Here is a 144179-nt window from a genome sequence, read left to right on the forward strand (position 1 = left end):
ATCTGCATCTCAGTCCCGGATGAATGATGGAGTTCACGAGCTGCAGTGGGAGACTCCGTTCCTAGACTGTCTCCCAAAGCAATAGTACCAAGAATCACTTTCTTCAGATTTACGATGGACAAATTCACTGAACAATTCTTCACAAATGATGTGCTCAGGTCCTGGGAGGATGGGGAATCACTTTAAATGCATGGTTTATCTTTCCCCCAGGAAATGAAGGCTCAGTGATCACGATGCTGTGTGCACTTCACATTCAGGCGGATGACTCGTGCTCGATGATATTCAGAGGGATGAGCTCAGCACCTCGCTCGCCTTCGTTGCCAGCTGGCTCATTCCTCGGCTCAGGCTCAGGATGACAGATGTAAACAGGGATGTCACCCGCCTCAGCAGAGGCGGCAGCGCGAGCAGTGGAGCGGGCGGAGGGGCGGGTTCCCCAGCGCTGGTCCCACTGGACTTTAAGTTGCGCCCAGTGGCGCTTCACGGTGGTTTGGACCTGGAAGAGAAAGGAAGCCTTGTTTTCACATGATCGTCAGAAATGACCCAAGCAAAGTTTGGGAGCACCGTCTCTGGAGCTTATTAGAGGTTAAATTGTAATTCCGATCTAAGAGGTTGTGGCCATGGAATAGATATACCACCTCGGAAGACGAATTTGCAAACTGGAGAAATGAGTTACTTGCCTAAGTTACCGCTGCAAGGTTATCTGCTATTTTTGAGCAAAGGTTTCTTCTTCAGCTTTTATATCCAACGAATGAAGAAAGTTGATTTGGTTTCACGATGTGGGGCACACATCATATTAGGGAGAAAGGTTTAAGGAACTTTTTATCTGCTACCACCCCTGAGAAGGCAGAAGATTTTAACTAAAACTACGTATTATTGGTCGTGAAAATATATACTTAAACCATAGCACAGTTTTGGATTTTATGTGGATTATCCAACATGGCTTGAGATGGGATGCTAGGTAAAACTCTAATTAATGCAGTGACGACATTTTGAGAATAAGATTTCAATCTCTTTCTATTGAAAGACTTCTAATGTGTATACAAACTTACCAAACCTGTTTTATAAATATGTACAGAACATAAGAGGTGGAGAAGATGCTAAAGTCAGGAAGCTCTAACTATGAAGACCACAGTAACCACAACTGAAAACAACATAGGCAGTGAATTTGCTTGTCCAGCTTTGCTTTTTACAGAACTGAATTCAGTCTAGCAGTGAAGTTCATCCTTCCTGTTGTCTCCAAGCTTCCTTTTCTCTATAGCTGAACAAAACTAAAAAATAAGAGATTATCGCTCCAATATCTATTCTGTATTTCTGAGAGTTTCTATTGCTGAGTACATAAGACAAGCTTACATAGAAAATATTTGTATCAATTTATCATCACATTCTTAGTTTATTCTGCTGCCAAACTTGAATATAACAGGTAAACACATGAGGAAGAATCTGGGAATAACGGATAAATCATGTAACTAGATGATCGTAGAGAGTCATTTTATCTACTTCATATTTGTATGAATCTGAAAGATGATTAAAAATGACAGCAAAACGTATTAATATTATAAAACTATGTGTATGAGGGGTCTTCAAAAAGTTCATGGAAATATTTGTATTTTAATTCCATTTTCATGAACTTTTTGAAGTACCCTTATATAAGGCTAAATGTTTCTATGGCAAATACATTTTTTTCTGAATGTAGTAGAGTAAAAAATCTCTCCTGGTAATTATTAGTGCTTATTATATAATTTTAAAGACTTTACTCAGGTGACAGCAAAGTCAAATGATTCACTGAAAGAAAGTCAAGGAGGAATGGAACTTGGAGCTGGACAGGTTCATCTTCAAACAGCAGAGCAACTCTAAGGTTCAGGACGACAGATGAATCAGAATAATGAGGCAATGTAATAATTTGGAATATCAGACTTTTCGAATTACTGAGGCAACAAGCCCTGTTTTTTTCTTTTTTCTTTTTCCCTTTGGAGGTGATAAATGCTTGGGTGCAAAGCACTTTACCTTGAATTGTATTTAAAAGAGACAAAGACAAAAATTCCAACTGTTGGGTGAAGTGTGCCATGCAACTGAACTTTCATTGACAAAAGCCACACAGAGGAACAAAGGATGGCATAAAGAATTTTAGCCACTATTCGCTGAGTGCTTGTCATGCGCCATATTACATGTGGCTTGATTTGTATTAATTTATTTAATACTCACAACAGCCCTATGAGAAGGGCATTACTATTATTTTCACTTTACAGGCAGGGTGGAGGGATGAGGTTATGTAATGTGTCTGTGGCTAGATAGCTGGAATGTGGCCCAGCCACAGTCCCTAATGAAGCTCAGCAGGAAAAAAAAAAAAAAGTCTTTGTTTTTGCCTCACCTGTCCTTTTAAAATAATCTCCATCATAATATCTCCAAGCATATTAATTAAATACCCAGCCCAGCACGAGGCCAAAGGGTTTGAAGTCTATTTTAATTTTTTATAGTTATTATGACAGAATGGTTCATAGCCTTCTCTAATTGCATTCCAAAATTATAACTCATCCTATAGTGTGGGGATGGCAATCTACTTCAATTTGTAAACCACACATATAAGAACAGGCCCTCAGCAGCATGTAAATGACACTTCAATGATTACAGCTTAACTATGGCAATTATCTCCTACGAAACCACAGGTTAAGCTTGACACTGCTTTGATGACAAGAACAAAGACATCGAGTCTGAAAAAAACAGGGAGACTTGTTGCTCCCCAAAAGCAACAGAAATGTTAGGAGTTGTCATAAATGGCAAAGTTTTGAATTAAATAAATACATCGCTCATTAAAAAAGCAATAAACACAAATCACTTTACATTTTTTCCTGATTATATCAGTTTATTTCCTGCCAGCTTTTAAAAATAGAGCCCTAGTTGATGGTTTGAAGACAATTATTACACCTGGCTCTATTATGAACTATAGTTCTTCTTATTATCATGTATGGTTAGTATGTTTAGGCCTCAGTTCCTACATCTGTAAAAAATGAAAATCAGGTTGGAATCGTCATGGTTAAGTTTGAATCTTTTTGACTTTTGCTTTTCTTTTCCTATCAAGGTTATCATAAGCACCTGTAGTTACGTACTGGTGAATGGAAAGTGAGGTTTTTCTCAGGAGCTTTCATCCAATGAATAAAATAATTTTAAGTCCAGCTCTTTCAGTTCTTTACTTTTGGCCACTACAATCCAACTGACCTGCTGCAATATGAATTTAGAATTTTTAAAAAATCATGATTTTATTTATTTTTTATTTATTATTTATTTTTTTTGTCTTTTTGTGACCAGTAAGGGGATCGCAACCCTTGGCTTGGTGTCGCCCGAACCACGCTCAGCCAGTGAGCGCACCGGCCATTCCTATACAGGATCCAAACCCGCTGTGGGAGCGCCGCTGCGCACCCAAGCGCCGCACTCTCCCGAGTGCGGCACGGGGCCAGCCCAAAATCATGATTTTAAAAGCACAAGTTCACCTGGAAGTTACAAAGTAATTGCACACTTCAAACAGCTTTACATGAACTTTTGGTAGCTGGATCCTTATTAACCCTATTATTTAAATGCTTAGGGATACTTCTGAATATTATTTATAAAGTTGGTACTGATACATTTTTCACCATTTTGGAGCACATATCAGCAACATCTCTACTGATTTCTGGTTTTATCTAAAAGAACTTATATGCTCTATAGTTAGAGATAATTGGGTAATTGATGATTACAAGATTGGCTTTTAATTCTCTTTTATTACTTACTTTCCTATACTTGGGGAAGATTTCTTGTTCTAAAGGACAATGAATATCATTTGTAATAAATTTTAAAAGTTTGAAAATATATTTAACAATTGTATTTCTTAATTTTCTTAAATAATATCTCCCTGTGTCTACCCCATCATTAAGTCAAGGTCATTCATTGCTTGAAGAATAAGTTAGATTCTGTCTAGAATAGTGGTCCTTAAAGTGTGGCTTCTGGACAGGCAGCGTAAGCACCCCTGGAAACTTGTCAGAAACACAAGGTCTCAAGCCCCATCCCAGACGTACTGAATAGGAAACTCTGCTAGTGGGGGCTCAGCAATCTGTGTTTTAATGAACTCTTCAGGTGATTCCAACATACACTCAAGTTTGAGAATACCAGTCTAGAACAAAGAAATGGCTGTGTAGCTTTGAGTCCCAAAGCTGACTTTCTTGAGTCTCTAGAAAGACAACAGTCTTGAAAACCAGGCTTTTCTGAGGGAGAGAATTTCTAAGTAAAAAAGCCTCTCTTTGCAAATATGGTGAAAAGCTTACTGTTCTGAAAATAGGATTTAAATAAAAGTCATAGTGTAGAGAACATGTAGGACAGGATACAGGGGGAATCCCTTACAGACAGGAAGGCGAAGTGGTGAGTGCTGAGAGGAAGAGGAGAGAGACACACACAAATGACCTCACAATTTCCTCTATGCTGAGAGGACCTGGCAAAATGGGAGAAGAAAGAAAGCAAGAGATAATTTGCTTTATTTGGAAACCCCCGTCATAGAAGGTCTTTTTAAAAATTAATTAATTAATTAATTTTTTTATTCTGAGAGCACAGTCCTGAAAATGGATGGCCCAATAAAGACGTCCTGCATTTGCCATGACTCCACGTGTACTGTGGTGGCATGGTCCCAGCAGTGGCATGGCAATGGCTGTGGCATGTACTGAACTCTACATAGTGTGAAGAAAGGAACTGGAGTTCCTAGGCTCCTAGGTGACTTGGAAGAAAAGTGGTGAATCAGAATAGGGCTATGACTTGATCAACGAAGCTACAGAGTGAAAGGACCTCTAGGGTCCGCAGAAGCCACCAAGAACTTCAACAGCAGGTGCTGTCATTAATACTGGTAACCAGCTTCACTTTGGGACAAAGGCTTTTGAACTGACTGAATATTTTCCATAAAGAGGCTATTGTAAGCTACTAGAAGCTGGTGAAATGGACTCTTGGAAGCAAGATAAGTTACAGTAAATAAACAAAGTTTTAGTTTTTGCACACTCCAGTTTGTGACTGTTAAATTGAGAGCCTTCTGATCATGCTACTTGATCTACAAACTATTTTATCCACAATGCATTGGCAATAGCAAGAAACATGAAAAAGGGAGAGTATCCAGTGTATTATAAGTATTCTCAGTTCTAAGCTACTCCTTGAAAACAAATTGGGCATCTTTATAGCTGCTGCAATCATCATTTTGAGATCTCTCAGATACCTAATAATTTACTGATATGTTTGGATAGTCAATGTCTATACACTTGGAAGAGTTGTTACAGGAAATGCTTGATCCATAAGTATGCTCTCATGGTCATCTTCTGATTTCTATTACTTTAATTCTTCAAATTCCTTCCCTGCTTCTAGTCTGTCCATTGACCCTCTATATGATCCATTTTCAAATAGGAATCACTGATAACATACTTATAATATATCAAAATTAAAATCTTCATTTCACCATTGCATAACTGACATATTCGTCCCCCAGATTTCTGCTAAAACTCAACATTCAGCCAAAGTCCCATCACAGCCCTATCTCAGATGCAGCTGGAAATAACTTGCTGCCTGTGTTGAGTGCCCTGCCCGTGTTCAATGTTGTAAGGAGATAAGCTCACGGAATGCGCAGCTGAGACCCAGATGCCTAAAACTGTGGGGCTGTGATATTGCATTTGGCACTGTACACAATTTCTATATTTTTAGAAATGTCATACTTATACCTTCCCCCAGTAATGGGATCTTAATGAAATTGGAAATGGTTTCTTTATAACAAAAATGGGGATAACATGCTCAAATGAATTCAAGACATTTAATTGTTAAGAGTACTCCTGGGTTTGCCATCTATTTCTGACACTTCCGATGACAGCATCATAGTTAAAACACAATAAATATTGTGGTATTTTACAAAAGGATGCAATCCTTTTGTGCTTTTCAAGGCATGCTCCTCCTGAGCCTTAGTTTTAGCCCTATTTAGATGTTATTTTAGATGAAAAAATTTATTTTGCATGCCACCCGAAAAAACTCAAAAAGCATGGATATACATTTGCAGAAAGTGATATAAACATGGGCTGATTCAAGCTTTACTCATTTATTAGTTTTATTGTTTTCAAAGAGACACTTTAAAAGCTGGCAACAGAAAGATGTCTTTCTATTTTTATCCAGGACCTTAGTCTAGTCCTTAGCAATAGCAAATGCACAATATATTTTTGGCGAATGAAGGAAGGAGTTGATGGATAAATGGATAAAGGAGAGAAAGAATAAAATATACCAATGAAAAGTGTGAATAGGAACAATAAAAATTTTGCCATGTCAGGGTCAGAAATGGGTAACATGTCACAGAGCAGCAAAATGCTTTAGGTGATCACTAAATATTATTTTACTAAGAAGTAAAGAATAGAGAATTGAGTATCATTTGATAATGGTTTGAAAATATTTCTAATTAATAACAGGAAAATAATATGTTGATGTCTTAACAAAATGTGATTTGCCTTGTATAGAATTATTCTTAACAGGAATTAATTTTGAATGTTCAAAAATACTTTTGCCTTAAAAGTTATGTCGTCCTAGTGAAAGCATACTAACAAAGCTCCAGGGAGAAATAATAGAGATAATTTATTTGGGATTTAGTTAATTTAATTGGGAATCAGGAAATCTGGGTTCCAGTCCTAGTTATAAACACATCTACATTTGTAACCTGGGGCAAATCACATGATCTTTCTGGAGCTTAGACTTCTCACCTGAAAAATGAGGGAGCTTTTGAATCACATTCCTTGAAACCCTGGAAGTCCTTTGGAAGAACTTCTGGGGGCTATAGCATGTTTATTTTTTTTTATAAATTGGTCTCTCAGGCAAGATTTCTTTGGAAGAAAGGGTACTGTGGTTAAAAATCCCTTAGAATACTGGCTGTATGGATCTCTATATTCTACTGACCAAAGTGTTCAGGTAATAGATTATTTATTTGAGAATCATTTTTGAGCCTTCACTTTAAGGTGATTTTCAAACTGTTGAATAAGTGCTATGATACTAGCACCAAGCAGCTGAGAAATAAGGTGGCGAACTAGCACAAACTGGCTGGATATTGGCTCTGCCCTAGTGAGGGCTTGTGTCTCCTAAAGAGAATAGGGCCAGGACTTCTCCTTCTATGAGATCCAGAATAGCTTTCACTACTGCTGCTAGGGGAGCTGACTGGCTCAAGAGGCAACCCAAGGAAATTAGAACTTAGGTGCCTGTCTGGATAATATTTGCAATTATACCACATGTCCAGAGATAAGATTCAGCTTGGAGAAGTGGAAAAAACACAATCTTGCTAGTCATGAAACCCTATGAGGCCAACTGTAGAAATGAGATCAAATGAAATATGCATGGAGGCCCTTTGGAAACTGTAAAATGCTGGCTTTGTACAAACAAGTGATATAGTATTGTATGAAATGCATGCTTACCTCCTTGTTGCAGAAGCAGTAGATAGTCGCGACAAAGAATCCCTAAAAGGAGAAGAAAAATAGTTGAAGTTATTTTTGTGTGCATTATGTTGTTTAGTAATCAACTACGTGAGAGGAATATTCCACTCCTGCATTAGCAAGTCAAGGCCTGATGAAATATAAGGGCAAGAAAAAGAATTAGCTACTACTCATATTCAGTGCAGCATTCCAAGGATATTCCATTAAAAATGTATTTTTCTTGTTAGGTTTCTATCATTTTGGCTGGTAAATCTGGTTAATATATCACTTCCTTTAACATGGAGATTTATAGCAGAATATGCTGATTGTAGAAGATTTGAAAAGAATTTTTATACTTAGAAATTTAAAAACTGAGATGTCATAGAGTTCACTAAAGTTTTACAATTATAAGTGCATGGCTGTGGGCCTGACTGTGTCTTGTGTTGTTATGGTGAACCAGTGCAATACTGTACTCACAGCCAAGTTCATCTCTCAAAGAGGGACATGGACTAAGCAATCTCTAAGTACCAGTCACTGTTCAAAACATTTCTTGTGCCCAGGCTTTAATTATGGCCAAATCAATAGCTTAGATTATTAAACAATCCCTACATTTTTCTTTTATCCCTGTTAATTTGATCTTCTTTTCACATTAAGCCTCAGTGGTAGAAAATACATCTAATTTGAAATTTGTAGTTGAGAAAGCAAAACTCGGGCCTAAGAGCCTGTGGTAGAATTATCTCTATCTTAGGATTCCTTCCTCCCCCACATGCCCTACCTTGCTCTCAAAATACCTAGCTGGCACGGTGCCTTCAATGAGGCTTTGGATCTGGGGCAGAGTGAATGGAAATTGGGCAGCCCAGGACAACCACTGAGATCCCATTCCATTCTCTCCTACATGAGGAGTGACCAGGATACAGTTTTCCTTTACAGTCATTGAATTGTCATGGATGGATACCTGACAAATGGAGGGTGATAGAGCAGGAGGGATGGGTAGCTCTGTGCAAATTCATTACTCCCCATTACCCAGAGTCCACATTAATTTGTAAAAGAAAGGTCTGACAATTACTGTATGAGTGGCCAGGGAGAATATGCCTGGGTGGGACCAATGGAAGTCCCTGGGAGTAATGGGGAAGCAGGCACAAAAAGTGGAAACAAGAAAGTTACTCAAAAACCTGGTTTCCTTCAGAACTTTGGCTGGGCCTACTGAATTGGAGTCTGTGTTGCAACATTTAAGATCATGGCTTTAGAGTTAGATAGGTCAACTAGCTGAACAAGTAGTTGAATCAATATACTGTTGGCTTCCTTACCTGGAAATGAATCAGAGAGTGCATGAAGTAATCATATATCTTCCCAAGAATCTTGTTGGAAGGTCTCCAGGGAAAGACGACAAACTGGATTCCCAGCAGGGGCACAAGGATCATGGTGGCCTTCACAGCCTTCAGGTACATCTGTGATTCCGCCTCATGAGTCTCCCTCATTTTGGTCACAAGCACACGGACAATGTTGAGCAAGAAGAAGAAATTGACCTGCAAAGATGTGATGTTATGAGCAAATTATCGAGATAAGCTCCATTAAGGGTACCCACGGCCCTCAATTTTTGTTTGTCCCATGTGGGTGATGTCACCTACACAGAACACAAGAGACCACCTGAGATATAGCACAATTTGCTCAGCATCCTGGGACTCCAAACATCAATATAACCAAAGACACTTTTCAGACCTGTATTGATATTTTTTTTTCCTAAATGAGAAAATATTTTTCCTATACATGTAAATATATTAGGTGGAACTCTAATGAGTTTTGATTTTTATAATTTTTACAAAGGGGAGTTATAAACACTTTTAGATCTTGCCTTCTTGTCTTTTCATTATCAAAATTTTCTACTTAGCCAGGACTGCTTAACTGAAAGTGAAATGAGGACTGCAAATTTTATCTGTAAAATTTATGTAGTGGAGAACTTTCACTTCTGCCTTCTTCATGGCAGGTCCTAATGGAATACGGAGAAAATTATGGACTTAGGTGTTACATTCCTCCTCCTTGGATAAGAAACCACATAGTAATTTTCACTATTTCAATTAGTAAAAACATACATATTTTTTATTAAAAAAAGTTTCTTTTTAAAATAACATTTTACAAATAAAACAACTTCATTGAGGTATAATTTATATTCAATAAAATGTGCAGGCTCTAAGTGTGCATTTGAGAAGTTTAGACAAATGTATGCATGTGTGTAACAACCACTCCAAAGAAGATAAGGGACATTTCCTTCACTCCAGGTCTCCTCCAGCTCCTTTGCAGTCAACACCCCTCCCCACCCCCACCTCAAACAACCACTAATTCCTATTACCATAGAAATGAAATATTATAGAGTATGTACTCTTTTGTGTCTGGCTTCTTTGGTTTAACATATGACCTGTGAGATTCATCCATGTTGTGTATATTACATCTCATTTATTTTTATTGCTAAGTAGTGATTGCTACTATATACTATATAATAGAGATTACTGTTATATGAATAATACATATAATTTGTTTATTCGTTTTTCTTTTGATGGAAGTTGGAGTTGTTTCCACTTTTTGACTATTATGAATAAAGATGCCATGAATATTTGCATACAACTGCTCGTGAGGACATATGTCTTCATTTCTTTTGAATAAACATCAAGGAGTGAAATTGCCTGTTCATATGGTAGATGTGTGTTTAACTTTATAAGTAACTGCCAAATTGTGTTTCCAAAGGAGTGGTTTTATTTTATGTTCCCTCCAGCAATATGTGAGAGTTCCAGTTGCTCTTCTCTCTTGTCAACACTTGGTATGGTCACTGTTTTTAATATTAGCCACTCTGGTGGGGGTGAAGTGTTACCTCATGGTGGCTTTAATCTGCGTTTCTCTGATGACTAATGAGGTTGAGCAGCTTTCCATAAATTTATTTTTCTTTATTTAGAATATTGCAACTAGCTTCCTGGACTCTGAGGTTTGTCTTTTCATCCTATTGTCTTAATTTTAATGTGGTCAATTTATCAATAAATTGAGTGCTTTTTTTAAATCCTGCTTTAGAAATCTTTTCATATCTCAAACTCATGAAGATGTTCACCTAAGTTCTCTCCTAGTGGCTCTATTATTTTGCCTTTCTCATTTAAACCTACAATTCACCTAGAATTTATTTTTTGTGGTCAGTTGTGGAAGGAGTTAAGATTACTTTCTTCCCATATATACAATTACTAAACATGTGCTTGATATTTTTTCCTATTTGTGTATCCAACTGACCCTCTCCTTCCTCTGCTCTGAAGTGCTGCTGTCATGAATCAAGTGTCCCTAATTGTGTGGGCAGCTCTTTCAAAGGTGAAAAGATAAACTCCTCCAGGGGCAAATGAATTACCTTGTTAATTGCTAAATCTTTAAAAAAATTTTTTGGAGTATGTGGTACTAGTGTGCATTTCCTGTAGTCATGAAATTAAGAAGCATTACAAATACATCACTTTCTGCTAATTTACAATCATTTGCACTGAAGTAGAGTACAAAGGCACTTCCAAAAGTTCATGGAGAGATTCATATTGTCTTTCAATTCCATTTTTTCATGACCTTTTTGAAGTACCCTCATATGTAGACAATCTTCACACACAATTTATAATTTGGATCCTAATATCCACATTTCCTTCAAAATTTCTAGATAATTAAGGCAAGAAATATTTGTTTCAGAATTGGGAGTATAGGAATAATTGTTAAAATATTTACTTCATTTTGTAATAATAATAATAAAGTATTCTATTAGGAGACATTTTATAAACATGAATTTATGAGCAGTTATTATTCCAATTATTTTTAACAGATAAAGAAATGAAGCAGTACAAAGTTTTAGTGACTTAGAATGAAAATGACAGGTTATCTCTGAAAAGTACCCGAGAATCATTTAATCAAACTCCTTCCATATATAAGGAGGAAACATTTTTAGGTTAATTAATTTATCTAAATTTTCAGAGCTGTTAGCTGATAGAGCTAGGACATGGAGCCAAGTCTCCTGTATCCTAGGTAAGTAAGACAATGGTGTCCACCATAAGAATCTGACATTTGGTTGTGAGTCCACTGTTTGTTACTAACTCACTAATTGAGCTTGTGTTGGACGTTTGAACTGCTGGACCTCAAGTTCACAGAACCAAAGACTTTTTAGAGCTGTGGTATATCAAAGAAGACTTGATAAATTGAAATTTTTTCAAAGATCTAGATGCTCTCATAACACAGACAAGCTTCTCTTAAGCAGAACACTGGATGAAAGATAAATGTTACATAGCAAATTTCCCTGTATACTAAAGATGTTAAGAATTTTTTTTTCAGGAGCATCAAGATGCCCATCTAGAAAAGACACTTAATACCAACTAAAGACCATTTATACAACACCAAAATATAAGTTACAAATTAAAATATTTGAGAAACTTTATATAGATCGGTTCATAAGACCTAAGTGTACGTATTAGCTATCTGGAGAAATTGAAGGGTACATCTAATTTTCTAATTTTATTTTGATATGAAACATGATCTCTACCAGACTGATGGACACAGTGGCAAAAGCCCTTTAAGTATAAACAAAAAATAGAAATTTGACATCTTCTGATCACAACTGTTTTTGCCTATAAAGGTTAGTTTTGAAACTAAAGTTTTAAAAATTTAATTGACAGTTTATTTTAAAATGGTAGAATGATTTTTCTACCTGGAATAGAAATAAACGTTAATGCCAAAAAAATTCAAGAAAGGAAAGAGGCCTTTGGTAATAATTGAACCCTATGGTGTGTTGTAAAGGTTCAAGACCCATGTCAGTGTGTCTTTGAGAGGACAGTTGGGCTGGTGAGAATGTCAGTACTCTAAAGAATGGTAAAAGACATTTAAGTTCCATTGGAAAGGCCGGGAAAGTAAGAAGACAGTCTGGATGGTAACCCAATTTGATCAGTTACTAATGGATGCTTCCTCAATGCAGGGGCAGGACATGGTCTATGATTCAAGACCATTTTTATTTTTCTCACTCTTATCTGAAGAAAACACTGTTCCTTAAGGTCAATGGGAAAAACGATACCTAAATACTAAATTTGATGGTTCTGATGCTGACCAACATGTAATAAACCATGGGTAGAAATAAAGAACTTGGATTCAGACTCAGACAGTCACATTCTCCATCCTCTCCCCACCCCCTGCACCCAGCTTTTTACTAGTCCTGTGATTTTGAGTGAGATTACTGTAGTGTTTGGGTTTAGTTTTCCTAAAGACCAAAATGTCGTGATATATCTACTTGAGAAGGTTGCTGTTAGAAACAGCATGGGAATGTATGTAAAATGTCTGAAATATTTAAGTGTGTGACCAGTGGTAGTTATGATGATGGTCCAAAGATGAAATAGAAGATGGTTTTATTTTGTAGGACTAGAGGAAAAAGGTACAGGGGAAGACATACTAACGGCATCTCATTGTCTCTATCAGAAACACCTTTTCACCATTCCTGTTGACCTTGGCCTTCACCTTTACCCAGGAGAATCTAGTTATAGAAGTATTAAAAAATAAGGTACATTGCTGCTATGGTATATATGAAAATGAGCTTATGGCACCCCCCCGTCCATGTGTAAATAACATACATTTTTTGAAGACTCCAAAATCAAATTGTTTCTCCTAGTAGGGAATATCATTAAGTTAGCTTCATTTTGAAGTTATAATAAATATGCTACATTGAACCACGCTCACAGAAACCCTAACAAAGATAGCACTCTTCGTAATGAATTTAAAAACCAATACTCACCACCAATGCCGCCATGACAGGTCCATGGATTATGTAAAGCAAGTGGGTTTCCACACTCAGCCAGCAGCTGAAGAAAAGGGGAGGGCCACATCAACACAAATGCATTTTATTTATGAATATGTTAACTTAAAAACCACCATGATACCTACTTGTCATTGAAGTACAGTGCTCGAGTGATAGCATGGATAGTGGTTGGCACCAGCGGGAACCCTAAAAACGTGAAAAGTACAAATCATGTTTGGTTTCTTGGTCACAAGTTATAACTACAGTTGCGTGAAAGTGGTAGCTTGCTTGTGAAAATAGTGGCAAATTTAGTGTGTCTGTTAAGGTATTCTCCCAATGTTTTTTGTGCAAATTGTCTTTGGTCAAGCCAGGTAAAAATGCTACTGGTTAGAACATCATGTGCATCAAGAGCTTGGTTCAGAGCATCCAGATAATCAAAAGCCTTTCACAAATTACTCAGTGGAGTAGGTACGTTATTACTCTCACTATGAATATTACTACCACTATTGACAATATTGCTACTACGATGATGACAATGATGATGATAACTCTTAAATGAGACCAGAAAGCCTTTCATGGTGGGTGAACTGGGCTCTCTCACGGACAGGAGCTGGGTCATCCTGGAAGAATGTGACCTGAGACAGTGTATGGACGTGATCATCTGCTTGTTCCTAAAACCTTAGTTGATGTTCATATTATGTCTTCCAGCCTTTCTGTTTTTCTGCCTGTTTATATCATGTGCAATGACCCTGTTTCTTTTTAATATGAAAACTTCAGAGAAGCCAGTACATTCATTACTCTTTGCAAGTTCTGCTGCAGAACCTTTATGAAGGCAGTTTAGTGTCCATTTCCTTGACTAAACTTGAAATGCTAGTAAAAAACAAACAACTTTGAATTTATAAAAGGAACAATGGACATAGTTACTGGCAACGCATCCTGCCAGATTGCATCTTTTTAAAATCAATTTTCATTCTATAAATGTAATCTAAAATGAAGTTGTGATTTTTATTTAAAACAATTCTCTTTTTACTCAGATGTACCTATTCAAAAAAGAATATTGTTTGATTTGATTAAGATATCTGTAGGAAGAGGTTCTGTTATTATTAGATTAAGAAATATGTCTCAGAAGAGAATTAAACCTGCATACTTTTATTTTCTGTGAATTATATACAAAAAGAGGTCTCAAAATATTGAAATTTTCACCTAAGAATAACCTCAGCTTCAAAACCCATGAAGCATATAATTCAATAGGACCATCAACTAAATATTTGGCCTGAAATAATTTTGAGTTTGTCTGTTTCCACAAAACATGACCGTATTGTTCACAGAAGTTTTAACGTACCATTTCCCCACTTGGGTTCAAAAATAAAACCTCATTGTCTGGATTTATTCTAAAATACACATCTTACACATTTTAAAATATATTTTTAAACAGGAAGAGAGGCATAAGGAGATCTCTATTTCACCTCATCACTGTGTAGAAAGAAAAGTGCGTTTCCTAGGTAATATAGAGAGTAGTGCAGATCCCACAGTCTTTAACTACCAGGGCTTTTGCCTTCCTCCAGCCATGAGGCTCCTTTTCATGCAGTTTGTTTTTTTCCTTTCCTCTTTCTCTTCTCCCTCCAGGCCCTAAGATCGGTAACGACCCATTCTTCCCACCAAAGACGGTCTGGTTAAGAATAATCCTCTACCATAGAATTCCATGTTTAGAGGGGATTAGACAAATTCTATTTGCTCAATGTAAAAGTCCTCAGGGGGAATTTCCTTTCTTTGATTTATAACAAGTGGGGAACCAGCAAAGTGAAAAATCAGTCTGAAGAGGGCTGCGAAATAATTGATTTTTCTGAGAAATGAACTTCAGTATTTGAAGTTGCTACCATGTGAGAGAAATCCACCACTACGTGGTGCCATGCAGACTCAGAAGAGAGTAGCTACTGAAAGAACCATTCTTTCATTTTCTGGGGAAAATTTCACCACCAGGTACTTGTTTACTCAGAGGGTAACGTTGACAATGTATCTTTTAATTTTTTTTTTATATTCTTTTTGTTTTTCAGATCCTGGAGTTGGTGACCTTATTCACAGCCGATATGAAATAGATGGCCTTTCCAGCACCTGTGAACAAAATTATGTTCTAGGACATAGCTTTTTTGGGCCAAATTTTCTGCAGCCCAACTTTCAAGAATCTTTTCAAAGTATAGATTGTGACTTTTTTTCTTGGCATCGCAAAATTTAGAAACTATCATACTGTTTTAATGTAAAAAGAATTGCAAAAGGACAATAAAAATATTATCCAGTAGAGATTTCTTTTTCTCTGCTTCGTTAAATTCTTTAAAGTTTCTGTGAAACTACTATCTCTTGAGAAGGTATTTGGTAGTAATTTTACTTGTTTTCCTCCCATCCAAAGATAATATTTGCATAAAGTTCTAAGAGGAGAGGGCTATAACTTTAAAATATGTCATCACAGCTGACTCTTGATTTTGTTCTCAGAGTTCAGATTTGGGACTGTGATTTTTTAATGGTAAGGAGTTTGGTGGAATTTTGGTGTGTGTGTGTGTGTTTGTGTATGTGTAGAAGTAGAGAAAGAGTTAGCTCTGGCATGCTAAAACAATTACATTTTAGAACTATTTGGTTGACTATCTGTCTTTCCAAAAATCTATGTACACAAGTGCAAACCCCTCATTCTTTCTTTAAAATATTAACTTTGATCTTATTGTGATAAAAGCACTTAACATGAGATCTACCCTCTTAACAGTTTTCAAGTGTACAATATTATTAAATATAGGTGTTGTACGGCAGATCTTTAGAATTTATTCATCTTGCATGACTGAAACTTTATACCCGTTGATTAGCACATTCTGTGCTTACCTGACTAAGTGTGATGTTCTTTAGGATTCTATTGGAATCATTCTGATGAAATTTTAAATATTTGCTGATTAAGGAAGGGTAAGGTATCACATAAATGTTCTACTTACTATCTTTACCTTCCTTTTGACACAGTTGAACAGGATGTTCCTTTTTTCTTTGAATTGTTTATGTGTGTTAAGCAGATGTCTTCAATGAGCTGTCTACAATGATGCCCAAAAGTTTGATAACCAATTCACAGTGCATCAGTATGGAAAGAGCAGTATAAATTGTTCCTTCCAGGGTGCCCTCATCTCTGCTGAATGTCACAGGCAAGAATAAACTTACAGCCCTTTTTTTCCATGGAAAATTTTCTGAGTGTGGCAGGTAGATGTTTTTGAATAGTCAAAACTGATACAAGGAATATGCCATAAATTTAATTTCAAAGGAAATAAGTAAAATATATCTAACAGAAACTGTGTGTGTGTGTGTGTGTGTGTGTGTGTGTGGTGTGTGTGGTGTGTGTGGTGTGTGTGGTGTGTGTGTGGTGTGTGTGTGTGTGTGGTATGTGTGTGTGTGTGTGTGGTGTGGGTGTGTGTGTGGGTGTGTGTGTGTGTGTGTGTGTGTGGTGTGTGTGTGGTGTGTGTGTGTGTGTGGTATGTGTGTGTGTGTGTGGTGTGTGTGTGTGTGTGTGGTATGTGTGTGTGTGTGTGTGGTGTGTGTGTGTGTGTGGTGTGTGTGTGTGGTGTGTGTGTGTGTGTGGGTGTGTGTGTGTGTGTGTGTGCGTGTGGTGTGTGTGTGTGGTGTGTGTGTGGGTGTGTGTGTGTGTGCGTGTGGTGTGTGTGTGTGTGTGGTATGTGTGTGTGTGTGTGTGGTATGTGTGTGTGTGTGTGTGGTGTGTGTGTGGGTGTGTGTGTGTGTGCGTGTGGTGTGTGTGTGTGTGTGTGTGTGGTGGGTCTGGGGTGCTATGTCATTTTCAGATCTTCAACTGGAAGCATTTGACCAGCACCAATTATTACCATTGTGATGATCACAATTGCTATTGGGGAGATTCAATTGTATTCATCTGAATCTTAGCATGACCAGCTTTGGAAGTCCAGAAACCTTGAGAGGGTGTGCCTGAGGCCGAGAAGGGAAGGGAAAGAAAAGACTAGTCTCTTGAGGAAGGCTGGAGCTGAAAGAAATAGCTAATGAAAAGCCATTTCGATTGCATTCTGGCCTGTTTTGAGGGCGGGAGAAGATACGAGCTGCAGAACTGGTAGGAGAGCCACAGGGCTGCTTTCTGCCCTCACTGGATGGTTAAGGAAGCAGGATTCTGTTGCTGCTGATGCACTTCATAGGGGAGAAACCCGAACAGATGAAGTGGTTGGGGTGCGTATTCCAAATGCCAGTCCAGTTCACAAAGATCTCCCTCCCATTTTTTTCTGGATGATCCACCCATCCCCAGACATGTTTGCTCTATATGACAATATCCTTCTCAACTTCCTTGGCCATAGTTCATTGAACCAGGGCAGGCCACCTGCCTTCAGTTGGAATGACCAGATTCTCTTGCTCTGCGGTTCAGGACTGAGACTTACAGATGGACATTAGTCTGTGTGTGTGCCTGGAACAGAAAATCGTGAACTCAGGAAACTTTGGGTCAGGTTGTACAAGTTTTTACCATGAGGACTGGGGAAGCAGGGACCCTGTGGTCTGTGGTCTGCAGAGAAAGAGAAAGGTTAAAGCAGAGGCTCAGAGAACAGCAAGGACACAGTCAGAAGGAGAGTGCACTGGTTACCTTGTCCCAGGTAGAGCCCTTGTAGTAGCTTGGCTGTGTTTCTGCCCTTAGCTTCCACTAGATATCCTAAATCCTGACAGTTTCTCTGTTTTTGCTTAACTTGGAACTTCTTGCCCTCTGATATTTGCAACCAAAGAGTCATAGACTCAACAGTTCAATTTTAAGGTACCCCACATGTTTACCTCACTGACCCACCACTATAGGACTCTCTCACTGTGTTTAGGCAATGTATTTAGTTAAAATCCATGCATTGTTGTTAGGGAGGGGGATTACAGAACATATATTGCATAGGGTCAGCCCTGGTATACAGACTTGTGGAAATGACTTCAGGCTGCTCATACTTACATGACTTCCCACTTTTCTATAAAGTTGGTAACAATGACTGTTGGGCAGGGTTTTAAATATAAAGGTTGATGTTTTTAAAAAGCCCTTGGATCATTCTCCTTCCTCACCAAATGTTTCCTCTCTTCCCAATATATTTAGGGGTTCCTCAAGCCTGCTGCCTTAAAGGGCAGGCTCAGGTGAAGGCCGTCCACAGGCTCTGCCTTGAGAGTCACAGCCACCCTGTCAGTGGACTTGGTGAGGGAAGCCCTTGGGTCTGTAGTCAGAGTGGGATGGCCCACAGGTTCCTCCTTTGGTATGGAAGTTTCAAGGCAAGTGTCTTTTTTTGGTGAGACAACCTTTTTTTTTTTTCCCAGCACTTTCCCCCCCTTTCAGTCTCATTGCCTCACCATCTATCTGCTCCCCTTCCACCTGAGGGAGCTGGACTTCCAGCAGCCCGGGGGAAGGAGAGTGATTCTAGAGTCGTAGGGGACCTCAGCACCCTACCTTAGTCAGACTGTACAGAAGCAGCCACAGCTTAAATAATCCAACCACAGGCTTTTCAAAGCCATTGCCATGTGCTATGATACCAGGCAGACTCCACTTGGAGGCTCCTGTGGTTGTTTCTGTCTCTCATCTAGACTCCACTTCCTGACCTTGCACTGGAGGAGTCCTGCAGACAGACTGACAGGATGAAGCATTCTTGAGGAAGGGAAATGGGGCCAGGGTGGGAGAGGCACAGAATTCAAAATGTGCAGTCCTCCTCTGCTCTGCAGATGTGTGATGAATAAAATGCAAGGAAGCCTCGTCAGAGCTTCTCTCACTCAGGACACGCTTTGCATCCATCTGTCAGCTGCGTTTGTTTCCTGAAGTCTCCCTCCTCGTCATACGCTTTCTTCTCTGGGCTGACCCTCACATTCATCACACTTGGACTGCGATAGTCAAAGGGCTTCCACCAAGCTCTCTTGGGGACTGAACTCCTGCCAGTACCTGGTCCCATCATTCTTTGAAGGACCTGGGCCCCTGACTTGTTCTCTGAGACCAAGACCAGAAGAAGACTATAAACTTATGGACAGAGGTGAAGGTGGCTCAGAACACAGCTGGAGAAGATACATACCCCAGCCCAAGAGGTAATACCACCGCAGGCGCTGCTCCCCCGAGAACACAGCCACCACGATGAGAGTGTGAAGATAGATCCCTTCACAAAGCATCCAGAAATAATTGCAGGCCATCATGTACTGGTGGAAGAAATGCAAAATCTTGCAGCTCACCTGTCAGAAAGAATTGAAGACACTCAGTGGAAGACACAGGTAAAGATCTGGCAGTGAACAGAGGGTAAGTGTGAAAACGAGCCAAAGTATCTGCATTCAGCTTGCAACGCAGTTTCCCCATGCATCTGTTAACATGTGCCACCCTCTATATCCACAAGTCAGAGTAATAGTGGAAGGATCATTGGTGTTACATGTAAACAGCCAAATAGGCCAGTGGAAGCGTAGTCCACGAAATGTTCTTTCCCTGTTACATTCTGGGGACTTACATAGACTAGACAAGTTTGTTTTCCTGCAATGTATCTGAGACTCCTGATGTTAGATAGCATCCAAGGATTTGTCACATGACTTTTATGGCCTCTTTTCTACGGCCAATGAGACAAATAACTCAGACATTTTTAATGCTGTTCCTGAAGTTCACTGATCTGTCAGTGATGTCTCTTTAGCAATAAAAAAGAGAGAATCAGGTAATAAATTTCTCTAGTTATTATGTAATATACCAAAAATACACAAAACTTACCTGTTTACCATAGTCACCCTATGTAATTCTTATTTCTGAGAATACTTCCTGTCTTTATGATTTGCAGTTTATTTTAATAATATTTTGGTCTTGAGATAATGTTCAAGTAAAATATTTTAAAATATAGTTGCCTGCAAATGTGGTAGTTTGATTTTGATAATACACTTGCTTTCACTGTGTAACAATGGTTCACATTTTTCAATTATTTCCAGTGTAAGCAAATCATCCAGGACTTTTCAAGGGCCCTGAACATATTACATGTAAAATCTACAATCACTTTTTTCTTATAAATGAGAGGTGCGAGGCTTGTTTATCATCTGAATTCAATTACACATGATGCTAAGATGGATGCTCTCCATTGAAGTACTATTTACATATACAATTGAAACATATTTCTACAATGGGCATCTTTACTGTGAGACCTGTTTAGAAAGCCTGTCTGTTTCCTGCTCCCCATATCATTTCAATGAAAGAAAACAAGCTTTTGTCTGAATCAAATATACTAGTGTCTCTTCTCCACACTCCACCATCCCAAACAGCACTTCCTCAGAAAAAAAGGAAAATTCAGGAGAAAACATACCAAAAAAATGACCGAAAAGGGTCCTACTTCATGGAGTCATCAGTTAAGTCTTGTTTTTCAACCAGTCTGCCCCATCCGTGAGAAAATATTTTGATTTCAGGATAGTTTTCTAGTATTATTTTTGCAGAAGAGTTTTCAGAACTAGTTTTTAGTTTTACAAGAAAAAAAATCTTACGAGTGTTTTTATTTGTTGGGACATAATTAGAAGTGAGGGTTGATTTCTCATTCATTATAAACATGATTGAACCCAAAACAAACGAAAATGGACCAAAATAAAATGGGAGATACTAGAGCTGATGCTATGAGGGATGCTAAGAAGAGTTTTCTTTCCCTTACCTAATTATTTCAAGTTGTGAATTTGTCTTGAGATATGTCATTGGAGTATGAGATATCTGAATATTTTTGGTACATAATCAAAGAAAGGTGAATTATTTGACATTTTGTAGAATCAAAGGTTCCTCACTTATCATCTTTCTGTTGCCTTTCTATACTTCTAAAACAATATCAGTTTTACAAGTTTTCCCAAAAGACTTAGCAAAAAGTCAACAATATTTATCATCACTATTTCCCCCCTCTTCTAAGTGGCCCCTTATCATTCTAGAAGTTATTTAAACCAAAAGGAACTTAGTGTTTCCAGCAGAGAAAGATGCCCAGAAAAACAACCCAAAGTATTCTCAAACTTTAGTGTGCACAATGATTTCTGTACAGGAATGTATATCATACTTGATGGATGATTTAGGGATTTGGGATGACAATTTTGATTACATGAGGATTTTATTTTTATAGGCTAACATTATACCCAACACCCCTATATGACGTAACTCTACTATATTGCTTCTCTCTTTAGACTTTACTTTGAAGGAAAATAATTTGTAAATTTTCAAGCACATTTTACATTTTTCAAATCAATTTCTTCATTAATCATTTCATTATTTCATACTTTCAGGAAAGCCATCTGTTTCACTGACATATTAAATCACTGAACTGTATTCCAAATGTGGAGAGTTTATGGGGAGAAACAAAAATGTTTCTCTGGGATGTAGTATCTATTTCAAAGGTACACATATCAGACCCGGTCTGTCATGACCTAAACTCCTCCAGGTTTTTGTGAAGATTTTTACCTTATCGTTTCCATCTTAGGTTTTCCCTGTCTCTAATACATCTGTTTTTCAGACTAGCATTTACCTCATTTCAGTCAAAGTAGTGTAATTTTTCCCCTGAAGCTTTTTTATTTCTAAATGATATTTCTGAACACTCAACTTATCTTTATCTTCCCAGGGGGTAATTCTTGATTTTTTTTTTTCAGGGCAACTTCTCTTTAAAGCTTTTCAGGGAAACTACAATGGTGTTACTCCAGGGAAGTGTTTTGTGTCACGCAAGGGTGTCTCCAGGTATTGTGTGTATCAAGAAATATTGAAAAAGGCTTTCTACAGTTTCTCCAGAGAAATGTGCTATGTAGGGCCCAGGGACAGTAGAAGAAGAATTTTATATTTCAGGGTCAGTGTGAGTTTTCCTTTGGAAAAAGGAGTCAAGCCCCATAGAAGTAATGCAGTCTTCTCTGAATGACTGCCTGGATTAGGACATCATTCGTGTTCTAGTCACTTCTACACAGAACACCAGGATCAGGCAGAGGGGATAATTGGGATATTCTGTCAGAGCAGGCTTTACTGAAACCATCCGGAAGAACTAGGGGACAGGCAGGATAGTGTTTGGTAAAAACATAGAGAAGAAAATACTTGTGGGAGAGAGGTTAAAAATAAAAGCCAAACCAAAAAGGACTATGATCTTCTAGTTGGTTTGGGTGGAGTCCAATAAATTTCTGGACCAGTCACATGTTTGCTCATTTGTAAATGTCCTAGGGCGAGCTGCTGGTGCCTCTGTCATTTTGCCTCATGTGGTGCACACTTTTGGGGAATGGAGGTTGCATCTCCATTATCTACCCCAAAGTGTCTCAGACTAGAGCGGGCAGTGCTATGGAATATAATTCCTTTTGCTTGCCTAAAATGAGACTGATAGTCAGCTAGATTGATAATTTTTCCAGACCTTGTCTCTTGAGGTGAGAGAGTAATTTTGGTATATACAAAGGACATGAGGCTTACCTTTTCTTCTCTGTCCTTTTGCCCATCTTACAAGTTTGAAAATGCCCTTTAGTCTACTCCTGATGTTAAACTCTAAGGGGAATGGACATGGCTCATTTATAGGAGTATGAGTTCTTAAAGCAGTGACGTTATTATGAATCCCTGCAAATATACCCAGTACAAAAGTAAAGAAGAATCTACAATAGTGCTCCCCAAATTTTACACGCATCAGAACAACCAGGGAAACTTGTTAAAACACAGATTCATTGTCCCCAGTCATAGAGATTCAGAAGGTCTAGTATAGGGCTTGAGATTCTGTATTTCTAACAGGCACCTAGGTAATACCAATATGGACCACACTTTGAATGAATTTGGGGTACAGAGAGAGTTTCCTCAGTACCTGACACTTGTTTCCATGACTTGCTGGCCTTCCAGTCCTGATAATCCTAGCCATCAAAAGCTTAAGCTTCCTGCTCCAGTAAACTCACAATGCAATGGGAAACATCCTGATTTGATTCACATACTCATATATTTTAAAACCTCATGAGGAGGAATTACAGATCTTTTTGTCAAGATGCCAGTGAAGTTGATAAACTAAGGAGCAAAAAGGCCCTCATCTCAGCTTGAAAACTGTCAACTTGTACAGTCTTTAAAGCTTGCTGAATGAAGGAGAAAAACCTCCCAGTGAGAAAGTCAGCATTAAATGACTTCCAGGAAAGTACTGCAGTCTTTCTCCATAGGAATTTAAGGATGTAGTACTTTCAATAAAAGTGAATCTGTCATGCAATCTGGAGATGATTCCTGACAAAGCCTCAGAGAAAATGAGCTTGAATCTGTGGAACTGTAGCTGTGATTCAGTGTGTTTAGGAAGAAGAACTAAAAAAAAAAAAAAAAAAAAAAAAGCCAAACAAACACTGGAGGAAAAAAAAAAAGTCTCATCTGAGATAAATACATCAAATGATGATCTGGAAATTGGTTAAAGGAAGAACTTGAGAAGTGGTAAGAAAACAAAGCCAGAGTAAACAGAAGAGTAGGATACACACAAGTACAACTGATAGGAAAGAAAGCTTGTTAGAAATGTGGCAGGGGAATAAAAGTTAACAACTTCCTACTCTCAGGGGTCTTTATGTGGTATAGTGAGGGTATGACATCACTCATCATTGGGGATTCTCAGGCCATTGATTGATTTAGTTTTATATTTTCAGACCACAGCCCTTTGGTTTCTCATGATTTAAAAACCTCTGAGTACATGCATTCTACTTTTACACTTGGTCCCTTTTAGATTTAAGCAGTGTTGTACAAGTGCTCTGAGTTTCTATACCTCCCATACTGTGTAACACAGAAATGAATTAGGTGCCACCGTTAGAAACTGCTAAAGGCCTAATGATAATGCTAACAACTCTCATATAAATAAAAACAGCTAACATTTGAGAGTTGTTATGTGCCAGACTCTGTTTTATGGATTTTAGGTATATGGCTCATTTCTCCCAAACAACTCTATGTGGAAGGTACTGCTATTATCTCTATCTTACACATTAGGAAAGTGAGGCACAGTGAGGTTAAGCAATTTGCTCAAGATTTCAGATTAATCTGTAAGATGTAGAAGAGCTAGGATTTGAGTTACTGTAGTTCAGCAAGAATGATGCTGTAGTATGTGGAGCAATCCATCTAAGCCCAGCAAATATCAAATCGAATGTTGCTCCACAGCTGTCTAGCACTGAATGGACATACTCTCAGGTAGTGCACAAAACCTCTAACATCTCAACCAGAAGCTCTTTGAGAATGAAAATGAATCTGTAAGAAGTTCTGCAGTAAATTCACGACAGACTTCTCAAGGCAGGGGAAGCCAGCTGCAGAGGTTGAGATGAAGACCTGCCATGTAAACCACGTCACAAGGTACCATTCATTAGTCATTGATTTCATGCTCAGAGGTACCACCCAGATTGGCCAGATGAAAGAAACTGGAGATTGGGTTGATGTTTACATCTATTTTAGGGATAGAATCTCCCTCAAATCCGTATGGGAAAGGGGCCCACTATAAATAATACATTTTTTTTGAAGTGCAAACATGTTTTTATTTGCTAATGAATTTTAATCTTGGAAACAAAGATAGGTTGATCACGACCTCTGTCTTGGATAAAGTGGGGAAAATGCTTTAATTTGGAAGAGAGTGACTTTTAAGAGCTGAAAATAGGAGGCTAGGAGACAAGACCTAGTTTTGAGTCTCACCTGTGTGTCTTTAGAGATTAATTTAAGCTTTTAGAGCCTCAGTTTCCTCATTGAAGAAAAGGGCTGACAATCATAACATACTGTCATACAGCTGTGAGGATTAAAGGAGCTAATGGATGTACACAAGAACCATTGATTGTATGAAGGAGCCGACAGTAGAAGACCCCCTACCCCAATGTTCCTCTACAGAATAATGGACGTAGAGTCAACTCCATACACTGAAGTTTGACATAGCAGTAAAAAGGAGTAGAAAAAGAGTGGAAAGGATTCATGGATGAATTGCACGAAGAGAGGGTTGAGAAGAACAAGCAAATCATAGAAGAATATGAACAGAATGAGACCATTTATTTTGCATGCTCAGCAACATGCAGAAACAGATACAGTCGTCTCTTGGTATCCACAGGGGATTGGCTCCAAGACCCCATGCTCCCCAGATACCAAAATCTGCAGATGCTCAAGTCCTTTAGATAAAAAGGCATAATATTTGCATATAACCTATGCACATCCTCCTGTAAACTTTAAGTCATCTCTAGATTATTTATAATACCTAACACAATGTAAATACTATGTAAATAGTTGTTATACTCTATTTTTATAAGTAATACATTTAAAAAAGAATAAAGAAATCCTCTATAGTACTTTTATGCACCATATGATTTTGGTTAAAAGATCATTTACTGGTTTTGACATGTAAGTAAAGTGAAATAGCATAAGTGACCAGGATAGGATACCTCACTCCATTACCACCTCTTGGCATTATTCTTTCTGCATTGCCCCTGAAATCCATCATAAACTTTCATTTCCAACCTAATTTTTTCCCATAGGTGACTGACATCGGTAATTCCAATCTAGTTTTACCTGCCACTGACCTCTCATCTCGGAAACTCTGCTATCTCTGTTACCTCCCTCACATCTCTGTGCTCTGCCTTGCACCAGCCTCCTTGGGCTGGGCAGGAAGGGTCCAATTTCCATCCTGGGCTTCTTCATCTCTAGTACCCCCGTGCTGAGCGTCCGTTCTAAGTTGATCTTCCCGTGCCTACCTAGGATGAAACCCTCACATACCCCAGTGGCTCAATTGTCCTGAACAAATGAGGATTAGAAAAAATTCATGTTGTTTTTTAGAACTTGGGACTCATTTGACTTTACCTATACAAGAGCCTATAGAAAATGGGATTTGATTGTTTTGGCTTTTGAGGTGCAAAGTGTTCAGGTTCCCAGTAAAAACTAATCTCCTTGTATTGTCTCCTTTAGACCCAGATAAAAAGTTCAGTGAGACATTTCTTTCTAGAAAATGACAAGTATCCTGCCAACTTCCTTTTGATGAAGCAATGACAATGCTTTTAATTCTGCCTCCTGACTCTCTACCTGAAGATCATTGAAGGAGCAGATAGAACAAGAAAATGAAATTTTAGATATTATGGAAATGAAATGCTCAAATGACACAAATGACAGTGGGCAATTTTCACATCACTCAATAAACTGAGAATCTATTCAGCCCTTATTTATACCCCGAATTATTTTGAGTTTAACTTTTTTTTTTAAATGTGAAGAAATAAATTTCTCACCCTTAGCCATGCAGGAGAGAATATTCCTAACCCAAAACTTTCAAGGACAGAAGCTGACTACTTTGATGGGAAAGGGACAACAAACCCATGGGGATTCTCCACTGAAGAGTGAGGATGCTGCTTTTTTTTTTTTTTTTGCTGTCAACAACAAAATACATCTTGCAGAAGTAGTGTGACAACATTTGAAATGAGGCAGCCCCCCTCTTCAAGAAATAACTTTTTCTTATTAGTGTATTCCCACGGGCATTGGCAAGGAAAATCTTTTTTCCTCTAACTACTGATTCAGTGACCTGAGAATTGGGTCAAAACGAACAAAATAACCCACACTCTGTCTTTTACTTTGCTTTAGAAAGAAAGTCCTTAAAAATAATGTATATTCAAAAAAGGAAACATATGCCTAAATCACAGATAGATGGATATGCTTTCTAAAAATGTTTATGACTGTGGTTGTGGTTTTCATGTTAGTTGCAATTTCAATAAATATTTGTAGATTGACAATGCTCAATAATTTTCCTTTTCCAAAAATTTCTTTTGCTGTTTTTCCTTTATTTCTCTCTCTCCTTTCTCCTCTTCCTTCTTCATAATCTTCTTCTTTTTTTTTTTTGCTTCTTCTTTCTGGTCTCTATTTTTCCCAGCTAGGGAGAACCTTAATCTAATGTTTTCAGCAGTGTCAGTTTTTCAAGAAAAATGAAATATTTCAAATAATTCATTACAAATAATTTAAAATATATGACTCTGCATGTGACAGTCATGTTGATGACATGATTCTCAGCCTTTGGATGCTATTTTGTCTGTCTCTTTATAAGTGGAGAACTTTACTCCTAGGAAAGATGGCACTTGAACAGCTGTTAAATATTTCCTAGTTCTTGTTTATTCCCTCTATATTCAAATCTATTACACAGGAAACATTTCTTCTTTCTTTACACCTGAATTTACAGTTTCAACTGCAATCCACTTTAATAATCTTTTGGATGGGAAAAGATACTCAAGAAATTGTGCTTTTATGAACACATTTTCAAGGTGAGATACAATACAAATGTCATCACATGTGTCTTTCTCAGAGATAGTAAATGAGCAGTTTCAAGGATAAATGTTGTATAAAATATGTCCATTTAGGAGATCTTTTCTGGACTTTCTTGAACTAATATTGCTTGCCTAGAGAGAGCAGCCCTATGTTGTTTCTATATAAGGGTTAGATAGAGATTTAACAAAAATCTCATTGGAAAACAATGACAATGTTCAAACAGATAAAGTACTAAAAACAAATGACCTAGTTTCTTTTCTCTGGGTGAAGTGATCTTTCACAATTTACAAACATTAATTAATTTTTGTCATTGTAGTAATTTGTTTCAGCTTATACTGTTTATTAGTATTTGATAAGAGGCACATGTTTCCAAATTTTGTTTTATGGAAGAAACAGACATTTGGAAACATGAAAGAGGGCACAGTAAAAGTATGACTGAACCCCAAATGCGTGGTTGCAAGACACAGGAAGCTATTTCCATGTGAGGCTTGGAGCATTCCTAGGGATTATTCAGGGGTATCATAAATAGATATTTTTCCAAAATAGTATAAATTCAGTTCAGCCTGAGGACTACAATTTGAGTTTTGGAGTACTTAATAAATAATTGATTGGATGAAATATTTTTTGTCAACTGTTTTATAGTTTTTCCATCCCCAGGAAGTTTGCTCTTGCATAGATAAAATAGCAAGTCTGTTAGGTTAAAAATATATTGATTAGGAAAACCAGGTGCCAGTCATGCGATAAAGATAAGCTTCTTTCCTTTTTTCAAACTTACTTTGAGAATGCCTAATGTGTTTGGGAGAATCAACCTCACTCCTCCATACTTAGGGGAAAGCTTCCTGTTAATTTCTCTGGCTCCCCTAAACTTACACTCACATTTTTCCAAGAAATCAGCTGCACAGTGGCAGAGCCAGGTCACTAGACACCTGCTTACAGGCTTTATTAAGGTTACTAGGCAATAGAGGAGCTGCAAGGTAGATCTGGTGGTGGCTAGGAGGTGGTCTGTGTGTGGTGACTGGCAGAGCACCTAGGCATGTCTGTCTCTAAAAATCCTATGAAAGTGAAAACATCCAGCAATGGTAACTAATGAGACCATTAAGAGCAATTTATAGAGTTAACAAATTTGTTGGAAAAGCCAAGTACAGTGACCTAGGGAGTTAGCCAGGAGGTAGGGGTTAACAGCAACCTTGTGAGCAACCACTTGCGGTATTATGTGTGCCCTTGGGAATTTTAAAAAGCTTTGTGCTTCTTCGGAACTTCAGGACAACCCCTTGAAAGTAAGCAGGGCAGTTTTTGTTATTGTCATTTGATGGATAACGTTAAAAAGCTCCTATTATTAGCAGAGAACTCAGAAAAAGCTTGAATTTAAATTATTTCAGGAAGATAACAAGTTTGGCAAGATCTCACAATGGATGAAAAGCCCCGTTTACACTAAAGGCTGGGGAGTGGGCTGAGTGCATGAGATATGGGAATGAGACCCCCAAAAGGGAGATGGGAGAGAGTTTATTTAAGAATTTACAATACTTCATAATTGGACTGAGCATTGCTCCCAGGTCAGTGTGGTTGATTATTCAGTAATGGAAGTGCCATTTCCTAGTCTACTCCCCACAGACACTAACTTTCTCAGGATTTCCACCCTTAACAGGAAATGGAAAGCCAAAAATTTGACTATTGTTTGCTGAGAGATACATAGTTTGTTGTTTCTATATCTGTTTTAAACTCAGCGGGGGTCAGCTTCTCTTATTAACTACAGTGTTAATGTCCAATTATAGACAGTCATCGCTTTGGAATGGCTGAGCCCACTTCTTTAAGAATGCGTCTCCTAAGGAAATAAAGACAAGCAAGAGCATCATGTGTATAAAAGAGAAACAGGCTTCCATGTCAGATAGGTCTGGATTTGAATCCCACCTCTGAGTATTTGCAGTAAGGAGGACACTTGCCTTCACTGAGCCTCAATTTCCCCAGCTTTAAAAATGGGAATAATATCTACCTCTGCTGGGGCCTTGTGAGGATTAAATTAAATGACATAAATTTTATTTAAGTCAGTTGACATTAAAAAAAGGAAACTCATCATGGTAAACCTGTTTGATTGCATTATTTTGCAGATGACTAAGACAGGACTTTGTCTCTGATAACAAACGCCATGATTTTAAAAGACGGATCATAATGTCTTTCTGGATATATTCATACTGCAAAAATTATTAACACTGTGGATCTATCAGAAGCCAAATTAAGCTGCTTTCCCATGCTATGCCACTGTCATGCAGGATGCATGCTCTGGGCAGATTTCACGCATTTTTGTCATTGGGTTGGCAGAACTGTCAGATGCCAGTTTTGAAAGATGAGGCTATCTACAGATGCTTGCATAACACAGTTAAGCAGAGAAACAAAAATGAAAATATCCCTTGGCCATTCACTGCCTGCTGGGTAGCTTCTGTTTGTGCTTCCAGATGCACTTTCCATCCTGCTCCCACTGCCCTGGGCCCAGAAAAACAGATCTGTACTCCTCCATGAGGACTTCACTGCCCTGTGGCTTCTGGTTCAGCTCAATTAATGGGAGCCATCAGCAGGGATTGAAAAATGAGAGAGTGAATGACAGGTATATATTTCCACATTCCCTTTCATGGGGTTGCCACATCCTGGCTGTGTCCTGAGAACAGCAGTCCCAAGTCTCTGTGGGGCAGCTCTCACCACACCACTTTTCTGTCTTTCATCTCCTACAGCGTTCCTGCCACTTGTCTGTTGAGGCCCACAGGTGGGAACAGTCCCTGCTGTTACTTGCCCCCAGTGTACACATTTGTACTAGGATAAAACATGGGTCTGTAAATTTTGCAGAGCAAAAATGATCAGATATTGGCAGTTTCATACTCAATCTAATAAACAGATACATTATTAAACTGTTTTGAATCATCCAATGAAAAAGTGCAAGCCATTAATTGATGAAGAAAAGGTCTGTTAAAATTAAGGAAGTCAGGTTTGCAGAGGAGATGGCAGAGAGGCATCTGTAGATTTTTGGAGATAGAAATATTTACTGAGGGCAAAATGACAGTTAAATATTAGGAGCTGTGATCATAAATTATTTAAACACTGAGCTAATAAAAAAGAATTTCTATAAAGTAAGTGGTTATTTGGTATCATAGTACCAAATTGATTTGATTTTTTTAAAAACCAATCTGGTAGTTCTGGGAACCTACTCAACCAGTTTGGTGTTGCTAAGCCCTTGTGACTTGTAATTAGAGACATCACAGTGATGTAAATGACAGAACACAAATGGAGAGTAGGGAGACCTGGATTTGAGTACTTGCTTCCCCTCCAGCCGGTTATATGATTTGGGGCAAATCATGTTTCCTTATCATTATCAGGTTTCTGATCTGTAAAATGAGGAGTCAGGATTCAATAACCTCCAAATCCCTTTTAGGTCTGTGTTTTGTTAGTTTGTAATACCAGGGACCAATATCAAAGGAGTGGCAAAGCCTCAGGCTGCTTCTCCTCTGCCCTCCTCTGCCAGCTCATTTGCTTTATCCATATTTGGCCAATGATTCCCAAACTTGGCAGCACAGGAGCCAGGCCAGGGGTCTATTCCTCGGCTCCACCTCACAACTACTAAATCTCTAGCATCGTATGGACAGTAGCTATCTAATATGTACGAAATTCACCCAGTTGATTCTGAAGTGCGTCCAGATTGGAGAACCACCGTGGAAAACACTATCTTGGAGATAAAGAGAGAAGATTGAAGACAAATTTGAGTTATTGTGAACAACTCTCAGGACAATTCTGGTGGAGGAAATCCAGAGTGGTTCTCAGTAATGGAGCTAAATGATTTCTGCTCTCATGCTTTCTGTAATGCTCAAATAGAAGGAAGACACTCACCAGATTTGCTTGTTACAATGGCGCACGTGGGCATGAGTCTCATGGATGTGTGTCCTGTTGCCCCCAAATTCTTTTGCTTTCCCTTATGCAATACAAACCTTTTTCAAAGCATGCAGACACAGAACATGGTAATATAGTCATGCATGGCTTAACGTGGGAAAACCTTCTGAATAATGTGTCATTAGGCAATTTCATCATTGTGTGAACATCACAGTGTGTACCCACCCAAACCTAGATGGTATAGCCTACTACAACATACCTAGGCTACATGGTATAGCCATCACAATCTCATGGGACCACCGTCATGTACGGGGTCCGTTGTTGACTGAAATGTTGTTATACAGCTCATGACTGTATTTATATGGCTCAGAGTAAGTGCATAGCTGCTCATAGTTGAGGTGACTGGCCCAAAGCTAGTCTGGCACCAGAACACTGAAGGAATTAATGGCACACTGGGGTCTCTGGGAAGCACTGCCCCCGTGCACCTAGTATCATCTACGTTCACATGATGTGCTCAGTACATTTCCCATAGATGTCAATAAATTACCAATTGCTCATGAAAACTCATGGTTTGTTGTATGATTCTTATTTGCTTGTGATTTAATTATTCACAGCCACAGCTCTCTACTATAGCATGTAACAATTACTTTCAAAAACTACATAGAAATGACATACCTCACTTAATTCAAAACTTGACTGTAAAAGCAAATATAATTACATATATAAACCACTGCTGAAGTCAAATACTAACACTGCATTCCCTGCTTACAGATACTGTATCCTTTAAAATAAAATTAAAAACATAACAGTGCAGTGCTCACCGGGTCCTTTCGTACAAGATCTCCATTGGGCACAACTTCAACCAGGTGGATGATAATAATCATAGAATTCAGAATGTAGGTAAGAAACATGTTCTTGTGCAGTGTCACCCGTTGGCAGCTAAGGTTCCTGGAAAAAAAAGTGACATAAAGTATTAACCAGTGCTGAAACGTGAAGTACTGGGAAAAAATGCTTTGGTAAGATTTTTCATGATTTCCTTAGCAACCGATGAGAGAACATATAGAAATACGCGAGGCAGGTCCCATCTTTAAGACTCCTTACTACTTTTCTTCCTGATTTTTAAAACAGCTTTAAAATCAGTTTGCCAGTCATACTTTTTCATCCCAGGGGGAGTTAATACAATAACTGAAATAGTGAGTGATAAAATAGCTATTAATTGTAACAAATGTTGTAGAATCAATTAAGAGAAGTGCTCTTAGAAGAGAAACCATGAGGGTCTGGAGTTTGCTTCAAATGAAAAGTGCTCTGTTCGTTGTTGTAACCAGAAGAAAGGATGTGGCTAAGGGGTCGCAGAGCGTTAAGTCAGAAGCAAGGCTGTCATGACAAAGGATGAAATCCACGTCCTTGAGCCATTACATGTGCAAGCTTCTTTTCCTATATCTGTTGTTCTGTGGGTGAACAGCATGCCAGAGTATGACCAGCAGTTATCTTTGGTGTCCTGTCATGTCAGCAGTGGGTTGGAAGAAAGGAGGCCATCTTTTATACCATTTATTTAATGGTTTCCCTTGAGGAACAGGAAGGCAGGCAGAGATGTCTAAATGGTGAATACGACACAAGATAAAGACACCTGTCCATCCAATATGTAGATGTGACATGAAATAATAGGGAATATTGAGTAAATGGTACAGGAGTCAGTGTTCCTTCTGGTTGTTGCCATGGAAGACTCCTTTTTCGAAGTCCATGATTACCTATTCTTTTGCCAATGTGGCCAATGTAATATTATATAATGTAATGTAGACAATATAATGCAATAGATCTTCCAAGATCTATTTCTATTAACTTTCAGGCAAGAGTAATGGATATTTAAATTATTTAATAATCACAAAGGCAAGAGTACCAATGGATATCCATTGGTCAAAATGGATAATAGTGAATGTTCTATTATCCTTTTCTTGAGAGAATGCAGTGAGACATTTAAGTATTTAGGATTATTCCAGAAAAATGCAAATTGAAATGTGGTAGGGGGGACTTATGGAATGGGTGAATTTATTGAAATTTGCTGAAAATGGTCAAGAACCAGACTCAAATGAATGTCTACTTATGTGACTTTCCCAAACCAGTCTTCCCTAAGGGTATCTTCATCTTAGCTCTCTTGTTGACATTTTCTATTGACACCTAGTAATGAGAGGTCTTGCTGAACTAATTGGATGTTTATATTCCATCTCTCTCCATATTACTGCTCCTAAGTGTTTTTCCTGTAAAGGTCCTAAACCAAATCATATTCTAAAGAGGCTGTCTTCTGTTTTTAACTGGTGCACCAGAAATAACGTCTGTGTCATCCTGAATGTTATCAAAATTTTTGTACATTTAAGGTTTTAGTATTGTCTTTCTTATAATTTAAATCACTGAAACTTTTTATTCTCTAGGATGAGGAAGGCATACAAGTTTGATTTTTGTCTTTGAAAATAACAAAGACTTTATATACATTTCTACATTATTTTTCCAGTAGCACAGGGATCATGATTCTTATTTGTTTTAGGGTTATATAGCCCTGCCTTTTACCTTTCCCTGGATGCTCAGAATAAAATCACATTAACATTAGAAGCATGCTTAATGATCTCATTCTGAGTAATATCCCAAGATTTTTAGCGATGTATTGGCAGGTAGCCTCCTGTATATTCAGTAACTACAAATTTCTCTGCAGGCTTCTTTAGCCTGCTGGTTTGAGGTGGACACCTGCAAGATTGCTCCTTTTTAAAGACTCTGTAGGGAACATTTGAGGAGTTCCACGGGCGTTAGAATGAGATTTCAATGGGATGATTATGAATGGGGCATCAGCTCTCAGAAGTGGAACTGGATGACTTTCTCACTTTGATTTCATGTAATCTTTATGAAATTGACTGTATTTTGCAAAATAACTCAACCCTGGGAATATAGAATTAAGCAAGGAGGTGATAATTATATTTTGCTCACGTTTCACACAGATGATGCCGTTTGAGTGCATAAGTTATAAAAAAACTTCTATTGTAATGTACAGTAAAGATCTTGAGGATGATGTTGAGTGTTCGAAAAAAAAAAAAACTGAGACAATTTTGCTCATTAATAGATAAAGTCCAATGATAGATGAGAATTACTTTCTACTTTCACAATCACTTTTAATATTCCTGAAATCCAGATATAAAAAAAATTTGAAGAGTCAGAAACATACTTTAATTTTAAGAAAACAGATGTCCTTGATATTTTTAGTTTGGGTATGTTTAGGATATGATTGAGAACAAGTATAAAAATCTTACATGATTTCTTCCGGGTTTAAATATTTGGCGTCTTAACATGTATGTTTTTTATATCTCATTTGTCTCTTGTGTCTGTTCTGGAGAAGAAGCTATTTCAGTTTATGTCTTCTCACTACTAGATTCAGATTATAAGCCAATAAGACTTGTTTTTTCTCCCTAGATTTAAGTTGCTGTTTGGTGGATTCTTGGAATTCAGAGACAGGAGTACAAAGTCAGGGGCTTCCTAGACAATCTGCCCTCACACTCTCTCGAGGGTTTGACCAGAATCACTTTGCTTTGGGACTAAATAGAGTGGAGAAATATTTCACTTTGACCATGTGCTGTACTTTTAAACACTCATCTTCAGTGGCTTAATATAGAAATGATAGCTGGAAGAACATTCTTATTTTCTTTGCTAATTTGGCTCTCACATCTCATCATTTATTTAAGTGACTGGAGAAATAAGGAACTAAGAAATGTCCCCTTGACATTTCTTACCTTTAAAGTCCTGTCCACACTTATTAATTGCATGATTATATGTTTGGGGGATATTTCTTTCAATTTCTTTTGGTTATGTTTTTAAAAACTTTAAGAAATAGACTTTTAGTGTCCGACTTTTTCATCAAAGCTGTATGAGGGCCATGATGATGTATTTATTCACTGTGGCAAAGCACAGCTGAAAAATGAACAGCCAGTCCAAAATTAATAATGTTACATGTTATCTTCTGTATTGTGATCATTATAATTGAAAAAACTCTTCTATTCTAATCTAGTAATTAATACCTCATGTCTCGTTCCTTCATTTATCAGTTTTTTTCCTGTTAAGCCACTTAAAGAAGGAGCTCATTGTCTGCTTACTTACGTTTTATTTGCTATTCAGCTAAAAGATTACTATTCTGTTATGTTGCTTAGTCAGAATCTCGACTAAGAGGTAGACAAAGATTAAAATAGGACCAAGGAAAAAAAAAGTTGTCTAAGGATGTGTTTGCAAGTGATTATTCTCCCATCGCTTTAATTCTCTTTAGTACTATCATGGTAATATTTTAACAAAAATCATGTTAAGATTCTATTATTCTATATATAAATCACTGTATATTTAATCACATATTACATCTTTTGAGTGTGGAGGATTACTTGTAGTCTAAGCTTATAAAAGAAGTTTTCTTCATCATTTGTACAATACCACCGCAACTATTATTACTACTGATAATAATGATAATGGTGGTAACAATTATAATGATATGAAACAATTATATTTCACTTATTATATGTCAGATACTAATCCAGGTACTTTAAGTGTATTATTTCATTTCTATCCAATTTACTTCAGTTTCTAACATGTGGGGCATCTATAAAGAATACACATGTGGCTTACTCTGAATCTACATTTGTGAATATATTTTAGAAAGCCAGTTTAGGTCTATGTTATGAATGTTTTATTTTCACCAAGGTTTGCTGTGATGCAAGCATATGTAACAGTTTCTGATTTAAATGTACAGTTATCTGAAAAGCTCCTATTTTCCATTTACCTAAAGATGACAAAACACTTTATGATGTACTCAAGTTGTTCCCTGTGTGTTTTTTCCTATTTTGCTTTCTGGCATAATTGTGTATGCATACAACCACAAGACAAGCATCATTTGACTTAGGCTTGCATGTGCTTGTTTATTTCTTATTCTTACTTATGCTAACAGGTCTCCAAAAATATATTCTTCTAGAGATTTAGCTGAGGGGTCTTATTAAATGGCAATTTTCAGACCATTTCCACAGATGATTTCTCCTATGTTGGCTCTAGAGCTTGTTGACTATTACCTAAATTAGCAGATAACAATAGGAATCTCTAATAAAGGAGTCTTCTGCATGAATAAAACAAACAGTCCCTCTGCCTGTGGGGAAGTCTATAGTGAGAGTTTCCATATTTATCCATACATAGAAAATATATTTATGCATATTTATACACACTTAGTTTCAACTCCATCCACACAATGGAGAACAGAGTATCAAGATTTTTCTTAGTTAATCTCAGTCTTGGAAACAAAATATAGAATATCCAAATTACAGGAAGAGGACAGTATAAAAGAAGTGGAATGAGATTCATACTAGTATAGATGTTAGAATTCTCATAAAAGGCTAATGGAATTTTATTCCTCACAGTGTCTTAGAAGATAATTAAAGTTAACGGTACCAGGTTTGAAAGGGCAAAGAACTGGCACTGGATAGTGGGCCATCTTCTTCCAGAGATTTTCCTTAATCCTGGTTGAGTAAGTCAAAACCAGAAGACAGACTCAGGACCTATCTTCCTTCCTTAGCTAACCACTGTCATGGCCTCACCAACTTCATTTCTCTTCTGGTCAAATCCACTTGTGATACAGCTCATAATTATTCAGGGTACATGTGAACTTGCAGCCAGAGCCTTCATACATTAGAGTGGGGGTAATAGCAGATGGAGGATCCTCTTCTCTGTACCTACAGCAATGTTAGTCCTGGTGAATGGAATTTTACCCTATCACCACAGCATACTTATGAGCTCACAGGACTGTCTTATTTTGGAAAGGGAGCATCTTGCCTTTGAAAATGCTATGAATCTATCCTGTTCTCCTCAGAAACAGGATAAAACTGCATATTTTAGCTCAATTCATTTTTCCTTTACTTTATGGCTCCCAATATTGCATGTTTCTTATGATTTGCAAAAGACCCTTTCTAACCCCTCTTGCAGAATTTACTATTTATTCCAATAACTTAAAGAAGAAAATAAAAAGCAGATGCTGTAAGTGTGCTTACCTGTAATACATGAAAATCCCCAGGGAAATCACTAAGGTGAAAATCGACAAAGAGTGACCCACAATAGCCAAGTAGTACAGAACATATGCATTCTGGAAAAAAAATTAAAACAAAACAAAACAAAACAAATAGATGAATCAATTATTATGAAAGAGAGAAAATAATTTCTATTTCTAAATATAAGTATAAATCAACAAATGTTCTCCTTTAAAATAATCTGCTAAAATTATAACAAATATTTCAGAAAATGAAATTATTTTTAATCTTAACCATGTCATTTTATGGAAATAAATTGACCTATTTTTGAAGAGTAAAGTTCCTTGAGATGAATTAAATCTCAATCAAAAATATATTTCAGAAGTAATTTTAAATATATTAAAATTATCATCCCTAAACCCAGTAAGTGATCTAGGCAGGTTTTAACTTCTGGGGTCTAGAGTACTTTTGCCACCTAAAATACTATATTTAACTGAGAAATGTATCAATGCTCCTATCCTCTGTCAGAATTTTTTTTTATCTCCATATACTTCATTTCTAAGAAAAATCTATCCAACTTTCATTCATATTCTTTCAGTTGCCTTAAGAGTACCCCCCCTTTAAAAAAAAATATTCTTTTGAAATAGGGTTGCCTAAGTGCGTAAGATTAAATCAGCAGCTCATAATTTAAATGCCATTTTTGCATCTTAGAAGTTTTGTTTTTAAAAAATAAATCCTAGGTAGGTATCTTCAATTATTTTTACTATATTTATACAAAATATTTGTGGAAAGAATTTTAATCATTACGTTAGGTGCCTAGAGGGTAGTATTTCTTCTTAAAATTCTTTATTTCCTTGTTAGATGTGGCCAGGGTAGGTGAGAAAGCCAAACATGGCAATATGAGAATTATTTATTTGGACTTGCAGTATTTTTAGCAGCTCAGTTAACATGTTTGTAATTCTTTTTTCTGAAAAATCATAATCAGCACTCATTCAGGAAATTCCTTACTCAGTGACATGCCATTTTAATCAGACTTCATTAAGAAAACAGCTCTTCATTAGGGTGTAGACAGGCATCTGCTTCTCAGGAGTGACTGAGCACTGTGTGAAGAGGTAACTGGCTTTGGTATGCTCAGCTTGTGCTGTGACAAGGTGTCCCTCTAGTCAACTGTCTTATGCTATTCATCTTGTTTGTTTTTGTTATTGTTGTTGTTTGTATTGTTTTTTTGTTTATTTGAGTTGTTTTTAATATAAGAAAAATTTTCTATACTCCTAAAGCTTCTTAACAGCAACCAACCAACCAACCAACAAACAAAAAAACACTGATATGTGTTTAGCTTCCCACTTAGCAATTATTAGTACACAGGCCTATAGTAGGTTTGTGTTGCAACCCCAGGATTGCTCAGAGATGCCCTGGAGAGCTAAACGTTAACCAACTGTTTCTCCCAGCTCTGCAGGGTGAGGAAGCTGGTTGTAAACTTAGTGATCTTCTCAGATTTCTGATGCATCCGAAGAAGAGAGAATATCTGGCTTTTTCCCCCTGCCCTGGCTTCAATGAATGTTTTTAAGCAGCAGTGGTATTCAAAATATTTAACAGCCAGTTAGATACATGTACTAAAAATTGTGAATGGACTCCTACTACAAGTAATCTAAACAGCCATACCTGAATCAATGGGCTGATGAGAAGCCCCACTTTAGGGGTTCCTAAATAATAAAACTAAGGTCATGGCCAATGCTGGGGGGAGGGGCAACCGTTAGCTGTGACCAATGAAAAAATCCGTGGTTTTGGAACTCTTCCAGGAGGAGAGAGATGTTAGAGAGTCCCTTGAAATGCTGCTAATCTCTGGCATCATAGGGAATCCCATCATCTGCTCTGTGGACTATTCCTTGTGTATAAATGGCCTGATTCCATTTGTTCCTGGAGCTCCCACTGACACTGAGTGCCAACCAGGAAGCGAGGTGTCATTTTCTCTAAAGCCACATCATAGAGTCCTTAGAACTTACAGGTAATCATCTGATTTCTTTCCATAAAATCTGTTGGCTTCTTGGTAGCAGGTATTTTACAGTTATGCCTCTATTTCCATGTACAAATAATGACATTCTTAACCAATACTGAAATCTGAAATAGAACCTACGTTCAGTTTCTCAGGCGTGAAAGCGTTACACATAGTATAGTTGGACCAGGTTCGATTGTTCTCAGGATGTTTAAACCAAACCCCTTTTTCATCACAGTATTTTGTAACCTTTTCTGTTAATGAAACATAAGAGTTATTACGTTAATGTCTCAATATCTCAAGAAGGAAAAATAGTAAATTAGATCTTAAAAGGCATTCCAAAGTGTTAATCACTTTATAAGAACTTGAATATAAATATGAGTCAATAGAGACTACCATGAATCACGTATTACACAGGTGCTCTTGAATTTTATATTTTTGGCAGTGTCCATGTATCTGCACAAAATAATGTTCCAAACTTGATAAAAACAATAAGTTCCCTTGGGGATAAGCCATAATCTGAAAATTTCACTAAAATACTAGTCAGTGATAACAACTGTCATAATTAAAAAAACCCATTTGATAACTCAGTATGTGCCAGACCCTCTATTAAGTGCTCTATGTCAAAAATAAATAATGAAACTTTTCTTTGTCTTGTATTTTTCTTGATTATCAATTGAGTATATATCTGAGATTCTAGGTAAAGTCCATAAGGTTGTGAATTGCAAATTTAACAAAACAATATACACTGGGGAGGGGGATGAGTAAAACGTAGTTGAAAAGTGAGACAATATCTGTCAAGACATTAGCACCAGCAAGTGAAATACATTTTAAAACTAGCATGTTTTTAGCAAACAACTGAAATAGTACTTGAATGGAATTAAAATGTAGCTGGATTGTTTAAAAAAATCTCACTTTGCCATCATAATATGGGCCTATGATATTTTAATTTGGTACCGGGATTCTGGAAGGTAAAATCCCATAAATGTTCATGTTTATCTATGTTCCATTCCAGCAACTTCAAAAATTAGAAATAATTTTGGTGGCTGCAAAGTAGTATTTAAATTCTAACCTTCTAATTGGCTAAGCAATTAGAGGAAACAATTATGTTGAATTAAATAAAATAGAAATAATGAACAAGTAAGCATTATAATGAAGGTATTTGCCAAATTTTATCTGAATTACTCAAATATTCTCTAGTTCTCCAAGGCACCCCTAAATGTGTTTTTTTTCTTTTTGCCCCAGAGATCAAATAACAATTCTAGATTGATATAATATGCAGAGATCTTACCAGTATATTTAGAAACTTCATAAAGTTTTGATCTTTGATAATTACTTGGGGAAAATATTTTTGAAGCATTTCTTTGTGCTGACAAAGGCAAAATGTTGTCATACCTACTTATAACCCTTTAATATATGGCTTTTATTTTTTATATAAGAAGTGTAATCACTGGACACTGCCATTGCTTTAAAGGTGAAGAAAGCAACTCATGCTAAAAAAATTGGCTGAAATATCAGTAGTTTTGGTTAGTTGGTATGCTTAGAGCTTGTACAAAAATCCTTTTGTCTTTGGCAGTTTTTAGGTGAAATTCATCATTTTTCATTGACTGAAACATCTCCAAGAATTAAAACCAAGATTTAAATTACAAATCGTAGGTTTATTTGTATATCTGCTCCAACAATTATTTACAGTGGATCTTAAAGAGCACATTTTTTCAAGTAAAATATATTTTCAAGCAAGCTGTTAGAACCATCGTTGCTTTATGTAAATCTTTTTACAATGTTAAATAGAAAATTGAAAACTGAATTTGCTGAGATAGCCATTGAACAAAACCTATTTCAAGCATCACTTTTGGGCACTAGCAATGTTTGAAAAAGGGTTAACATTAATCAACACAGAAAAATTGACACTGAAAATCTGTCAACTTTGCTAATGTTATTTATTGATGATGACCATTCTAAGCTTACTTGCAACTTTAAAAAAGTGGCTTGTAATAGTAACATTTCATCTTTATTATATTGTTAGAAAGTAGTTTTTTTAAAATAAAAATGAATATAATTTGGTTTTAACAAAGTTATGTCGCCATGTATGGGAAGTACATTGGATGCAGAAGGAGGGGATTTCCTCCTGAAGAAGTCCATTCCACTCATGGACAAGACTGTAGGAAATATTATTGTTTTGTTTCATTTTAACTAAAGTCTAGATCTAGGCATTTTATAGTTGTAACTGTTGCAACTATAAAGAATTTTTCCTCCTTCACCTGACAGGTTTTTCAATATTTGAAGAAAGAATTATGGTTACTGAGTCTTCACTTTCCAAACCAAATATCCCCAGTTACTCAGACCACCCAGTTTACTGTCCCCTCACAGCCTGGAGACTGTGCATGTGCTTTGATATTGATAATTCTCTCTAAAATACTTGAGGTGTGGTCTGATCCATGAAGGGTACGGGTACGGCATGCTCGTCTCATTCTATATTCACGTGGGGGAAGTTTTTACAGGTTCTCAGGCCTGGAGATTCAACTTCTTTTGATTTGGAGAGCAGCCAGGCATCAGCATTTTTAAAAAGTTCACCAATTCCAAAGGGTATCAGAGCTGAGAATCACTGTCCTAAACCATATTTTGACCATCTTGGCTCTGTGCCATTAATATTGATTGACTGACTTCAAGTGCAGGGCACTAAATGCCTCCTTGTTAAATTTTGCTTTTTACCCTCTAGCATATTCCTTTACACTGTCAGTCTCTTGAATTTCAATGCTGTTCACTCTTCCACTACCTGCCTTTTACCAAGCACATTTTCTGAAATGAAACCTCTGACATTTCATTAAAGTGTTTTATGTGTCACTAACAAATTTCAGTTTGTTGAATATAGATATTTTTAAGACATGCTTTTCTTGTGAAGTGTATTATCCCCCAACTGCGATGGTTCTATCTGAAAACCAGGCTGAAAAGATGGATCTGTGCTTGGAAATCCTTGTTTTGCTGATCAAAACCTTGCCTTTTAGTCAATATTTATAGCCACTTTGGCAAGAGTCCATTGCTCCTTTGGAACTTGCCTAGTAGCCTCAATTGCAGAACAGCTCTTTGTGCCAATCAAGTTACCTCTAATGTAGTTGTCAAATCAAGATTAATGAAGCATTATTTACTGCAAAGAGTCAATAAAGGACTGAAGGATTATCACCAAATAGCATTTAGGTAGAGTTTACAGGAATGTAGCTCTGAGTTGGGACACTGCACAAAGCCCTTTCTTTCTTCATATACCAAATGTTTCATCAGAATGGGAATTACCAGAAGTGGCTGGCCTGCACTGGTTTTAAAAGAAGCCCCCTGTAATCCTACTTCCATTACCTCTGTCTTTCCAGAGTGGAAATTTGGTTTCAGGGCCAAATGAGATCTTATCCTTGAAGGAAGCACAAAAAGCATCTTCCAAATATTGTCTCAGGGATAAATTCATTATCTCTGCTCTGAGATTCTAGAGCTACTTAAACACCCTCTGCAGGCTCAGGCTCACTTTATTCTGGGGAGCAAATCTCACTCTTTCACAGGGACTTTTGTGTTGTGTCTGTAGCTGATCCCATTTAAATTTAGCATCTAGGCCTTCTTTATAACTTAAATTTATACCCCTTTTCAGTATCTTAATCCCAGATTTGTTTCTATGGGACAGATTTTCTATCAGTTTCTTGAAACAGAACCCTCCTGGTCCTGACACTCACAGTTCCTAGAGCTGGGCTACTGCTACCTCTCACCCCTCTGGAGCCTCCTTCCTCCATTCCCTGCATCAGACACATCTTGTGCTGTGCTCTGCCTCCCACTGGCACAGCTACTTATGCACTTGGGTGAGCCTCCCTGGTGCTGGCCACTTTCTTATCTGGACCGCCTTCATTGTTTATTACTGTTTCATCTTGGCTGCATATTTAATCACACGCAGAACTTAAAATCCTGATATCCAGGCTGCACACCAAACCAATTAAATCAGTATCTCTGGGATGGTACCAGGCATCAGAGTTTTTTTTTTTTTTTAAAGTTCCCCAGCTTCTCAGTCAATTTTTGAATCACTCACTTATCACTATTACCTACCTAATCCCATTCTCCACTCCTGTACATCTCCTAGTCTCCGGTTGAGGCTGTTACACAACCTACATGCTCCCGCATTGCTCCTGAGCACTAACCACAGAATGTCTTGAATTCTAGACCTCCAACCTGTTTGGATACCTGACAATCCTAAGATATATAAGTTTGACTCACTAGTTTCTCACTTCACTTTGAATCTCATATTCCTAGACCTTTACCCTGCTTGAGCATTTCAGGCCAACTTCTAACCATGCCAGTATGACAAGATTGAGGCCCGAAGGAGTAATGTGTCCTCCCTTAAAAGTATTTCAACTTTCACAGGTTTGTGTGGAGACTGAGAAGTATTATTTTTTAAATGATTTTTAAACTGCTGTACTTGCTTATATAGAAAGGGTTAGGCTCAGTAGACTTGGGTTCACTTGCAGTTTTGTGTCAAATCCTGTAAGTATAAAATGCAATAATATGTACGAAAATATTTTGAAAAATAAAAAGCGATCCTCGGTGAAAAGCATTCCTCTGATCTTTTATAACTAAAGTGATTTGGTGCTACTCATTTACTTAACACGCATTTGTCAATTGCTCATGTAAAGCTGGGCACAAAGCTCAGTACTGGTATGACCAATTGTTACAATACTAGTCTTACTTACTGAGCATTTTTTAATAATCTGCTGTTGGAACAGAAATCTGGTGTGTAGAATGACTATTTTCTGATTTATTTGCTCTTATAAAGAACAGTTTTACATAATTTTCAAGGTTATATGAAATTTCTATTGTGCATGTTACACCAGCCCAGTAGCATATGCAAATTCTAGAGCAAGTATTTGCATAAGTCACCTAATGCGAGACAATTGAAAATTAAAAAAAGCAAACAAACTCATATTTAAATAAAAATATTCACAGAGTTTTAGAAAAACTAATTTTATAAACCACAATTATATAGAGAGCAATATGCACACTGACCAGCAATATGACTTAAATAAAGATAACTTGCAGTATTTGTACAACTAAGTAATATTTCGATTAAGGAAACTTCAAGATGTGCTAAAATGTGTAGTATGATTAGGTGTATACATATTATACCTCCTTTTCTTTTCAGAACCATGAAAACTCTAAAAGCTTCATAGCAAAAATATAAAATGAAAATACTCTACCTGATGGATCAAAATCTGGAAAATAATCTGGGCAGAACTGATAGGTCAATACTCCAGCTGGTGTGTCATCCCAACACATCCATCCATCCCAGGTACGGTTGCAATATGGACCTGGCCATTTAGAAAGAAATTAATATTGAAGCCATGTGGATTTAACTAGAAGAGAAGATTGATCCCAAGACAATTTTACGTGTAGATTAACCCATTACTTCAGTCACAATTGCCCACATGTCAATTGAGCCAAAGTCATTTATTTTGAAAATAAAGTTTCAAAAAGCCTTAGCATATCTGGGACCAAATTATCTCATTGGCTAACAGGCAGGGTTCTCGTCCTATTCTGTAGGTGGTTCCAAGTTGATCTTATCAAAAAGCAAGCAGCACCAAAGATTACACTTTACTCTGCTATTTCTTTAATTGTAAGTGAGCACATAAATCTGAGGTACATAGGTTGGTGGTTAATTAAATGGGTTTTGAGTGTTTTGGTAAGTTTTTACTTCCTGAAACTTCTTTATCCTTCTTTAAAATATCCAACCAGGAAATTGGATTTAGATTATGAAGTCTTGCAGTTCCTTTAAGATATGTTAAGTTTCCCCACCCTTATTAGCGTAAGGATTTGAAGAGCAATTCTGTACAAGAACATTACTTGACCAAATTCATGACACCAATTAATTCTTCAAAATCTTGAAATAAATTTCAAGAGTGGGATACTCTCAAAGAACAGATTTGCAAAGTTTATCAGCCTGTTACATTTAATCAATCTGTTATTTATTTATTTATTTGTAAACAATAATGTCTTGGAATTCACTGAGGTAAATGAATTTTTTTTGCAGGGAATTTGTCCTTGGAAGTTTGGTTCTCACCACTAAATGTTTTATTTGGGAGTGCAGGTTTAAATGAGATAATTAAGATATGATTGAAAATTGTCAGAAAATGGTGGAATCCTCAGCAGGATTTACCAGTGCATAGATAACTGAGCATATCTTTTTCTGGGACTTTCCACTTAGATATGGAAATATTAAAAAGGACAGTAGCAACAGCCACAAAATAAAGGTATTAACTTTACCTATGACTAATGGAATTTACATTTTTTGTAGGGTTTTATGCATTTGTCTCTCGAAAGACACACATAGTATATGTATGAAATCTTTCCCCCAAGAGCTTTCCCTTTAAAATATTTTCAGAAATGCTACAAGGGAACTCTTATGAACATAAACGCAATTTCACCCCTGGAAAAAGACTTGTCTTTAAAAGTCTATAGGGGCTTGAAACATATGGACCCTACTAACCATTAACCTTCAAAGGGGTTACCTTGGGTAGTTCCATTCTTAATCGGAGGGTGATGCAATTGTTCAAAGTTCCTACTAGAGATGCATTTGCAGCACTTTGTTACAGAATAAAATAACACTGAGTCTGATCACTTTATATATTCATCAACATTGGCTACGAGTGATTTCTTCATGTTTTAAAAATTAAATCTACCTTAATACATGAAGATTTACCCCTATAAAGGTATTCAAAGGAATGAACCTCATGCTTTGAAAGAAGTTCTCAAAAAAACAAGTTGTTTAAATTTAAAACAATTTAAAAGAAAAATAATAACCATAGTACTAGGTCAGCCTCCCAAGGTGACTAAGACTAAAAGGAAAGATACTGCACTCACTTGGTCTCTGAAAATATCAGCTTTGTGTTTCTAGCGTCTCATTGGTGTCAAAGAAATGGTTTCTCCTTTGTGCAGGGTTGCATCTAATGCCTTTGCAGTTCTTTATAAACACTGAAACTACTGCAGACAGAAGAATAATGTGCATCTGTCTTTCAATTGACTTGATTTTTTTGTTTAAAGAAAAACGCTGAAAATAGGAACTACAAATTTAAACTTTGAAAGCAACCATGCGTAGTAACAGAGTTTAAGGTTGTATAAGGATGTTGCAACACCTGGCCATCACATTGTCCCTTTTGTTTTCCTCTGGGCCCTCTATAGCTAACAGGATATACTTAGCCCTGAGAATACTTGGGCAGTCATAGAGAGCATTCTAGAAAAGGTGACGGATAAACAATACCTGCCTAGGAGACATCTTTTTCTAATTCTTCTGGGAACTGGGGGTAGAAGGAGAGAAGGAATAGCGTGGGTTGCCAGCCAAATGACTGTTAAGGGAAGATCCTGGCTAATTAACCCAAACAAGACAGGGCTTTGACAGGTTCCACCTCAGGCAAATTCTCTGCCCACCATTTTCCATTTCCCCTTTCTCAGTTAGTCCTGGATTGTTCCTGCTTGCCAGGTGTGGATACTGAGTTATTGCAGTAATTTTGTCATGAGGGCAGATGTTAGCCAAAAAGCCACCAGATTAATTTGAGCAAAGAACCTAGGCATATTTACTGCATGAAATACACAAACATACCATAATGTGAAAACTGCTGGCGTATTAAATTGAAATGATTCAACACGTATTTATTCATGGAAGAAAATAAGTCTTTAATGATGTTTCAAACGTGTGCTCACATACGTCCTTCTTACCTTCTCCTTCGTACGGGGGTAACTGCTGCATTCGGTCATAGCACTTGTACTGTGCTTCCAACAGCTTCTTTCGTCCTACGATGTACAGAAATGGCTCCGAATCTATTGTCGGAAAGGTTTGATTCGAAAAGGCGGGAAGAATTGGGGTTGGGTGCTGTATTGAAAAAGAAAATCAGTTACTTATAGAGAGTAGAAATGGGTGAGCACATAAATAAATGAGACAATCAAATCTTGAAAATGTTTATTTTTGCTTCTATAAGCAACACTTATTCATGGTATCCATGTAGAATAGTTTTGCTTTATAACTAAAAAGTGTATTTACATTTCATCTACAAATTCTACCTGCAAGTTTTATATTTGCATTAGTTTCCTTTCACTATTGAATATGAATAGCAATCACACACACTCACACACCTCTTTATCATCTAGGATGGTTTTAATTTTATTATCACTGTAAAGTTTAGAAGTAAACAATGCAAATAACCTGATTTCCAAAAAATACCAATATTAAATCAAGTTTGGCTTGTTTGAAATGCTTAAGAATCATGGATAATGTTATTAAAAAATAGACATAGTGCAATAAATATGCTCTTTTATTGGATTCTTTCAGCTAAATTTTATTTGTGCTCAGATTATGCATAGTACCAGAAATTTACCCCATTTATTCCATAGAACAAACAAACCATGTTTTCTGCCTCTCATAATTGACCTTAATCTCTTTAAATTGGTTTTATTAGCAGATGACCTACACAGGGCAATTTATTTTCAATGATGAAAATCAATGTCATTCTTAAATATTTCTCTCAGCACATTTGCATTTTTAGTACAGGTTGACAGTTTTTTCAGCTTCAGTTAATCACCATCACCATCACTGGCCTCTGTTGTCAAAGTTGATGTATGTGTGCATGTGCATGTGCGTGCGTGTGTGCATGTGTGTGTGTCTAAAAAGATCACTGTCATACTGTTCTTTCTTACTTGTGTTTGTATAGATTTCAATTTCTCTTGTGGCTATGAATGATGTTTTTAGTGGTGCTCGAATCTGTGATTTCTTTTTATCCACATTCTGCAGAGAGATTTTTTTGGAGAAAACTTGCAAACTTCAGCTTGCACTGACTTTCTGTCTTCTGAAGCTAGGAACACTGGTTGCTCTCTCTCTATCACACCCATAGAGACATATTTTTATTTGGCCTTATTTATCTAAATTATTCCAAGATTGAAGTTTTCCCAAGTGTGTTGATGGCAGAAGTAGTGTATGTACTGTTCTATATTCCCTACAGTCTCTAAAACAAAGCTCATTCCTGTTAGGTTGACCTGTATACCCAGGCCATTCATGACAGAGCCTCACTGTTTTCCAGTATGTGTCATTGTGAATGTCCTACATGACAGCATGTCACTACATGACAGCATGTCACTACATGATGAGCTGTACAGCACATAATACAATAAAAATTCAGAGTGGGAAGAGAATATGGAACAAAAGAGTCAAGGATGGCTACAGACTCAAGGTAGAATTTGGATTGGACCTTGAATGAATGTCGTGTCTGAAGAGGCAGAGAGGAGAGGGAAGGCTTTTGGGATGCATGGAAAGGAATGCACAAAGTTCCAGAGGTTGGAAATGGCATGTGTGAGACACTGAGGGAACCATTGTGCCTGAATAAGAGATGAGGTAGAGGAAAGGCAGATAATGCAAAGCCCTGAAAGCCAAAAAAAAAAGGGAGAGAGAAAGAAAAAAAAAGTTAAAAACAAAGTGTTTTGTCACTTTGAGCAGGTTAGGAACCTCTTTAGGTCTAAGTTTCTTCATTTGTAAAATAAGACTATTTATCCTCTATGGATATTGTGAGGATAGGAGCAAGAAAACTATTACAAAGTGGCTGGAACATGAACAGCTTGATGATTTTCATAAACATTATCAAAATGTGATAATCAGTGAAGGAGCAAAAGGATAATTTCAGTAACATTCAGGGGGCAGGCACCAGATGTCCACAGGGTAGAGTTGGAGAGGGCAACCAGGAAGCTGAAGGCCTGGACTAGATCATCCCATGTTGCAACTAGAAAGTGCAACTCTCAGCACCTTCTCAAGTAACAGGAACCTGAAGGTGTACTTGAATACTATATAAGGAATGGAGAACAATAATAATCAACTAGTCCAGCTATTTAGCCTATGTAACTGGAAAAAACGGAAGAAAGGGGAGATGTTGAGAAAGGAAAACCTTACTAGGGTGAAGAAGGAAAGTTCTGGTTTGGATTTGTTCTGGAGATGCCTGAAAGCCATCTGAGTGGACATCGCTAGCAGAGAAAAGAGTGAAAACTTATTCCATTATAACAATACTGTTACAACTCTATACGGACACCTACTGTGAATAAAGTTGATGTTCTTTAAATATTTAGGATATTTCTAATTTTAATGTCTCGAATTTATGATGGAAGAAAATTAATGAACTCATAAAAATGATTAAAATTGTGCAAATCCTTTACCAGAAGTAGCTAAATACAATTCTGTTGACATATGACTCTTTTTCTCACTGGTTTTCAGATCAATCTGTCAGCAAATATTAATTGAACTGGATGAAACAAACTTTGTGCTAGATGCTGAGGATGCAGTGCTGAATAAAATAAGTACAAATCCTCCTCTCATGGAGCTTGTAGTCGAGGAGTATAAAATATTTTCCTGACACCAGAAATTGTGAACAATAAAGAATCAAGCAATAAAATTCTTTAAAAAAATTTTTTTTCAAACTATGCTCCAATTCTCTAGGAAGAGAATTTTCTAGGAATTGGAACATGGTTTATGAAAATAATAAAAAAAAGTATGTTGAAGAGATTTTATGCTAAGGCTTATTTTCATATTTTATTAGCCTACATTTAGACGAATGTGTGTATGTGCTTTAAAAATTCCACTAATCATCATGTAACCATCAAAGCAAGGAAGGATTGTGGTGCCCTCACAATAGAGATATCAATAATTGGTTCAGCTTATGTATCTACTTTAGATTCTTCTTTTGTGGCTCTATTCTTAGATGCTTCAGTTGATATGAGAATTATCATTTAATATATTATTAATTTCTGGGCCATTTTCTCACTATCTTCTAATCATATTAGAAGGTGGAATATGATATATATATAAATTTTATTTGTCACTTGTATTAAACATTAAGGACTATTTTGCTTAAGGCTGCCTTTCCTTCTAGAAGTAACATTCTGAATTGTCTTTTATAGGGCTGACAACCAATTAAGAAATGTTCCTGCATTAGTTGCAAATTCATGGAAGCCATGGGGAAATAGTATGTTCCAAGAATATCAAGTGGAAAACCCTGCAGTTGTTTTCTCAGTTACATCCTTATTTGGTTTAATGAGTTTTAACATCAGAAATGTGGAGATATAACCATCTGAATAAGAGTAGGTGTAGTTCATGCTGATGACAGTAGCTTCAATCTTATCATTCTTGCAATTTTGAAACAAACTCCAGTGAACCTGGTCTGAAGCCGGGTTCAGTAGAGATTGTTTCACCACTGAAAGAATGAGAAATCAGAACTTCTGTTGTTAGACGAGCCATAATAATCTGAGTCTGCTCCTGGTCTTGTTCATGCTTGAGTGTTGAAGATGGAATCTTCCCAGTGGTAGCTGAATGTCTCAGTAACCTTCTTCCTAAAATAACGTATATATTAGAGCATTGTGCTTACAGATAGATGGACAGAAGGAGATAGATATAGAGATCAGAAAACATAGATATAGATATATAAATACTGTATATATATTCCAATCATGGAATATTACTGCTTAAAAATAACACATATACAAATTTCATAAAGTTTATTAAACATTTTAAACTTTTCACTGATAATTTCATGCAAACAAAAATTGCTAGTGAGGTGGTATTATTTTCAGCAATAAAGAGGCAAATAAAGACAGTAGCGATTACGTAAAACAACCAAGCAATGTGAAAGACTTAAAAATATTCTACTTATGATAAGCATTATGTTTATACTATATATTTGGGGGATTTAAATAAATCTATGACTCTATGCTTACATGATGACAGAAATGAGACATTAAGGGCATATTGGTTGTCTGAATAAAGACAAGTGTCCAAAGTTTTCCATACAAACCATCTCAAATCATTATTCAACAAACAAACAATCTCTTAATTGTTGTCCTATGTAGCAGTTTAGCTGTCGTATATGGGATGTCATTCCTAAAAGTTCAAGTAAATGGCACCACACATACGACCACCAAGCTGCCACCAACAGCGGTAGTCAGCAGCTGAAACATCACCGGTTCCTTCAGACAATAAATATTTTTAGTGCCTCCCACATGCCAGGCACTTCTCTAGGTTGTAGAAATTCAGCAGTGAACAAGACTGGCAAAGTCCCTGCCCTCAAAGAGCTTACATTCTAGAAGTTTTCATCCACATTAATCATAGAGTCCAGAGGAAAGCAATCTGATTTGAAATGGCCATATTCTTAGGCAGTTCCTTCTCTGATGTAGGACAATCAGCCTGCTTTTGGGTTATAGGTAGTTACTGTACAGACAGAACAGTTAAATAGCTGTTCTGTCTGGAACTTTGAGAAATGGTCTGTCTGTGCAATGATTCAAGCCCCTAAATGTGTGGACCCATGCTACTGTGCTGAAGGGACAGCTTCCTATTGATTGACACAGGCAGAACTGCTCTGAAAAGAATATGGATCTGGAATCCAGAAATTGATGTAACCAACAGCATTTCCATGTCACCATCCTTAATATTGATAACGTATATGTTAGAATTACTTGCGGTTTTCAGTTACTCATACTTTTCAAAATAACAAAGGATGAAATACAATTTTGTATAGTGTTAGCCCTGGTTCTTTCAGGTAGGATCAGATGCCTGGTTGGTGTCCTATGTGCTTTCTATTTATGCATTATGCAGACAATGAAACTTCTGCATATCATAAATTCAAAGCAGATAGGGGAACACAACTAATTAAACCAACAACAATAAAAGCAACAAAACACTTCTCAGAAGAACCTAGTTTTTCTATGTCTTCATCGTTGTTTTCATTGTTGTCATCATCATCATCACTAGCTTTTTTGAATGCTCACTACATGCCAACCACTGTTTTAAGCCTATTGTATTTTGCCAGAGAAGGGAGGGAAGTGAGTAGGTGGTTTTGGCTAATGAAGAAGCGGCTAATGGAAGGAGGTATCCCAAACTGGTACTTTCAAGCCTGTATGGAAATTAAGTTGGTAGAATTTAATACATATACTTGTAGTGTTTTTTCACCATATGTGTTATGTAAAAAGTGATGTTTTAGATTGAGAACATTGTCTTTTAAAAAAATTATTCTTTTCTCCAAGGAATATCAATGTGGAACATATTAAATGTTTTGAGGGAAATTGATTAATCAAATTTTGTTTCATGGACAAATCCTCCAAATCAGATATAATCCAAATACAGACAGAGAAGCAAATTTCTCTGTCACAGCAAAGAGAGCACAAAGCCTTTTAAGTGCCTGGTTGAGTTATGTTTGCTGGTGAAGAGATGTCCACAACCCATAAAATATTGCTGTCATGGCTCTTGCAAATACATGCAATTTTTTCCAGTATTTAAATTATAAAATATATCAGGTGAAAGCTTTGTATAAAAATATCCTGCTTTAGTTTTTTAACACACCAAAAATTATTTGTAGTCTTCATAGTAAAAAAGGTGATTAGATAATTCTCAAACTATTTTGTTAGTATTTAATGGTATTGTTTTAGTTTTTCTTCTATCATGTTCAATATAATCATATACTTTATGAAAGAAAAATATTCAGAAATATTCACATTTAATTAATCACATAAGATTTGATTTGAGCTATAACAATATCAATTTATAAATAATATATACCAATATTTCTGCATCTATAGAATACCACATAAGGCTTGGGCATTTACAGACAAATTAGAATATTCTTTTAGTTTCTACGATATTCTTATTTAAATGCTTATATTATATTTCCAATGGCATAAAGCAACCTGAATTTCCAAATGCTGGATTACTGTTAGAAACTTAAGCTGTAATTTATCTAAAGCAATATTTAATAGGTTAAAATAATATGACAGTCTGGCATAATAAAATAAACTGTGCTTATTATCCAAGTATGTGCAAAAGAGCTGCATTAACAATCACTCCCATAAACCATTGATTTGATGCACAACATTACAAAACAAAAACTTCCTTACAAATTAAACTAACATTTATGAAACACAAGTGATATATATTTTTTTAATAATATAAAGAGAAATGGTTTAGGCAGACTTGTAAGCCAGTGAACAACACATTAATGAACAATGGAAATCCTGGAACCCTAGGCAGGTTTTGCTTGCGTCAGTAAAACAGTATGAGATACTGACTGAGTGATCTTTACTGCCATCTGTAACTCACTGGCAAATGTTATTCGGATGTGGTAGAAAGGGTAAAAATGAGGACAACTCCAAATTGATTTATGTAAAATGTGCTCATCTCCCTTTCATGTGCTATTGAAGCTGATGTGATGGTGGGTTTACAATGTGGACACATACAAGTGGGCATTGATAGTGTTTTCTAAGGTGATGATACTTCTGACTACTTGCTCAGTCCTTTAGGAATAAAACAACAGAAAATTACATAAATTGAACACGATTTGAAAGGCTGGAGAAAGAGTTATGGAATGACAGTGGTACGGAAAGACTTGAAGATTCTTAGTTTTCTGAAATCAATAACCAGACTGAAAGAGTTCAGATGTTTTAAAAGGACTAAACAGTCCAGAAACCATGATTCAAATCCACATGTCAAACATGAAAACCATTTTATCCAAGTACATTATTAAACTTCAGTGTTAATTTTCAAGATAATACGGAGATGTCTCAACATAATGCTAAATTTTTGTAAACAAACAAAACTCAGATTTCTGGGTAAACCATAACACTAATGTAAATTAGCAAAAGTTTAGAGGAGAGACTTGTTAACAAAATATTAAGAAAAATGATGGTTTTGAGGAACTTAGTTTTTGCATCTGGAGAACAATGCCTGCCCTTGCAAATGCCAATTCAATCACACTCAAAACAGTCTTCCTTATTCAGCATTCTTGATTAACATGGCTGAGAATAATTTTGTCTTACTTACGTTTAGAAGAAGGAACAGTGCCAATAATCGGTATGTAACCGTGAGCCTCATTTTTGATTTTTGAAGGTCTGTCTTTTGTCCTAGAAAAATAGGAGTGACAAAGATTTAAATCAAGATAGCTCTAATATAGACTATAGCATTCCTTTTCTTTTTAACATGAAGAAGATCAATGTCCCCAGATACCCTGAATAAAACACATGTAACAACAGTGTGCTTGTGATGCAAACACAACTTCATGTCCCCCTGCCCTCCTGTCAACCAGACTGCTGTCCCAAAGGCCCTCCCATTAAGAAATTCTCAAGCTACTTTTCCACATCAAAATCAAAATAAAGGCATTTCGAGAAATCAAGAGCAATCTGTGTCGACTTCAACTAATGTGTCATCAATAGAACTGCAGAAAATTGCGATGGGAACATCCACAAAGAAGTCACCTCACTGGACATGAATAAATAAAATCTGTGGTTTGTGAAGGATTAATAGTCATGTCCTCTAGGTAATCTAAGGCCAACCTTAAAAGTCATCTTATTTAGTGCATTGAGTATTTTTCTTTCCTATGAATATTTCTTCAATCTTCAAGTTGCTATTAAGAATAAATTTCTTTCACAGCCAGGATTGAATATCTCACCTAATGGTTTACCATTCCTACTCAAATGCTTTGCTTTGTCACAAATATCAAATGATTATTCATGGCTCTGCAGATAATTTTACACAAGGAAAGATAATAAAGGGGTGAAAAATTAAAATATACATATTTCTTTTTATCAGTGGGATTTGTGTAAAAACTATATTTCAACTTGAAGTAGGTGGTTTGTATATTAAGTAGTATGATTGCCTCTTACACTATATTCATTATATAACTTATAAATTTTACATATTCTATCAGGTACGATTTAGTTTCTACAATGTATGCCTAATGTACTTGCCCCCACAAAGAGTACATTCTATTCAATGTACCTATTGGTATAATAGGAAAGTAAGAATGTAAAGTATAATTTTGAAATGTCATCTTATATTGCTAACCACAGTTCACTGTTTCTGGTTTACTTCAAGTCCACTCAGTAAATTAAAAACATATACGTACATGTATTAAGTGCCAAGGCACTACAAGGGTGGTTAATAGGGGTGAACTGGATGAGATATGGTTCCATGATGAGAAACTGAGCATCTGATAGAGGTGCAGAGAGTAGATATGAATGACAGACAATAATTAAAATGCAGACTGGGTAAAAATTTCAATAAAATTGTGAAAATTCAAGGGCTTCACACGGGAGCCAGATAATTTCTTCTTGGGGGAACCAGGGCAGAATTTATATTTTGAGATACAATTTGAAAACTAAGTAGGATTTTGAAAAGTAAAGACCTGCTAGGCAGAGAAAGCAGATAAAAACAAGATACAGAGGTAGGAAAATTTAGGATAACTAAAAAATAATGAATATAATAGTTTAAACTAGCTGGAGCGTAGAGCCTCTCAGAAAGTGGAAATAAGGCTGAAAAAGTAGGTTTTGCATGCTTAGGAAATTCAAACCATCCTTTTGGTACATTGTATATATGGGATGCATATTCATATATATACATATATGTGTGTGTATGTGTGTATATACACACATTTATATACACATGTCCTAACAAACTTACCTGATACTAAACCCCTTTCAGATAAGAATTATTGTTTAGGTATCTACGTACTCGGCACCTCACACAATTCCTTACACATATTTATTATTAGTATTGATAATGATGGTGGTTTGTGATTTAATGAATTGAATAAAACAGAGAACTCTTGTGACTTTTTACAACCATATCCTCTTCACACCTCCATACTAGCAAATCTGAATGTATTATTTATTCCCTCTCCAATTTCTTGCATTTCCCATATCAGTGACTTCAACAATTATCCATAAATTGTCTGAATGAGAAAATACAGATCATTCTCAATTCCACCCACTTCATCCCCAACATGTAGAATCCAGACTCTCTAGTTCTATCTGCATTTTGGTAACTTTTCAAATATGTCCACCCCTCCCCACTACCTTAGTGCAGGTCATCCACTTTTTCATCAGGACTCTGGCAACAGCCTCCAGACCAGTTTCGCTGCTTCAGATCTTGATCCCTCTGACCCATTTTCTACACTAAAATGAGTGTAATTTTATCCTCCCTCTGCAATTCCTTATACACTTTAAGTAGATGCATAAAACCATTGGCTAGGAATATAACATAGGGCCCTCCTGGTAACAAGCACCCATAAGATTATGGAGTGAAATAAAGAGGGAGAAATTAAACTTGTCTCCTAGATTTCTAGCTCAATAAAAGAACAGGTAATGAAGGAATTTAGGAGAGGGGAGTAGGTCAAAGAGCAGGAGCTTTTAATTCCTGTCTTCTCCCTTAACTGGGAACATGACTACCACAGTATATTGGGTGAGACATATTCCCTGGTGTGAAAGGTAGGACTTTTGACATGCATACATGTGAAACTGAAACAGCTTTTCTTAACTAGATCCTGTTTTTTAAGAAGAAAACCATAGACATATATTGAATTCCTAAAGGTCTGCTGCTCATGATGGTCCTATGATTTAGCCTCTGCGAGAAGCAGGAACATTGCAGGTGTCCGAATTAAAAGCCAGATCTCTTCTTGACATGAAAGTCCTGCTATTAATTCCAAATGTGAGAGCTGATCATGGCAAGAAGCCAACTTCGCTATGAAGATGCATATGGGGCAATGAGGCAGTTAATTGGCTTGTACTATCTATGCCGTGTATTTGATGTCATTTGCTATTTTATAAGGTAGAAGTTGCTCAGTTTGACTCAACAGTATCATCAAAACAAGGAGTACTGGAGGCAGTTGGAGACTTGTCACATTTAAGGCGAATGGAGCCGCACAGTCATCCTGCTATAGGAAAGAGGAGCCCCGTAGTTTCAAAGCCCCACACACTGCTTTTACAATTGTAGCACGAACTACTAAGGTGAATGAAACGGAGAAACGGAATGGAGAATGAGATAATTTACCTTTTCTAAGATTATCAGAAACAAGAAAGCAGAATAGAGAAAGAGAGTTAATGAGAGTGACAGCCATGGAAAATCCAAGAGGAACTGACAGAGGTCAATGACTTAGTTGAAGATATGATTAGAAGACAGCATGAAAGGATAGATTGCAGAGTAGAATCTAGAGAAAGACCAATGTAGGATTTTAAGTAGGCAGGATTCACGGTGACACTGGTTGTATTCAGAATTCAGCGACCTTGAGGAGAATAGTTTTGACCTGAGACCTAGAGAATTAAACCTAGACCCAGGTAGGAAGGAAAAGGAGCAAAACACTTGCTAGCGGAGATAAAATGCAGCTTGGAAACTTTTAATTTGGAAGGGGAACAGGTGAGACAGATGATCTGTGAGCAGTCATCTGGTACTCCATGAAGATCACTCAGAGAAAACCAGAAGATTTAACTTTGACATCAGATTACTTGTTTGTTTGCTTGCTCCTTGATGAATTACCTTCTCCACAGCAAGGACTTTGTTCACTCTTGCAACCCTAAAACCTAGAAAAGAGGCTGGAACACAGTAAATGCTCAGTAAATGTGGGTTACTTCATTTAAGGGATAATTTAGGGGCAGAATGTAGGAAATGTCAATCTTGGAATATGGTAAAACAGGGGGCATTTTTTTTCTTAAGGAGTCCTAATTCTGGAGCCAAGAAGTTCTGATTCTTCTGCTTTTATTATTTCTTTAGTTTTGGACAAAGAGCTTTACCTATATGCCAGTTTCCTATATAGGATGACTTCTTAGCCATAGCAGCCTTGAATAAGAGAAGAACATACTTCCCTATGTGAAGCATATCGATCCCTTTGCATCTGTCTCAGTGGTCTAGTTACTTAGAGTAGTGATTCCCAAGATCTCTTTTAGCCACTTGTTTCCCCCCAAACAAAAGCTCGTGTGGGAGCTCCATGTGTAACTAGATCAACATAGAGCATAGAAACCTGATTGTGGAGCTTGATTTAGAATGGGGAAATGAAGAAACCATTGTCAGAGGTTAAGTTACTGGTGGCACAACAGACTCTGCACTGCTCTGTGTCCACAAATGGACAGTTACCAGTAATCTTCTCTCTAGAAAACTGCATCCATGGGTTGTAAGTGTGGGTTGATCAGTGGAACCATTCTTCCTGTGAATATGGTCTAAATCACTAACTCAATGACAATGATTGAATAGAATAATCTTCATTTAAGGGGAACACATTTCTTGAAAAGTAAAGTTACATTATTTTTATTTATTTTTTTTATGGAAAGGCTATAAAATGTCAATGTCTGAAAATAATGTGTCTATTCTCAAAAAAGTGTGTTCCATTGAAGAGTAGTAATCCCATGAGAAGCAGCATAAAATAAAGTTTCCATGGCCAAATAAGTTTAGGAAATGTATTTCCTATACTCCTTTTAGAGATTTACCAAAGACATTAGCACTTTAGAAATTCTAATTTTTCTGTGCTAAAAACAACTGTGGACTTTAACTCTTTATTTTCCCTGTTTGACCATGAAACCCTTTTTTCTGGCAGTAACAATTCAATTAATAACCCATCTATAAAATAAATTTTGCGAAATGCTCTTTTAGCTCAATGACAATTTCTAACCCACCCTAAGTCAATTAAGCCTACAAGTCATGAGAACATGCTGCCCTTTTACTTAAAAATTTCTTTCTCCTCCATGGAGCAAAAGTGGAATTTCTGAGGGCTTAAATATTGCCTAGCTTTGGTACAAAGCCCAGAGCCATAACAGGCATCTCAGGGGAAACTGTTCCTTTGGAGCATTATTTGTCAAGGACCTCTTCATCAACATCCCGGCTAAGAGAACAAGGTGTAGAATGAGATCTCAGGGCAAAGAGCAGGAAACAAGAACAGGCAGGCATTGCTTATCTAAAAACAGCTGTGAACTTTTGTAATTCAAGTCCTAGAATCTGTTTCAAATTTAAAATTTGGTATTTCCTTGTAGGAAAGCTCTATTTAATATGTTTCTGTAGATACAGTCTGAGTGAGCAGGTAAGTGAATTTTGTGAAACCACAGGGTAGGCTGATTTGTTGCCTTAGCAATGCCTTCAGTTTGGACAACTCCTTGATTATATAACCTATTTGAAAATCATTCCTCATTACTACAGGAACTAACTTGCCAAGGCAGACTGTGGTTATCAACTCAATTTACGTTGACACATTAATAAAAACAGAGTACCTTCCTGCTTCTCTTCATTAGTTAAAAATTCCCATCTAAATCTAGGCTCCAAGCCTATCTGGTAAAAAGTCTGGCAGTCTCTGCATTGGGGAGCTGTTCTTTGTAAACAGCATGGCACATGATGATCAGCTGATAGGTAAAATGATAAAAGTAGTGTCATATTGAAAGAAATAAGACTTTTAAAAAACTTATGTCATGTCTTTTTTTTAACTGGTGACTTTTTTTGACTTATGTCAGTTATGTCTGATGCATTTTGGCATCAGAGTCTTGCTAACTTAGTAGCACATAGAACTCTTGTTGACAACCACTTGCTACTTTGCATTATGCATACACATCATTTAATTAGCATTTGGTAGCTACTATGTTTTCAGTGCCATGCCAGATAATTATATATGTGTTCTTTGATTTAGTCTTTCAGATGAAATGTTGGAGATTCTTTTTTTAAGCTCAATTTATGGAGGAAGAAATCAAAGCTCAAAGAGATTAGATTAGTCTCCAATAATGCAGTTATTTAGTGAACAAACTGGTGTTCTGACTTCTAGTCCAGTGCCCTTCTAATGCCTCTCCAATCACCAATCTACTCCTGGAGGTCACTAGACTGTGTCTTAACAGTATCTCTGACTACAAGGCCTTTTATATCATATTTGTTTAACAAATGTTTTTTGAGTGTATGAATAAAAAGAAGACCTAATATAGCCATAACCTTCATATCTTTTCATGGTTTCCATGGCCAGCCCAGGTCTCAAAACACTCTTGATCTCTATTGTATGTGCAGTTCAAAAGTGTGTCATTCCTCAAATGGATATTATTAATGGATAATTAGATAAAATTTGGCTAATTAAACTAATTTGAGGAAAGGACATTGCAACCTCTTGCATACTTTCTAGTACTGAATCTCTAATAGTAGCCATGATGGGAAAAGGGAAGATAGAAACTGTTTGGCTCAATAAAATTTAATTAAAAACACATTATGCACTCATTACATGTGTTTTAATGCTATCTCATAATAAAGCTGAACTTCAATATGTGAGGGGTTGGGAGAAAAATAATCCAGCCTGAAGAGTCAGCATGAGCAAAGATGAAGGTGCAGGAAACACTAAGTATGTTGAAGAAACTCTAAGTGGGCTGATTCCAGAGTCCATGTTTTTAGTCACTATATAGATATACTGTCATATAAGAAGAAAAAAAGAAACTCAGTTTTGGACAAATAAATTGAAATAATCTGAAGGGTCTTCTATTTGGAGCTGCTAAAATGCACCTGATTATAATTAACATATTCAACGTTTCTTTACAAGCACTTCTGTTGAAATCACTTATGGCAAATATAGAAAGAGTAGTCAGTGAGGTGTAATAAAAATTCCTGTGGGCTAAGGAATAAGGGATTCATATTCTAATCCCAGAACAACCTCAAACTCACCACATGACTCTTTAGCATGTTACTGAAACTTTCTAGGCATCAATTTCATTATCTATAAAATTAGACAATTGGACCATAATTAAGGGTGCTTTTCATTCCAACATAGGCTCTAAGCTGAGCTTCAATAAAATATAAAAAATGTTCCTGGCAGAGAGACGTTGGATATCAATTTATATATAAATATTGAAAGTATTTGACCCTCTAATAGTAAATGAACAAAAACACCATTTTCACATTGCTCTCTCTGAAATACGATCCCTGTGAACACTCATCTCATAACAACAACAACAAAAACAAAAACAAAAAGGAAGGAATGGCTTACTGGAACAAAGTTTGAGAAATGTGAAATACCGCATGTTTTTCTCTGGAAATTCATAAGTATGTTAGGATACTAAAAATTCTGAGAAGTTCTGCAACAATGGATCCTCTAAATATATTCAAAAATTGGTTGTTGTTTCTAATTATATTTGCAAATATTACTGTACAGTCAACATTCAAGGAATAAACAGGCAAGACTGGCTAATAGTTGACTTCCATCGATTGCCATGAATGAAAGATGCGTTGCTCTCTTGATTAGCAGAAAAGGCTGTAGTAAAGAAAGTGTTGCAAACTTAATAGCATTTATTTTTATGTTGGAATAGAAATTGTGGGACTTTGCCACAACTTCAGTTAAATATGTTGGTGCTTTATTCTGAAAGTCCACCTTCATAAATACTGATGTGTGAAAAGCATCCTTCTCTTTTACACAGGAGACTTCCTGAGTGGCACTATATTGGCTGGCACAAGTTATAAACTCTTTTAAGCCAAATTTAAAGATATTTATGGAGAATTCAATGCCACACTCACATCACACCATTCTATAAATACCAAGAGGAATTTAAAATGGGGGGATTAAGATACACTCCTTATACAACCCATTATTGTGTCCTTATAGGCACACCATTGAAAGAATCCTCTTTAAAAAAAAAAAAAAGGTATGTCTGATTTCATTAGATGATGGAACTGGAAGGGATCCTAGGATCCAAATATCCCAAATTTCTCACTGTACAGATGAGCTAATGAAAACCCACTAAAATGATTTCTCTCAAATCTCTTAGAAATTTAGTGGAAGAGCTGTGGTAGATTCCAACCTACTGCATGTCCTAAATTACTACCCTGCCTCACATCAAGGTTTTTCCTAGTTGACTTCAATATTCTGTAGCAACGCCTCTAAAGCCTGATGTAGTTGGGACAGAAGTAACCATGACCACAGTTTATCCTCTTGTCTAGTTTTATTTCTCTTAGTCACCTTCAGGAATTCTGTTTGTTCTCAATTCAGTGATATAATAGAAGGTGCATAGACCTAATTAAAATGAGATTAAATAAAGGGGTATCCTGGGGTGTTATTAAAATATTTAACAATAATTGCTACTGAAGCATCCCCCACTCAGAACAATTGCTGGCTGTTAACCACAGGCACTGTTGTACCAGTGCTCACTACCTGCAAAGCAGCCTGGGGTTCTTCACTTTCCTCTTCTTCCCCATAACCTGGCTATACATTGGGCATCTATCTTTCTATGTTTTTTTTTTCAGAAATGGAGGTGGGTGGAATGAGGCAGAGAGCACTTACTGTATTCATAAAGTCACCTATCAAATATTTACTGAATCAGATACAGTGCTTGCTCTTATAGAGTCTTCATATACTGCAGAGAATGTCTAACGGGAGCCACCCCTATGCATCCCCTTAAAATACACATCTGCCAATCCTCTCACCATGTATGAGATTCCATGTAAAGAAATTTTATCTAGTACTTTAAAAAGAACAAGTTTGCTCTTGCATTTTCAATTCCAGTAGCATATATTAAGTATTAGAGAAAAGCACCATCAAATGTAATTTAATCATTACAAACTTTCTTTTTCTTCCTATTAAATTATTAAAGGATCCATTTCCCTGAAATTTGAGTGCCTTGGAAATTATCCTTTTTGCATGGCTGTGTAAGCAGTTCAAAAGGTTCTGCAAAATTAGCTAGATTCCCTTGAAAAACAGAGAGATTAAGTGGGATTAATGACATCAGGGATGGCCAGCCGAGCTGGATCTCTAAGCGTCAGCTATGATGATACAAATGGTTTTTTATCATAGCAGTTGTTTTCCACCATGACCCTAACAGGTAATATTCAAGGCTCTGATCTGAGTGACTTTTATCTAAAACGATGGCTTCAAAGTTGATTTTAATGTGGCAATTTAACTTTTCAGGTGAAGTGAACATCCTGTTTTATTAAAGAAAGCTTGGTCCTGGTGAGGAACTTGCATATGACTTCCAGGTGGTGGAATTGCCAGTAATTTTATTTTCTTTTGCTTGTCTGCATTTTCTAATTTTTACGATACCTGGGAATCGCTTTTGAAAAAAAAAAAGAGAAAAAAGGAAGAGAGAAAATAAACTATCTGCTTTCGTTCTGTATTTTATTCACTGTTGCTGATAGAAATACTCCCTATGGTGTAGCTTTGGAGTATAGAATAAGAAAGCTGAAGAGGGGAGAAGGGAAAGTTATACTTAGCTAACCTTAATTGCTTGGCCCTGCTTTCAATCTGTCTTCAGGTAACTGGAAGTATACTTTTAAAAAAGTTTGACAATAATCCCCAATAAAAATTAACCCACAAATTAAAAGAAGGCACTTAAACCAATGGGAACGCCATTTCAGTGAGAACCATTCTCTATAATTAAAGCTTCATTCATGGATACCAGGAACAAGTTGCAATTAAAAAAAAAAAAAAAGAATTAGTACTAATTAGCAATACATTTAAGACAGAATGTCTAATGGGCTTTCTAATTACATCTCTTAAGAGTGTCCTGATGGTGATTAGGTGTTAAAAAATGTATTTCACAAATGTAATTACAAAACTATAAAGGGAAATGAATCTCAGTGGCCAAAGAAGAACAGTCATAACACACCCATAAAAACAACTCCTGACAAAACACAAACAAAGACAGAACAGTTTTAGGGATATTATAGAAAATTGCCCAAGTTTGTCATTTTAATTCTTATCACTGCTTTGCTTCTTTGGAAATTCCCTCCAACAGAGAAAAAAACCAACTAATTCTATCTTACATTTCACATTTGTCTTCCCTAATATACACTACTATTGTAACATTATTTAAGTTTAGCTAAAAAAAGTTAACCTCTGCGACATTTGTGCTTGAAATTAAACCCCTGATTGCAAAATAATAGACTGTAAAATAGTTACGATATCTCCTCAACCACGTATTATTTCCTCTGTTCACCAACATCTTTTTCTTTCTCTCAGTGTCTGTCAACTCTGTAATCTGCCATCTTGGACAGACCCTCACATAGTATTTATAAGTAAGATAGGTCTCTATGTCTACCACAATCCTTAAGCTTTTAATACCTAAAAGAGATAAATGTTCAAAATGTTCAATGTCTTCAACTGCCATTCCTTTTCTTTTTTCCCCCTTCTCCTCCCCCCACCCCCAAACCTGACCTGCCCTGGGCAAAACTGTATTGTTTTCCAATTTAGTAGAACAAAGATATTTAAGTTTCCTGAAAGAAGGTAGCTTCACACCACAAGAATAAAATAAAATCTATCCAGTTATTCCTCCCTGGTATTCTCCTAAGTTGTTGTTATCTACCGTGGTGATAACTTTGACCATCTCCAAGTTCCATTTAAAGCAGAGAAGTCCATACAACACTTACACAACACTCTTAGATGCAGCAATATTTCCACGTGGTTTCTCACTGAAGAGGATGCTGCAAGAAGAGCTGTTACAGTGTAAGCAGTGGGGCCCCTGTGGAAATTTCTCTCTGCCACCCCTGACAGAGTCCCACCACCCACCCCATTTAATAAAGGGAAATGTCAAGGAAGCTACCAATTCCGAGTAATTTCAAGGGCACATGGAAAAGCCCTCTTTTCTGGCATCTTTTCAATGGTGTCTAGATAAAACTAGATATATACAAGTGAACAACTGTCACCACAATGTTCTTTGCATAACTCCCCCTAAATGATTTGATTTCCCTTTTCGATGAATTGGTTACAGAAAGATAAATGTAAACACATACTAGGTGAATAAATAAATAATTATATATATATATATTGCTTAGGGACACAAACATGTAATTAAGAAAATCAAGGAGATAATAAGTAAAAACTTTATAACAACAAATATTAGTTGCCTCTAAGTGGGAAGGGAATGGGTAGAATTGAGGATGGATTCACCAGTACTGTTAATGATCTTCTGAAACTGAATAATGAGCACATGGGTGTTTATTATACAATTATTTTTATGTCTTCTCTACATTTTATAAATATTCTATATCTACTCAAGATTTAATATGAACTCCTTAAAAACAAGTAATACATGATACAGTAAATTAACATTTGGGGGAGATTAAATCAAATCTCCCATTGTTGGGAGATGTACTAAATTTAGGCTTACATGGATTTTTATAATAATTACTTTATCAAGTAATTAAACATATTGGTAAATGCTCTGAGATAAGGATCATCCACAATAAGAAAATAACTAGACATTTAAAGAAGCAGGAGAGAAAGAAAAAAAACCAAAAAACAATTAGATGCAGACCCATAGAAAACTCAGTTGTTGGACCAAACTTAGCAGATCAATCCTTTAAAGAAGTATTAACTATACATTAAATAACTGCAGAAAATAATGATAGACTGAATGACATTGTAGCAAATGATGGTTATAGTGGCTGAAGTGATGGGGAATTTCAGGAGAGATTTAAAAAACTTTAACAAAGAGTCAAATGGAAAGTCCAGGAATAAAAAACAAAAGACAGCTTCTTCTTTTCTGGGTAGACATGCACTAAAAGTAAATATAGAGAGGTGGGGGTCACTGTCAGATCTCCCCAGTTAAGTACAGACATAAATGTGCCCAGTTTTAATTTCTCCCACTTGGAGCATTTCTTTCTCTTAGAACCAGCCAAGCTTAATGCTCTTCCTTAAGAGCAGACTGAGCCAGGTGAAATGTAGTTTCCATTTACTACAGCTCTTCAATGGTGGTGGAGAGGTACTGAATAATGTTCAATTCTCTTACTGTGTTCCGAGCAGAGTATGCTTTGTGCCTTCTATAGAAGGGCACTCAAAATCACTGGAGACCTGGTGTGGCCAGTCATCATGCTGTTTGCTTTTCACAACAACCCTCTGTGGTACATGGTATGTTCGTTTTATTGAGGAAGCAACTGCATATCAGAGAGATGAAGAGACTGATCCAAGGTCTTCCATTTAGTAAGATGTAGAGTTTAAATTCAAATCCAAGTCTCTCTGACTCTACAGCACATGTTTTCATTTTTCCAGTATCTCACACTGATTTCCTCTTTTTAGGAAAGAATTTCTTTTGTTTTTTGGTACCACAATTTGTAGTAAAATAATTGAGAGCCTTAAAAATATACATAACATAAGACATTTCTAAAATTTACATGGAATCAACTGCCATTTGGTGAGTATGTATAAACACGGGGATATCCTCTTGCTTAATTAAATCCAGTTGGAGATCCTAAAATATTTAAGATAATTATATTTTTTGACGGAGTGAATTACTATGACTTACACAGACAATCTGAAAAGTCTAATTAAAAAGCAATTTCTCTTTCAGAGTGGAAGATGCTCTTCAGCAGTTCTTGAAGAGCTCCATGCAGTGTGGCTGCATCTGCCCTTTACACACACAAAGGTATCATATAATTCCAAAGAAAATTATATGGTTCTAAATAGCACTCATAAAAATTTTTCCTTGATAAATGGCAACGCTTACATAATAACCATTTTTCTTTCTACAAATAATTACAGTACTTAGGAGCTCACATCTAATTAATTAGGCAACAGAGCCTGCTACATAACAAAACAAAATATTTAAGGTAAATCAGAGACCTCATGAAGGGCAGGAGTGGCTATTAACACTCTCCTAATACATCTCCTTTGCCCAAATCTAGACAGAGAGCTGCTGCAGGAGACTACTGCTTCTCCCTAATGTTTGGCATTCCCTAGAAAACCTGGAATCGTGGCCTTCACCTTCAATCCTGACTTATTCTCTTCTGGGAGCACATCTAGGATGGTCTTAAAGTGATACTAGCTTCAAAGGAAATTGGGGTATGAGTAATTCCAAATGACAATTAGCACTCCCAAATGTCCATGGAGAATGTGAAAAAAATTATTTTCAAAGGAAGTCAAGATAATCTTCCTGTTAATAAATGTTTAAATGAAAAAAAAAAGTCTTTCTAATAACAACTACTGCTAAGAATAAATGCATATGTATTTTTATTCACTAGGACACCCTATTAAATACTACAATATAGCACCACTGGTTTCTCATAGAACAACTGGTTTCAAAAGCTATTTTCTTCTGTTTTTATTTTTCCATTCATTTGAGTTGTTCTCTTATGTTTTATTTTTAATATTTCTATACATATTTAAAAGGTAATATTTTCTAGAATGTTGGTTTTTCAATAAAATCACTTAAAATGTATACATGATAGTCATGGCATGATTAAGCTAAGTTTGAATCCCTGCTATGGTGTTTACAAGCTGTGTGACCTTGGGAAAAATCAATTAATTTTGTTGAGGCTCCATTTTCTCATCTAAAAAATGGAAATTATAATGCCTATCTTGCAGTGTTAATGTGAACATCAAGGAGGTTAGGTCCATAAAGCACTTGACATGTGATAAGTATTTAATACACAGACACTTGTTTTTATTGTGGCCTGGGTCTGCTCCATTTCTCTTTGGGAGTAAACTATAATTTAAGAATGTAGCCTCTAGAAAGCCTAAAAGTCAGGGAGAGGGTTCAGAAATAGAGAAGTAGAAAGTCCATAGAAAGCTTATAGAATCAAGATAATAACCTTTATCTCCTTGTGCAATAAGATTACTAGGAGATGTTCACACATTTATAGGATTGCTTTTGCATTTTTATGGTAAACTTTTTCCTTTCATAACCAAATTTTAAATCCTACACATTAGCAAATATACTGTTCTTTTTATACACATACTATCTTCTATACCATCTTTTGTATGGAATAATCTTCAATGGGATCTTAAAATTATTCTGCTCTGAAACTGGTCTTTTTGAATAATCTCAAATACTATATTGAGGCTATTTGGCCAGATTTCCCATGTCCCCGTGACTAGCCTTAATACCTCAAAAACTGGTATCTCACTGACACTGTCTGAGGATAGGGCTTAGTAAATAACAATAATAGCAATAGCAATAACAATAGTTAATATTATTAGCACTTACTATGTATCAGTAGTATTTAAAGTGCTTTATATATGTCATCTCATTTAATCCTCACAGTAATGAATGAGGTTGGTACTATTGTCACCACATTCTACAGATTAAAAAATGAGGCACAGAGAGATTAGGAAGAGGAAGGAGTAATTGACATGGCATCTCCTGGGAACACCGTATTAAGGCATGTTGCCCTAGACATCCTGGATGTAACTGAGCAAAGAACATATAAATTAAATAACGAGAGAGGGAAAGTGACAATGGAAAAAGCAGAATCAGCATTCCTGTCTCTCTTCTCTATCCCTTCTATGGAAAGCTTTCTTTGAATATATCACCCATGTATAGAACCATCTCTGTATTCTAGAGGGACAGGGAAAGCATTTTAGGGAGTGGTTCAATTATCTATGTAGCAGTATTTATAAACTAAAATTAGAAGGCAACTTAAAGACTGTAAATAATTATCAGAATCACAAATAATAATGTTCAAGTAATATTGACCCATACTCCTGTCCTTGTTTTACCACTCACTGTATCCATATTATCTTAGGCCAATCAATACACTGCCCTAGTTTCCCATCTATAAAATGAAAAGGTTTTACTAGTTGATGTCTAATGTCCCTTGAAACTTGCCATTTTCTGTCTTTTATAACAGCTCAAGAAACTTCAACCTAATCTTTTATATGATGTTCTGATCTTTAATGTATTTGGAGACCAAGGTCTTTATCAAACTGCACTTGACCTCTACCCACAAGGCCAGCTTCTCATTTTAGTCATGAGATATATCATGAGAGAATAAGGCATGAGAGATTTCATTTGCCTTGAAAACAGGGAAAATGATACTGACATCCTATAGATTTAATCTGCTCCACTCTGTTTGCTGAGTGAGTTATATGTTTATGCTGTGATACTGGCCTAATAAAAGAATTAGTAAGTTCCAGTTGTGGCCAAGACAAAGAGGACCTATTTTAGGGGAGTTGTAATGAGAATAAACTGTTAGCCCTTTATATAAGGGAAGGATAAAAGCTTCTTTGTTATTAATGCTATGATGAAATTTTAATTTTAAATTTAAAGGCCCAATGCTTCAGCAGAGTAATTAGCATGCTTATTTGTTTGTATCAGTCTTAATCTCCTTACTTACCAAGAGCAGATGACCCACACCAACAGAAACCAGAAAGGTATGAGTAGAATTTATATGAAGATTAGCATCCCTACAAGTGCACTGTTCTGAATCTTTGAATCTTATACTACATTACATTTTACAATTGGCTTCCGCATGCATGATGTCAATTATACCTCGCAACAACCCTTAATGAGGATGGCAAATGCAAATATATTCATTTTATAGATGAGGAAAATCAGACTCAGATAAGAGGAACTTGCTCATGGTTTACCATATGTATGAAGGCTAGATATAAAACTAGAAGCCCAAGGGATCTGCCATTATTATCCAATTTATAAGTGCTAAAGAAAGGACTAGAACCCAAATACTTAAAGTTGAAGGCCTATTATGTTTTTACTCCTTTGAACAGCCTTTATGATGTGCTTTGAGGCGCTGTCAGGTCTAATGTCCAAGTCTTCCAGTCTGGTCATATGACCTTTAGCATGCTCTGTATTTACTAACAAAGGAAATAAACATAGCAAAAAAGCTTTTCCTTATTTGTGAAAGTCTTAATTTAGACCCAAAGGTAGGCTAGTGAAATTTATAGTGGGTTCCCCCTTTTCTTGTCATCACAGGGGTCATCTCTTTTATGGAACCTTGGGACTACAATTTTCTTTTGCAACTTTAATCAGAAGTAGACTTACACTTTGTGTGATCAGGGAAAATGGGAACTAGAATGGCTTATTTTATTTCTCTCTTCCTTTTCCTTTGCCGAAATAAAAGTAGGGAAAGAAAAAGGAAAAAGTATCCATAAATACTTAAAGCAAAGGGTGTTAAGGAATGGTTTTTACCCACACAGAAGTAGAAGAGATAAATTAAAGTCCCCTGTTCTTCATTCTCATTTTGCAATATTCCTAAAGCCTTTTACCTCCTAGTCTCCACATTAAATAGCGATGAAGAATGTTTCAAACCTTCTGCTAGTCAATGTGCTTTGGAGATGTGATGGTGAAAAACACCCGAGGAGTAGCATTTTTCCTCAAATCACAGGCTGGGTACAGTGGCTAACATTGCATATTTGAAGGTGGTCATCAGAACTATGCCCACCCAGAATTTCATTCACCCTCAGAGCACTTTCTACACTATACACAAAGCAAAGAACAAGGTTAACTAAGCTGGTGAATGTAAATTGTAGTTTACACGTTGACATTGAATATAACTTTTGTGCTCAATTAAGACATAAACTTACCATTAAAGAAACATAAATTAATTTGTTTTTGCATGTTCAACTTTGGCTACTATATGTTAGAGCAGAAAAGAAAAAATGTACGCTATATAGTATATAATTATTGACACCTTTAAATTTTAGAATCCTTGTCTTACACGTGTATTCACTTACCATATATCTCAAGATTATATAATACCTTATTGAAATGATCCCCCAAATTTGTGGTAGGCCACATGTTTATAGTCTTTTTTATTTGTCACTATAATACTTATATTGTAAAGCTCTCAAATGAGCCCTCAATCTGAAGGAGATACCTGCTGAAAAATTCTCATTAATGCTTCCATAGTACAATATGAATAATTTGCTGTTATTAATATCATATATTATTAATTCTCAGAAGCAAGTTAAAACATTAATATAATAAAAATATTAACATAACAATCTAATCTAAATTATGGCAACTCATTAAAGCTGACACTACTGTGCTATTGCTGCTCCCAAATCTATGTAATTGTATTTTTAATATTTAGCAACATGTTCATGTATTAATGTACTCAAAATAAATATTCATTGAAAGCATTAAGAATGTTCTGATTTGAGGTACTCAATTTCATGTGCAGATTTTAAAGATACCACCCAATTTCCCAATAAATTTTATTTTCTCTTTCTGTAGGAATGCAACCAAATGATCAATAAATAATCCTTAAAGCACTATTATTCAGGGACAATAGTTTGCCTCTGCATTATGACCAACTAAGAATGGTAGCAGAGCAAATAAGCAGTAAATCTAGGTTATTTAGATGTATTTTAAAAAATCTAATGGAAATGGTAATCTCATGCTCATACAACTCAAAGTTGTATCCCTCATTTAAATATATTCTAAATCCATGTGAATTCCAGCATCATCTATTTCCTTCCTAAAAATATGAACATGTTTTCTGAAAGATTCAAATGCAACTTCAAGTGTTTCTGACATTGATAGCTGCATCCTTTTTCTTCATACCTCCTAGATAAACATATTTTGACAAATTTAATTATACTGATTCGTATAATTGTAAATCATTTTCTTCTAAACCATTTCCAAGAATAACTGTAAGGAAGACCAATACCTCCCTCATGTAAAAAACAAGTAACCTGATTAAAAAATGGGCAAAGGAGCTGAATAGGCATTTCTCAAAGGAAGATATACAAATGGCCGACAGACACATGAAAAAATGCTCAACATCTCTCAGCATCTGGGAAATACAAATCAAAACCACATTGAGATACTATCTCACTCTGTTTAGACTGGCTATTATCAAAAAGACAGAAAATAACAAATGCTGGCAAGGTTGTGGAGAAAGGGGTACCCTCCTACACTTTTGGTGGGACTTTAAAATGGTGCAGCCATTATAGAAAATGATATGGAGGTTCCTCAAACAACTACAGATAGAACTGCCATACAATCCAGTAATCCCACTGCTAGGTCTAAACCCAAAGGAATGGGAAGCATCATCTTGAAGGGACACCTGCACTCCCATGTTTATTGCAGTTGTATTCACAATAGCCAAGAGTTGGAATCAACCTAAAAGCCCATCATCAGGTGAGTGGATAAGGAAAATTTGGTATATTTATACAATGGAATACTACTCTGCCATAAAAAAGGATGAAATGCTGCCATTAGCAGCAATGTGGATGAACTTAGAGAAAATTATGTTAAGTGAAATAAGCCAGGTACAGAAAGAGAAATACCACATCCTCACTTATACATGGGAGCTAATAAAAAAATAAAAAGAACAAAAAAGAGACAACAATCACAATAATATGTTGAGCTTGTTAAGAGAAGAGAACAGACCTGAGGTTGCCAGGGTGGGAAAGGGGGAGAGGGAAGGGGAAAGGGAGGAATTGGAAAAGGGAAAACAAACAAACAAACAAACAAATAGATAAATAAATTTACAAGATTTCAAACATATGAATTCTTTTGTGCAAAAAAGAATGTTTATAAGAGTAAAAATGTATAGGAGTTCTGAAGCAAATAACAAAGCTATTTCCCTGTGGGAGATGAATTTCTAGGCATCATCAGTTGCTTTATCCCCACTCAATGGGTTTGTAGCAGGAGGTGTGAAAAAGCACAGACTTACTGTGTTGGTTTGATCAGAAAGGCATGCTTGGAATTTTTTGGAAAATTATAAAATCTTGTCTGATTGGTAACGAAGAATGACACAAATAAAATATATTATTGCTATTGTTATGAATAATATTGCTTCAGTTATTATTTTGGTGTTTATATTTCTTAACTATATCTGCTTATGTATGTTTTCTTTGCATACACCATTTTCATATATACATTAAAATGATTGATTCTGATGAAATATATACACCCCCACCATTTGCACATATTTCACAATTGAATATCTCTGAAGTGGAGGTGGATCTTATCACTGGTCAGCCAGGAGACAGTCACGACAGAGCTGTCCTTGCCTGTCAATGCACATTGAAATTTGGGGTGTATCTTGCACATTAGAACCATGAGAGAGTATGAAACAACTGGGTGTTTGAGAAGACAATATAAAGTCGCTCAGAGGATGGAAAGATAAACTAACAACTTCCCAGTTTTGCCTCTGCCTAATCTATGAGGGGCTTCAGAAGTAATTCCATTTTACCATAAGGAGTGAGAACAGAAGCATTTTCCCCACTACCCAGTACCTATCACAGTGCCAGGCACAAAGCCCAAACTTTGAAAATGCTTCTAACCTCAGGAAATTTGAAGTAGTAAAAAGAACTATGGATTACTATCAAAAGGTCTGAGTTTGATTTGAGATTCCTTTTTGTTATGTGCTAGCTATATGGTCCTGGGTTAATGACTTGCTTCTCTGGGATAGATTTCCACTCTAAAATTTAGACAATATTAATAATAATAATAATGCCCCTTCACACAGTAAAAAATTACATATTTTAAACTATGAATGGTTAGTGCCCATAAATTATTACTATTTCTATTTTTGCAAAAGTCTTTGAAAATACAGCATCATAATAATTCATAATAGTGCTGCCATTTTTTTTTTTTTTACAATTCTTAAAGATTACATGACTGAGAACTGAGAGCAGATGAACTATGTAGAAAGAAAAAGATAACTTTAAATGATTCTTACATCTAAGCTACCAAAACTCTAAGGATTTGAAATATGAAAGACAAAATGAACCAAACACAACATATTGGACTTCTTTGTGTATTGTTACTGTGTATTGTTACTGCCAAGGCGGCTGACTAATTGACTCCTTAGGATTTCTTTCTGTCTCATGGCTGTAATGAGGATACATTTTCTATCTAAGAAAAGGAAACCTTGCTGAGCAAAAATTGACCTAAGGAGAACTTTAAAAGGGCTTACATCAATATAACAAAATAGAAAATCCAGATAAAAGTTCAACTCCCATGAAAATTTATAATACAGTAAATGTGGCATTTTATATTAGTGAAAAAAAGACGGGTTATTTAATAAATGGTACTGGAACAACTGCGAAGCCATTTGGGAAAAAATTGGTTTCTTCTTCACTTCCTATTTTTAAGTAAATTTCAGATGGATAAAATAAGTAAATATAAAAACACAAAACTTTAAAATATCAGATAAACTATGAATTATTTATGATCATGGGATAGAAAAAGGTTTTCCAATCATGACATCAAACTCAGGAGGCATAAAAGATAAGTTTGATAATTCTGACAAGATAAAAATTAAATTTTTCTTTACACCCCCCCAACACCAAAGCATAAATAAGGTTTAAATGACAAGTCAAAAACTGGAAAAATATTCACAACATATGTGAAAATAGTACAAAATCCTTAAAAAAACAAGGAAAAAAAAAAGAAAATGAAAATTCAATAAAAACGGACAAAATAAAATAAAATACAAATCACCTATTCAAATATAAGAAAACTCCACTCATAATAAAATAGTGACTTTATTCATAATTAGTCGACTCTGTTCATAATTAAAATAAATGCAAATTAACATCAGGAACTTTCTCATCTGTTAGTTCAGCAAAGACTAAAATGTCTCTATTTAACAGCATTAGTATTGTGTGAAGAAAAATGCATTTTTGCATTATTGGTGGAGTATAAGAGTGTAATCTTTTTGAAGGGCTAAATCTATACAAAAAAAAAATTAATCTAATCGCTCCTAGAAATTTACTAGAAATACACTAGTTTAGGAGAGCGAACAAGGGTGTTTGTTGCAGAAGTCTTTGTAACAGCACAAAATAGGAAACAATCTGGAATAGTTATTTTTTATTAAACTGTTAAAAAAAGAATAGAAGCAATATCTATGGGATGATACAGAAAAACCTTCAAGATGCATCGTTAAGTTTAAGAAAACCTGTGTAAGGTATTTACAGTTGATGGCATTTGTGTTTCTAATAAGCATATATTTCCATTTACCAAAAAAGTATCTGGAAGAATACAAAAGAAATTATTTACAGTGGGTTCCCCTGCGGAGTTGAGTTGTGAGATTGAGAGAGAAAAACAATTTTTTACTTAAATCTTTTATTTTACTTAAGTTTTATATAATTAGCATGTTAATTTTGTAATAAAAAGCTTATGCCACACTCAGCAAATAGTTATGTTTTTTAACTGCTGAACATAATTTCCTATTTCTTACAGTTATTGTATTAAGTCTGTTATTTTAATAGACTTTAAAGACTTTCAGTCTTCGCTCATACATACCAGTGTTGTTCTCTGTTTTATCTGTTCTGTGAATTTAAGTTCTATAAATTTGGTTGTCCTATATCTAGAATTTCTTATATTGCCATAATTATCTTATTAGCTTAAGAAATTAATCTAAATGAAAACCAATACACATCATCAATATAATGGTAATACAATAGTTTTAATTAAAATGATTCTAAAGAATAGTGATTCTAGAATTAGACTTTCTGAATTCACATCCCAGCTCTTTCATGTGTTAGCAATGTGACCCTAAGAAAATTACTTAACCAATCTTATCCTTGGTTTACTCATTTGTACAATGAGGTGAATGATAGTTTTTATATCATTCATTTGGGCAGTTGGAGAATTAGATAGATTAATACATATGGAATGTTGAATAGTACCTCGTACATAGTAAGTATTCAATAAATGTGTTGAGTATTATCGTAATTTATGTTATTATTAAAATATCTTTGAAAGATATTTCCAAATTCAGTTCTGTTACAATATGGTCTGGTCTTCAAATATGAACAACTGCCAAAACGTGTTTATAAAAATAGAATAAATTGCTATTACTGCTAAAGATGATGCAACTATTTCTTATTAGTTAGAAATCAGAGTTGCAAATATTACCTTCAGTTTCTCAATCAGAAGTGATTGGATCTGCAAAAGAAGAACTTGCAAAATAGCTGGTTGATGTTAATGAAGGAAAGCAGGCTGAATATAAACCCTGAATCATAATGGTCAAGGCGTTCACAAAAAAAAGAAAAAAAAGGAAATAAATAAATGCCATTCAGTCTGATATGGGAGTGGAGTTACAGGTGTACATGAAGACTTAGTTCCATTAGTTAATTTTTACTCTATTTAAATGTAACATGTAAACCACGTATGGCATTTAACTCAGCTGTTTTCCCTTTTATTGAAACCATGATATAGCCATTAAGAGATTAAATGAAATATGTTCTATTTGTCTCATCAGAAGATGCACTGTTCTTTTTTACGATTCTCATTGTTCCTTGCTGTGCTATTTTGCATTGTTCAAGTTAATGTTGCTGACCTTGAAAAATATATTTTATTTCTAGCAAAGTTTTAGGACTCCTCCCACTTTGCTTGATCCATAATAATTCTACCTATAGCTAAAAAGGAGAACAATGTCAACCCTACAAAAATTTATCTGTGTCAGAGAGAGCTAACTATTGCTACAAATATTCTGATAAGAAATACAGGGTTTAACATCTGACCTCATGTGAAGGTGGAAAAACAACAACAACAAAAGAAATACAGGGTTTCTTTTATAGAAGTTGCCTTCATTTTTTACTTTAAAAGGTACATGCTGCACTTTCTGCCATTCTGGCCAACTTTTGGTGGATCCTTTTACTCTGAGGCGTATTGAGTTTAATGCAGCAAAGGCCAAAATTTAATGGATGTTTTTACGTTTATATTTTTTATATGGCCACTTTAAATGGTGTTGGAGCCCACTAGCAATGAATGCATGCAATTTGAGACAGGTCACCATGGCTTCCTGCAAAATAGAGGTGTATCATGAAGCCAGGGCTATGCAACATCTCATGTTTCTCAGTTGGTCCCCTGTATAAGTGGCAAATTTCCTTTTCTGTGTTTCACAGTCAGTGAAAAGTCTAAACCCTTGACCTGGTGCATGTAAGGTTATTCAAGAAGCCTAATAATTTGCCATATTTAACTCTAATTTAGTAAACAGCTCTAGACTGTTTCAGTACTTTAGAGTTCCAATTGGTTGTTTGATTTGTTGCCAGTAAAACTAAAGTTGGGATGGGTCTGGTGGACCAGGTAGCTTTACAGAATTCCATGAAGCCATAACTCTGTCCAGGAGCCCAGGCTACAGAGGCCACTGGACATAGGGCACCTGGTGAGAAGACATGTCTGCTATAGCAGCAATTGGCCCCCTCTTCTGTACATGAGAAATAATTGTCCAGATCCTATTGGCAAGCAGGAGATAACTTCATTTTCATAGATAAAAAGGTATAGGCCATGTATCAAAGTATGTACATTCACATTTCTCAATTTTTTTGTATCATCTAACCACAAAAAACCAAGGCATTAAGAATGCAAGTCCCCTAATCAAAAAGCTAGGGGGAGAATCTGCTGCTGACAAATAAAAATATAGGACTATATGTTTGCTTTTATTTTTCATCCCAGATTCTAGATTTTCTTTTTCCAAACCATTCTTTTGGTATCCACATAAATTTATTTTTGGAGACTCTTGCCTATTTAGAACTGTGACGAGTCATTGATGTGAAAACACATATATATCTCCATATCTATTACATATCTATTAATACTATTCTGTTATTAATCTATTTCATACTCTATTACATAATCACCTCAAATCTGTATTATCACTACTTTCTCTTTATCAAAGAGGGGTGCAATATTCTGATTGCTAAGTTTGTGTTAGGCTCCAACTTTGTAGTATCATCTTGGAGAAACCAGAAAGGTACAAATACATTTGTGGAGTTTATTACTTTCAGTAAATTGTGTTCCCCTTTCCCCAATCCATTTGTTTTATTTTTTCCAACAATAGTTCAGAGATAATATCCCAAGTATAAGTGTGTAAATGTAACACTGTGTGTATGTTTGTGTGTTTAAAGAGTGGGAAGCATATCGCTCATATGATGAAGAAGCCAGGTGCCTCATCACCTTAAAAACTGAGTATCCAATCCTTTAGATGGTAAATCTAGCCAAAAGAAAGAGAAAATGACTTTAAGCCCCTCAATACTGTTACCCACTTATTGATTTGTAAAAATATTTAAAACTATTTCTCTTTTCTAGACAAGACATATCATCTTCATTGAATTGAATATTATGTGATTGCTTGTTTTAGATCACTTGTGGACATGAAGCATTTCTCTATCACCTTCAGTGTTTGGTCCTCTGGGTCCTTCAAGGGCTCTCGGAACCGGAGGGTGTGTACTCATGCATGTGTGTGGCGTCCACCTATATCTATCTATTTATCTACTTACCTCCCATTGTCCTTTTTATGCAAATTGTAGGTGTCAAGGATTTACCTTAAAAGAGTGAAGTATTTTAGAGCTGCAGGGTAATTCCTTCTACAATTTCCTTCAAATGTTCCCATTTTGAAGTTGAGAACACTGAGTCACAAAGAGTTTGAGTCGTTTTCACGGATCACAAAGCTAATTCAAGGTACAGCCGGGGAAAGCCCAGCATGCTCTCTGTGGGCCAGGCTTCTTTAGACTCCGTCATCCCATCTTGTTTTGTACAGTTACTCTCGTGTTGATATGAAGATATGCATATTATTTTTTAAGATACCAGCATTTAAGTAAATATCAATATCTTTTTTTAAAAAAAGTCATGTTCTGTTATGCCACGGGCAAAGTTTTGGAAGTAAAAACCAAAGGATGAAGTATAATCAATTTATTTTTAATTAGCTTATGACTTCCTGCTTTTTTTTAAGTTTGTAGCAAATAGCTTATTTGCTACTATACTGCTGAAGTTAATGTTTTAAATTAGCATTAATAGAAATGTTGCTTCACAAATACTGATCACTTTGAAATATAATATAGTAATTTAAAATTTATTTGCTGAAATGAATGCTCAAGAACACTTTATCTATGAATGTGTCCCTGGATTAACCAGGTTGCTACTTTATTTCCCTTCTCACCACTTAAAACCCAGAAGAATTGCCTTGAATTTTCTCTCCAATAGTTTCAAATGCAAAGTTTCCTATTTCATTCTTTTTTTTTATAATAATGGCTAACACTTATTTATTTCATTTTAAGAAGATTTATTTTTATTTATTTTATTAATTTTTTATTACACATACATGTGGGGTACAATGCTGATTTTCAATAATTGTGTAGACTGTGTGGTGGTTAGAGCTCTATAGTTTGCTTGTTCATCATTACAATACGCAATCATTCTCTGTGTCCATTGACCAATTCCTCATTAGCCCCCTTCCTTCTCCCCCTCCCTGCCCCTTTTCCACCTCTAATTTTCTAAGAGTTCAACGTATTACTGTGATTGTTGTTTCTTTTTTCCTGTCTGTCTCTCTTTATTGTTCATTTGTTTATTTATGGATTCAGGTCCCGATTATGAGTGAGAACATGTGGTGTTTTTCTTTCTGTATCTGGGTTGTTTCACTTAGAATAAATTTCTCCAGGCTCATCCACGTTGCTGCAAATGGTAGAATTTCATTCTGTTTTTTGGCTGAGTAGTATTCCATTCTTGATAGTAAATTGATCTCCATAAAGACTAGATTTTGACATACTTCTGTATCCCTTACATTTCCCCCCCTTTTTCGGTAGATTCACAGATGTTGCTTAGTAAAAGCTTTAAAGTGAACTAGGTATAAAAGGATGGATCAGTGAAGGCATTTGTTTCATAATCACCGCATTTCTTACCCAGCTCCTCTACTGGACCGTGAGTTTCTAGGGCAGAGACTATATCCTATTCACCACTGTATTCCTGAAATATAGTAGGTTTCAATACTGTTTGCTGAATGAACTAGTGAATGAAGTCTGTACCTCTTATGCTCTTGTTTTTTTCAGCTGTTATTTAGGTAAATGTTTCACGTCTTCAAATAGACTAGGATGTCTTTGAGAAGAGGACTCATATTCTATTGATCTTGGTAAGCCCCAAATAATGTTTAGCAGAATGCTTTGAATAAAGAAGCACTTCAGAAGTACTAGTAAATGACCAAAACATTCCCTTTCATTACTTTTTAAAAACTAGACATTGTTCCTATTTTTGTAATTCTAAACCACAATAATGAAATAAAATTTAGGTCAATATAAAGAAGAGGTTTCCAATAATTAGATATTACTAACCCAATGTATAATTCTAGTATGTAATATTTTGATAATGAGGTGGGTTTTCTTTGGAAGTAGTGAGTTTCTGAGATCCAAAATCTAACGAATGTGCATATTACTGCCTAGAAAATTTTATAATGGATGATCATATTTTATAGAAATTTATTTTAGATAACCTATTTATAACTCTAAGACTCTCTAATTATTGCACTATATAATCACATTTTCTATTTCTGTACTTAAATATTTTTCATCGTAGAGGTAACAACTACTCATTAAGTCAAATGGAAAATACGTGTAGCAATAAAAGGAAAATTGGCTTAATCCCACCACCACTTCAAAACAACCACCTCCAATATTTTGGTCTATTTCTCTTCAATTTAGTTTTTTAAAACACATATTTATGGTTTTCTCTTCCAAGTTATAATCCTATTGTAATTGTATTTTTATATCTCATATATTTTATTTATTAATTTTATTTCGGCCTGAGGGGAAAAATGCTTTCTAGTACTAAGTAAGCAAATTTAATTCCAAGTTGTTGCATAAACTTACTAATTGTGTTCTCTTCCCACAAGGAATTCACATATATAATTGATCTCACAATAAAAAATGAAAATAAAGTATGTGTATGTGTAATTTTTATAAATATCTGTATCTCCAACCCTTTGTCCCTAAGTAAATAATGAGACTCCACAACCTTTTCCAGAAAATTAATTCCAAAGATACACACAGTAAAGTATGCTATAAAGTGAATTTTGTGTTTCTACTGGTTTCTACTATAACATTTAAATCTTTAGAGAAAGTCATATCACCTCTGCAAAACGTCTCTTAATCTTTAAAAATAAAAGGCTCATATAAATATTTACCATACAGGGTTGTCTGAATTATTAAAGGAATCAATGAACTCAACATGCTTACAGAAGTGCCTGACACTGATAAAAAGTGCTTCATAAATGTCCGTGGTAATTATTATTACTGGAAAAGTCTCAGGGCCAAAAATAGTCCCAAATCTTCAAGCTTAATTGTTTTTCTTTTGCTGGACTCAGCAAAATGAAAAATGATGATCGTTTTTGTAATAATAATATTTTTAAAATCACTTAAACATTTTGTTTTTTTGGCCACAAAAAAAAAATTGGCCACAATAATCAACCACATTGTATATCGACAAAATAAAATAAAATAAAATATTAAAAAAAAATAAAACCACTGAAACATTTCTACTTTCCCCTTGTTCTACACATTCCTATCTTCCTACTTGCGCAATGCAAAAAATATTTTAAAATATGACCTTTTAAGACTGGATACCTGCCATACTTTTTGTCAATTATTTGAATATTCTTTTTTGGACTAGAGGTTTAAGTCAGTAGGTTTGTCAATTTAAAAGTTTAACAACCCGTGAAGAACTAGATTGACAAGAAGAACTAGATCGATCAGAATTAGTTCTTAAATTGTTATTGTTTTGAATATTTCAGTAATGGCTTCAAATATTTTCCTTTGGTTAATGTTCTTCATGTGGTTTAGAGCCTTGTTTCATATTTTGAATTTAAAAGTGACTGAGTACTCTTTGGAAAAAGAATTACTTGGTGGGGGGGGAATCAGGGTTTAATCCCAGTAGAGCACATGAGCAAATTTAGAACTCACCTTCTGCTTCCATAGTCACTTGCAGACATCTAATTTTTATAAAGCCATGAGGTGCCAAATAGTAAATAAACAGGGACAGGAAATGTGATTGGAATCAATGGATATCACAAGGCTCATCAATAAGCTATTCTGATGGGGAGTCAACATAAAGATCAGAAACTCTATTCCAAAACAAGTCATAGCAGTAAGATACAGGAAGGCGTATTAGTGTCCAAGTACGTGAATTGGATCTTTTTTATGTTTAAATGAGGAAATTTGGATCCTGAATGATGAAGTGATTTTCTCCAAGATGACACTGCTGAACAGTAGCAGAGCATGAATGAGATACCAATTCCTTCAGCATTAAAACTTTTGTCCTACCAATTCATCACACTGTTACTGGACTTTTGGAGAAAAATGGTCAATACCCTCTCTAAAACAGTGTACAAAAGGGGGAAAAAGGTAATTTTGGGAGTATGACCAATATTGACTCAGAGACAAGGTAAAGGAAAAAAATTAGTAGATTGCAATTTATAATGTATATTTTGTACCACATAGATTTGTTTATGGGTTATTTAATTGTGTGGTCATAAATAATTTTAATAAGAAGACTTTCAACATAGTGTAGGGAATATGAAATAATATAAAGTAATAATTTATGAAATTTATTTTACTGAGGTAGATGACACAGTTTAAACAGAAAATACTGCAAGAAGAGACAAATGTTACCACGTATTTATTCAATAGAGAGAGAATACAATATATTAATAATAGCTACATGAGACTTAGAAATTGATTTAACAATATAGTTCCATATGACTTCAAATTTTTTTTTTTTTTTTAAGGAGAGAGAGATTCTATGCTTGATGGAGTAAGATTTTGAACATTATTATAAGCTATTAAAGTTCAAATTTTTGGTCGCTCCATTCTCTGAATACATGGCATTAGGGTAGTTATCTCTTGATACAAGTTGAACCAAATTGTTCCAAAGAGCATAAAACTATGGATCAGATTAAGATAGTTTGGAGAAAAAAGTTTATTGTTTTTTCTTTATGCCTGCTCTCTTCCTCCCAAATTTCGATTCATATTACAAAATGTATTTTTCTTTATAAGAATTGATTATATATAAAAAATAGCTCTAACGTTTTTAGTGAGACTTCAAATTCACTCAATAACATGTCTTCTTTTTCTGGTCTGTCAATTACGTGTCTTGGAAAATGGGTGAATTTCAGGGGAGATGTGTATATAGAAACTTATAGTTATGCAATATTTACATATATCTATATATACTAAAATATTCATGTAACTATATGTTTATACAAATGTGTATATATATATTTTATAAATTAATATGTATTATATACTATTCACTGAAAAGTATAAATTTATATTTAAATCGTATATCTAAATATTGTCTATTTACAGGATGTCCCCCCAAAACTTAAAATCTTAAGTTTTAAGCTTTAATCACTTCCAAACTATAAATGCTACAAACTTATAAAAACATTATTTGAAAATTTAATCACTTAAATTATTTTATATTTATTTAGTTTTGTAATTTTTGAGTAATTTGTTTTTCTTTATCTTTCTTTCTTTTCTTTTTTTTTTTTTTTGGCAGTTGGCTGGTACAGGGATTCAAACCCTTGATCTTGGGTAATACATTTTTTTTAGATCCTCTGATTAAAGATGACAAACAACTGAAGTAGGCAGACATCTGTAGCAAATGACTGACAGTTTTGGAAAGAGAGCATCCAAAACAAAACTTTGCTTGCTTCAACATACTGTCTGTGGATAGCCCTTTGTATAAGCTTCTGAGACAAAACAATGGCCCCTTGCTATTATTACAAGAGATAAACAGGAGTACTGCACTAAACAGGCAGAATTCTGTACTTCTTTATGTAGGTTTGCTCTAGTGGGAAAGAAAATGCTATCTTCAGAGTTAAAATGATTAAAGCTGAGGCATCTTTGCAGAAACAGAACTGCTCATTTTTAATTACAAGCACGAAGTTTTTGTTATCCATTGTCTCAAAGTGTCAAAATTTTAAATTTAATTTAGTGGGCATATTAAAAAAGCACAGTAATCTAATGGCTTATTTGAGGTTCTGGAGTATAAGATATCAGTGTCTACAGCTCTGAAATATTAATGTTTTTACTTCAGAGTCTAAAACTTCTTGGAAGATGCTCTGACAACTTTGCTTAGTTCAAAAGGTAAATTTATGTTTAAATATATCTGTGTACTACTAACAAAGATTGACCCTAGCCTGAACACTATCAGGCTAGTACTTACTCATATCTGCATTATCAGATCATAGCACAGTGTCTAGTTCAAAGTGTACCCTCAATAAGCATTTGGCAAATTGCTGAGAAGTTCTTAAATTTTTTTGTATAATATAAATAAACCCTAAAACACTATTCTCTATTTAAATATATCAAAATGGATTATTTCATTTGAAATGTAATATGATTTTAAAAACTTTAATGGGAAAGTAATTAAGAATATGTTTTCTTAATATTTAGCCTTTAAAGAACACATTAAACACAAAAGAAAAGCCACACTGAAATTTCCTAAAGTGAAAGTTCCATAGAACTATATTCTATTTTACCCCCAAATACTTGGCCTGGTTAAGGCTCTAATTTACCTTCATTCAAATTGCTGACTTAGCCTGAAACTGATAGATAATACTTAATCAACTTTATACAAAATTTCATGGAAGAGGAATGTTTGGCTTTATTTCCATAGAAAATCGTGGTATCCAATTTCTTTTGTAGTAATGCTGTGCTCTATAGCTGCAGGCATATGATTACAGGAAAATTAGTTTATTTTGATGCTTGTTGCATGCATGCAGGAATGGATGAATGAATGAAGTTTGGACATATGATAAAGACATAAGTATATATTTCATATAGTTGTAAAATAAAGCAACAATTTAAAGAATGACAAAAACTAAATATTTAATATTATTTTAAATTTATTTTTAAGTCACTTATCCTATAGATGCCAGGTGCCTTTTCATTTGTTTCTTTATTTCTTCTAATTTATGTTTGAACATCTTGTACATGAAACTTAAAAAATGTTCATTAAAATGTAGGGTCAAGGCACAGTTCTAAGCGCAGTTCAAACAAAACACTAGATATTAGTTTCCTTTGTGTTTAAAATAACAGTTTGATTCATACTCCCCTTACACTAGCAAAATCCTCACAAATATCACTATTTCTACATTCCTATATGTAAAATACAGTTCTTATTTTCACTGCTCTTTATCAATACCCATGTTTTATAGCATGATCCCTCACGTTAAGTTGGTTAACCAAATTAAACAAAGATATAGTAATAGATACTTTGACTATTATTTTTATTTTAAAAAGTTAAGTTTTGAAAAGAGCTCCTTTCCATTGTTTCTGTTCTCACTCAATTATGGGTCAGGTCAACATAATCATCCCAAATTGTGGAAATGAGGAAACACAGTGTTTGAGAGGTTAAATGCCTCAGGAAGTCAGTGGCAGGCAGAGTTTGTAAATTTATAAATTAAAATATTCAGACTGATTTATAAATCAAAATATTCAGACTGCTCAATCCCTTCTTGACTGCTAGACTATCTGGGGACTTAGTAGGTAAACCAGTTTTGTTTTTGTTTTTGTGCGTTCTAGAAGCTACATTGATTTTGTCACTATTCCCACCTTTTAAAATTTAACGCCTCATCACACAAAATGGTTGGCTTAACTTCATTCTTTTGGATTAATATATTAAACAGGAAGTCTATAATTTCATTTACATAAAAAGTATGTAAGATCATCCATGAGTGGTGCATTTTAAAATTCATTAGAGATCTTTGACATGTTCTCCTATTAGCAAGGTTCCAGAGAGCACAGATGGCAATTAGTTACACAGGTGTTGGTGGTTAACTCCTTTGATTGAGGGGAGCAGCAACAAGCATTAAAAAATCTGTAAATCTCTGGAAACAAAAAGTAATATTAGAGCTATTCAAGCATCTCCATCAATATTCCAGCCTTTTTAGATCCTTATATAAATTCTCTGCTTATTTATAAACTTTCAAAATGGCTAAGTGATGGAAAATTCAATCCTTGTAAGATGGAGGGTTCTTTGAGCCAGTGGTTCTCCAAGTGTAGTCCCTGGACCAGAATCATTGGTATCACTTGGGATCTTGTTAGAAATGCAAATTTTTTGGCCTCACTCCAGATCCATGGAACCAGAGCCTCTGCTGGTGAGGCCCAGAAATCAGAATAAGCCCTCCAGATGATTCCCATGAAAGAGAAAATTTGAGAATCTTTGTTGTAAGTTATTTGGAGCTGACTGCAAAAAAGCCTCTACAGGAAGAATATAGTGGAATGTACAAGTTAGATTATTATTAGCCTTTATATTATATTTAGACTATAAAACAGTATTTGGTCATGGACAGGATGTTTAAGTCTTATCTTTAATTTCTTCATTTTGAATTCATTAGAATTAATGTAATTGAATTAAGAATTCTTCAGCATTTCACTGTATATGGATGCTAAATGTGACTTCACTCTGTGAAAAGAATTTGCTTTAGACCATGGAGGAATGGAAGTTGACAGTTGGAACCTAGGCTGAGTTGCTCTTAAAGTCTTTGAATATTGGCAGAACCCTGAGATGGTAAACTATTACCTTTGCTGTCCCATTTGTCCATTTTTCATGTCCTACAATGTTAGGAATATTTCCTTCAAACACACATTACCTTTACATATCACAAAATAGAGCAGAAAATCATAAACCATCTTGGAAGATGAAGAAATTAGCAAAGTATCAATCTTGAGAGCCAATATGGAAAATATTTCTTTTCCTTGAATTTGTTTTTATACTCTCTTCAAAGCAATTCAAGAATTCCATGGGATTTTGAATAATGTGGTGTTACAATTATATTTACATTCTTTTCATTCTTATCTCTTTAATTGTGCCCATTCCTCCTACTAGTTTGCAAGTCAACAATGCCAGTCGTGAATGCCACACATAATGGAAGCTTAAAAACATACAAAAAAAGGGGAATCCTCTAGCTTAGTATAGTTACAACAACCCAAAGATTTAGTTAACAAAGTCTTAATCACCAGAAACTAGAGAAAAGGAATAATGGGAAGTTATTGCATAATAGGTACAGAGTTTATGTTTAGTAAGATGAAAAAGTTTTGGAAATCGAGGTGATGGTCACACAGCATTGTGAATGTAATTAATTCCATGGAATTGTATGTTTAAAAATAGTTAAAATGGCAAATCTTACGTTATATATATTTTACTACAAAAAAGTTCGATGTGCAACTAAAATTTTAATATGATAACATCATTGTCAATGAACTATCTAAAAGTAGTTTTTTAATTATCACAGCTGAAGACTATTTAGTATACTGAATAACTTAATCAACAAAGCTCATAAATATGGTTAATATACAATCAAAATTAACAATATCATTGTGTCTCAGGTCTGAAATTTAGCAGCACAAAAACAAAAACAAAAACAAAAAATACCACAAACAAATTGTAAAAATGTGAGCTTGTGAAAGGCTGCCAAGAGTTTCCTACCTGTCCTCAGCACTGTTACACTCTTGTCTTTCATGGTCTCCCCTACTCTCCAGGAACCACTAACTCATCTTTGTAAGTCCTTCTGTTGTTTGTGCTGATTTTTGCTGCACCTCCTTTTACCTTAGGCAGAGTAGAATCATGTTCAGGAGGTTAGGTACAAAAAGACCCCAGTAAACAGGGAATGTAGTTTCTTGACAGGACTCCACAGATGGATAACGATAGTAAAGAGAAAGCTGTATAATTGCTCTTTGTGGTGGGCCAAAATCTCAGTCAATAGTTGATATACATGAAAACAAAATTATTAAAGCACTTTATTTCAGACACTGGAATGGTTCCCTAAATTAGAGCAGACTCAATAAAAGCCCATCTGGCTAGGTTTTGGAAGGATGGACAGATTGTAGCCTATGGATGCAATTTTTTTGAATACAAATGGCAGGGAAGATCCTTTGCCAAAAGACCCAAGAGGACTTCTGTAGGAATTCAGTATAAATCTACATCATGGAGCCTTGATTGCTCATGTCCAAAGCAGAAAAAAATCTCAAAAATACATGAATATTTATGTCCTTGGTGTGAAATAATTTTCCATTTCCTGGTCGATGCAGAAATGCTTGGCAAACTAGATGTAGGATCACTTATTTGGCTGATGTGCTTTACAAAAGATCAATGTACTGCCAAACCATTGGGGAAAATGGTTCTCTGACTTTCCATCTACAGAGAATCAGGACTTCTTTGGATCTGATCCTGGTTAAAATGGAAAGTTGTTTTGTTTTGTTTTGTTTTTTTTAATCTTACGTACATGCAATCTAAACGAGGCAACACAGCCAGGGTATCCCCTACAGCACTGGCTGGGGCTTCTGGGCTCTGTGCTACAATACAAGTTGGAAGAGCAAAGCCCACTCCTTACCTACCATCAACTCATGGCATTAATGTAATGAAAGTTTGCATGGCCCCTTTTGCTCTGTCATACCAGGGCCAAGCAGAGAGGAAGTTCTGCAATAATAAAGAGGAAGGCCCAGCAGCCTTGGATGGCAAAGGACCTGGCTCACAGTAGGTACTCAGGAAATAGTTCACTAAATAGGAAGAACTAATTCTAGCCTCAACTCTGCTGATAACTACCTACTCAACCTTAAATACTTTTCTTTTATGAGCTTTACAAGGATGATAACAGCACTGTGACAAGTATGAAGTGGGACAATACCTAAAAACCCATCTTGTGAAATCTGAGGGATTAAAGATGATACTTCTCTAAAAGTAGCCTGGGGTGGGGGTGTGTGTGTGGGGGGGAGATTAATATTTTAGACAATAAAAGTGGTGCCAATTTTCTCATTTCTCTTCTCATTTTATTCAACAAAATAGGTAGTCTAGATTAAATAATATACCTTTTTTCATGGGACTCAGTTAATGTGATTTTCATTTTGAATAAGTCAAAAGCATGTCTTATAGACACTTTCATTTTTTCCTGTATTAACTGAAATGCCCAAGAGATGGCTCAGCACCAATCATCCTATAGGACTTTATTTTTGCAGGAAGTTCTAACATCCTTTCCTCCAGAAGCTTGACACTTTATGTTGCATGCTTTCAATTTAATTATTGGCCTTTGACCTCGGTTGAAATGCAAAGACCAATGGAAGGGATAAAGTGCTAAATTGCTACTGGTTTTTACGTTGTTGTGTTAATGAGATATCCAATGTGAGGTTTTAGTAGGGGAGGATATTGAAGGAAAGACCAAAAAGACTTGGCATCTTTAGATGCTTAAACATGAACTGGAAGGTTAGAATGCGGAGGTGCACTGAAAGGCTGTTTGTTCCATCATTTTACATTGTGTTCACTCTGATCGAAAGGAAGTGTAAAGTTAGGGTCCTTTGCTCATGAGGTTTGGTAGTTAAGTAGATCTAAAACCTACAGAGATGAGCTATTTATATGTGAGGCGCTCTTTCCCTCCTTGCCCAGTAAATTCAGAAAGTACTCAGTTTTCTTCTGCTATGAATGTTATTTCTTTGGGAAATAAATCTGGAGTCACTTGCTCATGAGTTTGGTGGCAGCCTGTTTTTACCTTCTTGATGCTTAGAAGTTGATGCAGATACTCTTTGCACCCTAGAGACTGGTTCTCTATTTCATATTGCAAAGTGGAAAACAAAAGCACCATTGGTTAATAAAGGATCCCGTTATCTAACAGAAGATGATTTTGAAGATGCCACTTTAAAAAGAACGATCTAAAGAACAAAGTTGACAACGAACATTTTTTTCAATGTCATAAAGTTCTGTATCAACATAGGTAAATACAAAATTTGAAAAATAGGATTTAGTACACAGCTATCAAGTGTTTGACAACGGTTGCATGTTATCCGTAATATTTACAGCAGCCCTAAAAAGTGAGTATTATTATCTCTAATTTAAAGAATAGAAAGTAAAGCTAAGAGTGATTATGAAGCATGCCCCAAATCATATAGGGAGTAAATGGATGACCTGGGATTTATAACCTAAGAGAGCCTGCTCCTAAGCTCCTTTGCTCCTCTCTATACCATGCTACCTCTTAAGATGGTCACAAGTGCACAGACTTGCTCAAAGATTGCAAGCCTGACTTGTTCAAAAATAATTGCCATTCTTTTGAATTAAGGTGTCAGTATAAGTAGACATCTTTGTTTCTATCTGTGTTAGTACCTTGTCCAAGAAAATTCCAAAATTTTACTAATTACGGTATCAAAAGAAACCATTCTTATGAAGAGTTTGCATTTGTCATAGTGATAATGAGGGACTACTCACATGTAACGGTGGTGTAGAGCAGCGGAAAACAACATTCTTGTGAAACAGTTTCATTACATTTTCTCTTCCCCCTCACTTTTCAGTAAAATCATTGCATCACAAAGCTTTCCTGAAGAAACACACAGCTGATACAAGAAATATTTATCCTTACAAAAGTCAAGAGAGCCTACAATGTTTAGAAATAGATAATCCCATATAGAACTAATCAAATACTCATGCAAAAGAGACATTTATTGCAATACTAGGTGTTTTATGTAGAGCATCTCAGTGTATATAAAAACAAATAGACTGATAACCACCTTCCTCTTAGAGATCAGAAAACTGAGTTTCAGAGAATTAAGAACTTGCCCCAAATCATTAAATTAGTCAGTGATCAAGCTATGATACTAATTTTCCTAGCTCAGTATTTTGTATATTGCCTCTCCACATTTATGGATTGTTTTATAGCTATTAATAATTCTGCCATAATTCTTCACGTGAATACACATAGAAATGAATGTCAATCTCACTATCATTGAATCTTGCTGACCTATGATTTTTCATTCTATACTTATGCTCTATTCCTCCAAATACAATCAGCATTTCCTGTAATCATAAGACATGGTTTACATGGGACCCAGGTAACTACACAACTGAAATCTTTTGGATAATATGCCCCAAACAAGCTGAAATGCAAATTTTATTCTTCACATTAAAAAAAATCCACCAAGCTGCAGTCTTCTCCATGTAAGCTTAAATTCCTTAAGTGCATGGGCCTGTCTGTAACTTTTTATTCACTTAGCACTTAAGCAGTTTCTTTTACAATGGAGATGTTGAGAACACCTACCTTTCAGCAGTTAAGTATGACAATTACATGACATTATGTATGCTAACATCTTTTATAAACTAAAAACTGATGTAGAGATAATGGTTTTTGTGATGCTACTACTTCTATCAATAAACTTAAATTCACAGTTTTTGAATAAGTAAATAATGTTCTCACAGAGACTACAGGGCATCTCTCCTTGCTTCAGTAGTTTTTACTTGAGATATATAGAAAGTTAGTGCAGAATATCAAAACTGAAAACATTTCATATTGAAATCCGGAAGTAAATAACCTTTGCTTATCGACCCAGGGCTGTATATGCTCTTTAAGAACTTGCCCTTGGTCGAAGGGCCTAACCTTAGGTGATTTCTCTGACTTGATTATGAACTTAGTTTATAGACTAAGCTTAGTTTATTACACTAAGCTAAGTATAGGACTTTTGGAATGATCAAATCAGATTGAACTCTATCAGCTAATGCTATAATATGTAAAGTTCTCTGGTTAGAAAGAGGATTTTCAATTTTTCCTAACCTTTGAAATATTTTTTTGCATTCTCTCATTCTCAGCCTTCTTAACCTGCATCACACTGAATAATTTTACCTATTTACTTAATATTATTATATGTTATACACATATACCAAGTTAGATAATGCATTCAGGTTAATATTTTGCTCTTCTGTCTGAGGGGAAGGAGTACTGTAACTGGTGAGATCACAAGAAGTTCTTTATTGCTTCTAGTCATTGATTTTAAGTTGTGAGTACATGCAGAAAGTATAAGAGCATTTTTAATGTGCAAACTAAATCCTTATAGCTGTTTTCTATGCTAAATGCTTATTGACCCAGACACATTCTATTTCATGGATGTGAATGGCACACTTTGTCACCAGGCCTGGGCATTAATTTTGTTCATGCTCTACTGATCAGCTTAAAGAAATCTGTCTTATAGTGCCATGCACTTCTGCTTAAGAAATGTTAATATTTTCTGCTAACTGATTTTGGAAAGTAAAACCAGAGACCTTGTAGAAAACCTTGAACTCTCTGACATTAGGTAGAAAATAAAATCTCTAAAAATTATGGAGAACACTAGATGACATCATATTTTATTTTTTTTTCCCCAGGAGGAAAGCTTATTATTTCTTTTATATGCTCGGTAACTTCTGTATTTTCTTGTATTTTCTCATGAGCTTCTTTTGGGTCATTCTTGATAAAAGAAATTAGTGATGGACATCATGAGTTTAGTGCTTCAGATAAAAAGAATATAGTTTAGCACTTTAGGTGATCAAGGTGTCATGTGTTAGGTTATCTGTGGAATCACAGTGTATCAGCCAGATTAAGAGAAACATTAGTGGTTGAAGTGGGAACAGAGCTGAAGTCCCCTGACATGTTATTTTCCCCTTGCTATGCTGCATTGGATAATATTTTTATTAGTCTATTTCTACATTGTACATTTTCCACTTTTCAACTTCTCTCTTTGATGTTAATAAGTTAAATGTTTTTCCAATGGAAAACATGAGTGAATACTTATCGATATAGCCTTATATATCTTATCCCTTTCTTAAACTTTGTAGAATCCCACGGCTTTCCAACTTTACATTGCAATTATTTTCTTTTTATTTTGCTGTTATTGTTAGACTTTAGCCCTTAGTGACTAGCTTCTTATTTGATCATTTTGTGCAATTTTATTTCAAAAATTAGCAAAAACAATTCCCATATAAATCTCATAAACAGCTTGTTACAATTCTCTCCATAAATCACTTTTTACAAACTTCCTATACTTGTTTATAATCATGTACTATGTTTTAAACCATTTTTGAATATCTATGTGTATACATTTGTGTGTATTTAAACATATATACACACACACATTCAAACCATGCAGATGAAAAGTCAGCATTTTAATTTTCTTACATAAAGTCAAATGACATGTATGATAGAATTTTTTATTCTGACCAAACTAATAAAGTTGGCTAGTTGTTATGGGATTGTTTTAGTCAGAGTACTAGACAGTTTATACTATTTTATTCATAAATGTAAATTTTCTTTATTTAGAATGGGTGCTATTGAACATAAACTTTTTAACATCTTTTTCTAGTAGAAAATTATCCAAGTAATATGTGCTCAACAGGTGCATTTAAAATATCATTAACTGATCCATCAAATTATAGCAGTAATCATTTTGCTTGGATAATGGATAATTAATTAAGGACATAGAGAATATAGTAAGGGATTAACTTGAAATTAAATTCTTAATAAACCTAAACATTCAAAGTACATTAAATATCATAAATTCTCTTTCTTTATTAGGATCATTGTAGTTATTTCAATAACAAAAACAGCTAAGAATGCAGAACCATATTTTCTACTGAAAAAGCAGACAGATCTGGATAACCTATCTCTTAGTATGTCTGACTGACTTTCTGGATAGGTGATCATCTAGTTTATTCCTACTCTCTGGGTTATTTCCATCATTTTTAGTGTAAAGAAGTATTTATTTCCCGTTTTATGATAGTTACTCTTTGACCTTCAGCAGAGATGGGAAACACTTGGCCAAAATTATCCTCTATTTAACATCACTTCATGCTCAGATCTACCCTCAGTTTAGTGCTTCTATCCTGACCTAGTCAGTTCTGGTTTTCTTAACATTGAAAATACTCTGTGTTAGTCAGGGTTCTCCAGAGAGACTGAACCAATGGAATATGCTATAAATACATGAGAGGGATTTATTAGGGGAATTAGCTCATGCAATTGTGAAGAAAAGTCTCACGACAGGCTGTCTGCAAACTGGATGCCTCAAAACCAGGGAAGCTGATGGTTTGCTTAGTATAAGTCCTGGAACCCAAAAGCTGAAGAGTCTCGAGCTCTGATGTTCATGGACAGGAGAGAAGAGTGTATCCCAGCTCCAGTGGATAGAGAGAGAGCTTCACCACTTTCCTCTGTCTTTTGTTCTCTCTGGACCCCCAGCAGATTGGATGGTTCCCACCCACGTTGGGGGCAGGTATTTCCCACCCAGTCCACTCAGGCTCTCAAACTAAGACCTGGAAACACCTCGTGGACACACGTAAAAAGATAGCTTTACCAGGTTTTCCAGCATTCCTTAATCTAATTGCGTTGACAACTCCAATTAACTTTCACACTCTGTTTCTCAATCTTTAAAATATTGTAGACTTCTTTCCTGTGTTCTAGTGATTCTTAATCTGTTTTTGGATCACAGAACTTTTTGAGAACCTGATGGAAGCCATGGAGAGGCTCTTCCAGGCAGAGAGGTGCACTTGCTCAAGACTTTGTGCACCATTTCAGGTGTGTTTCACCTCTCAGGGCCTGTATGTGCCCCCTCCAGGACAGAGGTTACCGAAATGAAATAAGAATCCCTCAGGTGGTTGTTTAAATAGTGGATTCCTGATAGCAACCCCCTGAAGTTGAATATAACTAAGGAAGGATCTAGAATTTGTATTTTAACAAACTCTAGATGACACTGATGTATGGGGGAGGCTCCACACTTGGAGAAAGACTCCTCGTCTGAGAGCCTCAGATGAAGAATCTCTATACTCTCCAGGTGCTGTGTTTCTTAGCTCCTAGGAGAATCTGAACTCATGTTGGTGTGTTACAATAGCTTGCAAGGTAATTTTCTTCAATATATATAAAGTTTTATGTACTCAAGATCTTGGTTGCCAGTCAGGGTAGGCATATGCTTATTTTATTTCTGCCATTTTGATTACAAGCTTTTAGGACAAGTATCTAATGTTGTATATCTGTTCCAGGGAAAGCAAGGAAGTTAATAAATCTTTGTTGGTTGGTAAATGCATAATTAAGGAAAGAAGTGTTCTTCTAAAATCAATGATTCTCCTTAAGAGTCTATAACAATGTACTCTGTGGTCAATGATACCTAAGGAGTCATTTCCACATGGTACCGGACCTAGGCTTACATCTCAACTCTGATACTTGCTTGTGTGTTCTTGATCAAGTTATCAAATCCCAGTTTCCCATAAGTAGAAGGTGGCGGTGGGTGGGGAAATGGGGAGCATTCTATGACAAAGCCTGTAATGGTATGCTCTGGGAACTAAGAGAAGCATCCCTATGACAAGATTCTAGAAAGTGAGAAGAAAGAGGCTGTCCATGTCTTTGTATGGCCTGAACTGGAGGATCCATGTCAAAGTAAGGATCTCTGGGGCAGCTGTCCTCTGCCATGGACATCCTAGAACTGCAGTGGAAGGAAGCAGAGGAGCGTAGGGCAGCAGAGGTGAGAGCCAGAAAGAAAGCACTGCCTGCAGGCTTTCCATGCCTAGTCCCATTCCCTTGCGGGTTTGGGGGAAGGGGTGGAGAGTGCTGCTTTTAGTTTTTGTAGGCTGCCCTAGGTTCTTTCCAACAAAACACTAGTTGCTAAGGTGACTGCAAATAAGTTTTTGTTAAGTGCAATCAAAAACACTGATTAATTCAGCAGTTGAGGGGCAGGTAGTTCAATTTTGGACTTGATCAGTTTTCAGTGTCTGTGAAACAGTTACATGAGTATATCAAGTAGGAAGACAGAAGTTAATTGTTAGGGTACAACCCTCTTGCACGGAGCGTCAGTAAATACGTTGTCCTGCTTGAATACATCACTCTATCTTTGGTAAAACTAGTTGAAAGTATTTTGTGCTGATGCTCAACATTTTTAATCAATGGAACCATATGATAAGGTTTTATTTGAATTGTGATCCAATAAAAAGTTTATCTTTGCTATTACATTTTCTAACTATTTTGATCTTTATGCAACTCAATGTATTTCTTTATTTGAATTTACTTACAGAAAAATGGAGGTGAATTTGTGGCTCATAGGTAATCAATTTATCTTAAATGCCTACTAAACTCTACCTTTTCTTGTTCCTTTTAAACAATTTGTATTCTGTTTTATCCCCAACTGACCTATTTTTTTAAAAAATATGCTCAACCTTTAAGACAACTCTAAAGAAAAGTTACACATCTTCATTATATTTAAGTGGTGTAACATAGAATGGTACTATATAAACATTACCATTCCTCTATAAATCAATTTAATTCAACATCTTTATTTCCTCATTTATAATCAATCAGGAAGAATTCAATAGAAAATAGTTCAATACTGGCAGCAAAAAAAATTTCATTTTCATTAAGAAAAATGACAAATGATTTGGCATTAAAACTCACTTGTAGCCTTATGAAGACTGCAAAAATTCAGAAGTGTTTTGAGTTTATAATTTATACCATATGATTGTCATTTAAATCCACTCCACTGGGCTGAATAGATAAAAATTGGATTATAAACCCCAAGGTAACAAGGTCAAATTATGGCTTTGTAAATGAAACACTGAATTGAGCACTGACTTCTTTTTAAGATAAAAAAAAAAAGCAACAGAACTGAAATTAAGTAATAGAAACTGGGGGAAGATACATTTACTCCTACATTTGTATTAAATATTGGCTTCAAAACAATATATGTATACTTTTAATATTAAAATATTAGCTTCTAAAGTGTGTTGTTTTATGTTCTCTTGGTATAAAAGGGTCTTCAGAAAGTTCATGGAAAGATTCATATTATCTTTTATTCCATTTTCTCATGATCATTTTGAAGTATCCTTGTATGTTAGACAATCTATGGGCTAGAGGACATCATAAGTCTTTGACTTGTATGCTTACACATGAAAACACTTTTGCAGAGTGCAGTTCAAGTTCCATCCTATTCATTTGTCCATCCATAAATATCCAGAGCTTACTATGAAGTTGGAACCAGTGTCACCCTTCTTAAAGGGCTTGGCCTGTGGCCATCCACTGTAAACTGGATCTCTGCACTTCTCAATAATCCCTATAGACTGATACAAGGCATTAGAAGAGCATTTGATATTTTTGTATTCTGAAAAGCTCATTGATAGCATTATGTTAAAATTTACATTACTGGCTGGTTTTAATTATAAAAACAATATGTGCTCAGAACCTAAAATTTAGAAAATCAGAAAAAATACAGTAGAGAAAAAGTCATCAGAAACTGATAAATAGGTGACAGTTGTGCTTGTCATTTTGATGTATTTACCTTGTCTTTTTTTCCCATGAGAATGAATACATGTATTTGTATATACTTTTATAAATATACACAAACATACAATTTTTGCACATTTGGAATCATACTGTAACAACATTTTTGGCCATGTTTTTGCTATATTATATATGACGATACTTTATTGTATTATATATTAGGATATTTTATGCCAAATCTTTTAGAATAAAAATTTTAATAATTATGCAATAATCTATAAAATTGTTAAATCTACCATGTTTAATATTTTTTATTATTGTTTATTTTTATTTTTGGTTCGGTTAATAGTCTTTTCATAATTATTACCTTTAGTACTTAGGGTATATTTCTATGTGATAATTTCTATAGTACTTCAATGTTTTAAATTTTAGTAGAAACGAAAAAAATAAGACATAGATTGTATAACAAACAAATTAAAAGAAAAAGCAGAATAAATGGGAACTGGAAAATTTACAGCAAAACTTAAGAACAATTATGCCAATTGTGACTATAAACATAGTTGGAATATCCTCTCCCATTAAAAGACAATAAGTTTTAATTTTGTTAAAAAAAACCCCAATTGTATACTGCTTACATTGATAAGAAACCACACAAAATGATTCAGAAGTAGTTAAATAAAACAGAAAAATAAAATTTGGCCTGATAGCAAGTAGAATGGAAGAAGGGTTAAAAAAGTGAAATATGGCATAGTCTCCACACCTTAGCTAAGGCTGGGTGTTACATATAAAATTTTTTTAAAAGTCTTCGAGTTTGACAGACAAACGTGGTATATTTATTATAATTATTTATATATCCATCATTGTTAGTGAATTTGAACATTTTCATCTGTTTTGTTAAGGTTTTTCCCCTTTGGTTTTTTGCTATTTTCTTTGCATATTTTATATTAGCTTAAGTCATTTTGGGAAATAACATTTTTTGTCTGTTTTTGTGGCCGGCTGGTGTGAGGATCCAAACTCTTGACCTTGGTGTTATAATACCAGGCTCTAATCAACTGCGTAACCAGCTAGCCTATCTTTTGAAAGAATTTTAAAACATCTCATGCAGTTGTACTATTAATAATTTGTCTGTCACATATAGATTAGATTATTTTGCCTTTCTTTCTTTATTTTCTTTGTACATTTTGTTTATGGAGTATTTTTTTTTTCTTTTCTCCAATACATAGAAAATTTTCAGTGTTTGTGGTAAAACATACCGGTTTGGTACTTTAGGATTTTTTTCTTTTGTCTTTTTCCTTAGAATGGCCTGAGAGAAATATTCACCTCCATGTTTCTCTAATTCTTCGTGGATCTTTTAATTGGAAGTTGGGGTGAGACTCATCAAGCTCCTTGGCAACAGTGTGGCCTACATGACCATTTTTTTTATAAGGCAGACTTGGCCAAGAGAAGCTTGTGGCCACTCTTCCCACAGCCTTCCTCCAACTGCACAGCAGCAAAGATATTTATGTCACTGTGAGTCTCTACACCTGTGGTCAGTGATTTCATGCTGCTCAAGGCTCATTTCATGCCGGGCAGCAGGAAAGGCCGCTGTGAAGCTTTCCCAGGCTGAATATGAACTCATCTGTTCGTGAGCTGTCCCACACTTTCCCCAGCCTGTGGAGAAGAGCAGAAAACATGCTGCTTGGACATTTTCTTCAGGCTGCTTCATGGACAAGATTGGACCTGCTGCATGTTAAATTGGTGGAAATGAAATAACAAAATACTCATGAAACATGCAGCTCAACCTAATTTATAGACTGAGAGGTCCTCTACAAATGCTATTCCTGTTGATATAATTATCAGGAATAAAGGGACCCATTTGGCTCTTCAATAAAATATGACCTTCATGAATGCCATTACTTCTTATGTCGCATAGTTTAAAAATCCTGTCCTCTTGCTGCCAGTTTTGTTAAATTTAGACTTAGAAGAGCAGATGGTTTTGATGGTAAATATTAAAAGAATTTGAACTATACAGTGTAAATCCTGCCTTTATGTGCATAGGCTCAAACAATGTGAATTTTGGTTAGGATTTTCATTTAAGAGAAACTTAATGTCATGTCTCCCAGTACTGGGATTATGTTAAACTGAGAAATCCAGGTCAAAAGACCCTGCCTGCTGGGCTTTGATGATGTTTTGCCAAAGAAATGATGGAAGCATCTTTGAGGCAGCTGATCTAGGCTGGCCAGGTCCCTGAGAACATGTTTTAAAAAGACCCTATGCTGGCAAGAGGTATAGAGATGACTTCATGGGACTTCTGAGTCTGGAATTTCCTTGCTTCTATTACCAATTATTTTTGCTGGATTTTTGAAACAATGTTTTTAAGTTTTTAAAATCTAAACAAAAATAACTGTCAACTTCCTGAAGTTAAACTTTAGTCTTGCTATTACCATGGGACCAACCTCATATCACCCCTCTCTTGTCATCCGACAGGGGTAGGGATTGGGGTGAAAGTGAGGGGACTCCTTGCTATACATTCCGTGCTTGGGTTTTTCTTGAGCAAAGTGAGATTTTCCCCAGCAATTAAGCCTGAGTAGGAATTAGAGTAGGGGCTAAACAAGTGAAATAAAGGTAAGGGACTCTCCTAAGCATATGAGAATACATGTGAATACACTGTCTCTCCCCTTATTTATTTATTTACTTTTAAAACAAAACTGCTGCAAATTAACAAACTCAGAAAATGCTAATAGGGAAGAGAAGGCAAATTGTCATAATTTATTTACTTATTTATTTTTTACCATAACTTTCAGGCAATATTAATAGGATCTTAATAGCTCATTAACCCTTTCAAGGTCCAGGTATCATGCTGGGTGTTTTATTTTAGTGCAACCCCATACATCCTGGATTTCCCAGGAAAGTCCTGGCTCACTCCTGTTGTCCTGATGTAATTATTAATAACATCCCTATTTACTCACAAAAGTATATTAGTTTGATTGATAATCTATATGGTCATACTACTTATGTGACCTATTATTGTTTATCTTCATAAAAACTTGAGAAAGATGCTATTATTATAATCCCCATTTTGTAGATGAGGAACTGATTTATAGAAAGATTAAATAATTTATCTAAAGCCGCCCAGTTTGTAAGTGGCAGAAACTGGAAGTTAAACAGGCATCTGGTCTCAGAGCCTGAAATGGTGAATCTCCAAGATCTGTCCTGATGCTGAGCCACAAGTGACTTCTAATTCACGGTAAGTTCTTAAATTAGAGCAGAGTCTGCATTCATATGTGGTTTTTCTTCATCAGGACAAGCTGCTCTGTGTGCTTTCACTCCCATCTCTCTCCTTTCACAGGTGGTAAAGGATGTATGTGAATGTGTGGAAGGACAAGCTCTCAAAAAGAGTGCATCTGCTGGCCCCCAGAAAAGAAAGTGCGAAATGGGGATAGAAATTCTCCCACTTGACTCTAGCAGCTTGCAAAAGACAAGGGAAAAGACCCCTGATCTCATGGCACGGACCTCTCTGGACCAATTATGTGACTTGTGGGAGGGAACTGTACTCTGAAGGCATTAGCCGGCTGACCTGGATCAGAAGCTAGAGTTTGCATATTCTAGCTGGTAGTTAGGGCATTCAACTAGTGTGACATGGAGTCAATATGTGTTAATTTATAAAACACGCTCTTCTTTGGAGTTTATATTATACATAGTGTTATAGATAGCACTGCATTTTATTTATCTTCAACTCCTGAATGCAGAAAATTCTCTTGAGTATATAAAGAAATAAATGGAGAGTCAATAAAGAAAGTCAATTGCATTTTTTAATGATAGTTATTATCATGTTACCAAGTTCACTTTTTGATACTTAAAACTTCTAGTGCCTTAAAAATCAGAAATATAGTATTTTATTTGAATATTTTTTTTGTATGTGGTTTTGCCTGAGACAACCACAATTGTACTAGTTCTCATTCAACAAGGAATTTGAAGCAGGCCACAATTAATTAACTCCCCTGCTTTATGAACAGGAGAGCAGCGAAGTTTAGTGATTACTAGAAGTCACAAAGGTCAACCAGGTGGAGTTTGAATTAGAATGCAGGTGCTTTCACTCCAATCACTGCAATAGCCAATATATTTCATCACAATTGGAAAGTCACACTCGAGTATTCAAAGCAAGTAATTGATCCCAGTAACTTAATGTGACAAACTCAGCTATTTCTGGATCTATTTGACCTCTATCTATATCATGGGTTCTTAGACGTGCCACCTCATCAAAGGCCTCAGAACACTGCTTGGAGGAAAATTTGCCCCTAAAAACGTACTCTGTGGGACTGCCCTTGTTGTTACGCATGAGAACAAACGGCTATTTCAAAGTCCTACTTCTCCAGCATCAGAACATTCCTCTTCCTGGGACTTCCCTAAGCCAGTGGTCTTCAAATGGGTGTACATATAAGCCTGATTATGCAAGCACTTCCTAAGATGGAGGGCATATGAGTAATTCTGAGTATCCATTCCGGATTCTCATTCTCAGAATGTGCTTTTTCCTCAGACTCATCTATCTGCCTTAGGACTTGTCTGAGGTATGCCAAGTTCTCTTCTCCCTAACCTCACTTTACAAACACCCTTCTCCCACTTTACAAACGAACAAACAAGCAAACACAAAAGCACACCTGTCATCATCCATCACTAGTTTTGGATAGTGCATCCTGTGGTGTACAAAGAACCTTCTCAGCTCCAAATATTAGTGTTGAGTTGGTGAAGTGAATGACTCTAGGGACTGGCTAACAAATTTTTTTGCAAGCCAGGTGGCTTTCAATTCTTCATTTGCAACAAAACCATAGGTTTTGTTTTTAAGCTGACAAACTGAAAAATGATTAGAAGTAATTCTTAATTTATTATCAATCATCATATGATTTTCGACCTATAACTAGGGAATAATTCAAAGAACCAAGGGATGTAACTATAATAAAACTCCTTCTATTCCATCTGCTTTTTAATATAAGCAAGTTTTCTCGGAACTGAGGTCAGGAAAAAAACAAACCAGAAAAAAAATAGGATCGACACTGAACTCTGTATACTTCTAGCAATAGATAATCTTTGCCCATATATACATGAACTAATTAGAATTAAAAAGAAAAACAGGAAAAAACCCCACAAACAAAACATTTCATCCATGTCAGTAAGAGAAGTATTTGTAATAAAGCTTTACTTTAGATGCTCAGTAATTATAAAAATTCATGATGTGTTTATGTTGTCTTGGCCAATTGTGAATTGATAATAATTGTAATGATAATTCAATCCAGAAGAAATTATGTGTGTGTGTGCGTGTGCATATATGAATTTAAATTTTTACTCCCTGAGACTCTTATTAAGATTTAAATTTGTACACTGTTTCACTGTTCTTTTTTTCTTTTATTGTAGATTTGTAATGATGTGATTATAAAAATTTTCAAGTAAAAATTATTTTCAAGGAAAAAAATTTTACACTGGATTTGTTTCCTTATTTTGGGGAAGAGAAATGGAAATATGACAAAAATAAATGATGTAGAATTTCCAATTGTTAAGTTTCTGCCAATTATTCAAAGAAGGGTGTCTGGCTGGTCATTTAGCCTTATTTGTGCCTTCATTTTCTTATGTTTACAATGGAGGGGTTGGATGAAAGCCATTTATTATTTTAGCTGCTGTACTCTTTATTCAGATGGAATCTTAGAGACTGAGTGATGAGCAAGTATTCTGAGACTTCTTGTTCCTTATAATTAAGGGCAGTAACACATTTTTCAGATAATGCTCATGATTCTCAATTCTATGGCCCTTTCTCAACTACAGGAGGCAGAGACAGAGAGAGAAGGGGATATCTGATAGAAAAGAAAAAATGAGATCCTTTCAACCACTGAACTTTCCGGTTTGTTTCTAGAGCATTCTCAACTTATGGGCCATTTAAAATACCCAGCTTAGGAAGCTGACATTAGATATCATGAAGACAATTACTTTGGAGGCTAAGAGATAAAGTTATTTATTATTTTCTATAGAAAGTTTTCCAGGAGAATAATTTTAGGTTAAGATTTGTGGTTAGGGTGAGTATCAACATGAAAAGATTAAAGAAAAGCATTAAGAGGTCAATTTGAGAATTCATTTGGACAATCTGATTAGGTAAACCCTCTTACAGATTACAGGTTTGATGGAGACCTTATTACGAAGAGTTAATAGGAAATGCAAAGCCAATGCAGTTCTGCATCTTTGTAACTCAACTGAGATGTAAAGCCCATGAGTAGTGTTTAAATATTATTAGGATAAGTGCATTCAAGAGGGGGTCTCCAGGAGCTAACCTATCCAAAATAAGTATATGCTGCTGACAGAGCAGTGCTTTAAACAGTGTGCATAGGCGATTCAGTTTCAACCACTAAAAATTTTATCTTCTGAAGATAGCAGACTGGCAACATAAAAACAATTATTTGCTTTAGAACACAATGATAGGGCTTATCATTTGTTGCACTTCAGCTAAAAACAACAACATGTCAAAACGTGAGGTGAAATCTTCATTTTTCCCAGTACAGAATATTTAGTTAGCTTTATTTCTCAAAATAACTTGGTTAGACAGTTTACTACACAGTCTACTATATGATTATATTTTCCCTTTAAAGACACATTAGTGGAAAAATTTGTCAACTTGAACAATGTTGGCAGGTTTCAGTACTTTTAGAATCCACAATTCCTGTAATCAAGAATTTCCTTTTGGGCTAAAAACACACTAGAGAGAATGAGATACGGGAACCGGGACAACTGGAAAAGGGTCTCAGACAAGTATATTTGGATGAACTAAAGATGCCAATCCTCCTACTTGTTATACTCAAATAACTGAAATATACTGATGGTTTTGTCTGAATTATCTGAATAAGTTGTAGATATGACCTTCCTGTTGTTTGCTCAGCTACTACTACATTTCAATTACAAAGTGCTCAACAATGATATCAGCTTCCAGCAATCCAATACTGGTAATCTTGATTCTGCAAATTTTCACTTCCAAGAAGTTGCTAAAAAGTATTTGTAATATTTAATGATTCATTTTCAATTTATATCTGCTTTTACTTATTTCTGAGGAAGAAAAAAATAATTATTTGTGCATAATATGAATATTTGAAGGAAGAAGGCATAACAAGTGAGTCTAAAATTAACAAACTCAAAACAAAATAAAAAGCTCAAAAATTATTTAACCTCAAAATGTATTTCCAAATATAAAATAAACATGCTTAGAGTATGTTTAAACATGATACATATAAAGCAAGTCCATCCCAAGATTTTCAACCGAGGTTAAGAAAATTTATTTTCATAAAAAAAGCCATTAACAAAGTATTAACGTTGTGCCACCTACTGGACAACTTAACTCCTAAGAACTGCGCTCAAGAACTTGAAATGTGTATTTCAGCAGCGAGGCTTCTAAGAGCCTTTGGCAGGGATGAAACTCTGGATATACGCAGACAAAACGTTTCCACCTTGTTTGACAACAAGCTATGTTATCAACAAGCTATGTTATTCCTGAAGCCTTTTTGCTAACATGATTCACATGCTCAGATGCTCAGAATCAACCCTTTAATATTCAAACAATGACAATAACTTCCTTCTGTGGGTGTTTCAGTGCCAGCTGTTCTACAGTCCATTTCCCCAAATACTTTATTTGTAGGCACCGGGTCAAAAGTGATAGCAAAAGTGAAGAGGAATTTGGAAAAAGGTTGTAGGAGCTTCTTGCCTATCATCACTTGACCCCTTGGGAAAACACACATGATAACCATACTTGGGGAGTGGCATCTCCTGGACGGAGGGGGCAGAAGGTGCTAGCACCGCTGCTGTCTGCAAAGGCTAGCTGTAGTTTTAGACTGCAAGAGTCAAATTCTGTAAGAATTTATTTTACAGATACGACACATGTAAAGTAATGTTATGGTGATGTGGCATGTGAAGCCAACCCAAGTAGATTTCATAATTTGGTAAATAAGACTGAAATAAATGTTCAATACAGATCACATACATTAAGAAAAAGGTTTGTAGAGGGCATGTAGACCTCATTTCTACGAAGATGTAAACTAAGTCTCAGGAGGTTAGTGATAGAAACACTTTAATGCAGAGAAAGCTTGAGTCACATTCTAGCATTGCCATTTGTCAGCTGAGTGATCTTGCCATTGTTAATTGTGCACTCAGAGTTTTAATGTTCTCATCTGCACAAAGGTAAACGTCTTGTTTAACTTCCAAAGTGGATATGAAAATTAAATAAGATAAAATACCCCACTCAGTTCCTCAAAGCCTAACAAGTGCTCAGTAAGTGCTATGAGCTTACCAAAATCACAGAACCTATTGGCATAGCTGGAACTGCAACCCAGGTGTCCTGGCTGTTGATGTGATATTCCGTCCCCAGGGCTACACTGTTTCTGGGCTTCGATTTAAGTCATTTAAAACCAAGGAAGGTTCAGTTCCATTGATAGGCATATGAATGGGCACATATATACACATGATTTCAACTAAGCCAAGGTCAAGGGCTGTCCATTGTCAATCAACTGACTGGCTATATTTCTTTCAGCCCCATCTTTAGAAAGGCAGTTCCATGGCCTGGAGTATGGATGAATCAGATTTGATCTGAAACCTTTATATTAAACCACATGTCTGTAATTATTCCTCTTTGGCCTTTTTCCATGCTCTCTCGAGGATATAACTAGAAGACTAATTTCAAAGCTGATATTTGATAATTAGCATTATCTTGATACATAAAGTATAGCATATTAATAGATTGTTATATTAATAACAGTATGAAAATATAACCTAACAAGCAATTGAGGGGGATCATAGGAAGAAATGCTCAAGTGCAGCTTCTCTCTTCCCTGTGTAGACTTCTCCCACCCTACCCCGCAATAAAAAAGGGATTTATTTTGCCCAGTTGGACATGGCAGACCATACTCAGTGTAGTATGTTTGACAACCCTTGAGAAAAACCAAAGAATTTATTCCTCATTGGATGAGAAAAACAGAGCATCTGTTTGTACGGCAAAGGCAAAACAACAAAACTATCCATCTTCCTGGTTACCTAATGGAAATCTGCATTCTAACCTTCTTCTTTTTCTTTTGCAACGAGTAGTCTTGTTTTAGAGAGACTGAGTTTTAACATAAAATGACCTCTCCCTCAATTATGGGTTATTTTAAAAATCTGCTGCCTCCATTCTCATGCAATTTCACTCATGGTGGAAACTTCACTGACAAGATGTTGATTGTCATCCTGTGGAAGAGGGTGTAGATTGGTTTATATTGTTCCATAGAGCACGCAAATTGGATCAAAAGCATGAATCATAGGGAAGTAGACTTTGGCTCGATATATCAAAGAGCTTTAAAAGCTGTTCAACAAGGAAAGAACCTGGAGATACTGAGGAGTATTAGGAACTGGATCCTTTAACAGGTGGAAGTTTGGTCAGCAAGATCCCTTTCTACACTAACATTCTCTAACCTTCTATGGTGCTAGATTTATAAAATTCATGATGTAGAAAGATATTCATAAGAATTTACTCTCTTGTTTTCTTTTTCGCACAAAAACTTTGGAGGCAGATTAGTACAATGGTAAAAACAGAGCATGGACTCAGACTTCCTGACGTCTCTGATGAGCTCTGCTCATTATTATCTACAACCTTGGGCAAATTATTGACGTTTTCTCTGCCTCAGTGTTGCCATTTGTAAAATAGGGTTAACAAAAACATTACTTTATAGTGTTATTGTGATGATTCAATGAGTGTGTACATGTGAAGTGCTTTGAATAGGGCTTGGTTAAGAGTAATTCTCTCTGCCCCCCACTCCCACTGTTAGTGTATTCTCCTTCTCTACAAAATGTACATCATATTTGACTATACAGGGGGATTATGTGTGATCCAAAAGCAAGCAGGGATGGTAACTATGTGGTGCAAATCCCATTACTTCCCATTCCCGTGGCCATGAGAGATATCAGTCCCCTAGCACGGCACTCCATCCCACCGTACCTAGATGTGACTTCAGCATCCTTCTCACTCTGCAGAGCTCTGGAGTAGACAAGTGAGAAGAAACCTATTTGCCACTTCTGCTTTTTTTAACTTGTTCAACAAATTTGGATTTAAGTTTTAACTGTGAAACTCATCCAGATCAAAGATAAACTGTACATTGATACATCTAGTCCACCTTTTGCTTTATTGTGACATTTTCATTTGGATTTGGCAAATTACAAGACTTTGCTTTTATTTGTTTTTTTTTATAGGAGAAATTTTTCATTTTTAATAAACCATTGTTGGTTTGTGGTGTGTAAAATGGGCTTTGTTGGAAGCATCATTTCTAATAGAAGTAATTTATATGACAACATATTTATTTTTCATGAAATTCTTTTTCTTAGAAATTGGCAAAAAAGGTTTTCAACATTTGCTAGAAGAGATCTGTTCCCATTCCTTATAGATTAAGAGCCATTTTACACATGCAAACTTTTCTTTAAGAAAGGAAATCTACATGGAAAGAGGTCAAAGGAGATAGAAGATAGCACAAGGGATCTAAATGATTGAAGATGACCCTGTGGTAATTTGTTTCCAACAAGGGATTGACACTGATCATCTCAAATTTCTGGGTGTGAGAACAAGGTAGCTAAACCTGGGGGAGGAAGGGATGTAAGAGTATAGGGATACAGAGTCCAGCAATAGTCCACTGGAAAGATCACAAAGTTTAAGATGAAATTAGCAGGCTTATTTCTAGTTTAAGCTGAGCATTGTGTGGGAAGTCCCATCTATGGCGATAGGACAAATGCAGAATTCTGAAGGCAGAGATGGTGGGTGTTTCAATTGCCAGGCCATATTTATACATTATAATATATGTACATGCCATTTTATAAAGTACATGATATCATTAATGTTTGAGCACTTATTCTGCACTAGTCATTGTGCTGAGAGCCTTACTCATTCAATCTTTATTGACACAATAACATTGTGAGGTAGAAATTAATATCCCTTTTGAAAGGATGAGAAAACTGAGGTATGGGAAGGGGAAATTGCTCACCCCAGGCTACGTTGCCAGTAACCGGCCAGGCCAGGACTTGATCTTAGGCTCTCTGACTTCAGGGTGCCTGTACTTAACCACTGCACCGAGGGGCCTGTTTATGGGGAAGTGCTAGGCCTCATCTCCCTAGGGCCTGAGGGCTGATGGGAACTTCTGTGCAGGCAGGCACCAGCCAGATGACAGAGGATGTTAAGCGGAACTACTACTCATGTGTCAGTACTCTGCATGGGGCTGGAGAAGCCCTTAGATGAATAAAAGGAGGTCAGGGGCTTGCTAGTTGGAAGGGGATTTTGATCTGATCAGGCTCCATCAATGCCCATCATCTCCGTGCTTCAAAACAGTGCAGTCACAGTTAATGCACGGCCCTGTGGGACTGTGGGTGGGCTAGAGAAAGACTGACTCATTACCTTCAAACTGGCTGTCAGAAAGAAATAACAAGCCTGCATGCTCCTGGGGTCATTTGGAATAGCTGGGATTCAACTAGGGTCTGACAGCCCCAAATAAATTTGATAGTGGTTTAAACTGCAGAAAGTCACTTACAGAGCAGAATAAAAACCAGCATTTTGAATGATGTTTGCCTTCAAGTTGTTTTGAAAGGATTTATCCTTTCAAACATTTATTAAAGGGGAGACATTGAATTCCAAACTTTGTAAATAGTTTATTGATACAGGCCAGTAACTATATCAAAGTGGCATAAATTAAGCAAAACAATGAATTTATATGTTTATTAAAACAGGTAGGAATATCAAGCTATCATATAATCTGAAATAATATCTTTATTAAGACCTATTTTAAAAGATATTATTTAAGCAAGAAAGACTTGGGCTGATCATTGGACAAAGGAGGCTCCTCACATTTATGAATGAACAAGTTTTTCTGCTCAATTTTTATTTTAACAAAAACATTCCATGTCTGCTGAGGTCTTTTTCAACAATAGTGAAAAAAATAAAATTCATCTGTAATACAGAGGTAACTCAGAGCACCACATGCTTGAACATATATTTCACATTGCATAGCTTATCATAACCAAATACTGTAGCCTGCAAAAATGAATACAGGGATTGGATTCTTTATGACTTTATTAAGGTTATCCTTTAATCCCCAAGATATTTGGGGATACTTGAATTTGTGTCTTCAGGGTAAGTTTTTGCTTAAAATAGCAGAGTAGGAATGAAGGATAAAAATAGAAAGGAAATTTGGATGGATCTTATTATCAGTGTCCTGATATCAGTATTAAAACAAAGCCTGCCCTCAAGGGTATTGATACCCTCCAGTTGGATAAAAATGGGAAGTATTTTCCGCTCATTCAGAGTTTCTGCTGAAGAAAATAACTGTCTATGCTGTTTGAGTTGGAATGTGTTTTACATGTCCTTAATTGTTTAATTAAAATTTGTTTTAAAAATATTTTCTATTATATTTTCTCTTACGACCTTTAACGAAATACACGTCTTAAATTATGAAATCTGAACTGAAAAGAACCTTAATTTTATTATTCTTTATTTCATATAAGTTAAAGTTCTCACTCATATCTACCTCACTTCTGTGATATAACTCCTCAGGAATATAAACAGTTCAAAATTTAAGGGTTACTATTCCAGATATTTTCTGGTGCATGAAGATGTGTGTAGAATGCATAATTTTACAAAACAGGATCTATTTATCTATCTAGATATGTTCTTTAAGCCTTTCTTTTTTCTTAATATTTGATGAACATTTTTCCATATCAGTACATATAGATCTGCCTCATTTTTTTTTAATGGCAGTGTAGTATTGCACGATATGGGTATACCATATTACATTTGACAATTTGCTGACTGACTGGCATTTAGCTAGTGTACATCTTTGAAGTATTATCAATAATATTGCAAGGAACATTTTACACGGACCTAAAGATATGTACAGAAAGACTCACATTTCTGTAGGTTAGATAATAAGTAGAAATGCTGGGCCAAAGCATATGAGATTTGTAATTTCAACAAATAAGACCAAATTTCCTGATTCTTTTTGATTATTAGTGAGGCTGAATGCCTTTTCATAATGACGTTGGCCATTTGGTTAATCTTCTGTGACTTCCTAGTTTATAAGTTTTTGCCATTAAAAAAATTGAGTTATTTTTCCTTTTTCTCTTGGATTTATAGGAACTCTTTGTACCTCAATGTTCAATAACTTAAACTTTAGAGTCAGGGAGATCTCAGTTTAAATCCCAGTTTTGCCTCTTTCTTGCTAGATGACTTTGGCACTTTACCTAAAGTCTCCAATCCACAGGCTGCTTATGTATAAAGTGAGGGTAACAAGAATAAATGCCTAATAGGTTTTTCTTTTTTAAAACTGGCAAATAAAAATTGCACATATTTATGGTGTACGAGTTGGTGTTTTGATATGTGTATACATTGTGAAATGGCTAAATCAAGCTAATTAACATATGTAAGAAAAAATGGTAGTTTTTTTCTTGAGTCTTAAAAATAATACAATGGTTGTAAAGTTTTAGAATGGTGCTTGGTTCAGAGCATGTGTTCAATAAATATCATTTGTTTCATGGGTTGCAAATACTGTTTCATGCTGATAGTTGACATAATTTTATTTTCAGGAATTGTCACTATATAGAAATTTTACATTTTGATGGTCAAATCTTTCATTCCTTTCTTTTTGGTTATTATGTTTAGGATTATAACACCTAGATTATAACAAATGTATTATCTTACATTCTCTATAATATAGCAGTATTTGTTCCTGAGTATGATAGAAGGTAGATATCTGTTTTGAATTTTCTATCATTTCGCCACTGATTTAAGATGCCAGTGTTATATACTAAATTCCAATGTGTTTCTAGATTATTCTGTTCTGTTAATCTGTTTAGTTTTTTCTATGTCAGTACCAATGTATTTTAGCTATTTTGGCTTCATGGTATGTTTTGAACCTTGATAAAGCCAGACCCTAACTCCTATTAATCTCTTGGTTATAATTATTTATTTATTTGCTCATTGCCTATCTTCTGCATTAGAATGCTTCCAGGGAAGTGTGGCCTTGTCTGTCTTTTATTGTTGTACCCCAGTTGTTGAAAACAATGCTTAGCCTAGACTAGGCGCTCAATATATGTGACTTAAATAAACAAATTTAAATTTCATAGTTTTGTTACACCTATATATTTTTTGCTGTTCATTAAAAAAATACAGAAAACAACATAAAACAAAAATATAAACACTCTCATGATTACTGCCCTACATCTAACTTCTAGAAAGAAGTAAAGCAATTCTTGCCCTGCATATAGTTGTCATGCCAGTGGTAGTAGTTTTAAAAGCTGTCATATTAGTAGGATCTTTATTTCTCTTTACACCATGGTTTGGCAATGTTTACTGATTTGTACTACTTAAAAGAATGTTATTTACTCTGTCATTTGTTTTAGGAAGAAAAAAATAGCTCTTTTCTGGAACTTTCACCTTTAATGAGCTAGAAGAATGCCATTTGAAGTAAATAGAGTTTTATTTTTCTTTTGTATCTCTCAAAGACTCAGAAGAGATGATGTGAGGGGAAGGGCAGGTTTCATATGTTTTGCTGTTCTTTTAAACTAAGACAGTTCTTTTTATTATATTAATCAGCATTTAACTGGAATGAAGAAAAATAAGGAAGAAAAACAACCTTTTCTTCTTATTCATGCAACTATTTCTGATACGAATTTGGAAATATCAGAAAGAAAGTACTGGAAATATTGGAAGGAAAGAAAATATTAGAAACATAGACAGCTATGAAGCAAAGCATCTGGAATGCTTCACTCAAAATACAGTCACATTATTATTCGTGCTTTGCTGACATTCTGCTTGGCCAGAAAAATGCTGGGGCTGCAGCAAGCCTAGATAGTAGCAGGCACGAAGGAGTCAAACTGAAAACCCTTGAACTCTTGGAGGATAGGGAGGAGATATCTGTGAGCTTGATAGCTTGATCAGCAGCATCAAGATCACCTGAAAATTGACTAAAAATCCAAATTCTTGGGCCCCAGTTTAGACTGAATCATAAACTCTGGGGGGTGGGGCCAGCAATCTGTGTTTTGAGAAGCCCTCCAGATGATTCTGTTGCTGACTGAGTTGGGGAACTACTGGGTCAGTGCACTAGAGTGAGGGGAGTATTGGGATGAGATAGGAGGTTAAAAAATCTGACAAGTAATAAAATCCTTGTTCCTGTCATCAACTTCCATGTCTTGAGGATAAAAGGGAGGTTGAGAAAATTCTTTGAAAAAATATGGTAAGACTGGCAGCAAATTGTAGCTTTAAAAACTGGTAGATAATTTTCTACAGCCCCTTCTTCTTGCCAAGATTCGAACACACAAACCAGACTGTCCAAAAGAAAGACCTACTTAATTGGATACAAATGAAACAAAACTTTTCTATCCTTTTCCACCCTGCTCCTAAGATACAACATATCGGTTCCCACAATTGCTGTCCAGCGAAACCAGGCTGATCTGGTTTTCTATAGCTCTATAACCCTATTAAGAAGGGCCTTCCACACTCTCATGGGTTATGTACTAAGGCCTTTGCCCTTTTGTAGCTTAGCTGAATGATTTATTTGTGTTATAAATAAAGTCTATTATTTCATCCAAAATATTTCCATTACCTGAAATAAACCTGCAAGGTCAAAGATAAATGCTGTCTATCTCTCCTTTTCCCACTTTTAGCAGTGGTCGTGAGTTGCTGGCAAGATACTCAGGTACTTGAAAAACATTTTGAATATTCCTACTCATTGCTTTTAATGAAGCAAAGTTAATCTTTGAAGAAATATTTTGGTCTTTGAATATAAATATTCTTAAGCCATTTTCATAACATGACCTCCCACTTGCTCTCCCTTATTTCTTGCTGGTGTCCCTGTCTTTTGTATAACTCTTAACTGCCCTTTGGAGATTCAACCTTGTTATTGTCCCTGTCTGGTAGCTGACACACCTTGTGACAATTCCTCTGCTGTAAATTTGAACCCTAAATCACAAGAAGATATGAAACTTAATTAATAATTGTTAAACACTTTAAGTTCAAGATACTCATTCTCACAGTACAGTGTATATTCAGTATTTACTTGTCTCTGAATATATTAGAAATAGCTACTTAAGATCCAGATCTCTGACGAGCTCAGAACAAGAGATCTTTAGGGACTCTAAAGAGTATCCTATTTTAAGAGAAAAATAAAACCCTCTGAAAGAATGGAAAAAGAATTGGTTTTCCTTCCTTATTTGCTTCTTCTGAGGACTGAACTATGCCATTGTTCTGCTTTCTCTTTAAAAAGACAGGAACTTTTTATTCTTTGGGATTATGTTGAAAATAAAGCTTTTGACTAAGGAATCAGTGAGGTGCCCACTTTTTCTGATCTTCCATTGACAATCAAAGCCATGCTCTACCTTTGAGAGGTAGAAGCACTCTCAAGAGAGTGAAGTCACTCTCTTGGCAATTTAAACCTAAACCAAAACAAACACAAACAAACGACACACTGACTATCAGTATCTGCAGTTTAGGAAACTATATCTATTGGTATGCACCTGTAACGCAATGAGGCTTTTTTTATAGATATAAAATTATTGGTCCACCTTCAAATTTTATCTTCCCATTAAACTTATGACCTTCAGCTACTGCTTCCTATATGCACTGAAGGATTTTACTTTTCATATCATCTGGTGATCTTTACAATTTCCATTTTTACTTGTATTTGTTTGAATGTAACTGTTATTGGCATGATATGTACGATAAATCAGTTTAAATTTTATCTGATCTTCCTACTGAGAAGTTTATGTGCTGTGCCCATATGGACAAGGACATCTAAGACACACATCTACAGAATAATGGAGGCATATTAAATAAATGGGATTTCTCAGATTTTTGCCACTAGAATTGTGGCATGGGGAAAAGAAGGTTGGGGATTCATATACAATTGTGGGTGAAGGATAACCAAAAGAAGAACTAGGACATGTATAGAATTAGGTTCAAGCTCCAACTCCATTACTTAACTAGGTGAGCTACTTTAATTCATGTTTTAATTTGAGTTGTGGTTTTCTCATATGTAAAATGAGGATGGTAATAATTAAAATAGTAGATACGAGTTATTAACTGCTCTATACCTTGTACCATGCGAGGCACTTTTCCTATGTTATTTAAAATCTATGAAATAATCCCTAAGGATAGAAATAATTCCTTAAAGAAAACTAAGGCTAAGAGAGGCCAAATAATACTAATTAGTAGTATATCCTGTTGTATGCTGAAGACAACACCCTCCCTGCTACAGTAGCACTCCCTCATTGGAGTGGTGAGAGCAGATCACACGAGACACTGAATGTGAAAGAATTTCGTGGGCTGCCTGTGTATTATTCAACCAGTGCTTAGGTGTTTTGTATAAGAAGAGTGCTATTTTGTATAAATATATTTATGCACTGATACCATCATTTTCTTTTATGTGTAATCCAAAATTCTGAAAATTCTTTAAAAACTATAAAATGGTACTCATTAGCATTAACCCTTAAGTTTGCGCAAACTTTGTAAAGTTTGCTTTGGGTACCAGCCTTCATTCACTTCCCTAACAGCATTCTTTTGCTTTTTCAAAAGAGTGCCAATTTTTAAATTTTGTGAACAAATACAAGCCCTCCCTTATTGTCCCTAAAATGAGGCAGGGGGCATACGGTTGGCAAACTTCTAATGTTTATAATAAAGAAATGTGTAAAAACAATAACAATTAACTATCATCATCAGTAGATTAAAAGAAGGGATAATTTTTTTTCCAGGAAAGGAAGGATATACTCTCAGAACAAAGTGTAATCCTTTAAATCGAATACAGTTAGTGGTTAAGAGAAACTGCTAACATTGTCTTTGATCTTTTTATTTTGCTTCCAGACAGTGAAACTCTGTCATGGATCATCATGGGTCATCAGATCATATTTGTGAACCACTGTTTTAGATTAAAAGCCATGTGGGACCCTGAAAAATCACAGGCTGGGCAGCAAACAGATCTGGGTGAGAACGTGTAGTCTGCCTTTAGCAGGAGTAAGGACAGTGATTCAGACCATGGGGCTGTGGTTAGGCTGTCTAGGTTTAAGTGATGATCTTCTTGTATGATCTTTCCTTATGTCTCAAAGCCTCAGCATTCCCTGGAGATAAAATGGGTATAATAATAATGCCTGTGATTATTATAAGAATTAAATGTGATAATTCATCTGAGAACATTCATAGTAAGCCCTCAATAAATGTTAGTTTTTAAATTTACTTTTTATTAATAATAATTACTTTTATTCTCATTTATTCCTATTATTAATTTATTTAGCTTCTTTGATTTTGTATCTGTGAAATGGAGATAAAAATACCTAACTTTTAAGGTTGTTGTGGAATCTAAATGAGATAATGCATGTTTGTACATATATGCTTGTCATATACTGAAAATAAAATCCTAAAAGCAAAACACATGATTATTACTTAAAAACTCAGCAATATCCACTCTGGAGCTCTGCTTAACAGTGCTGTGAAGAGGAAAGAAAAACTGATAAAAACATTACAGTTAAAAAATTAGTTACAATTAGTTATAGTAAGGCCAGATAAATTTGCTTTCTCTCCTGCCCATTTTTTTCTTTTCCGGTGCCCATCAGTGTCGACAACTCAAGGAGTCATCCAAAGTATATTTATCTCCCACACCTCTGCTCACTAGTCATCATTGTGGTTATGTCCAGAATCTAACCCTTTCTTTTATTTAATGTGGGGCAAAGTCTGGCCAGCTAGAAAATCCTGGACAATAATAGAATAAAATGAAGGAATAAGATCAGTCTATGTTACTATAATCTTGGCTCTTCAATAAAGAACGTCCTAAGAATTTTCTAAATCATGAGGAAATAAGATAATCTTATGTAAAGCAGTTAGGTTCTAGATCAATGTTCTTTCTTTCATTATTCTTAAAGTAAACTGTAGCAGTGAAGGAAAAAAAAACCTTTAGATTAAAACATGTTACACAATAGAATGGATGAAAAATTTACAAACAGTCAATAAAAGAGCTAAAATTAGTATTAGAAAAGAAAATAACCTCAGATATGGTAAATAAATTTAAAAATATCTGAGATGGTAAATAAAAATTCACTTACAAAAGGCTGAGTGGCCTGAACATGGAAGTACACACAGAGTTTCCTTGGAGCAGACCCCCCCTCCCCCACGCTGCACCAGTACACAGAGGGCCAATGTAGTCATAATATAGGAAATGAGACCATTTTAGAACACATGGAAAAGAGTTGGCATGCTCCAAAATAGATCTTGGAAAGTTTATCATCTCCAAGTGAGTGAATAGGAAACTTGACCATTTTTAGACTAATTAAAATTCAATGCATTTTTACTTGCCATTTTTGGATCATTTTTTTTTTCTCCACATCATTAAAACCACATATATCATGGGTTTGTGACTAATTTTTATGTAAGTAATCAAAATATAGTTTTGAAATTCTATTTAAAGCCACGTTTCATTAAAAGTTGTGCTTTTAATTTTTTTTAGTAGAAACTGCACCTTTAAAATAATAAAACAGATTAGGTTTTTGCATTTGATCTTGCTTTTTATGAATGATGTGTCAACTTGGCAAAGCACAATTTCCCCTTCCTGTAAACTACAGTGCAGAGTGAAACACGAGCACATTCCATGACAGTTGCAGAGATTAACATTTAGAATAAATAAGAAAAACCACTATTTAATTCCCTTAATTTTTAAGAGAAAGAGAGAAATCCATGAATCTGCTGTCAAAGACACACAAGGTGCAGAATTGAAAGAAATTTTACATCAAAATTACATAACTTTGTCATGAATTTATAATAAGGATGTTTTCCCTTTCTAATTTACTTACGCTCTGGAACCAGACCTCCCTGGTTTTATTTCCAAATCGCCGTGTATTCGCTGTGTGTTCTTCCATAGGTTACTTACCTCTCTGTGCTTCAGTTTCTTCAGGTGTAAAAGGACATAATAATAGTACCTACCTTAGAGTGCTGCTGTGAAGACTAAATACATTAAAATCTATAAAAGGCGTAGAAAATTACTGTCCTATAGTAAGTGCTATGTAAGTGCTAGCTTAGCTATCATTATTACCATTATTATTATTGTTAAAATATTTCAATAAATCTATTTTATATACAAGTTTTCTTGAAAGTTTTAAGAACGTAGCTTCTTAAAGACTGGAAATTACATTTTGCTAGGAACCAGGTATGGATCAAAGTTTCACAGTTGGCTCTGTTTAGATTACTGTCTGGTGGGTCCCAACACCATCACTTAATTTCTGAGAATCTACCATGCGCAGGATAGTTATAATGACAGCATGTCCTTCTTTCAGCTAGTTTTGTATAGTGCAAGTTAAAAAACTTATTTAAAATACTCCATCTGAACCAAATAATTTGTGAAAAGTTCTTTAGTTTCTCACTTAGAATGTCTACATTTATGTATAAGCAACAGGGCACCTAGATGAGTACTGAGGTTGGTAAAAACTGCAGGTGCAACAGAGGCCACAGCACAGGAGATACAGTTGTACTAATTATAAAAGTGATTAGATTAAAAAACATGTCCTCCAAAGGTAACATAGACTAAAATTTGCTCTTACAAACTTGGGTACGGTTTTACCTTAGCAGGTGTTAGAACCTTTTAGATTCATGAATGTGATGCCAGACAGTCAATCCCACCATGAACAGCCAACCTGCCACAAGCCACACCTGCACAGGTTCTTAAAAATTCCTATCATTCCTGTCATTATTTTTAACTTTATTTCAGAAAAGGCAAATTTCCCGAAGATTTTCAGAAACATAGTAAGAGTTGGTGTACTAGAAAAGGGCCTTTTGGTCACATAAATTGGGAAATGCTGGGTAGGACAAGATTAAACTGATGTATTCCTTCATTTGTTAAGTAGATATGTATGGAGTGGTTCAGATTAAAACCGTGAAGAAGATGATCTCATAGAATTTAACCTAGAATGGAGGTGGAAGACAATAAAAGAAACTGGCACAAAATATAAAATGTTTACAGAGTGTATTAAATATTATGAAAGAAATAAACAAAGGTCTGAGATAGAGCTTAACAGGGCAACACATACTTTGGAAAGTGTGATTGATTGGGGCAGACATTTTTGAGGTAGAGACATTTAAGACCTGGAGAGAGGCAGCTAGATGTGAAAATGAGTGAAAGAGCATTTGAGAGGAGGAAATGGCAAATGTAAAGGGCTAGAGGAAGAAGGAATGAACAGGGTATGTTCCAGTGAATGGGTGAAGATCAGCACAGCTGGAGGGAGAGGTGGAGGGAGATGACATTGGAGCAAAAGGCTGTGACAGCCCAATCACAGAGGAACTTTCAGCCATGACAAAGAGCATATGAGGATGGGTCCAGGTGTGGCTGTGGCTGGAAGCTACTAAATGGTTGTGAGCAGACAAGAGGCGTGATCTGATTTACACTTTAGGAGGATACTTTGGGTTCTGAGTCGAGAATGTGCGGGGAGGGTCGCAAGTGCTGATGGTGGGCCCAGTGGAAGGTTGTTGGAGTGGTCTGGGCAACAGATGACAGTGGTCTGGCTACCTTGGAGGCAGAGCATATGAAGCTTTCAGTATGCTTAAGTGTAGTTTAAAGCTTCAAATTTGGAAATAATGACCCAAATTAATCTGACCAAAAAAGTACATCATTACCATTGATAATGCAATTTTTTTTTTTCCCTGAAGGGAGTCAGGGTTTTTCCACTAAGATAGTATTTGCAGAGAGCAGGGTTTGCAGAAACGGGTAAAAGAAAAGCAATTGATTTGGGGAGAAGGGGAGATTGGGATTGAGGGGGGAAGATTGTGGAAAGACTCAAGCAATGAGGCTTTTCCTTAGGAAGGCAAGTCTTTTAGAATAAATAGGAATACTATATGAGTGGTAGGTATTGGACAAACTAGGAGAAGGGAGGGTACAGCAGAGACAGGTTCTGCCTCTTGTGCAATGTAGTCCAAGGCCACTCTTACTCTTGTGTTTAACTCTCTTTAAGGTCATCTATAAGTTCATTGATGCACATATTTTTCGGCAAATGTTATGGCTCCCTGAACCTTTGCAGGCTGTTCAGGGAGAGCACTGGACATGGAATTAGAAGGCTGGAATTCTCAGGACAGAACTATCATGTTCGGGTGAGGAAATCCCTGCTTTGGTCACTTGTTTAATTAAAGTACTGGACTCCTAACCAATAATAAGGGCAAAATATTAGTTACCAAGAAAATCTATGGCATCACCTCAAATGCTACAAATGCCTCTTTAACAAATTAGGCTGCAGCTGAGACTATAACTTCCGGTTTTGATGTGCTGACTCCATGTTGCTACTCTTCAAATATGCCCAGATGTTAATATTTTAGTGTCTAAGAAGAAATGGCAAGTTTCTCGTTGACTTTCTATTCACTAAGATAATACATCTAATTCGCAAGAATATATATTTTCCTCACGGGATGCAATAAAATTATTTTCATTTTGAATACGAAAAGAAGCAACCCAGTAAATTCTTATTTTTTCTGAATTAGCCGTTGAGCAACACGACCATTCGCCACTTTGCTGGGGTTTTGCCTTGATGCTGTCTATGTGATGTGGGGAATGAAAAAGTGTTCTCAAATTATCTTGACCTTTTAGTCCTGTAGTAGGCCCAGGGAAGAAGGTGCTAAAGCAATTTGCATTATTGTGTGCTCTGTGCCATGAACTTCTTTGCGTCTTGGGCTAAAGAGATCCCATTCCGATGTCCGCAAACACTAACGTTTCCTGCAATACATCCTCATACTCGCAAGAATTCTGTCAGACTTAAGGTTAGAAATAAATAATTAAGCGAAAGTTGGGTTAATTAACGTATGAGTCAAGTTTATTTAAAATTTAAATTTGGCAGCAGTACAATTTGCCTACTCTTTTTCCCTTGTTGCCTGAGACGACTTTGTGAACACCCTGCTAGAGAGGAAATCGCTTCAAACAGCAAAGCTTTTCTTCAAAAATTATTATTATCAAAGAGATATCTTTTCCCTATTACAGTCCTTTGAAAAGTATTGTTACTTTTGGGCTCCAGAAAGGCTGAATCTAGTTTTCTTATTTGGCTGATACCAAATTCAAATCCGTTTACAATTAATAAATTAATTTGATGTCTATTTAATAGACATAGATTTGGGCCAGATAATAAAAACCTAAAATCCCGAAAGGACTACATCACATTTTACTTTTTTTTTTGCTTTGCAGGAATGTCCTGCTTAGGTATGTAGCTACCAGGAATGCCCACATAATATAAAGCATGAGCCTGGACTATTCCAGGCTATTCCATAAGACTGGAATTTGATTACAGATATAGTCACAGCTCCTGCAGCGTGGTTTAGTTGGGTTGGAAAGCTGAGTTTAAAGACTTTAGAGAGACTGAATGAAATGGCCATGAGGAGGGGCTCCTAATTCTCCCATCCAGGTACTAACCAAGCCCAATTCTGCTTAGCTTCCGAGATCAGACCAGATCAGGTGCAATCAGGGTTGTACGGCTGCACGTGGGGCTCCTAATTCCATCTGCTACTTATTGGCTCTGATTATCCAAGTCAATTACTATTCCAATTATAATAAAAAGGATCTCTAAGTCATCATCAAAATGTTATTTGGCTACAGTAGCAGAGTAAGCATAATCTTTTGGTATCAGGCAGACTTAGGTCTGAATTCCAACTTTGCTGCTTCAGAGATCCGTGAACCTTATCGAGTCCTGTGAGTCTTCTGAGCCTGTATCCCTGCCTACAGAATGGGCTTCTTGACTCCCTAAGCTTGTCATGAGAACTGAGTATCATTGTATCCAGCACACAGTAGGGGCTCAATGAATTGTGGCTGTTTTTGCTATTATTTTTAGTTATATTCCTAAAGACTAAGAGGTATTAACTTGTGAAGATTGCTTATTCAAACAATTTAGTATTAATTGCTTCCAGTGCTCTAGTCTGCATTGGGAAAATGAGAAAGTCTTTTTTTTGTTTTTGTTTTTGTTTTTCTCCTGCCAACAAAGGTGTAAAAACCACCTCAGCAGCTTCGGCCCAGTGCAAGAGGCAGAAGAGAAGTAGCGGTATGTATTTTGTTATTAAGAAGGGCAAAAGGGACATTGGAAAACAGTTCTGCATGCTTAAACTGAATGTTATGTTCTGAATATGTGAGCTAGGTTTCAAATGCTCACTGAAGAAAACAGGGTTGGCTCCTTAGATCAATTCTGACTCAAGCCCGGAATAGGAGAATGGCTGTAAGAAGGTTCAAAATATAAATGTATTATTGATTTGGAGGAAGTACTAGAGAAAAATAGCGGAAAGCTCTGGGGAAACAGTTAGTTGATACCTTAAAAAAAGAAAAATTTAAACCTCAGTGTGGAAAAACCATTTTTTTTTTAAAAAGCACCATATTTATGGCCACTTTTAGGTAAATTGTAACTCTTTTTGTTAAAAGAAGAGATGATCTCCTGCGTGTTATGGGAAGAGAGGATAAACGGATGATACCGTCCTTTGTAATCTATGAGGGAAATAAGAAAAATTAACAGATATCCACAACAAAACAGGGAGACTAAAGCACCGTAAGACAGGTATGAAATGGTATAATTTATGATTCAAAAATTGCTATATTTGGCCTGAAAATTGTATCTGTGCAACTTTTGAATACACAAACATTCTGGGAAATGTTGGTATATGCTAAATATTGGGATTTCTAGATTGTTATCTTTGAGGGCAGGGGTTTATAAACCCATTTTTTCCTCAATACACTATTACAATAAAGAGATTTTAAAAGTTCATTCCAATGAATGACTGACAAAAGGGAAGAATAAACATTTATAATATATGCATACATATATATATATATACTTATACACACACATGGGACCTCCGGAAACTCTAAGGAAAAGATATCAGGATGTAATATCACATCTTGTTTTGAGGGGTCACCGGCTGTCTTGGAAAGGCTAAAAGAAAGAAGCAGCATGTAAGTTAAACTTTAGGAGATTGTAAGGATTTCAAAAAGGGGAGATAATGTACGGACTGCATCTCAGGCTGACTGAAGTTGCCATGTCCAGCCAGTGACCCCGTCCCTCACTTCCCCCGTTTACTTCTCAACTCACTCCTGAAATCGCTCCGTCTCCTCGCTCCACCCTGCATGGGTGCTCACCTTCTCCTCCCTGTTTTCCATAAAATAACTTGCTCTTGTGTTTCTTCCTCTCATCTAGCCTTTCATCTCTGTCTTTTTTGCAGGCTTGTTTTCCATTTCTCCCTTAAAAAGTTGGTGTTACCCAGGGTTCTGACTTTGATGTTTTTCTTTTCTATTTAATTTTCTGTCTTTGATTTTTTTCCTTGTTCTTCCTTTTTTCTTTTATCTTTCTTTCTTTCTTTCTTTATTTACTTCTCCATAGGTGATATATTCCATTTCTATACCATCATCTGAAATGGATACACTTATGTCTCCAAAATCTTTATCTCTAGTACCAAATTCTTTCTTGCGGCATGAATTTCTGTATCTATTTCTACTGGACCTCACCACACGGATAAGCCAAATGTACCATTTTTTTCCAAATTCAACTCTTTATCTTCCCTTGCCAAATATTCCTTGTTTGGATTTCTTGGTAAATGACATCATATTTCTCTTATTATCTGGGAAAGAAACCAGGAATTCATCCTACAATCGACCATTTTTGTCATTCATTCCACCTCCAATTTCTTCCTTTCATTTCTTTTATAATTTTTATGTATTTATTATTTTATTTTATTTTATTTTAACGTTTACTTGTACATATTTGTGGTTGCTTGTACAGTGTGTTGTTTCTGTATATGCACATACTGCACAATGAATCACTTAGTGTAGACAGCATAGTTTTGTGCCTGTTAGTCCACCACTTCTCCTCCCTTCAAACCCCCTCTCCAATTTCTATCATTCACCAAATCCTATAAAAGCTACCTTTAAAATAATCTCCCCATTGTTTCCTTTTCTTTTCTACCTCCAAGAAGGTAGCCCTAATTGTCCCCCCCCCCCGTTACTGCAATAAGGCTCCCGGCTTCCAGTTAATTTGTATCCAAACTCATTTCTCCTATTTTGCCAGAATGGCAAATTTGATTATTTAGTCTCTTATTCCCCTACGTTCCTTCACTCCTTCAAGGTCCCCCACTATCTTATGATAAAATGCAAACCCTCAGCACCCCAGGCATGTGTGATCTACCCTGTAGACCTCCTCAGGGCAACCAAAGTACCAAAATTCCCCCAATCCCCCAGACAACCATGCTGTTTCAAGCCTCCAGGACTTTGTGTCCATCCTGTAACACACTTCATCTCTTTCCCTCTTTATCTGGCTCATTTTGTCTTGTCATTTCAATGCTGAATCATGTCCCCATTAAGGTCACCTCCCTAGAAAACTTCCCTGATGTCCAGTTAGGTGCTGTCCCTTCCTGCTTCCAGAGCACTCTGTTGGCATACATAACACACCATTGTGTAACTGTCAGTTTGTCCGTCTCTTCCAGTTCCCACGAAGGCAGGAACTGCGTCAAAATATTCCCTGACTAGAACATAATAGTTATATAGTATATATTTATTGAGTTTTAAAATATGAGTAAAGCTATCAAGATGGAGATTTGTTGGATGTGTTACAGGGGAATGATTAATACATTTTGAAGGATGGTGGAAGGTGAGAGTTGAAATGCTGAATTCTGACCCACTAGACAAATAAAGGGCAGGGACTGAGACTAGGGCTGCGAGGAATAATGAAAACCAAAGAAAAGCAGCTGCGCAATGGCTTCACACGCACACATGCACACACGCACACACACGCGCACACACACACGCACGCACACACACGCGCACACACGCACACGCACGCATGCACACACACGCACACATGCACACACACACGCACACACATACACACACACACCAATTTTGAGGCAAAATTGAAAAAACAGAATATAAACTGAGATTGACAGGCAAAGGCACAGGGTTGAAAGTGAAGGATGGACTCCAAATCTGGAGGCAATTTTTCTCGTGTAACTGTGGCTTTAGAACTGGAATTAAGGAGCTGTTGAGGTTTTCTACCTGATTTGGATGGGAAAGATAGAATGGGATTATATCACAAAATGTCTTACATATCAGGCTGAAGAGGGGTTCTAAGTCTTGGAGTCCCTGGGTAACCACTGAATAATTACTATTAATAATAATAATTGAATAATAGAAAGGGACAAAATTGGAGCTTAGAAAACACATCTGACTGTGTTGTGTAATGCCGAATGCAGCACATAGAGACTGAATATGACTGAATGTTGAAAACATATGTATTTGGTTAATGGTAATAAAAGCTTACACTAGAGGTGGTAGCAGTGATACTGCGAGGAAAAAAATGTAGGATCCATGGGAAAAATTGGAAGTAGCCTTGAGACTTGATAAGAAGAAAGAAAGACATACACATGCAAACAGAAATTTTAGTGAATTGGAATGGTTAAATATTGATTACAGAAAGAGATATTTCCCTGAACCAGGTATTTTATTTCTTTGAGAAATAATTCTTTAGATTTAGAGTATTTGTGCTATTCTAGTACAAAGCATACCAATTCATTTGCAAATTTTAATAAAGAGAGACTTTCATCTGAATAAAGACAGAATCTTATACCTCAGGTATCCACCGGTACCCTGGAGGTATCGGGCAGCTGCACAGAGCCGAGGGCATAGTCTAAGAAGCACAGCCGGCTCCAATGAGGCATATCTTGCCGAGCCAGCCCCGAATTAGGGACTTTTACCTGTATACCTTGATCCATTCTTCGTTACCTAAAAATTATTTTCCTTTAAAAACAAAAACAACACTACATTTCAATTAGGTTAACACTGTTTTTGAAAAACCAATTCCAATGACATTTTCTACTGATTCTTCCCCAATGTTCCATTCCGTGATTCACTTTTAAAATAAAATTTTCAAGACCTGAAACCTCTCCATATTACTGGTTTTCTAAACTCATAAAGTAAAGCCAAAAACAGATGTTAATATGATTTTTTAATATTTTGATAATAGAATTAAAAACAAGTTAATACCATTGTGAAAACACAAAATATTATCACTTGGTTTTATAACACTCATTGTATGGTACTATAGAAGATCACATTAACATTGAAAAGCACATGCAAAATGACGCTTTTAGTTATAATTAAAATGGAAGAAAATCCCATTCCAGAGTGGAATGATTACTTATGTATTGGTCATTCTCTACTAGACACAAAATCTTTGAGGACAAGGATACGACTTATTTGTTTAGATATTTTCAGGCTTAGTACAATGCTTAGCATACAATAAACAATCAAACTGGTTTTTTGAATAATTTCATTTAAAAACTACAACTTACATAGAACCTACTATGCACCAGGCATCTACCCAAATGCTTTACAAATATTTAAAATAAGAGATGTTGAATATTTAACCCTCAATTTACAAAACCCCTCATCTTATAAAGGAAAGTGAGGCATGAAGAGGTTATATTACTTGCCCAAATCACACAGCCAGAAAGTGATGGAGCCCGGAGTCAAACCCAAGCAGAGCCATGCCAGAATCTGTGCTCTTAACCTTTACTGCTTTTAAATGAATGCCACCTTGCAATTTTCAAAAACACAAATATGTATGTAAATATATATTTTATTACATCATTGAACATCTGGGTATAAATACATTTTTAATTTACTTGGTTTGTGGCTTTGAGCAAGTTCACAAACCTAATGGGTCCTCACTTTTCTCATACATAAAATCAGAATAATAGCTTGTATCTCACAAGGCTACTGTGAGTTTTTAAAGTAATTTTTTTGGTGAAGATGGACACCCGGGATATGATAGTTGGTGTGCCAAGGAGAATGATACTATTTTTCCTTCTTCTCCCCTTTCAAAGGGTACACATTTACACATTATACATCACACAGGCTTTAGCAAAAGATCAAATTCTGTAATTCTGTGTTTTATAAATAATTAGTTTCAACATCTCTTAAGGCTAGAGTTCATTTACTAAAGCATTTTCTGAATAGCCTTATAAGCTTCAAACTCAAAACCTTGTTTTCTGGGAATTTTTTTTTTTCCTGGAAGATGGTATAGTTTAAATATCTAATGTCAAAGAACAAAATCTCTTTTTTTTCTAATTGGGAAATCAAGTTACACACACACACACACACACACACACACACACACACACACACACACAGATTAGACCGGCAATACCACAAACAGCATTTATTTTCACCAAGACCCTCCAACATTAACAAATCTGACGGAAACCATCTCAGTCAGTGGTTCTCAATCCTGGTTGCATTTACAATCATTTGAAGACGTGTATCAAAATGCAAACCCCTTCCTCAGATATTCTGATTTAAATGGTTTGGGGTAGGGTTGGGCATCCATATTTTTTGAAGATTCTCCCATTGATTCTAATTTGCAGCCTGAGTTGAGAACACTGGTTTAGGTTATCATTGAAAACATCACCAGTATCCTATTCCCATTTCACCTCTACTCTAATAAAAACCAACAGGAGACAACATTTTCTTTCATGTTAACATTGAAAGATTCAGAGAGGTACACCAAGAACAGAGTTACCATAGCACAACTACACTAATATTTATCTCTCTTTCTTCAACTGGTTAAAGCAAATTCTATCTTTATCTATCCAGCATCATTCATTATCTGGAATTCCAAAAAACACAAGAAAATGGGAAATAGAAGCCATATTTATATCAGCTATTTTTTTCCCTAATTTAGAGCATCAAGAAATAATACAACTCCAAGATTATTATGTGTTCTTGAATCAATTATGGTAAAGATTTCATGTTTACTATACTCGGTATGGTCAATAAATAATCTTAAAATATATTACAATATAACCAAATATTATTTTTGTTACCATACTGTAGTTTCTAAAATTAACTGTAGGTTAGAGGCATTGAACCAAAACAAATCCTGGCTGATGGATGTTTTGAGCTATGTTAAAATATTGAGTAGAAATGAGTACCCACTGAGAATACTGACTTAAATTGTAAAGGTTTTGCAAATCTAATTATCTTAGTTCCTCTCATAATGCTAGTGTATAAAACCAGCAATCCCAACTCTTTAAAGCTGAATTCTTTAATTACTGAACACATAGTAGGCTAGCAACATGCTGTTCCAAATTATGCTTTATAGGTCCCACAATACTAAAAGAATTCTCACTTTATCCTTAACGGTAAGCCAACTAGCCCGAATGTATAAAATATTTGCTTTTTACCACCATTTAAAACACAGTCAAACTTGAACACTCTGCTATTTAAAAATTAGCTTCAGAAACTGCATGGTCAAACTTTGTTTTATTTTGAATATTTCACTCTCAGTCAGTCAATAATTTCAACAAATAGTCTTGAATAGATGATTTAATTCAAGTTAACCACAGCCAGGAAATGGTCAGGGTCTCCTGAAGATCGGCAAATGGAACCACGCTTTCTAGTCCAGCATATACCACATAATATTAGGTTAAAGATTTCAGATAGAACTTTTCTTAGGTAGATTTGCTAAATAAAGCTGGTATGATAGGTTAAAATCTAATTGGATTGCCGATTTTTGACTATGAATGGATTGCCTTGGACCTCAAGGAAAATAAATGTTTTGGGAAAGGCATTAAATTTGTTAGAGCTTTTCTTGATGTCTGTCATCCAGGCTTGGAAAGAGCATCATGAAAAAGAGTACCCTTTTGGAAACTATGCACACTACATATTTTTCCTAATAGGTGTGAAGAATGACTGCTATGCATAAATGATTGTTGAAAAATAATTCTCTGTAAAACATGACTTAACAAGCAACTCCATTCACTACTGTACTCATTTCCAATATCCAGAACAACCATGACAACTTACACAGATGCCGATATCATCTGCTTGTTAGTTAATAAACACCTTTTGGAAAAAACCCATAACTCTAAGCCCTGTAATTTTCACACCCAATAAGTTGGAGAATAGAACTTTTGAGGGAAAATGGATATTAACAACACAGTAAAAGTCATAAGAAATCAGAGGACTCCCCAGAACGAAACCATAAAATGTAGCCCCTGCCCAGGACACTTATTTTTTCTTTAATCAAATACCTTTGATTAAAGTGAAACGACTGAGACCAATCTGACCCTACGTGAGAACCTCAAACACCACAACCAAACTGCAGTTTTGCAATCCAAAAGCCAGGTGCCCCTCGCACCTCCACCGTTAACCATCCCGGGACACCCCAAAGCTTTAAGTCCCCTCACTCCCAGTCCCTCCTTACCTGGAATTCTCTGTCTGGGAGGCTGGGCACAGCTCCGGAGAGGCGAAGAGCGTTTGCAGGTGGTGGCTGCAAAGCCTCGGGAGCTCAAGCTTGAGCGCCCATCTCCAGGGCGGGCAGGAGATGTCAGCCTCGGGGTGCGGTGCGGACGTGCGCACCCCTCCGAGCCAGGAAGGTCCGCGAGCCCCGGCGTCTGCGGGGCTGGCTTTCCTAGTTTGACGTGAGAGCAAACTGCGTTAGTCTGGAGCCCTACCTCTCCTGTCCCCCTCTGAGGTCCTGCCACTTGAATTCTGCCCAAGGTGATGGTTTGAGCCCAGCCCCAGGCTTATCACGGCTAAGAGGCACCTGCTCTTTCCCCAGGCTGGCTTTCTAGCTCGCCCCAGCCCGGGAGGCTCACCTTCCCGGCGCCTTCCTCCGCTCGCCCGGCTGTGAAGCTGGGCGCAAACTTCTCCTGACTTAAGAGTCCTGATCCTCGCCCGCGCCCCGCCCCGCCCCCGCCCGCCTCCGCGCGGCAGGCGGCAGAGGAGGTGGCAGCGCCACTGATGAGAGCCGGCCCCCCTCCCGCAGCCTCCCGCCCCCGGCGGCCCCCTCCAGTCCCAGCAGGGGGAGGGGCGAGCGCGCGGGCTCCGTGCGCCTCCGCCGGCCCCCCTCGGCCCGGCCCGCGAGAGGGGCTGCGCTCGCGGCGGCTGCCTCGCTCCAGTTCCGGCTGGGGCTCACCCTACGAGTCCCGGAGACTAAAACGCCGCATAAACACGGGAAGCAGGAGAGGGACCCGAGTTAGACCTTGAGGAGAGGGGGAGAGGGGGGCGACAGTCGGGGGCTGGGAGATTCGTAACCTGTCCCTGGAGACAGCTTTCTGGGAGCCCTGTCCCCCCCTCCCCTCCCCGGAGGATGCAAATTTTGGAGGGAGGTGAGTTTCGAAAAGAAGCCACCGGGCTCCTTCAGCCGCCACTCGGGGGACAGCACCGGGAAGCCTGTGCAGAGAGGGTCGGTAGCGTGCAAGGTAGTGAAAGTGGGGTGGGGGCGTGAGAAGACGGCCGGCTCAGAGCTGGGTGCAGGAGGCAAGAAGAGAGACCGTGGGGGTCCGGCGAGCCCCGGGAGAGTGTCCGGAGTTGGGTGGCTGTAGGCTGGGGGTGCAAGCTGAATTTGTGGTCACAGTGCCCTCCACGTAGGACGCTGCTGGTGGGCAGAGTATCTTAGGGTGAGTAAAACAGTGAGGACGACGAGGGAAGACGGGGGTCTGGGGTGCCCAACTCGGTGTCAGGGACTGCGACTCTTCTCCCCCTGAAGCCCTGGATGCCAGCAAACGCCCGGGACAGTGCGATGGCAGGCGGGGTGCAGCTGGGGCTGGCGGGCGCGCCCTGGGAGGCAGCAAGTTGGTTCCAAGGACGGGCCGCCCTCAGCCTGCTTTAGCCCATAGCTGGGTGCTGCGAGGCGGCAGCGGATACTTCTTTCCTAACTCTGTTCAAGGGGTGTTGGGCTAGGAAAGCGGCATCCGGTGCGTTCCAGGACGCGAGGTGGCTGCACACCGTCGAGGTTACTAACGCTATCTCCTCGGCAAAAGAAATGATGATAACGACAATACTATAGGAAGGGAAGAAAGCCAGACGGCAACACAGCACACGACCTGTCAGTCCCGGGTTCTCTTAAGCATGCGGGGGCAGCGCCGGGCGACAGAAATGGAGGTGTCCTGTGAACGGGGCTGCAACGCTCCCCCATCCCTCCTTGGGGCCCTTCCCTGGGCAGATCAGCGACTGTAGGCAAAAGGAATTTGTGCCCCTGTCCTATTTTGAGCCCTCACTTCCCACCCCAGAAGGACTACAGGGACCCCTTTCAGGGGATCTAATGGAAGACAAAGTTTGGAGTCCAGAGCTTTGTTTTTCCAGGCTCTCTCCTCTATGCCCACCACCCCCTTTCCCTGCCACCTCCAGTCTGGTGACCCAGAGGGTTGTGTGTGACTCACCATGCATTCAAACCCGAAGGCACCTCCCCACTGCAGGGGAAGATTCTACAGTCCCTCCATTCCCGGGATCTAAGTGGGAATGATGTTGTTAGCAGTAGGAAAGGTGACTAGGAAAGGAGGCAGGGCAATTGGGAGGAAAGGAGGCTTGCAAAGGAACACACAGACACACGCACACGCACTCACACACACACGCTCACACACACGCACACGCACACGCACACGCACACGCACACGCACACGCACACACACACACACACACACACACACACACACACACACACACACACACACACTACCTGTACACAAAACCCTCCGAATTCAGGATTTAGATACAAATCTTCACTGCATGCTTGGACACCTGCCCTGGGTTCAATAGCTCACAGCTTCCCAGCTGCTGCCTATCTGCCAGCACCTGACCGTGCCCTTCTTTAAGAATTCTCTTTTGGAACATCGATTACCTTCTTTTGGTGCACACAGCAGAGCATTACTGAAGTTGTTTGAGTTTCTCCTATGGTCAACTGCTGGGGGGCCAAACACTGAGAATTTCCCTCTCTTGTAGCCCAAATCGCTGAAATAACAATGAATCAGGGAGATTATTGCCGAGTAGAAGGTGCTGCCGCCCTCTGCACTGGGCGACAGAACCCGATCAGGGAGATGTTTCTGCTGCACGTTAATCCAAGGGCATCTTACCCGACTGATATTGGCAACCAGAATTCTGACAGCAGGGTGGGCTTGGTTCAGTAAAGCTACTGAAGATATGCAGGACACAGTCCTTAACCATAACTTAGATAAAGTCTAAAAATTAGAAAAATGGCATGGATGTCTTATAAAGCCTTAAACAGTGTGTGGTCTAACCATAAGCAACACAGACTGATTCAAGTGCTAATTGTGTTAGAAACAATATTGGAGAGAATGAGAATTTTTGGCAGGCAGAAGATTTCAGGGTAGGTGATATAGCAGAAGTGGGATCAGGGACGAGGCTCTCTGGTCTCTCAAAAGGATTAAATTGACTGTATATAGCAACAGACATTTATTAAACACCAAAGGGGTTGTGCACCTTTTGGAAGCACTTGGAATTTACAGAAATGTAACTCTACTGCTCTTTTAATACTATCAAAATATTTTTTATGTCGACACGGTGTGGTAGGTCCTTTGAGGGTGGATATTAACATGGGGATGGTCTGGTAAGAGGAATTGGCATTGTTTTTGGAAATGCTGTGAAACCCATCAGTCAGTCCTAAAACAATTTAGTGGGTACAAGCAACCTTTTTTTTGTTTTTTTAAATGAAGTGGAACAGAATAAAAAATAGCAGAGTTCATAGCATTTGACAAGTGTGTGTGTGGTTTCTTGAAACTTGTGTCACATTTCTATATATGTATGTGTGTCCTGAGTTGCAAAATAAAATATATATTTTTCATGTGATCACAATTAAAGTATCTTAAGACACTTAGCTAGAATAAACTACTCTTCAGATAGAATACCTTACATTTGCAAATAATCCTTCAAATGAAATCAGTTCATCAAAGTGGTATTCAGGAAGAGGCATTTTAAAATGTGGTAATCACACATTTCTGGTATTTTCACTGATGATTTATGATTTTAAAATTCTCTGTCTTTATGAGACTTTGCCCCTTTCTATCGGTCCCTTTTCCTCTTTGGAAATTTTCCCTTTTAGGCAGCTACTAATTTGGGAAGAAGAATTCCGCTGTACATATTGTTTTCCGTGTATGAATACTGAAGAACAGCCTTTAGATACAAACCCCACTTTGATCCTCAAATCCTGTCTTCATTGCTGAGAATGTGTTGTCCTGTTGCTGTCAAAAAATTGTGTGATCTCTCAGCTTTGTCTCTCCAGAACAAGGTTTACTCATCTGCAAAACCAGGGTTTGGACCATAACACTTCATGCCATTTAACATTCTAGAATTCAGTGACTTTTCCATAAAAATCACTGAAGTTTTTGAATTGCAGCGAGTGGAGGGAAGATTGCCCTTTATTAAAGACTAACTCTACTGACCCCCATTCTTGTTAAATATGGAAATGTAAGAGAAGGTCAAACTTTGTAGAGACTGAAAAAGTCATTTTGTTCTACCTGAAAAAAAAAATCAGGTTAAATGAATTAGCATTTGTTCTCTTTTTAAAAGAAATTTGGAGAAAAAATTTCTGGCCTCTCTTAGGAACCCAGTTATTGGTTTTAGTAACTCCAATCAGCAAAGTTTTCCTTACACTGAAATACAGCCCAATCCCTCATGCTTATGTGTTGGCAATTTAATGCATATTTAATATTACCTAATGTCACAACACACTAGGCTGGCCACCTATGGGGGACCCCAAAAGTATAATATGCAGCCGCTACCCTCAAGAACCCCATGATCTATTTGAGGACACATATTTCTTCCTCTTGTAGCCTCCTTCCAAATACACAACAGGTGGTGATTATCCTTCATATAATTACCCCTCACAGATTTATGGACCTCACTATGACAGGGAGAATAATAATCCACCTTGGTGAAAAATAAATGTTTTCCTTTCGAATCAATTTGAACTTTGATCTGATAGATCACGCTCTCTTGAAGGAAGTCTCCTGCTTCAATTTTCTGCCTCTTTTTCAGAAACAGAGCTGGTGCATGTGCAAGTCACTTTTCTCTCTTCATCTTTCACAGGGTATAACACAATCATGTTTCTCTAGAGAATGTGTCTCCTGGCAGGGAAAAAAAACAAATTCCACTTGAACTAGGAAGTGTCTTTCCAGGTTGTACTTACATAAACTTTACTTGGGTTAACAGTTAACTTAATAAATAAATAACTCAGAGTAGGAGGGGCTGGTGGGGGCATACACCATTAAGCAGCAGTGGAAACTAATTGCTCCATCTCTGATGAAGTTGGGAAATATCCAGAAATTTCCAATCTTCTAAAGAGAATTCTAGAGGGAAGAGAAAAACTGCAGAAGCAAATGTATGCATTCATTCATTTATTCATTCTGTAAATAATAAATGACATAGCCCAAAAGCTTACATTCTAGAGAGAGGATGGAGACAGATGAAAAACAAAGTAAGAAATCAATTGCTAATTTCAGATACTGACAATGTTATGAAGATCATTGATAGAGGACTGAGGGGCGGTCATGGGTCATGCTGCCCTAGAATGGTCAGGGAAGGCCCTCCTTGAGGTAAGATGTGAGTGAGCAAGAGCCAGCCATTCTGAGCTCTAGTAAAATTCCCACGGAGTGCTGCTTCAGCCCCCAGTATATAAAAATAAATACCATTTGGGTCAGGAATCTACTCTTTTTGTGATTGTGTTTGTCTTTGTAAAAGGTTTTCTGCAGCTTAAGTTACATTTAGTCTGTGCTCAGGAATCTGGGAAATGGGACGTGTGGGACAGGTAGTGGTAGTATTCTGTACTTCTGCGGCTGGCCCATATGAAGTTAAATTAGGAGAGAACCCTCACATGGCACTAACCTTTTGGCTTGGATTGTCTTAGGCTATGTTTGCAGAGGGCTAAAATGCCAGGGAATACACAACTTGCCAGAACTAAAGCAAACTTAACGTGTCTTCGATATCTATAGTTCTTAGTTTTCCATTTTCTGATTAAAAATCAATAGTTTTATTGATTTTGCCTTATTGAACACCTACTGTGTGCTAGGCATTTTATTAAGCATTTAATACATTATATTAAGTCTATTAAGTAAGCACAATTGTTATCCCCATTGTACAGATGCAGAGAATGATGCTTAATGGGTTAAATGATGTGGCAGAGTAACCAAGATTCTAACACAGGCAGTCTAACATATATGCTAATATATTTTGACTAGCCCTTGTTCAGTAATTACTCAGCACAGATATAAGCCCCCTTATAAAGATAGTGAGACATACGATTACTTTAATAGGCAATTCTATACACGGTCACATATTTTTAAAGGACAATCAAACAAAAATCTTTCAAAAATATAATATCTGTTTCAACCAATCACAAACTGAACACCTAGTTATCTGAATAAGAGAGTTTTTGCCTTTCTAGCAGAGTATAGGTTAATGGAGGAGACAAACCATTTACACTATTAATAATAATAATTCAAATATCTTTAGCAGAAGTATATTCCAGTGTCCTGAGAGCTCAGAAGAGAGGGGATTAATTCTTCCTGGGAAGAGATTTGCTTTTCCTGGTTATCATCTCTCTGAAATCTAATACACTGACACTAACAGATCTGAGGTGGGTGGGAGAGTGTTCGAAACATAGAAATATGTTTTTAGCATAAAATACGAAGTGACATTTTAAATTATATGGTAAGTATGTATGAATGAAATTGTGTAATTGTGTAATATATTGTCCACACAACTTTTCTTGGATATTGTGTTTAAACATTTATAACAGATTATTTTCAGTGCATAGTTTAAACAAAAATGTTATTTTGGTGATAATTTGCACAGCTGGGGCATTTTAAGGGAAGAAAATAAATGAAAGCAGTATAAACCACTAAGAAAAGATATTTTTAAGGCAAAATAAAAACAGGAAGGGAAACAAGGAACCCAATTGCTTAAATGAACACCTGACACGTATCAAAGTGTTTTTGTAGAATTTGGCACCTGCTGCCCCATCAGCACCAATCCTGGCTGGTGGGAGGAGAGGAGGAGAAAGAGACGGGACAGAGGCCCAGATTTATAAGGGGCACAGAATCAGATGGGCTGCTTGACTTCTTGTAGGCGTCTCTAATTTTCTCAAATCCTGTGTTTTTAAGTGACAGAAGAATAGGCCCATGATAAGCATCTTTAAATTCCTGTACTTCACAAAATGAGTTTAATTACACATGTTACTCAGAGAGAAAGATGATGAAGGTGCACAGACATTTCAAAGTAGAAACTGAGAAGAGAAAGGAGTCTTTCAACATAAAGAGAGAGAAACGACTAGGAACAAGGGAAGGACTGAAAGGGAGGAAGGGACTGTGAGAGATCAGGTATTTCATTCCTGGGGTGATTCTTATACTACCCTAGTCACCGAGGCTGAGGTTCTTAAAAACTGATTACAGAGTAGTAAATTGATACAGATGACTACACCTATTGGGGAGGAGGAAGTGAGACTCGCATCTCATTAACAGCCTCTGCCACTTTAGCGACAGCTTTTACCAGCTTTCCCTTCTCTACTTCAAAGGGGGGCAGCATTTTCCCACATCCTCTTTATTCCTGTTCTATTTAAAGAATGTTTTCTCTATGTCATTGTTTCTTTCAAATATCTCTTCATATTTTACGTTGTTATTTAACCCTTCTCTGATATTCCTTTCCCATATACTCAAAATTTCTCCTTCTACTTGGAGCAGCTTGTCTTTCCCTTTCTAAGGACTGCCTGTTTTCATTTTTATTTTTCACTGAAGAGTCAGCTAAATTCTCAGATTTTTTAAAACAGCTCTGTACTGAAATATTTTTTAAAGGGAAATGTTTTTATGTTTCTTATGAGTCTGAGTTGAGATCTTCAAAAAAATGACCAAACCAAAATTACCCACTGTTAGTGGTGCTTCTTAATTTTTAATGTTTCACAAATCACCTGGGAATCTTGTTAAACTGCAGATTCTGATTTATCAGGGCAGGGGTGGGGCCTGAGATACTGCATTTCTAATGAGCTCTCATGCTAATGATGCTGGTTTGTAGATCATCTTTTAAGTAGCAAGGCGCTGGAATCATTTTCCTCTAATATGCAAATCATCCTATAAACGTTACTCTTTTAAAATTTGGAAATATGCTTTAGCCTGTAAAATACATCACTGCATGTCCATAAAACATGGGACTAATTCTGGTTTCCTTGATCTCAAAAATATTCTAGCAACTATTGGAGTGGAAATATTGAGGACAATTGCCCTGAGAGGGGAGTGCTATGAGAAGGACCTATCTCTCATGCTGGAGAAAGTTAGGAAAGAAATTTATTCTTGGGGGATTTTATGGACATGATTTATTTTTCCTGGGAGGAGATTTGGTTTTAAAGAAATCAGTCTTCCTGAGAGGCAGAAGGGAATGTCAGTGGTATAGATGGTTGGTATTTGTGATGGTATCGGTGACGGTGGTGGAGGAAGTGGTGGTGACTTTTGATGGTGGTGGTGACTTGTGATTTTTGTGCTGATGTTGCTGTTGGTGATGGTAGTAGACATAATGGCAGTGGTGGTGGTGGTAGTGTTGGTGTTTGTGGTGGTTTGATGAGGGTGGTGGCAATGGTGATACTCATAGTAATAGTAATAGTGTTGGAGGCTATAGTTGTGCTGGTTATAAGGTGATGGTGGTAATGCTTAGTGGCTGTGGTGGTGGCAGGAGGGTAGAGGTGGTAGTTGTGGTAGTAGTGGGAATGAGGTGGTGTTATCAGTTTGCACTAAATAATACAGCAGATTGTTTTCAATCCTGATTCAAATCATTTACCATCTCTGTGTACTTTGGCAAATTGCTTAATGTCTCTGTGCTTCAGTTTTCTCATCTAAAAAATCGTGATAAAAATAACACTTAGCTATGAGTATACTGTGGGGGTTAAATGAAATAAAGTACGTGAAGCTCTTAGCAAAGTGTAAAGCACATAGCCCATATTTAGTAAATATCATTGATTATTTATTGGTGAAATTGCCTGATTCCATTTTTAACTTGTAAGCATCCAAGTAGGTTGAATTTAGACTTTTTTCTTTTTCTTCTGTTCATATTTTCTTTCTGCCTTTTTTTCCCTGGACATATTCTCATTTTCTCAGAGTGAGAAGTCATAGATTTGACATTGACCTTTGAAAAATAAATGAAGGCAGTTCAATCATTTTCTATTCAAAAATTTCTGTATATAAGTTCAGCCTTTTAGAAGTTGACACATTTAGAATTTAGTATATATTGTTATATCCAGAAATTTCAGCAATCCCATAAACTGGAAGGTCAGAGACAGTGTTTTTGTAAATAAATGCAGATTATTTTCCATACATTTTTATGTTTTAGCCTATGATCCTCCCACAGTACCGTCTTACTCCTACTTACAGACTGAGTGCTCAAGAAATTCAAACATGTTTAATACTGGCTATAGTCATGCAAAATTCACCCCTTGAAAACATTCAGTTACTCTACAAAAAATCCGAACTTCTTGGCCAGGCATTCAACACCTTCCCAAGTTGTATCCTAACTACCTTTGTAGCCAATTAATGTCCAGTTCTCCCTTTATTTTGACTTATATTTTAGCTAAAACTAGGCTATTCATCCATTAGTAGTAATTGCTTCAATTTATTAGGCACCCACCATGTGCTGTCTTCCTAAAGTTCTCTTGCTTGCCTTCTTCTCTGCCTTTGTTCATGGTAAGCATCCATTCTGGAAAGCATTCCTCTGTGTACTGTTTTTTTTTTTTGTAAAATCCTAAAAACCTCTCAAGGCTTCCCTAAAATTGTACTGACTACCTGGGTTTGAATCCTAGTTGTGAGGCCTTAGGGAACTTACTTTATCTGTCTGTGCCTCAATTCCTCAGCTGAAAAGTGGGAATGATAACTGTATTTGTATTATAGGGTTAATATGGAATTAAATATTCATACGCTCTTATGCTACATGCCATACATGTGCAAGTGCACACACACACACATAATTTATATGTACACATGTAGCTACGAATAAGTTAGATCAGTTTTTGCACAAAGTATCATAACAGTGTTTATTATAAAAGTAGAAGTTATCTTAGGCATCTGAGAAAATCCTCCTAATTGGAAAAATGATGAGTCTGAAACCCAGAGAAGGTCACATAGTCGGTGGGACCATGAGCTCTAGAATTTAGGATTTTCACTTCCTTTACCAAAATATTTCTTTACATCTTTACACTGGAATACTTGGCTCTATAAAACTTTTCTTAATTTGCCTCTGAACCTCATTGTACTTTGTTCCTGTCTTATGAGGAACACTGCATTTTAACTATTTGGGTATGTGTCTTATCACCTCAACTCAATTGTGACATCCCTAGATGCGGGGTGGCTTTCTCATTCATCTTTGTTTCCCACCAACATTGCTGCTCACAATGTGCGCTCACATAGCATTTCATGAATTGATTGAACGTCTGCTATTACAATGGTATGAACTGATTATTCATCTGCTAGAAATTGAAATCCAGGTACTTTCACATTAATTTTCAGTCTTCTCAGCAGCTCTGAGGGATGGGTGCAATTTCACAGAGGAGGAAACTGAGGTTCAAAGGCTCAGAGAGGAAATGACTGAAAGGTTAATTGCATAGGTGTTCCAAAACCAATCAAAGTAAAATGGACCATTGGGCCATTTGCTGTTTGGGGTAGCTATGCCTTTGTTTCCTTCCTTTAATGAACATAAATGAGAACTGTTGATCTATTATTTGCTATTAATTTTTATGTCATGTTGATTTTCTTAATATTTTTTATTCTCATATGTTTTCTTTATTTAATCAAGTTTTCCAGGAGCTTGAGTTATAATTTTTTTCCCGTTTTCAAAAGTAATAAATGTTTGTTGTAGAACATTTAGAAAATAAAAAGGAAGAAATAAATCACCTATAACTTCACCAGTCAGAGATAAGCGACATTAACATTCTGGTTCTTTTCTTCCCAGTAATTTTTCCATGTTAGGAATATTAATTGTATCTGCTTATCTTTCTTTTATTTTAAATTACATTTAAATTGAGATTGTAATTCCCTTCACACTTACCTCTTCCAGTCAATGTCTAGGATCTTATGAATAAAAGTGCTTTACATAAAAACAGATGTAAAATGAACTACTTCAAACTCATGATATTATATCTATGGATATATATAATAAGTTAAAAAAAAAAAAGTCCAAACAAGTGTAGAATACATGATTTCCATGCATCATGGTAACTCTTCAGATTTTGCCCAGTCTGGAGTCTGTTTTTTTCCAGCCGCACCTATAGCAGCCCAAATAACACCTGTGGCACCACTGCAGCAGTACCTGTGCAGAGACATGCAGCAGAACAGCTACAGGGAATCCCTTCTCCAGGGTAACAGGCACCAGCATTCAGAACAAAGCACGCTGAAAATTTCTGCATTTGCATAAATCTGCTGGAGGTATTGGTATTAATTAGAATTAGGGAAATACAAAGGATAAAGTCTCTGTATAGCATTTTAGGTCTATGATTTGAGGAATTGTAGACAGAAGATTGATACTTCTTCACATTTTGCATAAACTTCCTAATGTAAGTAAATAATGGTTAATCTCCCAGAAGCTTCCATGATGAAGAAAAGTGAGCCAATGCAGAATCTAGATGAGGAGGAAGGGGATTCTATTAGACAGAATATTGATGCTCAGTGAGCCTGAGCCTTTTGCCTATTGTCTACTGACCGAGGCCTGAAAATCATATTGGTATGAATTAGGTATGACTACAAGTAAACAGAAGAACTCCGAATAACCATAGATTAATAATATTAAAGTTTATTTTTCTTTTCAAAAAGTGTGTGGAAATGGGCATTTTAGGGATAATATAGCTAATAGGGTCTGTGTCTACCAAGTCTCCAAAGACCTGGGCTCCTTCAGCTCACAGCTCCCCCATTCCTAAAGTGAGATTCATGTCCTCAGGAGTGAAAACAGAGTTACAGTGAACAAAACCACCTTTGAAGCAGCAGGATGCAGAAAGCAAAGGAAAAAGCATTAAAGGGTGTGTTCTAGCTTTCTTTTTAAGAAAAGTTTTCAGAAGCTGCCATGTGACTCTTGTACTTGGAGCTGTTTGAGCAGAACTTAGTCACATGGCCACACCTACCTACAAAAAAGTATGGGAAAATCAATCTTTATTCCAGGCCACAATGTGTTTAAAATTATATCATTATAAAAGAAGAAAACAATGAATACTAGGGACATCTTTGGTCTCTTCCAGAGGATTTATTACAGAGCCACTGTAAGTATTATTTATAGCTTATTCTATATATAACTGTGTTTCAGGTAACTGTTTAATGAAATTAAATAGTTTAAACTGTCTAGTGCCGGGGTTAGTAGACTGCAACCCATGGGCCAAATCCAGCCTGCCATCAGTTTTTGTAAATAAAATTATATGGGAACATGGCCATGTTCATTCATTTGTGTATTGTCTGTACTGCTTTCACACCATGAAAGCAGAGTTAAGTAGTTGCAACAGAGACCTCAACTATCTGCTAGCTCACTTTTATGGAAAAAGTTTGCCAACTCCTGATCTGGACTCTAGAGTATGGTTTCAGAAAATTTTAATTAATCCATTCTTTTTTGTAATTGTCAAAAGAGGCTCTTTATAAATTTTTATTACATTTAGATGCATCTATAAATAAGATCAACTATTTTGCATATTATTACTTAGATGAGAGGAAAAAAGGATGGGGAGTGAGACAAAATATAGCAATAAAGTTTATTTCTTAAAGAAACTGAAGTAAACTGTGACAAAATACTAGCACCTGTCAAATCCGGGTGATGGGTATATGAAAGTCTGTTATTTTCTGTATTTTGTTGGTATGTTTAAAATATTCTACAATTAAATAACAAAAAAAGTTTAAAAAAGAAAATTATGGGGCCGAGCCCGTGGCGCACTCGGTAGAGTGCTGCGCTGGGAGCGCGGCGACGCTCCCGCCGCGGGTTCGGATCCTATATAGGAATGACCGGTGCACTCACTGGCTGAGTGCTGGTCATGAAAAAACGACAAAAAAAAAAAAAAAAAAAAAAAAAAAAGAAAATTATGGCTCCCCTTAAAAAAAAAAGTTGTAGTCAAGTTTTGATGCCATTTCAATTTAAATGTCCAGAGGATGCTCTTTACAGAATTGGGCAGGTTGACTCCTATTGGAGTGTGATATTTTCATGATTGAGCTTAGAATCATATCAGCAGTTCCAGAGACTGTGCACATCTGTAAAATGTGTCTGTCTCTGCTGTATTCCCTAAAAATAGCACCTGCATCCAAAAACAGAGAGGAAGGCAAACATCTCCTAGAAAAGGAACATACTGTGTTAGAATTGGTACATTTCTGAGATGAGAATGTCTGAAGTAATAAGGGCTCTGTATTTTTTTTTTTTTTACTGGCATAAAATCCAGATCATTTATTCATAGTAGGATAAATTATTTAGGAAGACCAAAAACCATGCTATCGACTCTTTTAATATTTAAGTTTTTGTTTTTTTACAAAAAGGTGTTTGCATTTATAAGCATGTAGATATATAAAGGAAAAAATAACAACACTTTAAATTATTTCATATTTCCCCCTTTAGAAACAATTGGCTAGTCTCTGTTTCTTTGGAATAGTGTGCCTATATTAAAGTACTGTTGTCATGTATTTAAGTAAGGACAAAAATTTGAAAATCACTACTGCTATAAAAATTGTTTCCAGTCAGCCTTTAACAACATACATTGGCATAAAAAGCTGCTTACCTACCAAAACTGGACAGCTTTAGCAAGTGCAAGTTTAATTAACTGGAAAATAGTTAAATTTTAATAAATAATTAGGATGATTATTAAGCTCTACGGTGCACTTAAAATGTACTGTACAAATGCAGTAATAGTACTAGTATCACCCAGGTTTGATTCCCTACTCGTTTCAAGTCATTACCTTTTCAGAATAAAACTAAAGTAATAGATAATTTTTTTTCAAGGAGAAAGAAAAATGTATACAATAAAATACAACCTTTATCTGGATAACATGACAGTACATTTTACATACATTCCAAAAAAATCAAGCACCTACTATGTACAAGGGAGGGTGTTACACTGAAGACATAAAAGCAGAAAAAAATATGATCTATCAAAGAACTCACAGACTAGTGGTGGAATGAAAAATAAAAAATTAACTATCACACAAGAGACAGATGTTTTAACAGAAGCGTGTACAAAATGCTTTAAGAGCACAAAGGTGAGAGAACAATTCATTCCATCAGGGAATGACACAGGAGGTGCCACAGAGGTACACACACAGGCCATACGCACAGGCTAAGAAGGAAAGGAGAGGGCACCTCATGCAGAGCAAAGCATGAGACCAGGCAAGTCACAAAGGTCCCAAGTGCATACCTTGTTTGAAGAAACATGACTTGTTTCATGTCGCCGGAGTGTAAAGTCATGGGAAATAAACGACAGGAGGTGAAAATATAAAGGTGGTTAGGAACAGACTGTTATTGAAGGCTTTTAAGGAGAGGTTAAGTAGGGCCAGATCTGGGTTTTAGAAAGTAACTCCTCTTCAGCTGAAGGGGAAGGAGACAGGAAGAGGGGAGACCAGTTATAAGGATGTCCAATGGTCAAGCTGAGAGACGGGTGTGGTGTCATTAGCAAAGATAGTGGAAAGGAGGAGATAAATAAACAGAACCTTGCAGAAGTTAATCCATTGGGTGAAGAGAGAGAGAGAGTAAAAACAGGTAGTAAAGTTGGAACGTGTGAGATGGGAGCAGGGCAGGGGGAGATATTTCTTTTTCATGTTTGATGTCTTTAAATTACTGAAACCTATTTGACATCCATATGAGGATAACAGCATTTAGGGCAGAAGCAGGGCCTGAAGCTGGACATTTGGGGTTCATCTATAAATAATGAGGATTGGGGCTGTGGGGTTAGATAAATTACTTAATAATAAAGCATAAAGCATGATCAAATGAACATGTAAGTGACTTCTTGATTAGTGCGATACTTCTAATAGACCTGTTTCTTTTTGAAGCCAAGAAAGCTGCTATTTGGAGTTCCCTCTCTACTCCCGGTCAGAAATTGGGCTCCATTATCTACATTTTTATCTCTCATAATTATGTTTTTCATTCTTCCAATTAACAAGAAGATTTTTAAAGTATGCATGGTGTCCCACTTAGTATTGCTCCATGGTCCTTTCCTTCCTCTTCTTCCTTCTGGAAGCACACTATCTTGTAATCAGTTTCCCAATGTCTTCTGTTGGTCTGGAATTACCCAGTCTGGTGAGAAAGACAAATTACAGCAAAATGTTGGGAAGAGTTTTTAGCAAGCATATTCATGACTCTTCCATAATCTGTTATTTCCTTTATTATCAGTTTCATATATAGTGGGTTATCATAAGATTTATACTTAAGAATCATATTACTTTTGGAAATAGCACATTAACAATATAATTTAAAAGAAAAGTAGATGACGGTACTTCAAAAAGTTCATGGAAAGATGTATATTATCTTTTAATTCTATTTTTCTACAAACTTTTTGAAGTACCCTCATATATTCTTCAGTAAAAATGGGAAATTAAAATGAATTCTTGCATTTCTGTTGCATTTGAACATTTTCCTTTTTATCATAGGACATTAATTATGTATAGAAATGATCCAACAGCTCTATGTAGGAAACACTGGAAATGTGGAAGAGGCAACTTTTTTTTTTTTTTTTTTTTTTTTTTGTCGGCTGGCCAGCGTGGGGATGTGAACCCTTAACCTTGGCATTACAAGGCTGTACTCTAACCAACTGAGCTAACTAGTCAGCCCTTAAAGTCAATTGTAATCTATTGTCACCTAATGCGGACTCATTCCTCCTAGATCAGCTTTCAAATAATTATTATATTTGATACTCCTGGACCAAACTTAGTCACGCACTCCTTGTATATGTTTTAAATTACATAAATTATCTATTTATCATTATTTCAATTTTAATTTAAGATTATCTAGCATTGAGCAACGTCCTAAGACAACAATGATTCAATCTAATTAGTCTCGTATTAGTTAGAATCAGGTTTGGCCACATAAAATGGGAAAACCCAAAGTACTAGGTTGACACACCAGGAAAGTCTTAACTCACTCGTAGAGAAGTCTGGAGGTAGGCAGCCTTTGCTGTGGTGGTGACTCCAGGGTTATCAGGCACTCAGTTTCCCTTTATCTTGCTGCCCTGCCACCCTTAGAGGCCTCAGAGGTGACCTATACTTTCTCAGATGTCTCCACAAAAAATCCTGTCAACATCTCATTGCCTGGAGGGATATCTTCATAAGAAACACCTGTAAAGTGTAGTCTGTTAGGTAATATCCCTAACATTGGGTTTTGTTACTAATGGTGAATGGAAAGAATAGATTTTAAGGAAGACAATTAGCAATCCTGTCACCGTCGATACAAGGTCGCACTGTAGTAGTTCCCCTTGATCCTTGCGGGTACGTTCCAAGACCCCCAGTGGATGCCTGAAACCTTGGATAGTACTGAACCCTATGCACAGATCTCTTTTGCCTTCTTCACAATTTCATGCATGGAAGATTCATTCTTACCGTAGATCTTAGCAATCTCAGCGTACGATCTTTTTCCTTCACTTACTATGTGTAGAACTTTTACCATGTCACTTAGAAGAAGCACTTATGGCTTCTCTCTGGCATATCTGAATTACCAGCATCACTACTCTTGTGCTTTGGAGCTATTATTAGGTAAAACAAAGATTACTTGAACACAAGCCCTGTGATACTGCCACAGGCGATCTGATAACCGAGATGGCTCCTAAGCGACTACCCGGCAGCTGGTGTAGACAGTGTGGATATGCTGGACAAAG

General features: G+C 36.3%; 1 protein-coding gene across 1 annotated transcript; it reads right to left on the reverse strand.

Annotated features, from left to right (window-relative positions):
- Nucleotides 1-253: 253 nt before the first annotated feature.
- Nucleotides 254-54224, reverse strand: CALCR (calcitonin receptor). The gene is made up of 12 exons (XM_063098873.1): nt 54162-54224; nt 47042-47195; nt 44530-44640; nt 39449-39561; nt 37339-37430; nt 32107-32233; nt 19269-19422; nt 13359-13419; nt 13210-13276; nt 8741-8959; nt 7437-7478; nt 254-493 (listed from the first exon to the last, which is right to left on the reverse strand). The coding sequence occupies exons 1-12, from the start codon at nt 54210-54212 to the stop codon at nt 254-256; spliced, it is 1431 nt and encodes a 476-aa protein (XP_062954943.1). The 5' UTR covers nt 54213-54224.
- Nucleotides 54225-144179: the final 89955 nt, after the last annotated feature.

Source organism: Cynocephalus volans, chromosome 6 (genome assembly GCF_027409185.1).
Source record: "Cynocephalus volans isolate mCynVol1 chromosome 6, mCynVol1.pri, whole genome shotgun sequence".
Lineage (NCBI taxonomy): Eukaryota > Metazoa > Chordata > Mammalia > Dermoptera > Cynocephalidae > Cynocephalus > Cynocephalus volans.

What these genes read in the sequence shown, in the direction of transcription:
- CALCR (XM_063098873.1), bottom strand. Translation starts at nt 54,212, where the DNA reads ATGAGGCTCACGGTTACATACCGATTATTGGCACTGTTCCTTCTTCTA. An exon ending in GCACTGTACTTCAATGACAA is followed by an intron (nt 13,277 to 13,358) that starts GTAGGTATCATG and finishes CCTTTTCTTCAG; the next exon opens with CTGCTGGCTGAGTGTGGAAA. An exon ending in ACTCTCTGATTCATTTCCAG is followed by an intron (nt 7,479 to 8,740) that starts GTAAGGAAGCCA and finishes TTCTCCTTTTAG; the next exon opens with GGATTCTTTGTCGCGACTAT.